The sequence below is a fragment of the Trachurus trachurus genome (genome assembly GCF_905171665.1).
Source record: "Trachurus trachurus genome assembly, chromosome: 8".
Classification (NCBI taxonomy): domain Eukaryota; kingdom Metazoa; phylum Chordata; class Actinopteri; order Carangiformes; family Carangidae; genus Trachurus; species Trachurus trachurus.
Genome location: NC_139905.1, coordinates 21633445 through 21777623, shown reverse-complemented (window position 1 = coordinate 21777623; position 144179 = coordinate 21633445). Strand labels below are relative to the sequence as shown.

General features: G+C 41.5%; 3 protein-coding genes across 4 annotated transcripts in view; all 3 read right to left on the bottom strand.

The window, feature by feature from the left end:
• Nucleotides 1-4053, bottom strand: part of LOC310990143 (uncharacterized protein) — a 19138-nt gene extending 15085 nt beyond the window's left edge. For both annotated transcript variants that reach the window (XM_083977408.1, XM_083977409.1), the window contains exons 1-3: nt 3503-4053; nt 2143-2257; nt 840-888 (exon numbers count right to left, since the gene is read on the bottom strand). In XM_083977408.1, coding sequence (XP_083833534.1) covers nt 840-888; nt 2143-2257; nt 3503-3668 — 330 coding nt within the window. In that variant the 5' untranslated portion in view covers nt 3669-4053. The remainder of the gene's footprint in view (nt 1-839; nt 889-2142; nt 2258-3502) is intronic.
• Nucleotides 4054-20710: 16657 nt separating this feature from the next.
• Nucleotides 20711-43368, bottom strand: cacng3b (calcium channel, voltage-dependent, gamma subunit 3b; the record flags this gene model as incomplete). The annotated part of the gene is made up of 4 exons (XM_083976418.1): nt 20711-21219; nt 23587-23727; nt 26848-26931; nt 43152-43368. The coding sequence occupies 4 exons, from the start codon at nt 43366-43368 to the stop codon at nt 20711-20713; spliced, it is 951 nt and encodes a 316-aa protein (XP_083832544.1).
• Nucleotides 43369-67588: 24220 nt separating this feature from the next.
• Nucleotides 67589-143903, bottom strand: LOC310990024 (protein kinase C beta type-like; the record flags this gene model as incomplete). Its single annotated transcript, XM_083977234.1, has 17 exons — nt 143503-143903; nt 141742-141773; nt 112010-112092; nt 102950-103061; nt 102398-102526; nt 95356-95512; nt 94771-94905; nt 93489-93585; nt 88953-89096; nt 81937-82110; nt 80007-80098; nt 78939-79001; nt 78072-78210; nt 77164-77244; nt 76542-76649; nt 71248-71388; nt 67589-67765 (listed from the first exon to the last, which is right to left on the bottom strand). Exons 1-17 carry the CDS (start codon nt 143676-143678, stop codon nt 67589-67591), a joined length of 2040 nt encoding a protein of 679 aa, XP_083833360.1. The 5' UTR covers nt 143679-143903.
• Between the last annotated feature and the right edge of the window lie 276 nt (nt 143904-144179).

Sequence of the window (144179 nt, the reverse complement as noted above, 5' to 3'; positions counted from 1 at the left end):
AAAAATAAACAATTACAAAATGGTCTGTGGTGTTACTTTAAGACGTGTAGCAGCTTGAGCTGCACAGTTATCATGAATAAAACTCTATAATGCTTTTGCAGTGTTGACCCAGGAGACTGAATTAAATAAAAAATAAAAAAAAGATAAGTGAGCAAGTGTGACAGGCGCCCATGGATGAAGGATAAATTAGTAAAGACTGTCAGCAGAGCCACTGTCGTAAAACAACAGTTGGGTTTATCAGCTGTGAATAGCTGGCCTGCATGATAATGTTTGACCCGCCCGGGCAGATCCCACCACCCACAGATAGATACTGAATGATCCTCAACAATGAGCACTGACTGGTGACACAGCAGCTTGTTACATTCTGACAGTCTTTATCAGAGATGATACATTTCAATACTTTTTCTTTTCAACTTTATTCATATATTAATAGATGGACTGGATGAAAAGTTAATCTTAATCATTTGTGCCTGGTGTAACTGCTAATGCTTTTTTCTTTACATTTATGTTAATCTATAATTAATTAAGAATTATTAAATGAATTCTGTCATTAGTGAATTTTATTTATCAGAGCAGCTGGCCACTCTACTGTAAATAAAACAACTTCCTCTTTGCAACAGGAACCTGAACAGCAATAGAGGAAACTGAGAGTTTCAATGATCCTGATGAAGGATTTCATTTGTTTTTGCTAGTTTATGTTTGGAAACAGCAGGATGCAATTTCAAAAGCACCAAAGCACACATTAAGAAAAATATTCAGGCACAGCTATTCTGCTGTGTTAACAATGTGTGTGCTGAGCTGTGCTGTTACGTGCAGTGGGATTTGGTTTGGTTACGTACTGCTTTGACGGCTGCAAAGGCGTGGTGAAGGTGGACATCCGAACGATCGCTGAAACACAAGGAGGAGTTGTTTTAGGCCAGAGTCGTCCATTGCAATTACAAACACACTGTGCTGTTTCCACATCTGTTTCTTACTCTGAGAGCACATTTCATTGGTTGGCGCTAGTTTATATCAGTGAAAGAGATTAAACACAAGTTAAAAATATGCACCAAGAAAATTTTCTGTGAGGACCGATACTAAAAATTGTTTTATTGTCTTATGTTTATTGTTGTGTTTTTTTGGGTCATTGTTGCACCAAACCACAGCATGACCCAGCTGACTGTTGAATATGACATAAATAGCCCAAAAATACCACCCCATAAACCCAAGTTTTATCAGCCACAACTATTTTTAACAGTGTTTTTACAGTGAATGTTCTTTACTTTGGTGGAGTTTAAAATTTCATGTGAAGTTTAATGTAAAGCGTGAACATAAAAGCCTTTAAACCACCTCATCATTTAAGGCTTACTTGGCAGCACCGTGAAACTAAGTGACTGTCATCCTGATTGTGCAGGTGGAGAGTTGATTTGCTGCATCTAATCTAGCGGGCAGCGTTACAACCCTCATTCCTCTCCACCCTTCTGCATGGTGCTGACGAGGCTAATCACATGACCGCCGGTCTGTTCCAACAAGGTCTTTTCCTGTATGAAACTCACACTACTGCTGCCTAAGCTTGACTAATACATGGGTAATCCTCGTGCACGTCACCGTGGAGTTAGAGTTGTACTCCTTCCTCTTTTCCTATGAGCATATTTTATCATGGCATGACATGCAAAACCCTGTTTAATCAACAGGCGGCCGTTAGCTGTGTGCCAGGACTCTGTATGGATTCAGCATGATGTTTTTTTTTTTTATATTAATGAGATCTTGTCATGTAAAACCAGTCAGTTAACATCAAATGTACAATTTAGAATAACCTTTTTCTTTCTCCTATTTATTATAGCAAATATCATCTGTTAAAACACAACTGTGCAGAAGCTGGGTGATGCTGACAATATTATACTTCACCCAAAACTATTTTTTTTTTTTTACTAAAATGTATTTTCATATTTTTCCTTAAACTATGAATCATCTTATGTTTGCCTGTTTCTTGATTGTGGATGAATCACTGTATCAGTGATGTTGCAACACTAGAGCAGACCTGTAGGTGCCAGGTAGGAGGTGGAGCTCTTGCAGGCAGGGACAGCAAAACTAATTACAGTGCAACAATTTACCAACAGTAGAGTACAGTAGCAATTCAAACCCCCTAAAAAAAACACTTACGTGTTTTGGTTCTTGCTGCCTGACCTGCTGCCTGAGGACCTGCCTCCACTGACGGGGATTCTCCGGACGATGACAGAGGAGCCTTTGGGGATGGGACCTTCATCGTCTGTGTACTCTGAGCAGGAGAGATGTGTGAAAGTCAGGCTTTACAGTCTAAAGATGAGCTCACATTAGAGACTGTTATGAAAAGATCTCCAATCTTCTGGGTTTTTAAGATCATCATACACCCTTCACTGACAATTAGTCAATTACAGAATGTTTATTTTCAGTATTGATCTGTTTTATTTATTTTTTGAGTTACTGATAGTTTAAACTACAAAAAGTTGGCAGAAAACAATAAAATATCCCATCAAATTATTGACCTTTAGAATAATCAACTAATTACTTTACTTATGGTTAGAATCAAATGAGACAAATCATATGAATCGCTCAGTGATCAATTTTGAAGAGAAAAAAACACTAAATGTAATGATTCACATTTGTTAGAACAAAAAACAGACAAGTCTTCACAGTAATAGTACAGTTTATGTCATCACTTTTGCTCTTTTTGTGTGCCAAACTATAGTTAGATTATACACTGTGGTCTATGAAGAAAGAAAAAAGAAAAAACCCACAGGCAGCATGACACAGCCTTTTTTCAAAACTCAAATCCCATGAGGGAAATCTGGGAAATTTGACTCGATGTTTGCTACTTGTTTGACTTGTTCGGGGGTGTGCAAACCAAGATTTACTTTGTATGTCTCTGTATTTTCTCACGTACTGGTGGGTTGCGCTTTCTGTGGTCACACACTGTATGACGGGGTTGCAGTTCTTATCTGCAGGACACTGATACACCAAGATGATAGAGATCATTATTTAATCTGCCTGCTGTCATTATTGCTCTTCTTTGCAACAATGTACTGTATTGTTTAGAGTTTGCCCACATTGCAAGAGCTGGTGTTGTTCCCTGTATTGGTCATGTCTGTGTGGACTTTAATCTTTAATGGTCATGACGAGGCTGTGTTCCAACTCTGCTTTTGCTATTTTTAACCCGCACCTCTCCTGTGACTTTTACATGCATGGTAGCTACGGACAGGGCTGATCCACCACCATCAGGCCGTTTAACTACAGGGCAGGGAGCCTGCATGCAGCAGGAATGTGACCCATTCATTAGACCCTTTTGTCCCGGCTTGACTTTTCTGGACCCCCGTCAAGCTGCGGGGGGGTGACGCAACCCCCACCACCCTCCTAACTCGGACAGCTGTCAAATCTTTGAGCACGTGTTTTCTTCCAAAGTTCAAATTGTCAACCTACCCTTCATGTTTCAGCATAAACGCACTGTTCATTCGCTCACACATGTTTTTTTCTTTTTTTTTCTTACCTTGTTTCGTCTGCGCGTTGGTGATCTGCAGGTCGCAGTCGCCGGCTCGTAGCTTCTCCCTGCCCATGATCTGCCTCTTCAGGTCGGTCAGCGTGATGTGGGGGCCGTCAAAAACCACCGTGTCGTAGCTGAGTTTAGAGGAGAATTTATAATGAATATGAGTCATGCTGAAAATGAGTAAGAAAACTCGTCCAAAGACTGCCAGAGAGCCGACAGCTGACAGTCAGTCTTTCTTCTACGGTGGGACTAAATCTGTATCGTGGTAGTTGCTATGGCAGTACAGAGTTGGCTAGCTGGCGTTAGCAGCCGGCTGCGTCGTGCGTCAGTGGATCCGCCGCTAACAAGCTAGGTGGTTAATTAACAACTGCTTGCTATTAAAGTGGCGTCCGCGGGATGACATGTCGCGTTGTCTGGTGGAACAGCAGCGGAGACTCGAGTCAAATCGTATTCAGTCAGTTTCAGGTCTAATTTGAACTTTTATTCCCGGTAATGCTGCTCTCAATCCGAGGTGTTGTGTGCTGACAGAAACCACCAGCTGTTTCCACAAGCAACGGCTCGTCAGCACAGTGCACGCACCATCTGATGCTGCGTTCAGGGGACTCCCGTACACTCGAGCTCCCGAGCGTCTAAGCTGCTGTGGCACGGCAACACACAGTTCCTGCAACACAGTTTCGATGAGAAAGCTCTCACTCTCACCATGTAGAACTATAACAAAACGGGCAGATTTACCAGGGCATCGTATTACAGGGCCTTCGGTAAGAATTAACTGTTAATATGCTTTGTCATGCAGTCAATCTAAAGCGTGACTTGACCCCAAATAACCCAAAAAGACGCCAAATGACCCAAGAGACAAAAAAAAGAGAGTTTCTGTCACTTGTTGGCATATCAATAATTATGTTTGTATGAGATACTGACCATTTTTTATAATGTAGGAAGAAGTTGGGGCACATGAGCATGAAAACCCACAAAGTAGCCTAGATAGCCTAACTTAAATTTCTATTTCTATATACTAGGCTATTGAATAGCTATTCAAGTTTGGACATAAATCAACGAACAATATAGGCTATTGCGGCATTTTTTTTGTCAGACGAAGTTGTGCATGGCTGTGCTGCAGGGAATGAGAAAATAAGTCAACACAATCATGCAATCGCGATAAAGAAGGGTTTGTGAAACAATATTGGAGGAAAAGTAGAAAAACACGAATATCCAGGTCTCATTTATACTGAAAATGACTTTTCAAAAGGGCCAATTGACGTAGCCTATTCCGCAACATTTTTTGTTTAAATAGGCCATGTACAATTTTTCACCTGACATTTGAACGCAACATCTTGTGGCCACGCTCGGAGCAGCGCACCTGTTTGGGCTCAGGGGAGAGTAGGTTTAAACCGTTCAAACCCGTCATACGACGAGTTTCACACTTATTATATGTCGAATAATTGCTTTCCCTGCAGTTGTTGTAGTAGAAATGCTACATTTTTTTTTTCTTTTTTTCCTCCCGTTTTCCATTCCCTGCAGAGTCGCTTCAAAGCTGCCAAGTTCAGTGAGACTCAGAAACTGAAGTTTGAGACCTGTTTTTCAGGTAGGAAGGACGTAATGTGTAATTTAGCTACATTTAAACTTAATTGCCAACATTAACAACAGATCTGTTAATTTGTAGTGCAAAGTATCCACCAGAGGGAGACAAAGCATCATTTATGGCGCTATTTATGACAGGTGAATTGTACTGCAGCGTGCAGTCAGTCTGGCAGGGTCACAATGTTACACATTTGGTGCCATATAGGCCTACCACCAATCCCCTCGACTGACATTTAGACCACTATTAAATGACTCATCCAACTGGGGTCCTTTAGAAAGAATTGGGAAACCATTGAGATTTTGCAGTTAAGACAGGATTAAGTTTACAACAACATAATGTCAATAGGCCTAATAAATTTTTAACTAAAGTATGAAACCCAATTTTTCTGATATATTAGCACATTAGCTTATAGTACAGTTGAATTCTAGATATTAAAAGGATGATTATGTCTGTTGCATTATTCAACAAATGTATTTAAGATTTTCAGAATTGCTTTTATGAATCAAAACAAACAAAATAAGGTGGAATACAATTAGCTTTTTTCAATGAAAGAAACTTTGAAAATGTTAACTTTTTGTCAGGTGTTAGACAAGAAAATCAGTTCCACTATTTGTAGCCTAAATATGACGCTATTAGCAGCTAGTTAGCTTAGCCTCACATAAACTAGCTTCTGTCTCAGCAACAATAGCAGAGAAACAGAAAATGTAAAAATCAAGCTAGGATGAGAGGAAGGAGACAAGTGGTGAGGAAACGAGATGAGAGAGAGCGAGAGGCTTAAGAAGCAGGAATCTTCTCTGACGCTGTGACATCATCACCACAGGTTGGTGATGGTGGGGAGCACCACAAACTCACACACACACACACACACACACACACACACACACACACACACACACACACACACACACACACACACACACACACACACACACACACATGAGGAGCCCTGGATATCAGTGAAGCTAGTAGACAGTGGTTTACTGGGGACTGTGAGCTGATTGGTTGGATCCAGATATGGAGGGAGAGACCGGAGAGATGAGAGAGGAGTGTTTTGCGCTCAGTCTTCTCTCTCCTCAGTCTCTTGCTCTGCTTCTTTCTCTCCTGCCTGCTCTGCTCAGAGGAGGGATTTGCCCTATCTTCCCTGGCTTAGCACACCATTGTGAAAGCAGTGGGAGGATGGAGAGATGCAGAAGGAAAGAGAGAGCGGGAGAGAGGATGAAAGGGAAACAGCTGCTGCCTTTAAACTGATGTTCTTCTTATCATGATATGATACAGGACATGTTCAGTGACTCAGCCATCAAAGAGCTGCTCGGAAACAAACTCGTATGCTGGCATATGACGTGTTTAAACTGGAGTGTATTATGGTGTTTGTCTATGGAAACCCATTTCAGTCAGACAGGGGAATGAAAATTTTAAATACACTTAGTTAATCACAACGCATCAAAATTAGAACACATTAGTAAGTCTATGGTAAGTAACAACTTTGACTTTATAGCTGACAATTTTGACTGATTATGACTATTTTCATTTTTCGCTCATCCATTTTTCAACATTTCAGCAGAAGTGGTCTTCCAGTAGTATGATAGGCTCTTAATAACATCTGTAAGCACCACACTGTATGTGTAAACACACAAGTGAGTTTTCATGACAGGTTCCCATCAAACCTGGATTGTGAGAAGTTAGCCTAATTGTCTGGTTGCCTATTGAATTTAGCCTACTGACTCATTTTTAGAGTAACAAATAATTTAACTAGCTGAATGAGTCATTGATTAGAAATGAATGTGACTTAATTGGTTGGGACATCACTGTTGGACCGATCTAGCTGCAAACTGACGGGCTGGTATCTGACTCCCTCGCTTTCTGTCGGCCATTTTGACACAAATATAAAATATAGTATTCAAGTTTTCCCTCATTTTATTCAGGTCTTCTAATGGAAATGTTGATGTGGAACTGAATCTCCTCTGTCAGTCCACTGCTTTTATGTCATTTTATGCTATTTTACAAATCTAATGTACTGTTTAATGAATAAGAAATGCACAATGGACCCATAAGTAAAGATTGTAAAGATTACAGCAAAGGCCCGTTTTCCATATCCTCACTTTTCCTTATCCTCTGACTGAGGGGAAACCAATAGTTTGGAACAGTGATCAGCAGACAACTGCCTCCCTACTACCCTCTTCTGTTGCCTTCAGCCCTCAACACTTGCTCTTCTCTCCTCTCCTTCTTTCCCCCATCCTCCCCTCCACCTTTCACTCTCTCCTTCTTGTCTCTGCTTGAGCAGCATTCACAGCTCCGAGGCTTTTTTTCACACTGCAGATGGCCATAGTGTTACTCCACTCAAGACACACACATACACACACATACACACACACACACACACACACACACACACACACACACACACACACACACACACACACACACACACACACACACACACACACACACACACACACACACACACACACACACACACACACACACACACACACACACACGCTCTCCTTGTCAATGGTTCAGAGTGCTCTTCACTCACTTTGCCCTTCTCAGAGAACTGAAGTATCTCTTGTCCTTAAATCTCAACTTGCAGGAGATTTCTCCACCAGGTCTGGCACCGATCTGACGCTGTGTGTCTCCAGGTTCAGAGTGGATATCCATCCTCAACACTGGACCAAAATATCAAATATCATGAGTCAAGATGTGTGTGAGGAAGTTAATTTTTAGTCATACCATAAGCATGGCTGTCAGCTTGTTGCTCCATCACCTCTACATGATACCTTCTGAACATAAACACATTAGCGTTGACATGTTGAACACGTTACTGCGTTTAGCATTTTGTCCGCATTTAGCTGAAAGAACAGCATCACAGAGGCTTCTTGGTCTTGATATTGCAAAACAGATGGGTTAGGGTTAACCATCACCAGCCCCAAATCACTCCTGCTCCCAAACTAAATGAGTTATTGTACCACTGAAGAATGAGTTACATTTACTGTAACACTAAAAACATGTGAAGTGAAAAAAAAGGTGTAGTGAAGGTATACTGTATGTGGGAATCTGATGCCACAATTTACACAAAGCCATAGTTTTTTGTCTGTCTTCACTTATTCATAAAACTGCTTTTACAGTAATGCTCAAACGAACTGTCCTCAGCCATAGCAGTTGTGTCTGTAACATCTGTACCACAGCAACATTCTATTGATGTTGGGCTGTGTCCATAGAGACGTCATGTTGTGTGCTGTAAAACCGTTGTGAAATGTTAACTCAGGCCATTCATCATTTGTAAAGTTAGACATTACCACAAACCTATTAACATATTTAATGATTTTTGCTGATGCACCACACTGAACATAAGTTAACAAAGAGTTATGGGAAGGTTAACAGGGGACAAACAACTTTCACATATTCAACAACTGGTCTTTCTCAAAACTGGAGTAATGCTGATGCACGTAGTGAAGAGGCCGCATGAAAAGTGATAAATATGTAAAACGCCAAATGAAATGGAGTTGTCTTAAATAACAGTTTGTACGGATAATGAACTACACACAGTGATTCATCTTCAGGTACATTACACACGGACAGGCGTTACAAAACACATGCACTCAAACAGAGAAGGACATTTACCATGCACAAGTGATTTCACTAATGTGCATTCAAACCTTTGAACAACACTGCGTGCACTGACATCAGGTGCTTGCTGCATGTCTCTGGTGAATGCACGCATGCACATGCGCACACACACACACACACACACACACACACACTGGTAGGTTAAGCACTACCAATGCCAGCTGACTGTGTACTCAAAACTCACAACAGACAGATAGATAGATAGATAGATAGATCGATAGATAGATAGATAGATAGATAGATAGATAGATAGATAGATAGATAGATAGATAGATAGATAGATAGATAGATAGATAGATAGATAGATAGATAGATAGATAGATAGATAGATAGATCATTTAGACATCAAAGCTGGTAGCAACTCTCCCACTGAGCCTCATTCAGTCTAAAACAGCTGTTACAGCAACATCCAACTGGGACATAAACACAGACACACAGATAGAGAGAGAGAGAGATACACACACACACACACACACATATTTGTATATAATGTCAGGAGCTTATCTTGCATAATATCACTTATGTGTGTCACATTGCCAGGTTTGCATGCGTGCGTGTGTGTGTTTACAAAGTCACACTGTGCTGGCTAACCTACCTTTTGGGGACTGGTCCCCACATTATTGACCTGTTCTCAACAGCTTCTCCGTATAAAATGTGACACCAATTCAAGATCAATAAAATTTTAATGTGTGATCAAAAACAAAAATCAAGATACACAATTGCCTATTTATTAGGTTGACTCGTGCAATTAAATGAATGTTATTGCTGGCCTTACTACATTATGTACCACTGCCACAGTTATTTTTTCTCTGGCTTAAGTTAATGGTGATAATGCACTGAGCTACATGAATTCAAAAATATATTGATAAACTAATAACACAGTGCAATGATTGTCAGTATTCAGAATTCATTGTCTTCCTCACAAATTTCAGTTTTATTTTTAGAGCCTGTGAGTAAAGACGTTACTGTCTGGTACAGCAATGTAAAATAATCTGATGTGGGATTCCTGCTGGGAACTGCTCTGCATCTTTTATGGGCTATTAGCATAAGGAACAATTTTCTCTTATTGAGCCAATGGAGCTGAAGAAAGCAATTACTACAGTACCATACTGCTCGACAGGAGGGTGGGATCTCAAAACAGAAAAAAGTGGCAGAGGGGAAAATGGCTAAGAGGATCATGGAGAAAAAGAAAAAAAGCAGAGAGAGCCCGGGTGAAGAGGGGAAAAATAAAAATGGAAAAATGAAATCTGGGCAACAGTCACAATATCTCTGTGCAGCAGAAGAGATGAGCAGCGAGAGAGATTGAGTGACAAAATGGCACATTTAGATGCAGTTAAGAGGAACAAAAGCAGAGTGGCAGCCAATCCCAGTGACTCTCCAATAATCCCGTCATCCACTTTAATCTCTATGACGACGACGCGGAGCTCCATCGGTGACGTCAGAGTTATGAATATTCATCAGGTGAATCTGAGCTCTCCACTAAATCCTTCCTCACATTACACACACTTACTGCCCTGCTGTTAAATTGTGGTTGGATGATATATAGCCTTGTAAAAGATCTAAAACAAGCTAGAGTATATACATATATATAAGCACAATTCACTGCCACAAATTCAGAAAGTATTGAAGTGTCTAAACATATTTGAACTTACTCTTTGGACATCATTTTCCGTGTTTCTTGTCCTTTTGGTCTGTGAGTGTGATCGCCCTCAGGGATTTCCAAATAATCCATCCTTGATTTGGCCTGGAACTCAGTGGCCTCGTTTGGATGAATTAGTGTGTTAGATGTAAAAAAGAAAAAAAAAAAAGAAAAGAAAAGAAAAAAGAAAAAAAAAGTGCATCCTTAAAAAAAACTAAGATAAGTACAAGCACTACATTAATTTTACTTTGGAATATACTTGAAACCAATTAGTCTAGTATCATCCTACCATATTAATGAGGTGGAGGCCAAGTGTTAATAACTGTGGAGAACAACTTTGTATCTGATCCTCTTATTTGTACATAGAAACATTTAGATAAGTAATTGTGTGAAAAAGAACCTGTTTGTGATGCCTGTATAGGAAGCCCCATTTTGCGGTCACGTCCAGGTTCTTCACTATCCAAACTGACAAGACAACACTTATGAAATGGACAGGTTTTAGTGTAGTTTAGTAGAGTTTATTTGAGTTTGAGCTTACTTGAGTTTATTTGAGAAGTAAAATTTAACTGTATTTTACAAAAAAACAAAAATGGGGGCAATGTTTGAAATTTTAGTAAAGTTTTGAGTTCAGTTAAACAGTAATTATCTTTTTCTTTAAAAAAAAAATAAAAAAAATCGGATTATAACCTGATTCACATTGTGCCCGTGTTGGGTGGATCTCCAGTTTGCCAACCACTGCCCTAAATGGATCCCACTGAAGGGTCTGTAGATCAGATGATGTATGCCATGATTCCTGTAAATGTTTCAATCAGTGAATCCCCCAGCGTTCTCTGTGTGACGCATGGATAATTACTGCTCCTTAAAATGTCTCTCCTCCGCAGGTCTTAACTCTCATCCATCTCTCGCTCTCTTCGTCATTCAGTGTGGTGGTTGCAGAGATAATAATTGATATCAGATGGCAGAACAGCCGATACACATCAAATGTTTTTGTATGTGTGCACATGGTTCAGGGAGCAGTTTATACCGATGTGTGGATGGATTTCTGATAAAGATCAGATGGTGTAAATTTGTTGAGAAAAAAGACCAACAAACTGGGATGTTGTGAGGTGACATTATCAAACACATACAGGAAATGCATCAGTTTGTTGATGATGTGGGACAAAATCACACAGCCATACATCATAGCTACATTCACACAAACACAATCTCTCCCTCTCTCTCTCTCTCTCTCTCTCTCACACACACACACACACACACACACACACACACACACACACACACACACACACACACACACACACACACACACACACACACACACACACACACACACACACACACACACTCAAATACAAAATGAACTCACCACAGGCACTTTTGAAAAGGTGACTCTTTATTTTCTAATTGTTATACTGTATATAATATTCTTTCTCTCTAGATATAGGTAATCATATTTATATCATGTAAGTAAAAGTGTGCTTTTATTCACAGCATGTGTCCGTGTCAGACTGCTGTTGGAGGTTTACATTATAAAGTATACAGTGAAACTGACTGGCAGCTATGTATGTATGTGTGTGTGTGTATGTGTGTGTGCTGTGGGAGTTATACAGTCAGTGTGCCTGTGTATAGAAAGACAAATGTGAGTGCCAGCATGTTTCTGCATGCATGTGTGTGCGTGTTTGTAGAGGAATAAGTATCTCATGATACGGCTCAGAGATATGGAGCAGGATAAAAAGCTGCCCACTGATCATCTTCATCCTTTTAACATATCACCGATCACCATGCTTTTAGCTGTTTCAAAACTACAACCCTCCATTTTTTTTGGTGGTGGGGCTTGGTGAGTGGGTGGGTATTTTGCTCATTAATGCTACTTCAGGCTCCAGCTGCACATTTGTCTTTAGGCTTTTTTTTGTTTTTCACTTTAATCTGTGCTGCAAGGTAACACTGTTGATCCCCAGCGTCACCCTCCATGTCACACAGTAACGGCTGGTTGCTATTTATTTGCCTCATCTCCATCTGAATAGCCTCAAAGCAAACTGCTACACTGCCTGCATGATACACACCCTGAAAAAAAAGCATTACTGTTTGCAAAGCCATTGTCACACATATAATAAGTTACTCTGTTTATATGGCAATAACAGCTACATTGCAGTACTTTACAATAAATAAACGCAAATAAAAACCATAAACCAACTATGTACGTATGAGTCATCTCCTGAGTTTGTGCTCTTGTTTTCTAACAGTCCTCAGGTCAGTTAAAAATGGACAAAGTCAGTTAACTGTCATATAGCTACTGCTTTTTTTTTTTTTTTTTAAGTTTACATTTAGTAACATGAATCTTCAGCCATGTGAGGCTGTAGTTTGGATCATCTGTGTTGAGCTAAATGCTAACATCAGTGTGCTCACATTCTTACAACAACATTGCTCACATGCTAATGTTAAGCATATTCATCTTGATCTAGCATGTATGTTAACTTGCTAACACTTGTTATTTAGCACTTATGTTGCATTCAAGACAACTTGAAACTCAGAAAAAACAAGCTCAGAGTTGTGAAAAATGAGTTGAACACTGCCAAACCCGGGAATTACAGGTCCGGGAATTCGGGTATCATCTCAGAGCTCAGATTTTCCGACTTGACGTCAGTGAGAGCAATGAAACATGGTGTTCCTCGAATGGAATTGTAACAAAAGTTATTTGTTTTCACACATATTCATCTGCTTCCAAAATGAGCATAAATTGCTGCTGTTTTTGTGTTCAGCAATCAGCCACAATAGGCTATGCCAAACTTCTTTCAGGCATCCATGTTTCTTCTCATCCGAGTTAACCTGATGTCGGAAGTCGGAAATTTCCTAGTCCTTTTCGGTAACTTCCGAGTTGTCTTGACTGCAGCATTAATACATTGAGTGTAACGGATGTGCACTCACTCCACCCATAAATGACGTGCTAACTAATTTGCCAAGCAGTTGTCAACCTCTTGGCGAAGAGGTTAGTATCGTCGCCTCCGATGCGGGAGGTCATGGGATCGAACCCCACCTAGGGCAGGCCGTGAGAAACACAACGCAGAGGGCCAGATACGATCATTGGGTACACGAGCACAGCTGAGGCTGATGGGAATGTTACCTTTGCATGTATTCAGTAATACTGTAAATCTAAGTGTTGGACAAATTTTGAAATTTTGACCTAATGACGGCATTGGACCAGAAGTTAAGGGGCAAGTAGATGCAAGCCATCCAGAGGGAGATATGAATGTTTTTGCTAAATATCATGGTAATCCATTCAATAATTTGTGATCTTTAAGTCTGGACCTCCATCCATTGGCCACCCTGCTATCATAGCTTAAACCCTGTCTTTAGCCATGATAGCATGACTATCGTGGCTAAAAACATGCATGTCTTTTTTCTTTTTTATTTCACCAGTCTCTTCATCCAGTAGCCTGACTACTGATTACACCATGGCTCAGTAGAAAGTGATGGGCGATTTAGTCTCTTTTGGGCGTGGCTTTTTTGATGAGAGTTCACTCATTCAAAAATCCAAGTAGCAATGCAATACATCACATGTGCATTGTAGTAATTACTCTGAAAATCTGTCGGGTAGATACAAAAAAAAAAATTATATTTTTTTTCATGGAAAAAAAAACCTTTAACATGTCTGTTGCTCTCGCTTACAAGCTAATTATGCAAGAGAGAGCAACAATACACCTGATACAGAGCAAAACTCTCCAAGCCTGGAAAAACATCCTGCCATTCGAGCCTTTCACCGTTTGTTACTCAACCATGCCATCAGATATGTTCTGCATGTAAACAACACTGTCTGAACGTGGGGCTTGAGGCAAAACCACGAAAAGCAGATTTTAATCACTTCACACTCCCTCTCAAAATGAGATATGTAAAATTCAGGACAGGTAGAAATCCCTCTAGCTGTAGAGCTAAAAGTTGGCACAAGTTACAGGAAATCATTAAGGAAGTGGAAACAGGTCTGGAAAATTGGCATAATAGGCACAATGGCCAGTAATGTCTTGAAATGCTGCTTGTTTTTTTCACAGATTCTATTCAGGGATCTAGTGTATATTGTCCCACATTAACAGTATAGGTTTTGCTTCTAATTGGCAGTAGGTACAAGTGGGATGACCTTTTCTGAAAGAGGAAATGCTGTCACGTGGAAGCTCCGTTGGACAAATCCTTAAATGATGCAAGTTATACAAGCAAAGTGTGCAGATCGAGCTTGTAGGTCTTTCTGTTTCTTGGCTGAATTTGTTGGGTTGGTGAACATAAAAAACAGGGGGCTCCAGCAAGTTGAGCTGATTCAAGACCAGCTGTCATTAGGGACTGGATAGATTACTGTCTATCCTGCTAAGTCCCCTCTGCCGATCCTAAATCAGCCACAAAGACAGAGACAACAAGGTCAAAAAACAAACCAGATCTTAACAGCAGCTGTGTCAAAATAAAGGGCCAACAGTCCAGAAATGAAAGAAGAAGAAAAAAAAAAGACTCCACCAGAACACTCTGAATCCAAAACAGTCCTTATAGCTTGTATGGCTGCGTCTGCTGAGGAATGATCGGGGCAGTTAGCTCTAAAACTGATCCCAGTGCAACCATTAAAGGCTGTGGGAATGCAGAGGAGGTTATACTGGAAGCCCCATGGCTGATCTGGGTGCTGTCTGAAGGCAGGACAGGCAGGCACTGGGTGCATGGGTGAGGAGAGGCTAACTGCACACACACTTACACACAAACACACACGTGTGAATATCAACACACACAAACATGCAGGCACATGACTCCACCCATAAGCCCCCCTCACACAGTAACCTTGTATGTGTTGTTTATGTGTGTTTGTGTGTTGGTAGCACGAGTGCAAAATGTAGAGTACTTTGTGTTTGTCTCATAACTATTCCATTAAATTCACATTTCTGAAACAGTCCTCCTGGTCCTCGCTGCTGGATCAGTAGGCTCAGTGTACTTGAAGTTCCCATGAGGAGCGACACATCAGCCACAGGAACAGTTTGTTGTTTTTCTCCCATGGAAACACTCAGAATGATTTTTTCCCCCCCAAACATGACACAGTGGTTTTTCTTTTAACAGGATGCACTTCTCTCCACATCACACTGGCAGAGGCTGAAGCTGTGTGTGTGTGTGTGTGTGTGTGTGTAGTTTATGAAGGTGTAATTCAGTGTATATCTGTGCACACATCTATGTCTTTTCACGACCATTAATGAGTGTGCGTATGCTGTGTGTTGTGTTCTTGTGTCTCTATACTTTTGAGGACCAAGATTTTACACAGTGCTTGCAGGAAAAAATCTTGCAGTTGCCATTTTGATTGACTTAAGAAAGGTTTGTGTTTCATTATTATCTTAGTAAATGTGACTGAAGGAAGTAAAATAGTAATATAATTAAATTTGATTATATATTGTCACCATAAACATCTAAATAGATGCGTATAGATAAAAGGCCAATCTGCAAGTTTTCTCTAGTTTCTTGCTGGGACCAGGTGATGGTGATTGTCAAATATCAAGAGCAGGGCTTGGAGGCTACAGTGAGTCACTATCAGAGAGCCAAGGCTAGATGGTTAGCATGCTAACTTCAGACAATAGTCAACACTGGTGCTACTTTCTCACTAATCCTTTCAGTTAAAAAAAAAAAAAAAAATGTTGTAATGGTTCTTTTAGACCATCAAGTAATTGGCTATTAATGCTAATGCTGGATATGTAGCAATTGCAAAGCTTTCAAAAGGTATTTCTGTCAAAATTTCTAATGAGCAGTTATGCCTGGTTCAAATCAAAGGTATTTTTGAGGCAGTGGTTGAGTTGTACTTTAGTGGTTTACGGTGAAAATTGTTCCCTGTGATGGGTCAGGGTTAAGGTTAAGTGTCAAAATATCCTTACATGTATTTGGTTGCATTATTTTCTGCACAGTGAACATTTGCCTGTAACACGCTGTGTTAAGGTCATGGGTTAATAAATATGGTCATAAGTCCTCAATAGTATAGTGACCTTGTATTGAATGCACGTGTGTGTGTGCTTTGCCTTTGTGGAGTCAAGTGTTTCTCTGACACCAGTGAGGTGAGGTTAACGTCCATGAGAGATCGTCCAAGCGCTCCAGTCTCCTCCTCTCCTCTGTCCTTCCTGTCAGAGGCTTCAGATGTGAGCATAACAACACAATCTCAAAAACCACATCAAAGTAGAAAATGAAACTAGAATAATATATTATTACAAAGACTACGACCCCTGCTTCCCAACTCTGTTCCCTTCCATCAAACCCCCCATTAATACATTAATTACTATAATATGTGACAGAGTTTGTCATCCTCTGCACAGTGGCACCTTTAGAATAGAATAATTTTTTACTAATAATACAATTATTTGTTTTTGATATCAGAGTATCAAAGCTGTATGGCGGTAAGAAGAGATACACAGAGGTCTCGTCTCAAAAAGCACCCTGCGCTCTATTGGAGTAAACATGGTTAAACACAGCACAGGCTCTCGGGCCCACACACCCATGTAAGGCGTCTTAAATGTAGCAGTCGAGTGTCCCTACGGAGTATAGAGATTAGGGTGCCATTTGAGACTCGATTAGAGATACAGCGGATGTAAGCACTGGAAGCGGATGGATATGGCATGCATGGTTTGAAAGGTCAATGCTGACATGGCTCATGGATGGCAGTTCTGAACTTTGACCCCTCAGGAAAGACCCTCAGGATCCAAGGGGGCCTTGATGTGCTGAGCTACATAGCTACTACTGCTGAGTCAGTACATACTGCTGGAAATCCTATGCTGAAAAGAGTATTTAGAGCAGCAAACCTATGATCTAAAGCTAAACTCTGGAGGCCATGATACACAGGAAAACCTTTTAAGTCATATTTGGCATCAAGTATGATTAGCAATATTTTTTGCTAATATATGTTTGATCCTTAAGCTAACTCAAATGATTATTAATTTTTTTTTTATCCTACCTTACTTAAGGCAATATTCTTCATCTGATATTATTCAGAAAGTTACGCATCTAACCTACAGTTAGCCAAAAAGCAGCTAAAGGCCAACCAGTAGCTAACATGTCCTAATGAGCAGAAGAGTACAGTTGTTGCTTTTTTCTTTCTTTTTTTTTCTTTTTTTACCTATCCTGCTTCTCTTTAGCATGAAGCATGTCATAACGCTAGTTAGCTATTCAGCTGGTTTAAAAACAGTTGTTCCTGTGCAAATGTACTTTGCCATTCCTTCCCACCCTTCAACATAACACCCTTAAAACGATGTCTCTGCAGCGCTGAGCATAAAAAGCCCTTGTGTGCTCCTGTCCTTTAAAAATTAAAAGCCCTTGCTTGGAGAAAAGCAGTTTTTTTCCCTTTCACAGCCCATGACAACTGCTGATGTTTTAGTTAGCTTGCAAAATTAATATTTACACGGGGAGGACAGCAAGAGCAAGTCCATAGTGATGCACGTTTGTCCCTTTAAGCTCCCTTTATGGCGTAAAAGACAGGAGATAAAACAGCAGTGTCATAAATTAAACAGTATGACTGAGGTTTAAAATATCTTTTATTATCAGGGTAATAACTGTCAAAGTTGTGGTGTGATGGTATTAGCTTGGTGTTTTATATGTTAGTTTATACAAAACAGTGCAATGGTGGCTTAGGGAGGTAACAAAGCAAACAAAAATGCATTTTTTTGTCCTTCTATGAGTCTCACACTCACTTGTTACTCACAATCCCAGAAAAATAAACTTTTCAGAAAAATGCTGTGAACATTTACAAGCTACTTGTGTTCTTTCTTCCCAGTGCTTCCTACGTTTTCTCTCTCCTTGTTTATCTGTTTCATTATTTTACCTTCTCACCACACAGCCCCTCCCCTTGTGTGTGTAAATGGTGATGTGTGTGCAATCAGGTGTGTTTAATTCCATCTCCTTTTTGGGTCTTTGTATGTGTTTCAACAAACTTTGAGAGATTTACCCACTAATCCTTCAGAGGTAGCCATAAAATCATCAACGGAGAAGTGGCTGTGTGTGAATAATAGCTACGTGGTATACAGCATGTCATATCACCATAAAATGTCATGTGCAAAATCAATTCCACATCAGTTCCCAAAGACAAAACAGATGCAGTATTTAACAAAGTCATTTGTTCAGTTTTGTGTTTGTCTAGTGGCCAAACTCCAATACCTTCGCCATCAACTTATATTTTTCAATTCTCTAAAATATAACTGCAAAATCGCAGTTAGCACATGTCTTTTCTTCTCCTCCCTGTCATTTTGTCCTATTCATCTGATGAATTCAAGCCTTCTGCTGTGGATGACGTTTTGGTGCTGCTTTTCTTGCCGGACTTCGAATCACATGGGTGCTAAAGTCTGCACCAAAACCTTTCACAAGAAACCAATCAAATTTCATATACATGTGTCTAATCTGTCTGATCCAATTTTTGCTTTTAATTCAGAGCAAATCTCATATCAAATCTAAGATGACACTTGCTCACATCTCTGTGTTAAAAATGATTATAGTCAGTAGTTTGTTTGTTGCATTGTAGGCCTACTCGTCCGTGCAATATGTTATTGTCAGGGAGAGCACAAGAGAGAGAGAGAGAGAGAGAGATAAACAGAAATGCATTGATGTGTCTCTAGAGTCTGTCACAGTATAAACTGTACAGGTGTTTGAAATATGATAGGGCCGTGACTGTCTGTGGATGTCACAGCTGGGAGACATTTGACAGACATGTTTAGGCTTGTGTGTGTGTTTGTGTGTACTTGTGCAGTGTGTGCGCATGTAAGCGAGATAAAAAGGAGGAGAGGCTGTGAGTGACGGCTGAATGAATGAAGCACAAATCCTCTGAATAATGCAGTTCCATCTATCTATCTGAAAATTGTGCGACACATACAATTTCGCTTTCAGCACATCCTCCATTGGAGAAGAGAGATGTGTACTTTAGACTGAAGTGAGCATTTTCTCAGCGTTTGTCTCTGCAGCTGATATTTTCGGCGGTTGTTCTAGCGAGTAAAGACAACTTCATATTAAATAAATCTGATAGATATTCACCAAGAGGTAGTGGGCGAACAAAAAGTCCATCTCTTGTTTGTTTTAATGTCTTTTTGGCTCTGCCTTAAAGCATATTCACAGCTCAGTGGTCTCTCCTCCACAGTACCCTGAACCAACAACCTCCAGAAAACGTGACTAGTCTACGAGCGACACCAACGGAAGACAGAACCTAAATCTAGTGGCGTGTCCCTCAGAGGAAGGAGAAGGTGAGAGGAGGTGTGGGAGGTGTGCAGAGGGTGGCAGTGAGGTGAGTAATGGGGGGCTACACAGAAAAATGTGGAAGGTGAGAGGTGAAGAGCGAAGGCAGACAGACAGACAGATAGACAGACAGACAGACAAATATTTGATCATCTCTTTAAGCTTTAGGTGAAAAAAAAATCAAAGTCAAGAGAAAACTCATGTGGCTGAAAACAGGAGTAAAAGGAAGCACCAATGATCTAACATTACCATCTAAAAGAGACTCATTAGTTGTGAGTCACACCTTTTCCCCAATAACAGCTAATCTGCAGTCAGTATACCCTTTCCCTGTGTAAAAAAAATCACTTTGCAGGTTTAACATGGAAAAACTGGGGTAAATGTTCCCAGGGATGAGCTCAATTCAGTTTCAGTTCAGTTGGTCATGAGGTGAGCTTCTCCATTATCAAATAAAATCAATGTGAAAAGAGTATATATACAGTATGTATAGAAAACAATAACTGGTGCCACAAATGTGCTGCCGTAAAATGGACAAATTCCATCTTCAATTCTTGTTTTGAATTTCAGCTGAACTGAAAATGAATCAATCCCGATCCTGAGGCGTTAACTTGATCACCTTTAAATAGACAGCAGAGCATGCTGCACTGATCCAACTCTGCTGCTATCCCCAAAAGGTCAAGAGGTCAGAAGGCCAGAGATCACAGAGTCTCCCCTCTCCATTAGTTCACATAATTTTCATTTATAGGAGAAGTTGCCCCAGACAGTGAACCACTTAACGATATGCTCCTAAACTTTTTCTGAAGTTCAATTCTGTCACTTCTTTGAAAAATTCAATTTATGGACATAAAAATCATGAACATAAATTGAATGTGCCTTCATATGTAAGGAGTTACAAGTACAACTACAGTGATATGTGGTAAAGTGGAGTTGGGAACAACTTCTTCATCAGAACCGACCCTGCTACACACACTGAATCTCTCACAGGGCTCAGGATTCACAGTTCAAAGGCTAAAAGTTCACAGTTCACAGTCAAACTTTATCAAACCCCTCTCCCACCCCGTAACCCTGTGTGGCCCCTGCTTTTGCCCATACTCCCCCTACATATTTCACATCATTCTCCTCCTTGATACTCTGATTGGGCGATATCTGCAGCCAGCACCTCTCAGACGGGTGTGGTCCTGCGGTTGGGGTCCTTGCTGTAGTCTTTAGTGAGCGTGCTGCTCTGGAGGAACTCCCTCTCCGAGTTGAGCAGCCCTCCCATGCCGCCACCTTTGCTGCCGGCGTTGCCTGCCTCGCGCGGGTTCAGCGTGTACATAGGCATCTCGGAGGCGGCGGGCCCCGTGTAGCCGCCTTTCCCCAGGGGCGAGGCATCGCGGCTGGGGGCCTCGGACGAACGCACGCTGGAGCGACGCCGGAAGCGGTAGCGATAGGAAGGGATGCGGCTGAAGGCAGATTTCTTGATGAGCTCGGTGCGGGACTTGGCCCGTAGCTTGCGGTGCTTCTCGATGAACATGTGCACGGCCAGCACGCCCACCATCTCTGCCATGATGAAGGAGAGGGCGCCAAAGTAGAAGGACCAGCCGTAGGAGTAGGACTTCTTGCTGTCGCTCTGGCCCGGGTCGCCCGAGTTAGCTGAGATGTACACAATAATCCCAATGATGTTACTGAGGCCTGGAGGGGGAGGAGAGAGAGGCAGTGGATAAAGTCACGTATGTCAGATACAATGACGCTTTTAGCTAATTGCTAAAGTCATTAAGCTAATACACCCATATGATAACACGTTAATGGTATAATGGTTCCATCCAACATTCAATAATTTGTACTTTGGTTGTGACTAGAGTGGCAGACTGGTTGACCAGCATTGCCATTCATGCTGTTAGCATGATGGTGCGTTGCGTTAGAGCTTGGAAGTCCGATTTTCCCAGTTGCGTACGTCATCAGAAATGCACCCTGAAGTCCTAATTCCAGCTCAGAAACCCGAAGTAACTTCCAAGATGGCTGCTTTTGTGCATTAGTCACACATCAGTGAATACAATCTGTACATTAGGCTGTTTTTTAGCCACTTCAGTCTTGTTTTTGTCTTATACATACAGTATATGTTGGTTTTCACATGACATCTATCACATAATATAACAATGGTAAAAACAACAAAAGCCAACAAAAGGAATGCTTTTCTGACTCATAACTGGAACGCACGTCAACTCGGCTGTGACGTTATTCCCGGCTTCAAATTTCGACCTCGGTGGTAAATGGAACGCACCATAACTGCACATAACTGTAGCAGTCAAAAAGGTAGATATCACAGAGAGGGAGCGGTGGAGTGACCGAGTAGTGAGAGCAATGGAGAGGAAAGGTTAGAGAGGAGCAGTGACAGCGAGACAGCCAAATGAAATAAAGGAAAGTAAAGAGGAGGAGGAGGAGGAGGAGGAGGAGGAGGGGGCATCAGAGAGAGGGGAGTGGAGCTTGATAGAAACGCTGGAGAGCCATTGCACACAGCTGGGCTCTCTTATTCCATATCATTAGTCCACAATACAGTGTTCATGCAGTGTGGTGGAACGCACAGAATGGGGACAATTAGCCAGCTGTAATTAACCAGAATCAGCCCCACACTATTGTGGTAAATAATTACCAATTTGGCTTCATAAATTTACGACAAATCCCGATGGGACCCTACACATCCCACTGAACAGCAATTACAGCCTTTTTTGTGTGTCGGGGGCAAGAGCACAAGCATGTGTGTGTGTTTTTATGAGTGGCCGTAAATAGATTGTGTGTGTGTGTGTGTGAGTATGTATGTGTTTGCTCGCGCACACCCTCACAGTGCATCACAGAGGCATCATGGTATTCTCCCTGATTGATTAATCAGCTACTGTGTCCAGTTTCCACAGTGCGACTCCTCACACAGGCCCTTCTGTGTGTTTTAGACGCCAAACGGGCTCCTTCAACAAATATTTGAGTGCTGCACGTCCTCTGTTTCAAGTGGCCTCATTGCACACTAACACGACCACACACACTCATAGACCCATACGCACAAAATAGCCTATTGTCGCTATCTTGAACGCAGTGGCCACCCGTGACAGTTTTAATGTATTGAACAGTTCTGTTGTGGCGATGGACATCAGCACATTTAAATATTACAGCCTGCTGCTTCTCAGTGAGTCCATGAGTCCGTGTTGTCCTGCCGAGGAGATTACTGTAAACTTCCTGATAACCACTGCGTCTTTCTTGCCCTCAATTTATTCCCTTAAGCACATAAGCATCCAGGTTGTGTCCCTATCTCTCTCTTTCTCTCTCTCTCCCCCTGTTTTCTCCTATATGTGTGAATGGTGTGCTCGCTTTAGCCCCTTGTGTGTTCTTGTGTGTGGTCTGTCGGCTTTGCAGGTCTTCACGGAGAAGACGTCGTGTGGCTTGTGTCCTATCTTTTGGCAGCACCTGGACGTTGCTTGACATCCTGTATTCATTAATGTTTATGAACTATAACGTTGTCATTCTGACCGTCCATACTGAGGAGCTATTTTGTTGCTGTCTATGTCGATTTTCTGTTTGAAAGTAGAGTAGCAAAGTAGAGTCCTTTTTTCCCTATAAACTTTTTGTAGTATTCATTTTAAACACCAAATCAAATACATTTATAGAGAAAAACATAGTGTTTTGGTTCTGTTGAAAATCAGTAACTCCAAGACTATTGGTACCATTTTCCATCTACTGTATCATTGTCTCCTCTCATTTGTTAAATTTTCCTTGCACTTATTTTGGCAAAAGGTAATCAAAAAATAATATAGTAAATATTCCATCAATATAACACTAGTTTAGTACCATCTGCTGCCCAGGAGATTAAAATCCAGGTCAAAATTAGATGATTCTTGCCAAGGATGTGGTTCTATAATTGAACCTTTTTACACCTTGCAGTAGGGTCAGTGTATGTGGTATAAGCTGTATCCTTTTGTTCTTGGACCTGCTTTATGTACATCCTGGTAACCACTGTACTCCCTCTCTGCAAAACAAAGACAAATTCACACAAATAGACACACACATACTAACCTGCAGAGACAAAGAAGATTCCTGCGCTGAGGATGACGTTGTGTCGGCTCCGGTAAAACTCACTGGCGGCCACGCAGAGCCCCCCCAGGAACAGCAGACCCACACTCATGATGGGGAAGATACTGGAGGCACGCACAGCACCTGTGCACACACAAATAAGGGGGGGAACACATTTAGAACTGAAAAATACAGATGTTTTTGCTGTGTTAAGCTGTTGCCTTTCAGACAGAAAGGAGGAGGGAGCTCTCCTGTGTCATGAATGTTTTGGTTCAAAGTCATGGTAGTCGAACCAGCAATACCTTTGACTCTCAAACACCAAACATATAATTTTCACTTTTAATTATGGGTATGCCTCCAGAATTATGTTATGTTGCTGGAAAACAGCCACAGATTTGTAAAGATGGGTAATTAAGATGGTGGTGATACTGTGCCCTATGAGTTAATGCTTGATAGGTACGAGAAGATTAGATTTGGGATCTTCTTATTTGTATTCATTCATTAATTTATTTTTAAATTCCCTATATGTTCTGTAATAATGTCTTCACATGTGACTCTGAAATAATATCTCCCTAGTACATTTCCAGTCATGAATAGAATCATATTGTGGCACTGCAATGTGATTAAAGTACAGGAACAAGGTTTCTGCAAATGCTGTCCTCATCTCTACTCTGTTCTATTTTTCAAATAAATTAAAATATTTTGTAGTAAATCTGTCTGTTTGCTTCATACAGAAGTGCAAACCTAAAAATAGCAGATGGCGCACTGTACTATGCAAGCAGTCACACATTTTTCAGTATTTGTATACAGAAAAAAAAGAGACACAAGACAGTTGCCGTGTCATTGCCAATGTCAAAATTCCTACGAGCACCCTCTAATTCACTACACTAATGTCATAATCAGAATCCACTGTGCTGGAGGACGGAGCCACATTACACACACACACATACACACAGGACACACACAAACACATGAGCCAGTGTGCTGCTACATGCTTGGCTTAGTCTGAATCCAGAACATGTTACAGCATTCAGAGGCCTTGCAAGAGAGAGAGAGTGGGTGAGGGAGAGAGGGAGAGAGAGAGAGAGAGAGAGAGAGAGAGAGAGAGAGAGAAGGATGTAGAGGAAAAATATGGACAAAAACCAAGACAGATGGAGAGCCGCACTGACACATATGCAAGGCAAAATAATAAGTATGAAACCGAGGCTGCAGTAGAGTGAAATATTTGCCAGAGCCCCATATGTGCGTGATGTGATAGCATATTGAAGGATATTTGCAAACAGTGTGTCATGAAGAAAAGAGCTGTGTGGTATTGTTAGATATCTCCACCTACTTATTGTGTATCTGCTTATGTCTTAGTGCGTCTTCTTGGTGTAATTACATACAAAACACGTCCAACATGACTGACAGCTGCAGTGACCAGTGGCGTCGTGTGGTTGAGTGTGCAGGCCCCGCCCCTATGGCCCACACCCCTGGGCTGTATGAAATGCCGGTCACTAGGTCCCCGCTCCCCATTGGCTGGCCAGCTCTGAGGCCTACGATCTAATTGGCTGCCTCTGGGGATGTTGCTCTGTGTTCAGTGGAGCAATGAAAAAGAAGCACAGGCTGAATCCATTTTCCTTTTTGCTTTTTTCATAGCTGTTTTTTCATTGCATCTATCTTTACTCCATGTTTACGGTAGGGAGAGCTCCCTCCTGTATTCCACCCCTCTCTCTATCTTTGCGACTGCATCCTTTTCATTCCTGTCACTCTTTTGATGTATCTAGAAATGACGAGGTCCTTTCTTTCCCCTCGTTTTCCATTTTCTCATCACAGCTATGCTTTTTCTCAAATGTTTCGTATTTGCTGATAAAACTCAAATTTGTGCTTTCCATTTATTTCCTCTGAACAACAGCTGAACAGCTGAACAACACGTGCACAACCTCTCGACCATGTTTTCATGTTTCTCTGTTCTATCCATCTAATCAGTAATAATTTACTCATCATCAGTCAAACCTTCTCTCCATAGAGGTTTTTTCCCCCAGCCACTTCAGTTAAAGCAATGGTGATGGGTTAAAGAACAGTTGGGTGGCACTACAGGTGATCACTGAGGGTGTGTGCTAGGAATTTTATTTAGCTTTTCCAGATATCCCAACTTAAAATGTTAAAGGGATAGTTCACCCAAAATTCAAATTTCACTCATTATCTACTCACCCTCATGTCGACTAAGGGCTGGGAGAAGTTTCAGAGTCCTCCGTGCCTTCTCTGAGGTACAGGGCTGGTCTGCGCAGCACTGCATGTCCATATGACAGTTGCGAATGGAGCTCACTTTTCTGCGTCCAAAAAAGACACACCAAAAAACATCCAAATACCTCCATAGTGCTCGTCTGTAATGTCCCTCTTGTATTGAAGCCCCAACATGAGAAATTGTTCCGAAAAAAATTAAATAAGTCTATATTTTAAGCTTGTTTGTAGCAGAAGCTCCCAGTGTTGCTCTGCCGGAATCTCTCGCGATTTGCGGAGCCGTGAACTGGGTGTCAATGCAAATCGCGCGAGATTTGGACGGACCAGGAAGAGCAGTGCTTGGAGCTTCCGCTACAAACAAGCTTAAAACATAGACTTATTCAATTTTTTTCGGAACAATTTCTCATGTTGAGGCTTCAATACAAGAGGGACATTACAGACGAGCACTATGGAGGTATTTGGATGTCTTTTGGTGTGTCTTTTTGGACAAAGAAAAGTGAGCTCCGTTCGCAACGGACATGCAGTGCTGCGCAGACCCCCCCTGTAACTCAGAGAAGGCACGGAGGACTCTGAAACTTCTCCCAGCCCTTAGTCGACATGAGGGTGAGTAGATAATGAGTGAATTTTGAATTTTGGGTGAACTATTCCTTCAATCATTTTTTTCCCCAAAACGCTGGATCCTACATATCCCATAATTCAGCTTTAATAAGATGAATTATTCATATTTGATCAAATTTAATAAACCCATCCATCCATTAGGACGTTTCAAGCTCTGCATGCTCTAATTCAGGCTTTCCACAAATGAACTGTAGGCTCAGATACTCCAAACAGAACCACATTTGACATTTCACGAGATTTGGCTTGAATGAAATACTGTATCATCATTCCGAGTGCCTTGCTTACTTTCTCAAGGGGTTACAGGAATTCTGGGGGCTAAAATAGGGTAAGGGCCCAATAAAAGTGAAGGCCAGCTGCAAACATTTCCATGTGTGTAAACGCATATGTACATGTCTTGTGTTTGTGTGTTCGTATCAGACTTACGGAGGAGGTATTCAGCAGCATCCGCTTCATAATCAGCATCCTCTGGAAAGTGATCAATCTTCTTACACACTCCTCTGAATGTCCCTGCAGAGAAACAGATGAGTTCATTTCAGGTCTTTACTGTCCCACCAGAGGCAATTCAGTTGGTGAAATAATATTTATTCAACTTAAAAACATACACACACATATGGTTTTGCTGTTTTAGAATATTATAAATCACACATTTCCACCCATCATGCACCACTTTCTGTTATTTTGAAAGCAGTAGGACTTTGTCTTGTTGGCTAGGTAACAGTAGCTTACATGGCAACATTTGTGTATAGTTTGGGTTTGCACCAGGTAATGGCAGCATCTACAGTAACATTCACTCAAACTGAATAACAAGCAAATGAAAATTCGGCAGTGATTTGGATTGTTGGATTGTTGGATTTTGCTGTTTGTCAATTAATAATCAGTTGTCTTCTTGTGTGATTGTATTGCAGTGTGAGTGAACATAAACATCCTGTATGCAGACATAAATACACACTAAGACCAGAAAAATCAGCAGGGAGACAAATAAAGAGAGAGAGAGAGAGAGAGAGTTTGAATTTGAATTTGAGAGAGAGAGAGATGACAGATGATGCAGAGCAGGGCTGTAGCCTTTAGGCTATGTGTGGGAAACACTAATGAAAAGCCTTATCACACCCAGCACACACAAACAACACACACACACACCAGCAGCTACAGAAAATATGGAATTAAGTTTACACACACACACACACACACACACACACACACACACACACACACACACACACACACACACACACACACACACACACACACACACACACACACACACACACACACACACACACACACACACACATCAAGCAAGCTCATTAAACTGATACATGAACACTATCAATCATGCATGTAAGTAAAAGCCTTCAGCCCTGTGTATCTAGATTGTTTATATCAGTATGTCAGCTGATGTGTGTCTGTGCGTGTGTGTGTGTGTGCGTGTGAGAGAGAGCGAGAGAGAGAGAGAGAGTTGTATTGACGAGGATGCAGTCTTCTATGAGCGTGTACCATGTGTCAGGCAGAGTGACTCATCCTCCGTTGTACAAGAACTCCTCTCTCACACACACACACACACATACACAAACACACACGTACACAACAGGTCCACACTCAGAAAGACACACACTTCCACAACATGCAAGTGCGTAAGTGTGTGTGTGTGTGTGTGTGTGTGTGTGTGTGTGTACACTGCATGTAGCTCCATTCCCACCCATCATTCAGTCCCATTCGCACATGGTCAACACCACAGGGGACGTATGAGAGAGAGGGGGGGAGGGGGGACTGAGGGGGTGAAGGGGAAGAGGAGAGAAAGGAGGATGAAGGAGGATGAGGAGAGAGGAAGTGCTGGTTGAAAGAGGTTTGGTGGTAAAACGGCGCAGGGGAATTAGAGGGAAACGGGAGGATAGAGGCTGATGATGAACAAATGAACGACTCAACCTAATTGCTTATTTGCATATGAAGAGGTTCTTTCCAGTACTCACACTCAGAAAATCATTCATAAATTGATTCATCTCGCTCATGCAGTCAGGGATAGTAACAAAGACTCTGACTAAGACTCTGATTCGTTTGTGGCCTCCAGTCTTTGATATCTAGATTTAATAAAGTCATATTCTGTAAACTTTTCACACCATAGCATCATAGTCCCTTACAGATACACGACTCATTCAAAAACATGTGTGTTATCTTTGCACACATTCATAATGCTGTGATGCACATGAAAATATCAATTTCATTGATCATTTTAATGCTTTTGTGGTTGTAAATAAAATCAACAGGTTCATTGAGGAAAATCAAGATTAGATTTTCCCACTACATAACTACACACGATTTAAAGGGACAACGAGGAGTTTGTATTTGGTTATAAAAAAAGTCTCATACTAATGTGGATGAATCTACGTTACCCCCATGGGTCTATTTTCGATAAATATATTTTTTTGTCTTCATTGTTATTTTGTTATTATTATTAGTGGTCGGCTCACCCAGCATTTCCTAGTTTCGGTTTCGCGGACGCTGCCCGGCAGTTCATGGGAATAACACCGCCGAATCGCCATTTATGGTCGGAACTACAGCGGTATCTGATCATCTTCGAACCTCCGACTTTCATTCTTGATCAATGAAAACATTCTTGGCAGATGCTTTCGCTTTCGTCCGTCTTGCCCCGGTCCAAGAATTTCACTGTGCGCACGGAGGCTCATGGGAAATGTAGTGTGAAAACACTTCGCTTTCCAAAACTCCTTGTTGTCCCTTTAAAATACATACTGGTTGCATATTATCTATTTCATTAATCTATATTTACCATCTTCTTATACATTATCTGTTTTGTGCACTCATTCATTTGTAAATTGGTGTGCCCATGCTCGCTGTAATGAAGTAACATGTTGCCCAGTCCAGTGGTTTGACTCACTGATGTGTTTTAAATAGTTTTCAGCGGAGGAATAAGCTAAATCAACACTGACACTGTGTTTCAGTGGCATCATTTTTTCTGAGATTTGTTGACCGTAAGAAAAACGCTGAATGTTGCTCACTTGATCTTGTGATGTGGCCTCGTTTAATTGGATGTTGTTGTTCCCGTTGAACACATCAAAGTGTAAAGCGTCATCACTCAGAGCTCTGCCTTGTGTTTACCTACTGGGAAATTCATTATACCTCTTGCCTTTGAAATGGATGGTTTCTATTGAACCATTTGGATTTAAAGAGCAATGAATAACTTGACATACCAGAGAATGACACACACACTTGCATGCACAGACACACACGCACACAAGCAGATGTATTAAGACTATAGTGTTGTTGGACTCTCAGTTGAGCATGTGCATTATAATGATGTGTTAGTAAAGACTGCATGGGGAATGTTTAGACATTACCCAGTAATACTCCAGAAAGTCCAGTTTTTGACTCGACTCATGAACAATATTCATTTTATTATGTATTCACCCATGTGTGCAGATCCAGGTCAATTATTGTGACAACTTTCAATCTTTCTCCATGATTATTGGTGCATGTTGGACACCGAGAAGCTAATCAGCTTTCACACAGATTCCCGGTGGAGTGCGGTGGGTCGTTGGAGGGAGACGGAGAGAATGAGAGAGGAATAGGGAGAGAGATCAATACTGCCATGTGTGCTGATCAGCCCAGTGGGCAGGCTCAGCCGGCTGATCACTCTGTGGTAGCCGCATGGGTCAAACTTCGCTTAAAGGTCTGGTGTCTGGTAATATTGACCTGTTCTTTATAGACTGTCCTCTTCAGGAATCAATGGGCATAGAGTTGAGAGCCTCATGCAAACTGAAGGCATTGGTTTTGGCCTTTTCTTTTGTGAAATTTGATGACAATATCATTATGCCATGTTATCAATCATTAGCATATTTTATTAGTTACAGTTCAATAAGTAGTTCCGTTGCTGTACCCTCACCAAGGAGGTTATGGTCCTGGGCCTGACCACAGCTGAAGGGACAAATTAATTGTTTTCATAAACCGGTGATTTGACGTGTTTCTCATGAATCACTGCACTTAAATTATCCATCACTGTTGAGCTTAATTAAAAAAGACATATTTATTGGAGTGTCCAGCTTTGGGGTGTGCTCACATTCATACATTTTTTTTGTAACTTAATCCTCTTTTTTACAGGTGACCTTAAGTCATGGTTGGTTTTGTGCAAACAGCTTTGACAAGCTGCCAACCTAGAGTAGAGTAGGACAAATATGAACTATGGATTTTTTTTACAAACTGATCCAACATAGTGGCAGTTTAACCCTATGAATCATCTCAATCAACTGCAGGGTGCCACTGTCTGCATGTGTGTGTGTTTGTGTGTGTGTAGGTGGGTGTATCACATACCGCTCAGCCCTCTCTGAGGTTTTGGTGAACTACCTCCAAATGCGATATCAAAGAGTGAGTCAGTAGCTGTCACACAGGCTTATGTCAAGTGTCAAAACCAGCTCATGATCCCATCACAGAGAAACCAGCACGACCTCTACAAAGCCAGGCTGCAGGTTTGTTTTCGTTTTGCTTATGTTTCCCCATTTACAGTAACTCTTGGTAGTATAAGCTTTAAATTAATTGTGTCTATTTTACACAAAAGCACCTCCTAAAAAAGAAAATCCATTGGCACAAACAATAACATCAAGTAAAAGGCAGTGACATTTTATTCGTCATTTATATTTCATTGCTTTCAGAAATTAAAATTTCTAAAATTTTTACACAAATCTGCACCTATCACCAATCATAGCCTTGTAATTGATGAAGGCAGAGGTTACTGCAACCCCTCTCTGACAGTGCAACCATTTCACTCATACTGCACTGCCAATTATGCTGCAGTTCAGTGTTAAATGTGCACAGAAAAAATCTAGCAAAACCATATCAGTTGCTTCTTGGATATAATCTGTATACTGATCAGGTGGAGTTTGCTTACAGAAAGGTTCAATTGTTCATACAGATAATGAACTGTAACTCAACTGTACAATGAGGAACTAGACGAGGTATTTACCATCATGTCTGAGGCCCTATCCATAGCAGAGTATACATCAAGGTTCATATGAAAGGAGTAATGAGAGGTGCTACAGAAAAAAGTTTGATTGATATTTTAGAATCTTACATTTTACTCTTACATCTCTGACAGATGTTGTCCAGTTACAGGCTATAATGTTAATCCATCAGTAATTTCTCATTGACTGATGTCTCCTTATTGATTTAAATACCAATAGACATCGCTTAGAAACAAATTTTCCCTCTAGCACAACAGAAATCATTAGAATCTCACCGCCACTATCATTAGGTGGCAGATTGAATACAATCAACATGAATCCACAACTTTTATATCCTAACAACTTCCCTAAAAAAACACAAGAGGTATGTCAATAATAATCTATATCCTATATCAATATTTTTTTATGTTTAGTTTCTGTCCCTTCCATATGCGCATGCGCACACACATTCAGTTGGGCATAAAGTTACAATGACATGCTGCTTATTTGTTAGTGACTGTATCACACTGTAAGCTTGTTTTTTTGTTTTTGTCAATTAAACAAACTAATGAACAAACACATACATACACATACATGCATGTGCACACACATACACACACACGTGCACACACAGGCACACACGTGCACACACACTGGCCCCATCTATCAGGAGACATTTGCCTCACAAAGGTCAGGGTGGCCCGAGGCTAGAGCTGCAACCACAGCCACAGAAAGGCATTATGGGACACAGCGAATGGGGATGGGAGTCTCGTGTGTTCATGATTGTCGGCCCGTGTGTCTGTATGTTTTAACTTATGTGTCATGGGGTCTACTTTCTCCTACTGAGTGGAATATGCTGTTACTGTCAGACACACACGCTCACGCACAAATTTTAAAATGATGTATGAAAACAGTATTGCAGCAGGTCCAAGAGGACACAATGCATTTCACTGACTATCCGTTGGCTATTATTAGAGCTATAACACACTTTTATCATTTAGCTTTACCCCACATCTTTCTCTTTTTGCACCTGCTTACCTTCTTTCCTTTATCTCTCTTTCACTTTCTTTTATTTCTAACTTTTTCTGGTCAACTTGCTTCTGTGCAGCATTTACAACATCTCATCAAAATTGCATTAGAAAACCAGCCCATGAGGAGGACGAGAAGTGTTTTCTTAAAAACAAACAATGTCATCATATTGAGTTTGACAACCCTGACTAGTTAGCATACAGCACATAACTAACATAAATATAGGTCCACCGCATCGGTCTGGTTCTGCTTGTGAAATTACAGGCAAGTCATGCAGTATGCATACTAAATATTCCACTAGAAAAAGTGCCCGAATCAAGGTTAAAAGGAGACAACACAAACAGTGTCCACATGCCCCCGTGATTATGATGTGCTGGTCATGAGATGCCAGTTGTTTGTCCTTGATCCAACATACTCTCTCTCACACACACACAGTATCTACAAATCTACAACAGAGTTACAGGGAAAACATTTTAACAAAATGAGCAGCCAACCAATAATTTGTGACAATACATTAAGATAATGCTATAATGATCCCTACGCGAACACTGCCGCTAAAACTTCACATGATCACTCATATCAACAGGCTGGTAGTGATTTTGAACGATACACCTACATGACTGGAGTTAATACAAGTGCTAGTTATATGATGCCTAATGTATGTGATGACATTGTGTTACCAGACTGGCAGTGCAGAAGAGGGAGGAAAGAGAAGCAAGGAGGAAAGGAGAGCAGGGATGCAGTGGAAGGTCAAGGAGAGCATTGGCAGGATTTACAGGACACGGGCAGTAACAAAACACCACAGTGGGAAAAAAATGTTATGGGAAACACTGGTATCTGAGTAGAACTGTCAGCAACATTTACTTTCGGTGTAGTGGTAGATTGTTGAAGTGTAAAAAATGTTAAAATTCACGTAAAATTGACCCGCCTTATCCTGCAACAACTGTCATCAAAAATGATCACTACAAAGACAGGAATAGACGTAGCGTTAGAGAAAGAGCATGGATCAATCATGATCATGGTGCTGCTACACGCTAACATCACCAGGCTCCTTTTCAGCAAGTACTATGTTCAATTCAAGTGTAGCATGTTAGCATGCCAATATTTGATAATGTAGTGCCAAATACAACTTACAAATCACTTCAATTTCATTGAAATGAAAGGAAGATGGTCACAAACCAAAGCATTGGACTCATACATTTTTGACCTGATGATGGTGCTGGATGCAGGAGATCATCAGAGAGGTTGAATTTAACTATTAAAGAAGCATTAATGTGTGGACCGAATTCTTAATCAATCCAATAGCAAATTCATGTTGACTGCTGGTTAGACACTAATCTAAATAGTGATTATTGTTAAAACCACTCCATACCATCCTCCTAACAAGGTTTTTTACTGTCAGTGCTACTTCCTCCTTTGCTTCCTAGAAACTACAGTCATATTTTGTGCGACCACAAGAGGTCCTGCTCAGTAAAACACAAACACATGTTCTTTTAGGCATTTGAACAAATGACCATTGGCATATTGTTTTTGGTGAAGCCAGCCTTGTTCCCAGGCGAGCTGCCCCTAATCAGATGGTATGTGGTCCAAACACTGCATGTGAGAAGCCTGTTACAACACAGCCACATGCACACACAAACACATACACTCAGAATATAAATGGTTTTGTCGACTAGAAAACGAAAGAGGGGGGGGAATGAGCAAGGGAACTGAAAGGAAGTTGAAAAGCAGAGCAAATTGGACTGCTTGTTTCCTCCGAGCGTCTCTGACAGCTCAGTGTGGGTGACTGTGCCTCTTTCTCTCTCTCTCTTACTCCCTCTATCTGTCTCTACCTCTCTCACTCTCTCTGATTACCTTGTTCCAGGCGGAGGAGAAAGAAGACGGGAGAGGGGGAAAGAGGGAGAGGAAGAGGCTAGTTTCCACGGTGATGACTGATGAAAGAGAACGAGACAGGTTCTGCTTGGTTGCACACCTCTTCTCTTTCTCTCTGTTCTTCCCTTTTCTCAGTCTGTTCTTCCTCAAATCCACCTATGTTTCTTTCTCTCTCTCTCCCTCCAGAACGTCTCTCTGTTCCTGTTTCAAATCTCCTCATCACCCCCTCCTTTACTCTACCTCGTTTTCTCTACTCTCATTCCCAAAACATCCATTCATCCCTTTCCAATCTCCTCCTCGTTCTCGCTCATCTTCTCTCACTTTATGCAGGCTTGTTTCCAGCACCAAATGGCCAGAAGTATGTGGACATATGCACATTACACCCGTACATATAAGATGAACGTCTCATTTCAAAACCACAGGCATTAATATGTTGCTGCCCCATTTCTACTAAGACTTTTAACACAATCGGACAAATTCTTCCACACCAAACTTAGAAAATGACTTTGCTTTGTGCATTATCATATTAAAACACTCATTTCCTTTGCTGTGTCATCTTTCACTCCTTCCATCCATCTCTCTTGCCATCCTCCACTAACTCCCAAGGCGCTATCAGACTTTTCTTATCCTGCTTGATCTCCTCCTTTACCGCTCATCCTTGATACTGTCTTTAAAAACATGACTAAATGTTCCTTAACTCTGTCTAAGACTTCACCCCCCTTCTTTGCAAAGCCAGGGGAATTTATTTTACAACTCTTCTGGTCAACCATTATCCATCCTTAGCTGATGCCCATCCTTTCTCAGCCCCTTCCAGTTTGCCATTATCAACTCTTTGCAAAATCTCCATTCATTCCCTTCCCCTGCTCACCCTGTCTGCCTGTGAGGAGGAGACTGATCATATCCCACACATGGTTACTGTTCATGCCGCCTTCTTGTGTCTGAGTCTCCTTGATTTAATTCATCCGTGTTTTCTGCTATACCTCCTACACAGAATAAGACGGCTATTCGCAGGAATATCAGACCTGTCCCCCACTGTGCAACGTGGAAGCATTAAAGCAATAGTTTGATACTGTGGGAAATACACTTACAGTATTTGCTATAGAGCGTTAGATGAGGAGATCAAAACTGATCTCAGGCCTGTCGACTGAATAGGAAGCTACAGCCAGGAGACTAACACAAAGGAAACTGAGACACAGTGAAACAGCCTGACTGACTCTGTTAACATACAGTATGTATAATCTGTGAAAAACAAAATCAAAGCATTAATGCAACATTGTGCAACTTTATGGGGATTGTGTGCTGAAATATTTCTCCACTGGGAAACATCCATTTGTTGTTTTCACATATTGATTTTTTTAATGGATTAAACAAAGAAGATATTGTGTTAATTTGTTAGAAGTATACTACAATGTACAAAGGCTGGACAGAGCCAGCTTAACTGTTTCTCTGAGCTTAAACTGAGCTAACTAACTGTTGGTTGTAGCTTCATTATATTCAACAGACAGATAGGAAAGTGATATAATAATGTGTAATAATGTTTAAGTATTGCCAGAAATAAAAATGGAACTGAGTTAAAGATGGTTAAATCCAAATTGAAATACAATACAAAACGCTTTTCCAATAGTTCAAAAAAATTGTTTAAATATTCTGCAAAATCATTCTTATTGTTACACTGTCTACATTCACCACATCTCTTCTCAAAGCTGTCCCTCATTCTTTCACACTTTTTTTTTAACTTCTTTAAATTCTCTGAGAATATTTGAACAAACACTCTCTTCATCTATTCCCTATCCTCTCCCTAACACTTCCTCTTGCCCCCTCTATCTTTACCTCTGTCCCTCTCTGTCAGCTGATTGTTTTTATCCCAGACATTGTCAAACACCCCACATCTTTAATTAATGCCTACCTCCCTAAGCAGTGACCTCATTTTTCACTCTGTCCTTCATCCCCCCCCCCCCCCCCCCCCCCACCTCCTGTTTTCTCCATTCTTTCCCTCTTCCCGCAGCCACCTGGGTGATCGCTTTTGGCCCCGTCTGTGTTTAAAAACCCTCTCCCTTCTCTCTATTACCAGGTGATCATTTAGATCCCCGGCGTGGTCAAACACTCCCTGGAGATTCACCTGAAACTGAGGCCATGCACAGCTCATCCATCACTTTCCACCCACCACCGCTCTCCACCTTCTCTCCCCTGCTTCATTCATGCACGTTCTGGTCGCTCCTCATTCATGCTCTGTCTCCCTCCTCTACAGCTCCCCCCTCTGTGCTTCTCTCCTCATTTCCTGCCTTTCTCATGCTCATTTATCACAGGGGGAACTTAACCCTTCAGTACACCTGCAGAGACACAAACACTCAAACACTGCAGGAAAGAAATTCCAACCAAACACACGCTGCACAAATACCACAATACATTAACAGCATATGCAATTAATGTTTTATTTCACTACCTTGATGTGGATTTTGGGGATACTTTTTGTGTGAAAAGAACACATTGTCATGTTGTCTGTGTTTTTCTGCTTTCAGTATTTGTGCAATAAACAATATTACCTTTGCGATGCTTTGAAGTTGCTTTAAATAAAAAGCTATTCTTACATTTATTAACATTTTGAAGATTAATTTTTGATTTACTTATATCTATAGGAAATTATTGGAAAGAGGAAAGAGCTGCAGTGTGGCTTCAGTGTTTGACCTCACTGAAGGATCCACATTCTTCGCCCCAGCCACAAACATAAGAGTGAATGTTTGTTGCTAATTGCAGGTACGTGGCTTTAGGTGGCATAGCTCTGGTTAACATTTGCTACTATGACTTTTTTGTTTAGTTGATTATTTAGTCATAATTTTGAGGACATCTCCTTTCATTCCAGTGTAACATAGGCTACATGGTGTAGACTTGAAGGGAAAATGTAGCTACTTCTTCAAAGAGGGTGCTTGCCTATCTATCTATCTATCTATCTATCTATCTATCTATCTATCTATCTATCTATCTATCTATCTATCTATCTATCTATCTATCTATCTATCTATCTATCTATCTATCTATCTATCTATCTATCTATCTATCTATCTATCTATCTGTATATCTGTCTATCTGTATATCTGTCTATCTGTCTGTCTGTCACAGCTCTAGATTTCACCTAGCCTACTATCCCACGGATAAATCCCCAATCTGGCAACAAACAAACCACACGGTAGTTCCCCGCCAAAAAAACCAAAACACCGGAAGTTTCGCATAGTGTGGACGGTCGGTGCCTCCATGAAGTCCCCTCGTCTGTCTGACAGCTGCCCGGCTTCTGTTTCCCCGACCACGGTATAAAGTTCGCGGGTTTGTGGATTTAACAGTAGCCTAAAGCGCGGTGTCTGTAGCTGTGGCCTGTTTGTCCCCGTGTGGAGCTTTACCTGGAGCTTTCTGTCATGGCGGAGCAACAGCGGACTGACGGCACGGCAGACCGACTGACCGACAGTACTGTGAGTAGATTGACCCGACAGTGAATAATAATAATAATTGTTTGTATCACCTCGCCGTTTCCATTTGACTCTCTCGATGAAGTGGCGTGGGGGCCACCACGGTCAAACCCGAAGCAGACAGATTGTCTTTCCTTTGCGGATTCTGGTTGAACTGTTTTGCAGCTTATTCACTGAACTTACAGACACTCACATACAGCCCTACTCACCTGCTGGCTTGCTTGCTTGAATCTGGTTTGAGTTGTGCAGTGTTTTCTTTTGCAGTGCTGATTTATTATTTGTGTTGCATATTTAATTATCACTGCGCTGTGTGCATGTTGTTTTTGTTAAGGTTTGATTAAGTAATTATTTGTCAGACTGGTTCTGACCCTGACTTTCCATCAAAGCTAAGCTGCTGCAGTTGGTCTTTCAGTTCCTGCTTTCTTTTCACAACGAGGCCAAACTGTGCAGATCCAGATCACAGCTGGCCGAGAGCTGTTTACAGTGTGACCTAAAACTTCCAGTAACCTTCACTTTTCTTTATCCCGATAAGATGTTATATTTTGCACAAATAAATGGGGTCAGGTATATAGTTTGAAACGTACAACAATCAACTTCCACTCCTTTGTGAATGATACTGGAAATAATATCTTTATAGAGGCTTCCTTCCTCTCTCATCATGTATTCACTTAAACTGTGCCACTGGAAAATGTTCTGAATATGCAGCATGGTGAACATGCATGACTGCCCTATACATTTACTGTAAGAACACTGCATACATGATGTTCTTACCCCCCACCCCTCACCCCTCCTCCTATCTCTCATTCACTCACTCTCTGATGTCGGGAAGAGTACAAGCCACATGTAAGCAGTCAGAGACATCCATTTCCTGTCAGTTTATGAGGTGTATGAATTATAAAACTGTGTCAACCCGGGACTGAGGGATGAGCAGAGTGGGGATAAGATGGGCAGAATGAGGAAAGAGATAAAGGAACTTTTGTTGTGCATTGTGTGATTCTGTATGCGTGTGTGCATGAGTGAGTATATGTGCATCTGCATATTTTTTGTGTCTGTCGCATATGAGTCTGTGTAGCTATGTGCGTGTCCATGTGCACATGCACTGACATTGTGCTGACATTGTGTTAGCTTGGTGCACTGCTCCCACAGCTGTGCTTATTTGGTGCCTTGGGAATATCCTAGAATTTCTCTATTATTCATTCAATTATAAGTGTGTGTGTATGCGCGCGTGTGTATTAGTGTGTGTGTGTGTTCGGTGCAGCCTTATACCTGCACCATCTGGCCCTGTAATAGCCTTTTTTGCCCCCCAGAATGACATGGTTATGTCTGGCTGCATCAGACACACAAACACAACAGGAATATGCAGACACACACACACACACACACACACACACACACACACACACACACACACACACACACACACACACACACACACACACACACACACACACACACACACACACACACACACACACACATTCTTCTACTGGAGGCAATGAATCTTTTTAACGGTAATTGGAAAAACAAAGTTTACTTGCTCCTATTTTCAGAGGGTCAAAGTCAAATCATTTATTGTAAATTATGAGACAAGTCATAATGAAGTGTGGCTTACAAAACTGCACTCATTGTGAAGTTTGACTCCACAGAGGTGACTCTGCCTGAGTCTTAAAGAAATAAACAGGAAAGGTTGGTTTGTATGGCTTGTTTGCTGTCTGGATGAGAGGACTGATATCTAGCTGGGTGTGTGCAGCTACGTGTTTGGCCTAGCTTAGCACAAGAACAGAGGCAGGGGAAAACAGCCTGCCAAAGAGGTGAAGTACGCCTTCAAACAGCTCCATAATTGTCTCACAAGAGATTCTGACTTGTTAGCTGCCATGCAAGCCAGAAGAACACCCAAACACCTGGGTGACGTTCAGAGCTGCGCTGCTCTGGGAAGCAACAGGTGCAGCATCCCAACACTCGGTCCAGCTGTGATGGTCATCAAACTGCTTGTTAAGCCAGTGTTTTTAGCCAGTTAGCTGCGTGGCTCTAGGGATGGCAGTGCCAGCTGGTACGCCACTTTGATCCAGACTCAAATATCACTACAACTGTTTGATGGCTTGCCATGAAACGTTGTACAGATATTAGTAGTTCCCTGACGCTGTCTCCTAATGACTTTGGTGTGATTTTTCCTGCAGTGCCACCACAGGCTCCACGTTTGTGGCTCTGATTGAAATGTCTTTCTAAGTATTGAAATGATTGCTATTAAAATTTGGTAAACACATTAGTGCCCCCCTCAGGATGAAATGCGGTAACTTTGGTGATCCCCTGACATCATGCACTACATTCAGCAGAAAGAATAACTGCTATGACTGTGCACTCACTACTTGTCCTCTTTCTTCACTTGAATTTCTAATTTTTTTTTTTTTTTTTTACAAATATATGACCGCTGGAGTTGTCTTTGTACTGAGCTGGATGTAACTGATATTAGCACTGTAATTCAATTTCTAAAACGAATGAGCCATCTGAAAGCCAGTAATAACACTATGGCTGCCCCCGACCAAAGATTTTGTTGGTCGACCAGTAGTCGTCACTTATGGCGATTAGTCGACTAATCGACCCCCCACCTTGAGGGAAATTTTTTTTTTTAAATCCAAAATTAAAATTTTTTTTTTTTTTTTGCCCGCAGTCAGTTTGAGAATTAATTAATGCTCGTGACTCCGGTCGTGTTGGGTCCGAGATTCAACAACAAGCCGGTCGGGTTTCACCGTTATTACCGGCAGAATGCCCTTTTATCACCAGTAAACACAGTAGATGAGGAGGGTAAAAAGTTACTGAGCTCAGGCTGTGACGGGGGTGCGGGGGTGGGGTTCCGCGGTGTGGAGCGGTGCAGGCATAGACATATGTCTATGGGTGCGGGTCTATGACTGCAGCGGGGACTATCATGGATCCGCTCCGTGACACTGAGACTGGCCGCCGGTGAGCGCTGTGGGACGGGACCGGGGCTCAGACAGCACCGCTAATGGTGACAGCGGTGATACGAGAGAGACTGCCGTGCTAATACATCCATGCTGCCGTGCCGTGTAAAAAAAGAAAAGAAAAAAAAAGTGTCACGTCACGACTTCCTGTATCTGGCCCTTCAAAATAAAAGCCCTATAACCTTTCATATACAGTTCAGTCATTGATGTTGGCTTAATTTTGACAAGACACGGCTCCAAATGTTTTTTTTTTTTCCTGCGACCAATCGACCAATGAAATTTTGGTCGGCTAATGATTTTTTGGTCGACCAGTGCTTGGTCGACTATTTGGGGGCAGCCCTAAATAACACACACACACAAATATTGTATTATCCTCATTGAATCCAATAGTGAGTTTTCTGTTATTGCTTGAGATGGCAGACACGTTGCAGTGAATGTATTTGGTTGTTCACAGTGTCAGCAGGATACTGCTACCAAGCCATTTGTAACACTTACAGTGCAAACATGACTAAGTATCAACAAATATTTGCTAAAACAAAGCCGTCTTTTGGTAAATTTTTGTAGGTTCCTGATGGATTTTACTGGAAAACTCTACTATGCAGACAAGTGACTTGAAATCTCGCTGACATAAAAAGACACGTTTTAGAATAGTGTTACGGCATCTCTGGTTTCACAGGGAAAGGGGTAGAGAAGGGGACATGCTGCCAAGGTCAAAGCCCAGACTCCAATCTATCCACACACACATAGAGGCACACATATCTACAAAACATTGTAACCTCAAAGTCCAAGCCTCCAAGTTACCCAGCAAACACATCTATCAGCCCCGTCATAGTGATAACTTTGTTCTCTCTTAAGATATTAATACTAGAGTTTGGAGCTACATCAACATTAAGGATGCTCTCCAAACTAGAAACCCACTTACCTCTCTGATTGACTTCATATCTTCATTTATTATGTCTATTTGCTTCAAATACCTATTCCCTACCTGCCCTTCTCTGGATCTGTTTCAGATCTGCCTTTTGCCACCCATGTTTATGCAACAACTTTTGTATTTAATCTAGCCTATATCTTTCAATGGCACGTCTCCAGTTTTAGTTTAATGTTCTCAAGTTCACTGTGCAGCCATGAAACATGATATTACTATATGAATGGGAGAGCAGTGAAGACATTTGAAGCTAGCATGCTTGGCAGCAGTGGCTACACACCTTCGACCAGTGTTACATACAGGTGAAACTGCATTTCTGCTGTGTGGAGCTAGCTGTGGTGTATTCAGGTTTTAGGAATAAAGATACAGTTTCTCTCCAAAAATCTATGTATCAACATGTGGAGGCCATCAGGTTCAGGATACTTAATTTGTACTCATGGATAGATTTGGTTTGCAGTTGATTGTAAAAAGGCACAGAGAAGTGGAAGGCTTCCATTCACTCAGTCTCAAATACTGTATAACATACAGCATTAAACATGATAATAAAAAGATAAGACAATGAAAATAAATAATCAAACGTGACCCAGTGCTACATCTAAACTAAAACAATCGAAGAGCTATGAATAAATAGGTTATGATTAATAGAGGCTCCAAATAGATCTTGTGCAAAGTTGCAATTCTTACATCTTTGTTTTTACAGTGTAATGGCAGCTGGAATAAGCTGATTTTATAGTGCTATTGCACAGTGGCTATGCATCTTATATTCAGCTTGTTATCATGAGCATTATGAGTTGAAGCAGGTCTCTCTCAGGAGTGGCGGTGGTGGTCAAATGGACGCCTGATCTGAACACCACACAGGTTGCCCCACTCTGTGTGTTTTCTGGCTCCCAACAATGAGATGACAAGATGGCTTCAAAAGAACAAACTCCTACAATGTGCTGTGTGCAAGAGTCCCAGCAAGAGTGTGCAGATGCAGGTACTTGTTAGCGGTGCTGTTTCCTGGCTAATAACACTGCCAGCTGTCTGTGTTTGTGCCTGTTAGCGCTTTAGTTATACCTTCAGCTATGCAGTGTGATGACAACCGAACAAGAACACAAGACTATTTTATTGTATTCTGTGGCAGAGGAAGGGATGTGAGCGTGAACTCGGGGAAGGACAACTTCTTAAGAAGTGAGTTACAGGGATTATGGGATGCTGTCACACACACACAAAGGCAAATACACACACACAGACATGTATGCACACACACACAGAGGATGGGCACACCAAAGCTCCTCTGGTGTTAGATAGACAGAGTCAGACAGTAGGAAAGGCTGTGTGTGTGAGAAAAGTCAGACAGAGAAACAGACAGCTTCACAAACCTATAGGCGCCTGGATAGACACGTCCACCACACACACACACACACACACACACACACACACACACACACACACACACACACACACACACACACACACACACACACACACACACACACAGGGAGAGAGAGAGAGACAGCTGTGAGAGACAGACAGTCGGTCGGTCAGACTGATCACGTACCTTCCAGACAGCAGGTTCGCCAGAGGCCGGAGTGCGTCATCACCTCCTCGTTCTTGCGGCTCGTGTCGTTGTCGTTGCTGCTCTTCACGCGGCAGACCCCGCGCGAGTACAGCCAGTAGTCGGTACCGACGGCGATGGTCATGAGGCTGAAGGCGGCGAACGCGCCCACCGTCGTCACGAGCATCTGGACGCCGCGGTCACACATCAGCATCTTCATATAGGCGGCTCCTGTTTGTCTTAATCTTTTTTCCTCCTCTCTGTTTGATTCAGCCTTTTATTTCCTTTATATCCCGCGAGACTTGGGAGTCAGAGTGAGGGGTTCAACAGACAGGCACTCGAATAACAGGCTGAGAATAAGAATGACAACAACAATAGAAACAGCCTGTAGGTAGCCTATGCTATAAGATGGGGGGTTTTGTGCGTATGGAGCTAAAAATGAAATACTTTACTGCCTTGTCCGTTGAGTTGACAGGAGGCTCGTGGCAAAGGGCGGGAAGGTGGGAGGGCGGCACGTCACTTTCTCGCGCATCAAAGCCTGGTGTTCACCAACACCCTCGTATAAACGCACGCGCGCACACACACACGGAGAGGGGGGTATTTAACGACCACCGGTTGGCCCCGACTATCCGACACTGGCCTCAGTCAGTCGGTGGGCTACCACATCCTGCCTCTCCTCCCCTCCGTCCGTTCATCCCGTCGGTGGTCGGTGTGTCCCGGGGTTACGCAGGGCGAGCTGCTGTGGGAGCCGCGGTATCCACCACCAGCCGGAGAGCTTCTCGTCTTCTCCTTCTTTGCCTCTCCTCTCTCCTTCTTCCTTTCCTCCCTCCTCTCTTCTCAACTTCTGCTGCTGCTCTTCCCAAACAGCCCCTTTATTAATCTGTCAACCATCAGCACCAAAGGTCCCTGCGTGTGGAGGCTCAGTCTTTGAAGCATTAACGAAAAAAACAGGGGGTTAGTTTGTTTTCTTGGCTGCTGTAACCGCACAGCCTATGTGAGGAGACGGGGTCTCTAATGTTTCCACTGACACAGAAATGTTTAGGCGGCTGGCTCGCCCTTAACTCACCGCTGGATTTCCTGACCGATGGATGATCTCGTCGGCGGAACGGTGGATAAAGATGCTTTCCCCTCCTCGTTTTGTTCGGTTTCCCGTTGATTTAATAGATGAACGGATGAATAGAGCCCATACGTCAGCTATGAAGAGAGAGTGGACGTTAGAGCCGATATCCGTCGTGTGATATCCACTCCAGCTGTTGACTCACTGACATGTTTTCTCTCCCTCCTCGATGTCCAGAGTTGAGGCGACAGAAACTCGAGCGAACACGCAGTCGCGAATAAAAAAACACCCAGAGTCAGTTTTTTTTTCTTACCATCGATTATCTGCAGTGGGTGAGACACACGAGCACATTAGGCTTTAAAGGGGGGCACCAAAAATGAGACCAAGACGGGGTTAATTAAATTTATCCTTCAAAACAGCCGTCTTCGTTCTCTCTCACCGCCCGAGTGCGACCGCAACCGGGACAAACCGGCCAATAAAACGCCTGCTGATGGAGCCTGGAGGACAGTTACACCCGCCTGGGTTTGCTCCCAAGAAACGTGCCCGTTGGTGCAAATGTAAAAAAAAATGACAGCCGTCGCCTCCTCTTCCTCCTCCTCCTCCTCTTCGTCTTCCTCCTCCTCCTCCTCCGCTCGGTCCAACCAACACAAACTAAAACTAACCGCGCGTCTCCTCAAACTCCGCCCGAGGCCACGCCGCTCGGCTGGGATTGGGCTCGTGGGTGACAGCGCCCTTCAGGAGCCAATCACGGAGCGTCACTGCTGTATGACCCGCCCACCGCCGCAACGCCGTCAGTATAAAGCGTGAGGGGCTCTGATCCAGGAGAGAGGAGAGACTGTTGTGAGTTTTAGTAGGCTAACAGGAGGACTACTTCTTAGTCACAATAGGAACATTATCAGACAGGTCTGGTGGAGTGGTGAAACTTTAAACTCACTCCAGTTAGCAACAAACTGTGATTGGTTCATAAATCCGCTTCTGGTGTCTTAAATGCCACTGTGCCGCTGTAGTCAGGAGTTTGTGCCGCTTCTGTGGAGCTGTCCGTGGTGCTGAATGTACCGGGCGCGGAGAGGCGCTGTCCTCGGTCCTGAAACGAAGCGTAGCGTTGCTCTCCCCTCTGTTCGCGGCTCCAGCGGCTCCTGCACCGCACTGATTAGTTAGAAGTGAGAGCAAAAGAGAGAGAGAGAGGGAGAGGGGAAGAGAGAGGGAGAGGGAGAGGGAGAGGGGGGGAGGGAGGGGGGAGAGATTGGCAAGCCATGCATGAAGAATCGCGCCCGGGAGAGAAGCAGAGACGCCACTTAAAGAGCCACGGACCGTTTTTAATGATTCCACTCCAGCGAGGCGTCCACACAAGGCGGTCTGAGGCTTCACAGTTCACTTAACACGCTGGAGAACGCGCAGTGTGTGTGTGTGTCTGCATGTGTGTGCGTGTGTGTCTCTGTGTGTGCATGTAGGCGCATGTAGGCGTCTATGTCTGTGGTCACGTGACTCTGTTGTGTGCCAGTGTGTGCACATATGAAACATGTGTATCTTTTGAAGTAAGCGTGTGTGTTCGTGTGCGCGTGTGTGTGCGTGCGCCACAGGCGGCTGAACAGATCTGACTGTTTAAAGGCTCCTTGTATTGCCTATTTAAACAGCAATGGATTGCGGCCTATCTTAGTCACAAGTCTTTCTTTCTTTCTTTCTTTCTTTCTTTCTTTCTTTCTTTCTTTCTTTCTTTCTTTCTTTCTTTCTCCTGAACTATTTACATGACCAATTATGACAGGCTTATCTGCCTTTGTTATCAATATGGTCAATGCTTATCTAACAGACTGAAGAGCTGACTAAGTGAGTGACTGACTGATAGAACTGGTGGTTGTTGTCCTGGCTGTGAAATAAACAGGAGGAAACACAGGGATTAAAACCATGAAAAACAAACAGAAAAGTGAAGAGAGAGGGAGAAAGAAGGATTACAGATAAATAAATGCATGAACAGATCAACAAAGAGAGTAGTGACAGGTCTTATCATCCTTCTCACTTGCTCTGTGTGTGTGTGTGTGTGTCCGAGGCCCTTGCCGCCTGCGTTATCTCACAAGGAGACTCATTAACATAGAAATGACTTCAGGAAGAGAAGTACAGCATTTCACCTCTGGTGAGAGACAGGAGGGAAGCTGGAGAAACGAAGGAGGAGGAGCGACGGCAGTACAGGAGGAGAGGAGATGCAGAAAAAGAGGGGACGGAAAGGTGAGAGAGACTGGAGGAGTGTAGCGATAAGGAAGGGAAGGATGAGTGGGAAAGTCAGAGGGTAGAAGCCTTGATGGAAGCAACAAATGAGAAAAGGACAGAGAGAGGAAGAGAGAGTGAGGATGATAGAGGAATGGAGGAAAGAAGTATCAGTCTGAAATGCCTGATGACCCAATGACCAGCTGACAAACTTTGATCAGATCCCCATCCATAAAGCCAATGAATGCAACATTACACGGGATTGTGTTGCCACATGATGAACAACAACACACACGCAAACAGAAGCTGGTACCGAACCTCTTTGTCTGTAGGTGGCAGAAGTACTAAAACTGCAGCGGCTGTGACTTTTCTTGCCCGTAGATGGTGCATGTCGCCATGTTGTTGCTGCTGTGACATTTCTTGTCAATACGTTGACGCAGGTTTGAGGTCAGGTTCTGTGTGTCTCTCGGCAGCGTCATGGCTGTAACACTGCTCTCATTCTCTCTCTCTCTCTGACAGGAGGCATAGTGGAAGCTGCTGACAGCAACTTTTCAGAAAGATACAGCGTTTACGTCAATGAAAACTCTGATTACCATTTGGCTTATGGCCCTGGTGTTGCTAGGCAGCAGGAGTGGAGAGGGGTCAAAGATCCCTGTAGAAAAAAAGTATTATGGGAGATGCAGTTTCAAATCGTTAGTGTCTTGTTTGCCCTTTCTCCTCTCCTCTCCTCTCCTCTCCTCTCCTCTCCTCTCCTCTCCTCTCCTCTCCTCTCCTCTCCTCTCCTCTCTCACTCATTGCCAGTACAACAGGAAGATGAGGAGAGGAAGATTGGGGTGGTTCTTGAAGAGAGGAGGAGGAGGACTGCAGGGTTTCTGCTCAGTGAGCTGGAACCTTCTCATGGCTCTGGACAGTGCTCAGAGAGGAGGAGGAGGAGGAGGAGGCAGAGGGCAGGCAAGACAAGAGGAAGAAGTTAGATGAAACTGAAAGACTGAGTGAAAGATAAACTGTTTGGGGGAAGAAAGAGTGGAGGGATGTGCAAATTGACTGACAGCACAAATATAGTGGGAAGACAATGAGTTGGATGGATGGCAAATGGATGCACACAATGACATGTGTAGCTAATGCTAAAAACTCATGTCTTTGAATGTGCATTCAGTGAAATACACAAATCAGTCCTGTATAAAAACCTATTATGTCTTTTTCTGGTCGATTCTTTGGGTGCATTTCTTTGCCTGTGTGCATTATGGGTGTGTATGTGTGTGCGTCTGTGTAGCCTATCTGTTTGTTTCTAATATTTGTGTGCACTTCACCAGATGGAAATGACTCCAGGGCAGAGGGAGGACATATGGTGATGTGGCATGACTCTGGCATGTTGCTAATATGTCAAAACTATGATTTATGACTTCGATGTTCACAGACGCAGACGCCCCAGGAACTGGTCTATTAACAAGTGTGTGTGTATTTGTTGGAGTGTGGTTGAGTGTTGTCTCTTTTTTTTTAAAGTATATTTTTTGGCTTTTTTTTCCTTTAATTGAAAATGTAGTCGAGAGAGAGAGACAGGAAATGGGAGGCAGAGAGAGGGGGAATGACATGCAGCAAAGGGCCACCTGAGTCGGGATTCGATACAGCGAGGACGATAGCCTCTGCGTATGGGGCGCTGCGCCTGCTCTACCAACTGAGCTAAACAACACCACGAGTGTTGTCTGATTTGGCAACAGCAAACAGATTATTTCTGGCTGGGAATAAATTCCAAAATGAAATTATTATTTTTTTCAAGTTTTGTTGATGTTTGAGCTGCTGTTGTTGGTGCTCTCAACTGCTGTGGTTAGCTCTGCTCATGCTAACTGCCCACTTGTTTACTGTGTGTTTATTCGGCCATAGTTGGAAGATCAAGACAAATGAAGATGGATGGAGTGCAGACGTGATCTGTGTTGTTCACTGTCAAAGCAGTAATAGTGAAGTAATAATGTGCGTTTGTGCAGCTGTAAAGTGTAGGAGAGGACACCCTGAGGGAGACCTGAGGTCAGCAATCATGTGGCAGTGTCTCTTATACGCATTTGTAATGAAAATGTAATGTAAGTGTGAGTGTGTGACTGACAGTGGGATTGATTGATTAAGAGGGAGAGAAATGGGAGCCACAGAGAAAGAGATGTATCTTAATTGTGAAGGTCTGATGGTGTGAAAGTGTGTCTAATATGTTTGCCTAATGAAAATGTGTGTAGGGCTGAGAGGGAGAGAGACAGAGGGAGGGAGGGAGAGAGAGAGCAAGAAAGAAAGATGGTGTGAAATAAATCCAATAAGCTTCTCCGTCATGCTCCCCTCTTGAGCGTTTTTAAGATCCACTGAATGAAATAAATAAGAGATTCTTTTTCTTTTGTCAGCTTCCCTTTTTCATCTCTATCTCCAGTGTGCTGCAGTGCCCTGCTGTTGTTCATTCCAGACCCACTTCTTCCCTTCGTCCTTTTTTTTTTCTTCTCCTCCCCCATCTGCAACAGCAGCTAGCATCTGTGCTAGCTAGTTTAGCAGATAAACAGTGTGATGCCCCACAAACATGGTAACCACTGATAAGACATCTAACTAACTGTTTGCTAAACCCCACCCCTGGACAGCACTTATCCATTTATGGCTCAGCAGCTGGAACCAGGCACATCAGGCCTGTAAAGCTCTGGATTTCGCCACATGACGACATGGTGTGTGGACTGTGTTGTATTTTGTAAGCTATTCAAAAAACTACAAACTTGGGAGCAAAGAGGAATGGATTTAATTGTGCATTTATTTGCTTAATTAATCTGCACATTTGACTCTTTTTCCTGAGATTTGTGACATGGAGCTTTAGTGTTTAACGTTTAGCACAATGTTGTGTGTTAAGCCATCAAGTCTATATTTAAGATTCTCTCCCTTTACTTTTATAAGACTCTTGTTCATATATGTACATGTGTTACTATGGAAGCTTAACATGCATATAAACAGGAAGCGGGCTGGGATTAGTTAGAGGTCAATTGCCACTGAGTGTTATGTGGCTAGTAGCTATATTAAACCAAAGCTTGAACCTGGAAATATTTCTAGCACTCAGAAGTAAATTGAGGTTCTACTTGAGCTACTTTCATTAAGCATGGTACAAATGTAGACTATAACTGAAGACTATAACTGATGAACGTTTTGCAGTTTTGAGGAGGAGCTTCAACAATTATCAAAAAATAAAGTTATTCTCATCAACCGTGAAAGCAGGGCAGGATATGAGGAGAAAGGGCGAATGATACCGGGCATATTCATTTCAAAGACAATACACACACACACACACACACACACACACACACACACACTCTGCATACTGCTTGGAGGCTTATGTGGGGTGTGTGTGTGTGTGTGTGTTCGACTTCTGTTTATTTAGAAAATGTCATTGTCTTGAGGGAAGATAACTGTTTGGCAGGACAGCACATAATGTTTGTATTTGCACAGTTATCTATGTTCTCACATGGAATGAATGTGTGTCAGTGTGTTACACTGCAGTACTGCTGTTTGTGTCTACGCCAAGTGTGCAGGCCAGGGAGCACAGCAGAGTATTAGCAACCTGCTGTGTTCCTATCACTTCTCTATCTCCTGTTTCCTCTTCTTTGCCCTCTCATACGTCCTTCTCTTTCTTTTCTCCATCCTCATATTTGGTTTAACTTTCATCTGGCTCCCTCTTTTCCTCCACCACATTGTGTGCTCTCTGTGGCAGAAGATCATATTATTGCTGCCATTATGAGGAGTCTGATTGTTATTGTTATGATCACAGAGGCACGTGAAGCCAAGCATGCCCATGTGGGTTGGACACATAGAGGAGTAAAAGTGAGGGCGACCTGCCAATTGAAAAGAATGAATAATAACAAAGATTTAACGCTGCAGTGACAGTCAAATTTGTCCAATAAAAAAACCTCACTATTAAGAGCTACCGCATTTTGCACACAAACAGATTTACTGTGTCTGATAAACAGACTGTACCTACCAATGCTGTGACAGAGAACTGTCCTGACAAATGTCTTCCAGTCCCAAACCTGTTTTTTTTTTTTAAATTTTGTTAGTTGGCTTGAAAATAAAAAATGGAATGGGAGTTGGTGAACTTAGCTTTGTAATTGGAGTTTTACACATCAATAGATTTAATTAAAATGCACAGTTTTATACAAACTAAATTACTATGACAACTACTGCCAGATGTATGGAGCTGGTTGGGTTGGTGTAATCATTTTCATTTAATTTCATTTGAATATTGTATATATAATCAGTAAATACTAGTATCTCTGAACCCAAATGACTAATTAGAAAAAATCCTAAGTGTATTAAAGTTGGAGAAGTACATTTTCTATTTTTCTATTAATACTGATTATAAATATTCAGCACAACAAAAATACCAATAGCACATTCATGAGTTTTAAGTACATTTGAATGGAAGTGAGTCGATAAATGATCGTTCAACATGATTTATTATTCTACAACTGAAAACATCACAATACACATTTTCTTATTGGTAAACTATCTCACAAAACACATTCTTACTCATCCTCGTGCAGCGTTTCCACTGCTCTCTGCAGTATCTTCTGATTATTGTTAAACTACAGGTTGTTTCACAGGTAAGCCTGGCTGAATTCAAAGCTGACATACTGTAGATTCAAGGCAGCCAACAAATGTTCAGTTGTATTACAGTAATAGAGTATCAGATTTCAAATTCTGTGTCAAGTAGAATGATGAAGGAACGACTAGACAGAACAGGAAGTAGGTAAAAACAACAATGCAGAAAATTGATCTTTAATAAAGGATAGAATGGACAAAATAAATAGGGGAAGAAAGAAGAGAAAAGACAAAAAGGCTATTGAGCTGGGATAAAGGTCAAGAGGAAAGAAAATGAGGAAAGAAAGAGAAGGTGAAGAGGAAGGAGAGGGAAAGGTCAGTAGAAAAAAATAAAATGACAGAAGGAAAGGTGAGATCAAATAAAAGGTTGGACAGAGAGAAAAGAAAGAAGAGAGGACACTGTTTAAGAGTTGGTCCACTTAATACGTTCCACCCTGCAGAACCTATAAAATTGATGAATAGTGGCAAGTTTAACAGGTACTTTTCGATCATTATAGTTTCTATCGCAACTCACACATATATACTTTTACCCATAAACACATCGATTTATCTGAGTATAAATGTAACCATGGAAATGGAAGACTTAACCCTATAGACTTGAAAAATATTTATATTTGTACAAATGAAGCAGAACATGGCCCCTGTGTAATATTTCATAAAGTAACAACATGACATGACATACTTTTATCATAAACCCTAATAATGTCTATTTAAGTAATTATCACATACCAGTTCACCGATCAACACTTAATATAGGATAAATCCATATCATATGGAGCAAGATATGAACAAGAGATCATCACATGCATGCATAGTATAATTCCTTATAGTCCTGATCTGGAATTTAAACACCAAACATAACCATATCTACTGGCTCGTGATTATGTTGTCGGGTTCTTATAACACTGAGAATGAAGTGGGGAAAAAAATAACTACTTTGTATGTGCGTTACTGTTGTGTGTGTGTTGTGTGTCACTCTTTTGGTCAGGTGTGTGTGCTGTAGAGGCTGTCAGCTGTCAGAATAGAGACATTTCTTCTAAGATTTAAAGAAAGACTTATAATAAATTGCACAGAACTTAACATATCGTAAATTGAGTGCATGCATGTACACTTATACACTTATTCATTCAGTCTCTCTCTCACACACACACACATACACACACAGGTTGACACAGCTGTCGAGTGCTATTAAATGCTTCAGGGTCTACGATTCCCAACAGCAGATGTCAAGAGTAGGCGTGACTAACATTAGGAGATATTTACACCCTTGACCTGAACATTATACATTTCTGTGCTTGAGAAAGGCCAACACACCTTATGCTTTATAATACTTTACATTCATTTTACATTATACAACATCTAAACGAAAAAGAAAGAACAGGACTGGAGAGTGGGATCCGGTTCAGTGTCTGAAAAGTTGAAAGCGTTTTTCCTCCATTCTGTGTGGTTTGTGTGGTTAATTGTAAATATGTACAGTATATGCATATGTGCTGCACACAGTATGCATGAGGGTACTGTTTGTGCAGATTAAAGAAGGGGAAAAAAAACCCTCCAGGCCTGTGTAATGGACCTACAGTGTATGTCTTGTGTGCCTCCAGGAGCGAACGTTTCACAGTCATTGTCCGCCTTGTTATGCTTCACCTAATAATTCCAACCCTCAGTCATGGATTGGACTGTATTGCTGAATGTGTGTGTGTGCGCGCGCATGTGTGCGTGTGAGTGTGTGTATACAGTACATGGAGCTAGTTGGCATTATAGCCAATGTAATGTGGTTTGGAGCTGGAAGGCAGATTTGCTGGATTTGAGCGGAATTTGAAATAATTGGCTTTATCCAATGAAGCCTTAAAAACCACACGCACACACATACACATGCACACAACCACACACTAACACACTATATGGACATTTGTCAGTGCATACACATATGTTTATGCACATAAAGACAACACTAATACACACACACACATATGGATTAGGGGAAGGACGTGCAAAATAAAGAATAGAGAAAAGCAGCAATGCTGTTATTATTGCCGTTAGTGAAATTGCTCACGTGGGGACAGGTCCTCGTTCACTGTGTGCACATCTGCATGTGTGTATGTGTGCACGCTCCACTGGTGACTGCCGCATTGCCAACCCTGTGACACAACGTCACACCAGGCTCCCAGTGAGGCCTTGTCAGAAGTACGGATTAGAGCCAAAACAAAACAAAACAAAAATGAAGAGAGGAGGGAGGAGGAGGAGGGAGAAAAGAGAAGGCGAGAGGCAGTAGAAGAAAAAGGTTTGACAGGCTGTGAAGGTTGCTCATTAGGCATATTCCTCTGTGATGGCCCAGTGTGAGACGCTCAGTCTGAGAGTGTGTCAGCACTTCCACAGTGCAACTCATGACAGTGTACAGGCTGGTTGAAACAGGCAACAATGGTCAAGACACACACACTGAAGTGGTTGGCAGTGCTCCCCATGCTGGTGCACGTTAAGCCTGCACACTCATGTCTCTGCCTCCATCACAAGTGGCTGCATTTTATATATATTTATGGATATATTCCTATACAGTTTTTATGGCAGTGACGAGATTGAATTATTTCAGACAGCTAATATCATGTAAGGCTTACAAACAAAGCATTTTTCAATTTGGTAATTTAGTCCACACATGATCTAATTATCCAATCTGTATTTTATGTTTATTTTCTTCCTCCTTCCCACAAGACTGAAATTAGGAATCAAAATTTTGAGCCAAGACAGGACTCCCACGTATTTAGACAATAGTCTTTTAACATAATTTGCCTATTGCAGCCATTTCAATTACACCAGGCACCCCACACCCCAGGGACTCTGAGAGTGCAGCTTGTTTCCATTCAGATTTGTTTTTGTTAAACATCCCATTGTTTCATTGCTTTCCTTACAGGATTTTTGGAAATTATGTAGTTTGGTTTGAATCACCATAAAAAGTACAATTAGACTAGCAGAAACAGCAGACACCAAACCCTGTCCCCTGGAAATAATGTTTACGTTATATACAACTAAACTCAGAGCAAATACAATTGTAGAAAATTTAATTGTGTTTGCTGTTAACGTTACAAGGATATGTTGTTAATTTACATATTTGGCAAGTTGAAAAGGGGTTGATCCTGGGGTTAGGGTCAGGTTATGTTTAGGCACTTTGGTTAAGGTAAGGTAAAGTTTGTGGTCTGTTAACAAAAGCCAGTTCCCTCACCTTAACCAAAGGGTTGCTTACTCATCTACATCTCCTTGTGGACTTTGTGGATATTAACAAATATAGCAATTCATTCATTCATTCTCAAAAAGAAAAAAAGTTCTCTGTGAACATAATGCAGCTTTTCTACAAATACATATTAATGACTTTCTAGGAGACAGGGTTAATAGTAATACTGAGAATGGTCTGAGGTTTGGTGTAGCTTTTCAGCAGGTCAATGCCATATATTATAGCATTGACTTTATACTTCCCCATTAACCTAACCTTAATCATGATTGACAACTTTGACAGTTTTGAATAATCAATACTTCAAAATCTTTGGTATCCCGTGTTTTGTGCAAGTTAAATGTTGTGATACCTTCGTCGTGCTGAAGTATTGGACAAACCTCCATGTGGTCTAAAAGGAATTCATATATTTAGTGAACACACAAAATAAATGTAGTTTTAATGCTAGTTTGTCTTTTCCTATCTGCTCCTTCTCTGCAAAGTCCATCAGCGAGATCCTGCGCGTTAGTTTGCAGGAGCCACATATTCGGAGTTGGTGAAGGAGAAGCCGAGGAAGTCGTCCTGGTCCAAGTTCATGATGACGAGCTTGTCTGTTGGTGTCAGGTCTATGGGCATCTTGGTGAACTCCTTGTCGAAGTTGCAGGTGTCCCGACGGCTCCTCTGCAGGTGGAGTGTGGGGTTTTGAAGGATGGAGGGTACGATGGAAGGGAGGAAGGATTAGAGGGAAATGATTGGAGAAGAATGGGATGGATTGAGAGGAAGAGAAGAAAAAGCATTACAGTTAGACACCTCATTGTTTACAGTCCACTGCAGAGAAGCGCAAAGAAAGAAAGTGAAAGTTTTCGCATTTTCAAAGATATCAAAATAGAAGAAGAGACAAGGAAGGAGAGTTTTTGAAGAATTGACATCAATTTTGGGAAACTTGGATTTTCTTTTGCTAATGAAAATCTTTTTTTGTTTTGTCCCATTTCTTTACATCATCATAGTTGAAGAGGTTTAACTGGACTTTTATAGCTGCACAATGCATGAAGACACCTTTTCACCCAAAGAAGAAAAAAGGAATTTAAAAGGAACAAACACAGCAACCTGCAATTGTCAGTCTTTGCTGCGATGGTCTCTTTTGTAGAAGTTTCAAACTTCATGTGATGATTTCCTAGTGTTAACTAGGGCTGCAGCTATGGATTGTTTTTGTAATTGATTATTTCTACCTCTTATATTATCGATTAATCAAGTAATCTAATATGGTGTTTTGCCATATTAGATTAGAGAGAAAGAGAGTATAAAAGGAGTGTGTTTTAGGCCAAATCACTCCAACAAAAGACTAATTAAATGAAACGTATGTATGAAACTTGAGCTACAGTGAACGCAACTTGAAGTCAGTGGTCCCACACCTTTGATCTTGTCCCTCTCTCCTTATTTTCTGTCTTTTCTCAGATCGCTCCGCAGAACTCTGACGAAGTCGTGTGTCAGTAATAAAAGTCCACGTGAAACACAAGCTGTGTGCCGTATATTGCGAGTGTAATTAATTCAACGAAGCCTCGATTCAGGAAGAATTGCCTCGATCATTATTTTTACTCGAATTACTCAAGTAATTGTTTCAGCCCTACTGTTTACATTAACAGCAAATCAGGGGAGGATAAAGATAGACATGAAAATATAATTTAGGATGAAGAAACAGAGAACCGTATCGGAGTACCAGTACAGAGGGAAAGTAAGTAAGGAAAGTGCAAGAGGGGTCAACAGGACAAGAGAAAGATGTTAAGTGACATGGACATACTGTAAACCATGAGAGGAAAGAGACAGACATGAGGGACTGGAGGACAGGAAAACAGCAACTGTGTGTGTGTGCGTGTGTGTTCCAGGTATTACTCACGTTGTAGGGACTTCAGTCTGTTTATACAGACACATTATGGGAACATGCTTCCTTATGAGGACAAAACCAACTCACTGTACCGTGAATCATTAAATTTTAAGGTGAGGACATGTTTTAAGGTTAGCTAAAGGTTATGTTTAGGTTAAAGTTAGAGTGATGGTTAGGTAAGTAGTAGGTTAAGGTTAGAGCATGTCTCCAGGAAATTAATGTAATGTAAGTCAGTGTAAGTCGTGTGTGTGTGTGTGTGTGTGTATGAGTGTGTGTTGTGCTGTGTAGTGGAGGGTTTCTCTGGGGCAAGGCATTGTTAATGCACTGCTTGGCTCAGTTGGTGCATAGATAGAGGAGAGGAAAGAGCAAACAGGGTGTTAAAGATGGAGGAGTGTATGTTCGCAAGTGGGGGGAGGGGCAAGTTAGATGTGGTAAAAAGGAGCGGCAGGCATTGTATTAACACAAACACACACCCACACAGACACTCTCAGAGGGGATTGTATTCTTATTGGGTACCTATGCAGCTATTTGCACGCACACTGTGACTGTGTGGCTCTGTGTGTAAGATTAAATACCAAAGGGAGGATGGTATTCACACACACACACACACAAACACGTGTGGCCGTACCACTGTATGCCATTCATGGCCTGTAGGGTGTCCTCCAAAGAAGGAGGGTGAGGAGTCGCAGAGAGAGCGTGTGTGTGTGTTGTATTTTTGTTAAACCTTGGAGCAGGACTGTTTCGGCCCATTCATTCGCATGATCTCCAGGACACACACAGGTTTGCACCAAAACAGGTGCTATATCAGAACCTTCAGAGGAGAGGGTATTGATGAAGACGGTCAGATACTGTTTATGAAATACTTGCCGATGTTAATTTATGTCTCATAGTCTGCTCTGTTACCTGCTCTGCTCCCATTGCTCTATTTTAAGGACCGTGTCCTGATTTGTACTGCAACACATATAACAGAAAGTCTGTAGTTCTTTGTAGTGAGCAGTATATTTATATTTGTGAAACTTACTAATCAACATAATTTTACATCATCGATTTCTCACATTTAGAATCTGAACAACTGAATGAAGCAGAGTTGAGTAAATGTAATGTACTGTGGAGTAAATTGGGAGTGATGATGCACCAGTAGTGGAAACATTCATGCAGACAGTTGTGCTCTGAGTTATTGTTTTAAATTGACACAAAAAAGATAAAGGTAAAGAAGATTAATATTTAATTTTAGAGCATTTGGCAAACTTGTAGAAAGTTAGATGTATTTTTAATGCAAACAGTCATTAAATGCGGGATAGAGGTTTAGGAGCAGGGAGATAGCGAAAACAAAATATAACCATACTCACCATATTGGCTTATATTTGCATTAAAATTGATAAGGCCTGATTAGATGGATGGTTGGTCGGTCTGCTGAGTAGAGGTACTACAGTAGCTAGACAGATGGATAGATAGATGTTCAGGGACAGTAGTAAATGAATAGAATAGAATAGAAGCTGGCCACATCAATATTCACGTCACCAAGCAGGCGGAGGCCACAGAGAAATACACACAAGGGGCAATCACAGAAAATCCACAACCATAAATATTTGATGTAAAAAGACAGCGAGGGAAGCCAGAGATTTACCAAATACATTCACAAAGTCAAGAGTCTGAGCATCTTAACACCATGGACATCTGGAGCACACAAATAGCTGAAGCCACAGTCCAACTCACAGCACGGGGAAGAGGAAGAGAAGAAGCAGTGGGATTAAAGAAGAGCAGAATCTGGCAAAGTGGACATTGATTACATTTTCAGTCCAACACGTCTGATGGTAGTTGGGTCGATCGCGAGCTTGTACATCACAAGATTCTCTGTTTTGTTTACTTGACGTGAGCGAGGGGGAAGGGGGTGGGGTCAGAAACACCAGCGAGAGAGAGGGACAGAAGAGCTTTGAAGATCACAGAAACCACAAACAAATGTCGCATCTCCTACCTTCTGCCAACTCTGCCTTGGCCTGAGAGGAGCTCCCTCCATCCACAGGTACACACCTGCCACAGCTTGGCCCACATCCACCCCACGTTACGTTCTGTGCATTAAATCCGCTAGAGTGCTTCCTCTCAAGAGAGGCCTGCCCCCCCGGCTGCTACAACACTCATGTGGATGGGGTGTCACTCACTTTTCACATCAGATGACAGAAGTTTCCAAAGATGGCTTAAGTGTCCATATCAATTCATTATGTAGTAATGATGTTTAGTTGCATTTATCGTTTAGTGAATTTTCAAAGGTTCTGCCCATGCTGGTGTTTTTAATGTGCCGGAGTTGATAAGTGTTTATCTTGAAGATGGGTGGGCGATTCGATTCTTCCACGATTTTTTGATTCGATTTAAATTGCGATTCTACGATATTGCCGATTTTCTCGATTTTTAGTCTGCATTTTTAACACCAGTGAAACAGTTGAATGATTATGATTGTCTACAGACTATTCCAGGAACCATATTTCCCCCCCAAAATCACATGTAAGTCAGTTTTTAAGATTTATTCAGCAGCAATATATATGTTTACTCTCTTTTCAAAAGCCTGGCCTGCATAAAAGAGGCAAAAATAAAAGAGTATAGAAAAAACAAATATCTAATTTCTGACAAAATGAGATATACACTGAGGTAAACTGCTACATTTTAACATTTATCTGCACACAAATACTGTAGGAGCCTATAAATTAACATACTCCATTGTAAAGTAAACTTAAATCCTTTTCAAAACCTAGAAAAAATTCAAAAAAAAAAAAATCGATTAAAAAAAACATCGCAATACTTATGTGAAATATCGCGATACTTATGTGAATCAATCTTTTCTCCCACCCCTAGAATTCAGATTATCAGACCCTATGAACCAATAATGAGGTCATTGGTCGAAACAGCTGCCACAAAGCTAACAAACAGGTTATAGAAATGTGAATCAAGCCCCGCCCACAGCCCTGATTACATTACAACAGGTCATTCAATAAACTCCGCCCCCAAAACATGCAGAGCTGTCTAGTCAGCTTACTGTAGCAACTGTATATCAGACAGAGCAGCCCAAAATAGTGAAGTGGTTTTCGTGGATGACTTGTAAAAGTGATACTTGACATGGTGTGATACAACTGTCTCTGAGTAGTGTGAGCTGCAGTTGTTGGCGTGTCCCACTGAATAGTTTATGGGCTCCATCGACAGCTGTTGTAACTAGATTAGGAAAAACAAAACAAAACAAAAGATTTATTCACAGCTAATATCCACAGAGGTTCTAGATGCTCTCAGAGTGTCAGTGTAATGTTAAAACCTCTGTCCTTCTCTCTTTGGATTTGGGTAAATGTACTCAGTCCTCAACCTAAGAGCTTCACTTTCACAAGTATGAAAGCTGAACAGCCACAAGGCAACTATTTTACAACCTCATAGTACAAGTTTCCTTATACTTATCATAGGGCTGATTGAGCTGTACAGTAAATGGCCACATCTGGATCCATATCAGATGTGTATAAAGAAGGAGGTCTGATAAAATCACCTGAGCGGGTCTGAATACAGCTTAGTGTGCCAGCATAGACTGTCAGGATCATATCCTATAAGCTTTTACACATGTCAGTGCTCTATGTTGATGATTGATACCTGCCAAGTGATCACGTGAGGGCTCTTGCTATGAAAGCAGTTTATCAAACCTTGGAAATCCACTGTGTGCACTGGCAAAGACCGTGCACACAGTTATTTAGCAAACATGCACATATGAGGTCATTCATACACACATACACAGCTGACAGCCATGTAGGCCAGCTCATAATGTGTTCCATCTCAGCGCGCTTCAATTGCAGTTAATGCTGTGAGGCAGAGAGACAGAGATACGGAGGTGGGGGGGGGGCACAGAGAGAGAAAGATGCAGGAAAGGACAGGGGATGAGATAAATATCAGTGGCCCTTGGTATAGATCTGAAGCTCAGAATTTACAGTAGCATCGGGGCAAACACACACAATTATTTTTCCCATCACTGTGTTCCAGAGGCAGTGGTTTTAATAGAGAAACATGACGCTGAGTCTTTAATTTAGTCTCTCCCTCTCTCGCCCCATCTCTTTTCAGTAACGAGAGGATTAGCGGGAGACGAGCCGATGTGAGCCGAGGATGCGGAGAGTGGGAGGCACAGAGGAAAGGGGAGGTGATGAGGAGAGGAGGGTGAATGAAAGGCGGTATCGAACGCTGACCTGTTTTGGGCTGATAAGCGCAGGCTGCTTTGTGCCAAAGCCACTGGCTTTAATTTGGGGGCCGCAACATTTGGAATTAATTATCACACACACTCCAGCACTGCTGCGGCTTTACTGTGTACACTGGCTATTACATCCACTCCAATACAAACTTTATACAGCTTATGTGCTGGAACTTACTGTTACACAGGAGTCTGAATTGCTGTTGTAATGAATTTGCATAAAATAGAGCGGCACTACATTTCCAGTTTACAGTTAACATGGAGGGACGTGATGTGCGTCTTCAAAGCTGCAACAGGGATTGCATGAGTTCAGGTTGTGGGCTACATAGCAACAGGAAGCCTTTTGTTCCCAACACTAAAATACCAAGTTAGCAGCGGTGTTACCAGCCACTGTGGAAATGTTCTTCAGTGATTTGTTCTGTATTCAAGGTTATTTTGATACTGACTGTTCAGCTGTCGGCTACGATTGTTGGATATGAATTGTCCAACGGTGCCGCTTATTGATCCTGGGTGTGCCTTCAGTTCACTTGCTGATCAGCTGGCTAATTGGCAAACATCTCCTCAGATTATATGTGCAACAAGGCCACACATAAAAGCAACAGCTAGGCTGTCTGCTTGGTAAAATGAAAATGAGAGCAAAAACAAACCTGCTGGTGTTTCAGACATTTTCCTTAAAGATTCAAACTGGGAAAACAGCTTTAAACACAAATAGCTGATTTTACATTTCTGTTTCAATCTGAAAATGTTATTGAGCTTTGAAGGTACTGGCAGGTGAATGTGGCAGATGGACAGAGCCCCCGTTTCCAGTCTTCATGCTAAGCTAAGCTGACTGCCTCCTGGCTGTAGCTTCATATTTAATGGACAGATGTAGGGGTGGTCTGGTTTTCTCATCTAATTCTCTGTAAGAAAGCCTTGAATGTTGAACTCTTCCTTTAGGGCAAAATCAAACAACCCAAAGGAAAGCACTCTAGCTTTTTGGGGTAATAAATAAAGCGCAACATCTTGATTAGAAAACGGTGTTACAGCTGTTAATGTCGGGGTGATACTGCAATAAAAAGTGCTAGATTCTTTTGTATCAACAACCTTAATTGTGCTAAAGACTGCTGACTGAGCCACAGTTCTTTAATGCCGGTGCACATATATGATAAATGTGCTTGTGTAAATCAAGGTTAACTGCTGGTGCTGTAGAGTTTTACAACAGCATGTTGTAAATGAAATGCCATTTTCAATTTAACATGGCTCTGGTGCCAACACTTGACTAACTAAACATCAACAGTTAAAGCAGAAGTAAGCGATCCGGTCGTTTTGGCTAATGCTGCGTTCCAGGCAGGTTTTTGAAACCGTAAATTACAGCTTCAAGTCACAACTTACGACTTTGTAGCGTTCCAGGCAACCCACTCGTGTTTTTCCGACCTGTTTTACCGGTGAAAGTCACTATAACGGCCACTCATAACTTCCGACCCGTGAACTCGTACCAGATCGAACTGGTACGACTTCACAGGTCGGAAAAACACGAGTTACGAGTTGCCTTGAACGCACCATAACAGTCCTCGTCCCTACGTCACCACATTCACGGCGTTCCTTGGCTGCACACACAGCCCTGCATGCATGCCGTTCTCTCTCCTCATTGGATAAAAACTTGTAGGATACGAGAAAAGTTTTCTCCTCGGCTCAGAGCAGAGCAGAGTGACTGACAGACCCGTGTTTCAGTCCAAACACTCTATGTAAGTGATTGCTGTCGGAAGATATAACTATTTAAGACTTATATTAACACAAATATATCACTTACTTCTGCTTTAATGCGTTTTTCAGTAGTTGGTGCATGTTATTAACATCCTGACTGGGTGTAATTACAGTGTAATATCAGACCACGGCTGAAAATCAATAGCGAGTTTTGTCAAATGATAAAAATGAATCGGTGTGTGTATGGTTGTAAGATGTGGACGGACACAGCAGCAGCAGCGACAACCAAAGCCAGACGTTAGCATTTCTTGTGGGATCTGGGGCCATAATACTCAAGTTTCTACCCAAATATAAAAACTTAAAGGTCACTTCAACATGTCTGACTGACTTCATCAACGTTTAACCCCTCTGCAGTGGTTTTTCTCTGCCCAATCTGAGTCGTAACCAGTTCTGTGACCGCATCCCTGCGTCCAAACTCCTGGTGGATAAATGTTGTGTTGTTGATTATGTTTCCCATCACGTTGTGCCACAGCTCAGACACGGTTTTAAAACCACTGCATGTAGTTTGTGGCCATACTTGTAAACATTATATTGTACCAGGGGAGGTAAATGGTGCAGGCTACAACCCCTATTAAAAGTAAATGTGCAGCCAGTCAGAGCAGCAGCACTAGCAGCAGCAGCAGCAGCAGTGACGGCGACGGCAGCGGCTCGACTGCAGTTGATTGCGAGCAGCTTTAGAGGCGGCATGAAGTGGCTGAGTGGCTCAGCAGGGCTGTGTGTATGTAGGCCGTGTTCTGCATGTTATTTCCTTGAAGTCATCAGACCTACGCTCCCCCATCAGGGAAAGGCTCTTATGATAAGTGGCAGCCATGAAATATGCACAGCCTGTCGTAGCCGCCTGCCTCGCTTCGCTTCCTTGTCCCCTCCCTCCTCACCGCCGTCCCTTCTTACTACTTCTGTCTCTGCTTCTCCTACTCGCCTCTCTCCATTGTTGAATTGCCTCCTCCCTCCTCCTCGCTTTCATCTGTTTTCCTCTCTGCCTCACATTTGCCCAGAAACCTTCCCGTCTGTCACCCTCCATCACTTGAATCTCTTTCTCCCCACTCTACTTTTCTTTTTTCCTATAACCATCCCATAACAATCAGTTTGTGCTTCATGCACAGCAACAGTGTGTTGATGTGCATGTCAGTTTGGAGTGAATGAAGAGAAAGTAAAGAAGAGGCTAAAGTAAAGAAAGATATAGACAAAGGAAAAAAAACTGCCCTCACTTGAGATATAAAAACATACACTGACTGAGCATCACTGAAACACAAATACAAAAACAATGACAAACATTCCCTAGAATATCTTTTAAATCCTTTATTTTAGGTATGCCTGTTTTTCCTGGAAAACAAAACAACAAAAAAATTTTGGCACATGGAAAGCATTGTGGGTAGCATATTTTTTTCTTCTTTTTTTCAGTTTTATATATTTCATTATTTTCACACATAGCGCATCAGCTCAGACCACACTTTTGAAGCACTGCCGACACAGGAAACATGAATTAGCCTAGTATGTTAAATGTATATAAATTCAAACTAACAAAAAGGTCAAACAGAAACATTTTTCATGCAGTTTTCATTTTGCTTCTCCTTAAGCAGGAAGGAATCAGAGAAACAAAAACACAAATCCTGGAATAAGACTTTTCCTCTTGTCCTTTTACAATACTGACTACATGGTGTATATTAACTGTATATGTGTATATATCAACATTTGACACAGTTATATGTTTATCTATAAGTGTGTACATAGATATTTTTATAATTATAATACAGGGGACCAACAATAAAGGTATGACACAGGTGATGGATACGGAATAAGCTAAATGTTGTCAAGTCATAAAAACACAGCAGTTACATTTACTTTCACACTCAAAACCATAATGAAATGTGAAAGCATTAAACCTGATGAACCCGACTCATCAGCAGTTTATAGTTTAAGATTAGAGATTACAGACCAAACCAGCTTTGTCCAGATGTTATTTATGACTTGTTCCATCCATCAGCTCTCACTGTGTGAGAAAATATTCAGAGTGAGACCACTGCAAAAATCAGTAGCATCCTGCAAATATTTAAATTTGACAGTAATCTTTATGACAAAGTTTAGAGTATCTGGTGGACTTTAGATGAATCAGAAACATTTGTTCTCCATTGGGATAATCACTTTTTTTTTTTTAATTTAGATATTAGACATATTGGCTATCCTCATGATTATGTCCTGTCAGTAGGTATGCTAGTGTAGACTACATTGACTCAGCTTGACAGATTATTGTCATTTGTTCAAGTTTACTAACAATATCATAATTTAATAACATTATTAGAAGTCTTCACGGGTCCAGAATGACAGACCTGATCTGAACTGGATCCATGGTCAGTCTACTCCAAACCCCAAGACCTTAAATTCATTCTTAAAAAACAGAACTGATTTAAAGAGGAGCCGAGCACAGTAAGACCAAACCTGCAGAGACCAGATGATATTTACACCTAATCCAATATCCAAAATGCAGTCGAGCCAAACGGTCGACACCAACACTGGCAGCAGCATAATATGCGATCAATTAACAGGCAGCAGCAATATAATTAAGTCCTGAGAACAAATGTTAAGTCATAGAAGCTAATTTTTAAACTCATTTGTTAAAAAGCAAATTCACAGAGACCAGACCGCCTCAGTAGTATTCTGTAGCCAACTGGTTGATGTTTGAGGTTAAACTCAACAAGTCATTTGTCATTTAAATGCAGTTAGCTATTTTCTAGAATATATTTTGGACATGATCAGGCCTGATGTACACTTGGATCCATACTGGCACAGCTGTGAGACCTGTGGGAGGTCTGGGCTGAATGAACTGGGTGTAATTAGGATCTGGTCCAAATCAGATCCCAGGTCAGATATTTCCCATGCAGGTCAGAGCCAAATGGACCCCTGATGACCTGTATTTCCTACTGTACAAGAAATGTGAAAAAACTTCTTCATCTGCGGATAAACATGTAGAGACCTGCACGCCACCACTACTGTTAAACGCCGGCCGACCTGAATCTTCAAGTGTAAAACACCTGCTGCACCTCTGTGATGAGGAGGACTGTGATATGAGGAAGAACTTCAGGTTCTGGCTGTTTGCCACTTCTCTCTCTGGCTGAGATGGCTATGTCTGATGATAAGCTTCATAACCTCATCAATTATGATCCTAACCCGAGTCTCCTGAAAGTCAGTTCAGTACCAATGCTTCCCTCTTGTCAACAACATTATTGCTCGCTAAGGAAAACAAAAGACAAAACACACAAACACACATTTTCCCGCTGTAGAAGGCCCAGCTTCAATCTGTGCCAACAATTGCTGCTGCTGCGGTTAAGATGGAGGTTCTCGTAGCGCATGCTAAAGGCTACTTGAAAAAAACCAGTCACAGTGAGTTGAGCCTCAAATTCTTTCCCACCAGTAAACTAGATCAGAGAAGTAGGGCTGAATGATATATTGGTCAGCTGGTCTGTTCCAGCTGGGGGCCTTTCTTCTGCCAAAGAAAGTTTCCCCAGGTCTTGAAACTTTTTGAGATGCTCAGGTATTTAGCCTGAATTTGGAAAACAGAAAGCCACATGCTAACTTGAAAAACAACTGTGTCACTAAGGTGGTGCTCTCCAGGGTACTGAACATCAGTGCTGACTCAAACACAAGGTTTAGGACTGGTTGTTGGGATGTAAAACCATCACCTTTTACCGTCATGTGCTAAAATATTGTTTGAATATGAATGCATCCCTACAGAAACACACATTATTTTACCTTCTTCATTTACATCATTTCTCCTCTTTACCATTTTGCCACTTATGGAACTGCTGTTTCAAAATAAAGTGGATTGTACCAATACTGCTCGATTATAAAAGGGGTGTTGCTGATATTCACCACACAACCAAATGTAAACACAAGGCCAGGCAATGAGCTGGGAGGGCAGGCATGGACACACATACACACAAAAATACAGACGCAATTGTGCGCTTTCATACACAGTGCTCGTTTCTTACACATAAAAAACAGACGTGTGCACACACACATACACACACACACACACACACACTGTAAACGAGCGTCCAGGTATTTGAATCATGCTTTTATAAAACAAGGAAACTAACTGCTAGTCTCTTTCATTGCTTAAATACTAGATAAGAGAAAATCAGCATAAGAAGTAGTATTTTCTATTCTATCTATTTCTATCTATGTGACTGACTCGAAGCCCATATAAAGACTACATTTCCCAACAGCACTTTCAGCACCATCATCATCAGCAAATACACACAAAACTTTGATATTTATGTCAGTCTTTTGAGGCACACATCTGATCTTGTTGTTTGTCTCATTGGGTAAAATTTTGTCGTAGTTTTTTTTTTAATACTTTAAGAACCATGACAACGAGCCAAAAACTGACAGAAGAGAGGTGCTGAGATAAGACGCTAAAATGTGGTTGGGAGACAAAGTCCTTGGCCATTATTGATATGGAAATTCATGCACAGTAATGCCAAGCATTCCAGTTCTAGCTAAGATAAGTTTAAACATACAGACACTATTATTATCATTATCATTATCATTATTATTATTTTTATACTGAATAAAAAGCACACCAGTATAATAGGCCAGGCCTAACTTGAAATGCGCTGGAACAGCTGAGGAATGAGAAAAAGTTAAATCACAAGCTGAAGCTATGTTACATGTGAAACTGTGGAGTTGTATATTTGTGCTGGGGAAATCTAGACTTAATATCATGTTTATGTATTTATGCTTTTATAGAAATACCAATGTTTCTGTGTAGACTCTTACTAGCTCAATTTTTGGTTTTCCACAGCTGTTTTTCTTCCTCATATGAAAATATCATAGTTTGCAAGTGCGGCATAGCTCAGGAGGTAGAGTGGTCGTCTAGTAATCAGACGGTACCTCATTTGATCCTGGTCCTTCACTGTAAATGTGAACTTTTAAGGGTCACCGTTGATTATGATTATGTCTGCTAAAATAAACACAAACACTTTGTACACACTGTGAGCAACATTGTTGGTTGATAAGGGGCCAAAATGATTCAACAATTTCATACTGAATCTTATTGTTTCAATTCAAATGTGGTTTTCACATGATACTGCTTTGGCTTTTAGCCAAACATCTCAAAAGCAATGCTAAAACTCTCATGCTGAACATGAAGCCACAACCACCAGCTGGCTAACTCATTTTAACATCTGGAAACGGGCAGCTTGCTAAGCTACCTACCAGCATATCTAAAGTTCATTTAGAAACATGTTTAACGTGGCTTATTTAATCTGTACAAAGATGGAAGCACAGAGAAGTATAGCCAGCTGCCTCCACTCAAACTCCTCCCTCAATAATTATTCCTCAGCCTACAGATTCATTTAAATGGACCAATGCATCACCCATGTCGCACCAGTGTGAACAACAATGTATGTGTGTAAAGATCTGTTTGGGTCATGGGCTGAGACAGAACAAACTGTCCATGTGATATTTTAAGTTGATGTAACTGTGAGTGTGTATGTGTGTGTGTGTGTGTGTGTGAGAATGTGTCCATGTGTCCGTGTGGGAGCTGAAATCAAGCCTGCTCAGCAGCAGTGGTGATAGCAGCAGTTCCTGGGAACTCTGGGTTGATAAAGGAGAATCCCTGGAACTCGTCCTGGTCCAGGTTCTGAATCACTTCCTCATCGGGAGGGGTCAGCACCGGCGGGTGGCGTGTGAAAAAACGGTCAAAGTTCTCGGCCTCCCGTCCACACTGTTGAGGAGGGCAGGGAGGGATGGAGTGCAGGGTGGGGGAGGATTGGGAGGGGGAGAGTGGGGATGGAGAGGAATGGATGGATTGGAGTGGGGAGTGGGGAGTGGGGAGGGGGGGGGGAAACAAAAGAAGGGGAATGCAGGTTGAACCAGGGTGTGAGATGACATCACTTGAACATAGTTTCAAATATCAGAGCATGAGACAGCGCTTGGGGTGAGCTTGATTAAACTCTCCTGCAGCCATGGCCAGAAGGTAGTTGGTTATTACCTTCAAAGAGAGATTATAAATCAAGTACACCTCAGGAGCTTCTTTTTCAGATATTTGAAACATATTCAACTTCAATTTTAAAAAGAACAAGGCCACTGAAGTCTCAAACGTCCTGTGGCAGTGCACTACACTTGATTTAATATATGCATGGAGCTATTACTTTTTGGCAATAAGCATTTCACTTAAAGTAAAAAAAAGAAAAGAAAAACATCCCACCATGGCTGGAAGTAAATAGCCAAAAACAATTTACTTTAGTATTTCATCTTGGATTTTTTTCTTTGCTTGTTACACTTGGATTTAATTGGACGTTTCTAAATAGTTGCACATGAAAAGGCTCAAAGCCATGAGATGATTACAGTGTAACTGTGGGTTAATTGTGGGTTAATTATATGTTGCAGCTGTGGAGACCTGCTGAGATATGATAACCCAAATCGGACAATCAGCACACATCTTGAGCACTGGGATCAACTCAGAAGGCTCTTTAGAGATGTGCTCAGAAGCTGCACATGTTCTCATTTACTTTCAAGAGATTTCATGTATGATGATTAAATGTCATCCTGAAATATAATCTTCTAATTAAAAACACTCACACCTATCTTTTATATTGGGAGCAGCAGGAAGTTCGACGCCACCATCCGGTCAAACTCTTGGCTATTTTACAACTGCAGTGCTTACATTATGTAGACTTGGTTTTCTCAAGAAACAATTTGGAGAAAAAATTAACAAACTGTTCATTTCACACCATTTCATTTCAATGGGGTCCCCAAAAGAGTGTTTTATACCCATGGGACGAGATGTGTGTCCGTCTAGTACATAAAACAAGTTATTAACTTAAAAACTATATTTTCCTGACAGTATGCCTCATGGGGAGTTTTGACCAAGCTACTCCTTTTTCCCCATCTCCATCAGTGTGCTGAGCTTTAATTAACACAACAAGGATTCAGTGTCCTCTGACATCACCCAGAGGAAAACTACAAACTCATTAAATCTCTGTAACTCAGAAAAACCAAATAAAATTAAGCCAGACTGTTTAGAGTTTGGGGAAATATATGAAATGAGCAATACACCAGGGTCAACCAGTGTTTGCGGCTAATTACTTGCATTTGTTTTAACCTGTTTGGGGAACCAGATGGGAAGAATTCAGCACAGAGGGAAATGAAATGACTGCCACAAAGTTTAGAAGTATCGTTTCAGTACACTATATCTCAGCCAAGAGTCTGTCAACAGAGGTGGTAAACATCTCTCATAACATACCCAAATCATAGGGGGGGAAGTGGGTTAGCTTTGGGTGAAATGCTCCTTTAGAAAAAAAAGAGCCACTTCACTAATTGTCAGCTTTGAGCCAATCTAATGGCTGTTGAAGTGTGAGCCAAGGAGGCAGAGACAGGGCTATATCTTTCTGTAAGATAAAAAAAACCCCGGAATAAATTAGCTGAATAAAACTTGCTGATAATGTTATGTTAGGAGGCTTTTGTAGTAGTGCACTGTAGGACAGGTTTCATTTGAGACTGAGCTCCAGAGCATGCAAATAAACAGAAAAAAACATAAGAAAACATGAACACAGAGAGGACAAATAAAAATGTGTGGATGGAAAGACGTATGGGTTGATGTGTGGCAACAGTGGATGGATGGAGTCTTCTGGAGGAGGATGGGTAAAAGAACTGACAACACACTGCTGAAAGGACGGATGGACGATGACAGTTTCACAGTAATAACTGAAACTCCAAGGTGATTGGATGACCATTTTTTCTGTCAGATGAATGAATAAACCAGGCAGTCTGGTAGTTGGTCAGTCAGGCTCATGTGCTCAACCATCAAACTGACTCTTCAAAGACATTCACCCTGTTTGTTTAAACCCACAAACAGACCATAATCAGAAACTATTAGGAAACTAACTGCTGACCAAAGTCGGCCTGCCACTTCAACCGGCAATATGGATTCTCAAAGCATCGCACATCCTTCATAAACAGGTATCTGAACAAAAACACCAGTCTGAAGAGAGAGGGTTTTAGTCAGAAATATAAGGAAGCCCCTCTTTAAACAATGCACATACAGCTCCAGAAGGTCTGGTGGGGCATAGCACCGACATCAAAGAGCCACCTTCAAATGCCAAACTGAACCCTAAACTTTAATGCAAGGGTAAACACAATGGTTCTTCAAAAAAAGTCTGAACCTTTATTTGTTCTCCTCAGTGGAATGAAAGAGGTGGAGAGAGAGAGAAACAGCCAGTGACAGTGCAGAGGGGTGAAAGACAAAAGATGCTACAAAGATTAGATCAAACAGACGAGACGTACAGAAGGAGAGACCGTAGAAGAGATCAGACAACATATGTTACTAGTCACATCTGAGGATTCTGCAGAAACGCACCTCAGTGTCGAAACACACAGCCACGCCTAATTGTGACCTCTAAAACACATGCATGCACGCACACACGCACACACACACACACAACCCCAGCGGGCCAGGACAGCTGCATAAAAAGCTCAACTCTGAAAAAAACTCTTAAGCAGCAGTGTGGCCCAAGGCTGTGTGAGTGTGTGTACATATTGCGCTTTGTGAGTGTGCGTGAGCATGCAATGACATCATTCTGACTCGAGTTATGATCAAACTAATTTTGTCATAGCAAAACACAAACACGCTGTTGTTTTAGGTCACTTTTGCTCCCGCTGTGTAGTCGTGCGCTCAGTCCCCAGAGGTTTGGTCTAAACTCGGCCTAACCCGACACAAACACTTTCCTCTCACGCGGAGTGAGATGGCACCAAAACTTCGGCAGCTGAGAAACTAATGCAGATCAACCGCATCTGCGCCTTCATCGCCGTATTCAGCATCTTTCACTTTCACATCTTTCTCTTCACATGCATCGTTGTCAACGCTATCGACCACACCTGCCCTCGTCACCACACACATTCATCACCACCATCATTACTTCCTCACTTACCTGTGCACATTGTTCCATTCAGAGGAGGAGAAAGAGAAACAAGCATCACATTGAAATTGAGAAGATGACGACAATAAACAGACTACAGATAGGTGCCGGAGTAAAACAGTGACTGTAGGGTGAAAGAAGGGAGTGAAATACCAGGAATTTAACCACTGAGAGAAATTAAACTCCTGGTTCTCGGTTGCGGTGGGCAACTCATTTGCCCCTCACGACACTTGTGTGAACTGTGTGTGATCATTTGGGGTCAAGTTGGGTCACGTGTGGTCAGACTTACAGCTCTGGGTTTGAATGGCGGCTGCACCTCCTTGTTCTCTAGCTTCTCCCAGTCCATGTAGCGGAAGAAGCTGTGCTCCCTGATGTCTCTCTCCCCCTCTGGACCACAGCCCAGCCGCTTCGCTGGATGCTTCGTCATCAGCTGGACAAGCAAAGAGACGACAGAGAATTATTCCCTTTCTTTATCCCCCCTCTCTCTGTGCCACTTCCCTGGTCTTCATTGTTTGCATACATGTAGCTGCTGAAACCACCCTTTTTAAAAAAAAAAATTCTCACCACAACCTCTTCCTATCTTTACTTTCTTTCTCTTTCTTGGCACCTTTGCAGTTAGAAATGTGTTTGTCGGGATGTAACATTGAACACAAAATGAGCAGCAGCAACAGAAATGGCTGCATGATTTATGAACTTGCAGGAATATCTCAGGACAACAGTGATTTGCTCCCTGAGAGCAGTGGAAATGTCCTTTTAATGATTACATTTTAATGATGCATAGTGTCTTGACTTGTAACATTCACATAAACTAAGTGGTAGGCATAATCTTAACCCACAAGACAAGTCTGTATCTGTTCTACACTCCACAGTGTTCGGCTGCTGTCCTGCCCCAAATCTTCCCTCTGGAATCATTTAAGTTTCATCTCATTTGTTCCTGTCTCTTCCCCTCAGTGTTTCCACTCATGATTACTACTATTATTACTTCTTCACCTCCTTTTTTCTCTTTCCTTCCTTTTCACCATCCATCCGTTGTTCTATCATGTTAGATGCCTGTCCCTGAGGAACAAATAAAAGCCACCAAACCACCGCCTGCAGACAAATGAATAAGTTGCTATTTTTTTCTCTTTTACCACAGCAATTTTTCCACAGGCGTAATTAGGCACCGTTTATGATGTCTGTCCAAACAAAAGCTTAAGAGCAGCATTAGGGCTAGTGACATCGGTGTGTGTGTGTGTGTGTGTGTGTGTGTGTGTGTGTGTGTGTGTAGGTGGGATGTGCCTCCCTCAGGAGCAGCAGTCATAACTCATTACATTACAACTAAAATAACATTTTCCACGGGTCAGTCAACCTTACACTTACCTAAACACAAACACATACACACACTACTTCTTGCCCACACTTGCTCTTTCATCCACGTACAAATCTTGTAAACTTAAATTAACAGCAAAGAAGAAATAAAAACAAGAAAAAAAATCTCAGTGGAAAAATAAATAGTTTTCTCTTTACTTCCTCTGTTTCTATGTATCAGTTTCTCCAGAGGCCAGATGTTTAAAAACTCTGTAGATTCATCATTAAACTATGTTTACATACAAAATAAGAAATATACACACACATTCTTCCCTTTTTTTCAATTATTCAGAGGTGCATACACATGGTTTCTTTTTATATTTATACTATCTCACCCATTGAAAATTTGGGCACATGTGTTAAAGCATTTTCTCCACTCCCGCCATTAGCAATAAATGTATGAAAACACAGTTTTATTTAATTTGCATAAAAAGACACTGACTGTGCCACCAGTTATCAGACAGAAAGGAAGACACAATTTTTAGAAAGTGAGGTGCTTTGACAAAAATATGAATCAGTTTACTTTAGTAAAAGCACCGCAAATGTAAAGTTTTATTTTACTTGCCCCCCAAAAATAAAAAATAAAAGTAAATAATATTGCCAAGTAGGTTTTTTGACGTACAAGGAATTTACTTTTTATGTTTTGGTGCATGACAACAAACACAGTAAGAAGAAAAGCAATATAGACAAAGATGAAACAAACAAGTACCGCAACTCATAAATTAAACGCAACATTTCACACACAAGATTGAATATTGACACTAGATATGTGTTGCATTGGACTCCAAAAAACACATTTAAGCTTTCCTGTATTAGGCTGCTATTAAAGTGCTCCACATACAGGTGATGTGACCTACTGTATAAAAGGTTTAAGTGAAACTCAAAACCTCCTTTACTCTGAATACTTTCACCTATGTTTGACCTTACACTTGTGATCATACTGGGCTGATCATGAAAAACTGAGCCACAACGCCGAAGGTCACAGGAACAGTAGTGAGGTTGTGTGTATGTGTGTGTGCACCTGCCTTTGCATGTGTAACAACATATCTGGACCATTACTCTCTGCTGCAGAATTGTGAAGTAGAAGACATCTTGTACCTAACACTACAGCACTACAGAGTGTAGTAGCTGCTTGTGTGTGTGTGTGTGTGTGTGTGTGTGTGTGTGTGTGTGTGTGTGTGTGTGTGTGTGTGTGTGTGTGTGTGTGGGGCTGGCCCATTGCTGGCTATGAAATATGGATGGTGGTTAGGGTGGAAGCAGGGGAGTGGAAATGTCTCTGATCACTCCCTTTCCACACATGTGGTCAGATACACGAACACACACACACATACACACATCACAAACCACAAGCCTGTCTGCTGTATACATGAACTCAGCACTTTACAATATGTAGTCAGGAACTGAACTCTTTAATTCTGCTCCTAATTATACTAACATAAATATCCATCTAAATGGGATTATCTACGGCAGCTCCAGTGCAGCTTGTTCTCAGTCATCTGAAACATCAGGGTTGGTGTTGTCCTGTCAGAAACCAACACCAAGACTCTTTCTTCATTCACACACAACCTGAGATATTTCCCTCTCCACTGTTCCTCTTGTTGAGTTGAGTTGAGATTACTTTATTTATCCCATAGGGCAATTCTGTTTCTACAGCTGACCACCGCACCAAAATCACATACACAAGCATACGTACATACATGTTTTCCTGAACCTCACTAACACTCTACAAGTAACAGGCCATGGCAACCCCTGCACTGTTAGACACTTGTCCAGCTTCTATTATGGCTGTTTGTGTCCAGATGGCGCCACTGCCACCATCTGTAGTTAAGATGCCCACTGTCCAAGAATGACACAAATTATTTTAAATAGGTAGGAACATGTGACTGCAGAATTTGGTGACCAATACCATCACCAGTCAGTATCTGGTGTGACCACCATTTGCCTCACGCAGTGCAGCACATCTCCTTCGGATAGAGTTGATCAGGTTGTTGATTGTTGATACGACAGCGTGTTCCAGTTCACGCCAATATCTAGCAACTTTGCATTGAAGAGGAGTGGACCAGCACTCCACAGGCCACAATCAACAACCTGATCAACTCTATGTGAAGGAGACGTGTTGCACTGCGTGGGGCCAATGGTGGTCCCACCAGATACTGACTGGTTTTCTGACCCCCCTCCCTGCACTCCCCAAATACAGTAAAACTGCACATTTTAGAGTGGCCAGCCTAATGCACACCTGTGCAATAATCATGCTGTCTAATCAGAATCTTGATATGCCACACCTGTGAGGTGGATGGATTACCTCGGAAAGGAAAGTGCTCACTAAGATTTAGACAGATTTGTGAACAATATTTAAGAGAAATAGACCTTTTGTGTACATAGAAAACATTTTAGATCTTTGAGTTCAGCTCATGAAAAATGGGAGCAAAAGTGTTGCGTTTATATTATATTATATTTTTGTTCAATGTACATTAGTGCAAACACTATTATTTTGAAAGGACAACAGGCTTATTGAGCGGGGTGGGGTGGATGAGTGAACGCCATCGTGCTCGCGAGCTGCATTGTCGTCATCGAGAGAACTGAAAAATGAACTTTACATGATCTTTTTTTTTTCCTGTTTCAAAATGGAAATATCTTGTAGCGTTTAAAAAGGAAAGCTTCATGTCTTTTTCACACATACACACACGCACAGGCACACACACGCACACATTCATACATTGAGTTAACCCAGGCGATGCTGGCAGGGCACAGTGGGAGCTGTGGGGGTGGACAGAGGCGAGCTTTCATGCTCCACTGAAGATCCACCGTTGTAGCTCTACAACCCAGTAATCATCACTAATACATAACACAGCCTGTATATGTGTGTGTGGGTGTGTGTGTGTGTATCTCAGTGAACATATTTGTCATCAATTTGCCTATGAATGCCTTTGCCTTTAAATTTAGTACAAGGACATACAGTCTGACTGAAGTCATCAGCGTGTATGTGAGTGTGTGTCTTAATTCATGCTTGCACACTGTGTTGATGTTAATATGTTTCTGTGTGTGTATGTGTGTGTGAGGTTGTTTGTAGGTTATTGCAGATCCTATGGAAAGCTGGAGCTTTACAGATGATTTAGCATTTTGTCTTTCACTTTCTCCCTCCTCTCCTTTCGTTTTTTTTTTTTATCTGTACACAGCGACAGTGTATTAATGAACAAAGACATTTGATTCTTAGTATCTTACTGTAATCAACTAATTTAAGTATTTCCTCATATCTGTGTGTGTAATGTACAGTAAAGAGTAGGAGCAGAACTCTTGAATGCTGCTGAACTCACTGGAGAGAGACGACCCACTGTGCATAAAAGGACTAAATGTATATCTAAACACCCCATGCATCAGTCCGAGTGTGTGTGTGTGTTGTGGCCAGTGAAGCGTGGAGTTAGGAGATGAGACAGAGAGGTGGTGGTTTGATAGAGAAGACCTACTCCATTTATTGCAGTAATCAGCACACACACACACGCACACGGACCAGCCCAGCTGGGAAGTGTCAGGGCATCATTTGCTACTGGCCGATTTTTTTCTGAAGAGGAGTTTCCACAGCCAACTGAGCACACAGCACAGGCTTAGGCTATCAGAGCAGTGCAATGTGTGTGTGTAAAGGGAGAGAGTGTGTGTGTGTGTGTGCATGTCTGATAGAGAGGGTGTACAATGAAAAAGCGAAACAGCGGCTTAACAATGGGCACTGCAGAGAGCAAGACAGGAGAGGAGAGCATTATGACAGAGAGAGAGAGATACAGACAGACAGAGAGAAAGAGAGAGAAACAAGAGAGAGAGGGAGAGAGAGATGGGAGCAGGACAGATAGCAAGAGTGAACAATGTTGTTTTACTCCAAATAAATGTTCCCTCACAATGGTTTTAATTATGCAGATAATTTTGATGTCCCTCTCTGCTTCCTCTCTTCCGTTCACCTCTTCCCTTTTCTTCTTTCCTGCTTCCTTTCCTTAAATGTAATACTTGCTTAGTTCTCTCTTTTTTTACTGCCTGTGTGTGTTTGTGGATGTTGGTGTGTGTGTGTGTGTGTGTGTGTGTGTGTGTGTGTGTGTGTGTGTGTGTGTGTGTGTGTGTGTGTGTGTACGAGAGAAAGTGAGAATAAGAGAGGGAGCTAGACAGAAAAACAGAGAGATCTGTGATGAGGGAACAAGGTTGGGCTTGTGAGACAGACAATGATTTGTGGAGTGTGTGTGTGTGTCCACTCACCCCTTTACAAACAGCGACAGCCTCCTTGGACATGGACTTGGGGTAGGAGACGTGATGCTCCATGATGGACTGAAATAACTCATCTTCATCCTCACCGTCAAATGGAGGCTGGAGGAGGAGGAGGAGGAGGAGGAGGAGGAGGAGGAGGAGGAGAGGCCAGCATAGGACAAATAGAGGATATTTAAACTGAATCATTAAAAGCTTTGTTTTGTCTGAAGCCCTTTGAATAGAAACACCACAGGCCTCTAATTCGCACAAACTCACAATATCCACTCCAAATGAGATATCCAGAATTTGAAAATGTCACATCTACTCTTAACAATTATTAATGCCATGAGAGAAAAACTCATTAAGGGATATAATTTAATAGCTAACCTTTCATTACACAATGTCAAACTCTAAAGGCTACAATCCTGAGTGTTTGTTTTTTCCACTTTCAGACATGAATACAAATGCTGGTGAGAGAAGCTCCACTCACATTCATCCTGTTTCAAAAGATTGTTTTATCTCTTCTTTTGGAAACTGAGATTAATAATACTATTTATAAAGCTTTTTAGATAATAAACTCACATACAATCATTGACACACGCACACGCACACAGACATACACACACACACCAACCTGTCCGGCGAGCATCTCATACAGCAACACTCCAAAGGCCCACCAGTCCACAGATTTACCATAAGGCTGGTAGGCTATGATCTGAAATGTGAGAGAGCCTTTGTCACGGTTGAGGTGATGCAGTGAACCACACATTTAGTTACCACACAGTCACTTCAGATGGCACCTGTTTGCTTTTGTGATGCTGAAACCGTAACATTTCTGGCGTTGGCCATTAAATTAATCTGATTGCCATATGTGCCATCTGACTAACCAATTAATCAACTAATAGTTTCATCCAACAGTTTACACTGATAGATCGGAGCAGCTGTATGATAAATGTAGCAACTGTAGTAAAAGGTACAATATTTCCCTTTAAAGTGTGGAGTTGAAGAATAAAGAGGCATGGAATGAAAATATTAAAAATACCTCAATTGTGTTTCAGTTCATTTTGTTATTTCCTAAAACTGAATTGTTTGTTTATCTACACTGTTCTTTTTAATCACAGCACCTACACACAACAAGCAGCACTTCAGATTGTGTATGTGCATTGTTGCTTACAAGCAGTGATTACTGTATATGCTGAAATGGCAGGAAGAATTAAAGTCAATAAAGTAATACAAATAGTAATAACAAATAATAAGTTAATATATTTATGGGAAAGATATCCAAATATCTCTCAACATTCGTGCTTGCTCTGATTACTGTTGATCAGGCACAATCCTATCCTCGATCCACACACATCCTTCACCAGTCAGAGCTGACAGGAGAGGAGCCATCACATCTTCCACATAAAGGAAACTGAATGAAAACTTAGAAACAGAGCTATTAGAATTATGATTCCCGTCCCGTCCCATCTGCTCTGCTGACATTTCTTTCCTGTCCTGTTCCAATCACAGCCCCTAGTTCAGGACACACAGACATTTTACCTCGGGGGCGATGTAGTCAGGTGTTCCACAGAAGGTCTTGGTGGTGACTCCATCGTTCATATTTTCTTTACACATCCCAAAGTCTGCTATCTTAATGTGGCCCTCACAGTCCAGCATCACGTTGTCCAGCTTCAGATCTCTGCAGAGAGTGAAACAACATTAAAGGGGAGAGACACTCAATTTATAATCTACATGCACCAAGAAAGTCCATGTTTTCTATGTTGACCTTGTTTTTCCTGTAGTTTCCTCTCCTCTGCAGTTTCCCTGACTCGTTAGGTGGAGGTAGAGTTACACCAAACCAGATGACAGATGTGATTCTGATTTTAGGCTGGAGGGACCTGCATCATTTATGGGGTGGATTCTGAGCTGGGTATTATAAACAGCCCAAATGCACCTTGTCGGAAATTGCATGATTGTGTGATGAATGTGATGAGTATTACAGATCAATGTCCATCACCTGATGTTACAGCTTGGTCCAGAGATTTTCCTCATCCATTAATTAAAATTTCTCTGCTTTAAAACAGCAATTTCAGATTCAGAAATTTAAAAAAAAAATAATAATAACAAAATAATATCTAGAAAATCAGTTCACACACAAACTGAAAATATTAAAAACAAAGAAAATGATGTCATAATTGTGTTAATTTCCAATGTCATGAAATAGAAATATTTAAGTTATTCCCCAGACATTATATATCATGAAATGAGGAATCACAACAAAAGATTTGGTTATAATTTCATATCTTATAATGAAATGTGCCTCAAATTTACAACCACAGCAACTGACAAATAACAACAGTCGCTGTCAGTTGCATTAACATAAACTTGTGTTATTGTGTTTTTGTTGTGTTGCGGTTTGGAGGTTACCTGTAGATGATGCCCTTTAGATGTAGGAAGAAGAGACCGATGGCTATCTCTGCAGCATAGAATCTATATACACAAAGAAACAACAACAGTCATTATAAAGCAGCCGAGGAAAAGGACAGGGGGGGAAACAGCGGGATCATTTGTGTGCGTCTGTGGGTGTGTGTGTCAGCATAAAGGTCAGTGCTGTCTCTTCAAGGCCAGAGAGCAGCTGATAAGATCAACAGGAGGAGTCTGGACACATTGACCACGCAGTCAACTATGTTTGCGTGTGTGTTTACGTGGGCGTACACACAATTAGTGTCTGTTTGTCAAGTGCGCACACAAGACGTCAAGAGGCATTTTGAAGGTGTTGATAGTGGTGTAGAATATGCAGAGGCTGTTAAAAGACATTTGTAGGCTTGAGTGCAACAGGCAACTAACACAGCTTTAAATGCAAAATATGAATACACGGGAAACAAGATACAAACGACAAGGGACTGAGACATCATCTGAGGCCTCGCCATCAAACATGGAGCAGAATAAATATCCTGACTATTGTCTAATAAACAGCTTAAAACACAGTACACAGCTGATGGCCTTAGATAAAAGAGTTCCTTGCACCGTTTGATATGCCCTCAGCAGTCTATACCTTCTGCCAGATGGAAGAAAGTCTAATTCTCTACAAGGCAGACGAAGGGCAAACTCCTCCACGGCTCTCGCTTTCCAGACAGCCCGCCTGTCAAATACATCAACCCGCAGCTTTGGCTTGACATCAGTGATCTCACCAGTCACCTTAATTATATTATGCCGTTTTGGAGGTATTCTACCACACACGGAAAACTCTCAGGAGCTGCTGGATTACTTTAATGTCTTTGAAGTCCTTCAGAGCAGTAATGTGCATTGGGGCAAACAACACATTTCATCCTCAGGCTCCACTCAGATTGCTCCAGAAAGTGTTACTAAACTGTGAAAAACCAATAAGCCGGGAATTAAGATTTTGTGTTGTGATGGCATTAAAAGGTATCTTAGCTTTTATATTATGATATCGTAAACTGCTTTGCATGTGTGTGTATATGTATTTGTACTCACACAGCATGGGGCTCTTTGAATTTGCCGACCTGCTGAATCTGATACATGAGATCTCCACCATTTATATACTCCATGACAAAGTACAAACGGTCCTACGGGGAGAAAGTACATGACATGTTCATAAAAGCAAATGAGAAGTCACTGAGAAATGTGAGGGAAAGGGGGGGGGAGAAAGGGATTTTATAGAGGCAGGTACAGAGTGACGGGTCAACGGACACTGGAAGTTAAAGTGGGGGAGGGACAGGGTAAGAGGAGGAGGACAGTGAGAAAGAGGTGAGTTGTCGTCTGTGCGTCCAATCAGTCTTCAACTGAGGGAACACAGTGACATCAATTTAAGAACCAATTCTTCTCCATTATCTACAGAAATTGCCAATAAAGTGCAGTAGGTGAGAGAGTGGAAGGATTTGGTTTGTGGTTGTGTGTGTAGAAAATATTGCTTATTGTGTGTGTGTGTGTGTGTGTGTGTGTGTGTGCTTGCTTGCTTACACAGTTAGCACACATTCATGCGCTATGTGTGTGTCTACAGTACTACAGTACATACTGTGTGTTTGAATAATGCGTACTGTATGTGTGTGTACACTGCTCATCATATATGGCATATACGTGTCTATGCAGGCATGTTATAATTGCCTATATGTGTATAACTGCCTGCTAAGTCCCATATGTATGGAAGCCCTCCTCCGGTCAGAGAATTAGTGCTGAGGAGGATTAACACACTCACTTCTTGGTTAGTGAGTGTGTGTGTGTGTGTGTGTGTGTGTGTGTGTGTGTGTGTGTGTGTGTTTGTGTGTCAGGTCAACTTTATTTGTCTAGATGTCATATTAATCAATGAAAACATTAACGTTTGGAGTGTTTTTATAGATCATATGAAAGTAAATGACAAGCACTCAGTGTATGAAACCAGTGAGCTATATTTACTCCTCTGTTGACTCATCTTTATATGAATTACATGTCAGAAGAGAGGCATGAATCAAATATGAATCCAGCCTGTGTATTCTAGCTGTGAGCTGGTGACAGCAGGCACGGTGGCTGCTGCTAAGACCACAGAGCGCCGCAGCAGAGTGGCTGTGCCTTTCAGCAGGACTCAGCTCTGTGGCTCACGTCTGAACAAACATAACATGAAAGTGTGGGAGCCTATAAAGGTGTCATTTCGTCTGGAAATAATCAGGAAAGACACAATACAGATTTCTGGTTTGTCTTTGTATGTCTGAACAGGAGTTCATACATTCACACAATGGGGTTGAAAATCAACATTTCTGTTAATATTCTGAATAGCTGCCTTAATTTATTATTTTTTTTTTTTACTTTGTCATAACATGATATTACATTGTGCATGTTTGGTTGGATGTTAATCTCACAGGCACGAGTGTGAAATCAGTGAGAAAGCACAAAAGCCTGTACATACTGTACAGTAGGAAAATAAAACACCCAGAGGTCCTTCCCTAAATAAACCTGTGTATGTGTGTGTGTGTGTGTGTTATGTACTGTACATTAAAACAGACAAATACCTTTCTCCCACTCAACAGGAATTTAGCAACTTACACTGTGATATCTACATGTGCTAATAAAAATGAAATAAAAACATATTCTCTTTTCTTCTTATAACACTGAATCAAAGTAGATTCAATGTGTTTTTGTGAGGATTGTGTGAATGTCCGTTGTCACTTCAGAATGCCTTGTAGGAATCTGTTTTCAGCTTGATGATGAATGATAATCATTCATGTGGACAACAAACTTTACCTGAACCTAAATAATTCACCTTAAACCAAAATCATTTTACATTAGCTTAATATAAACATTTCCTTAAACTTAACAAAGAAAGGTGCCAAGATAAATGTAAAACAAAACAAAACATGTTCTTTTAAAATTAAATATGAAAGTATTGTGCATTGTATTACAGGAATGAAGTGACAACATGTCAGCCCCCTACCATGCTCTGGAAGGTGGAGTGCAGTTGTGTCAAGAACGGGGGCTTTCCAGCCAGCGCTAACACTCTCTTCTCCACCATGGTGCACTCCACGTCATCATCCTGGATCACAACGTCCTTCTTGAGGATCTTTATGGCGTAAAGGTCCTCCGTCCCTTTACGCTCTGCCAGCATCACCTACACACACAGAGACAGAGAGTGAGAGAAACAGGATAAGTTAATGAGAAGCACAAGGAAGATGAATTTCATCAGTATTCAAAATCTTTATGGCATGTCTTTAAACCAGCATCACCTTGGAGGAAAGAAGGGTGCACCGAAGAAAAGAAAGAAAGAGGGAGAGAGAGAGAGGCAGACAGAGTTAGGGGAGACAGGGACAGCAGGGGAGACATGGGCCAGGAATAAAGCAGTAGAGTGATGAAGAAGAGTCTCTCTGACTGTTTTGGGTTAGACAGTCAGAAATAAAGAGAGTCAGAACAGGAGGGAAGAACAAGACGAGACTGATTCATAATTTTTCAAGATGTGACCTGAGGAGAAAGAGAGACAAAAAGAAAGGCAAGACGGAGGGAAAGAAGGTGATTCAAGGCTCCGAGATAGGTCTAGTACAGTCACACTTTGTGTCAGTATGGTGGTCACTTCTGATGATTTGTTTGGCTTTGAATCCAAATGAATGTTTTTACCAAATGTGAGTCCTTTGAAATCCCCTCAACACATTACTAAAATACCACATTCATGACAATGGACAACACAAACACCATGCAGATTGATCCCGATTTTAGGTCAGCCTTGAAAATTGCAAAACCCATACAATGTTGGATCCTGCCCATAATGTTACTCAGTAGTGTTTTTAAGCTAGGCCCTTCTAACTGCAAGATGAACAGTTTGTAACACGCACTTTTCCATAAATCTGTAAGTGTTGAGATGGCCCCTCAACAAAACCATCAGGATAATAAATCTAGAAAGGTGACAGCAGACACATGCAGAAAGTAGTATACTTGTATTTACATAGGCTGGAGCAGCAGCTGAAATGGGAAAACTTGGCCCCAAATTTCTGACACTGCACAGTCTACAGTATTGTGGCTTTAATTAGTTGCTCTTCTTTGCATTTTCTTAGAAGGGAGGAGAGAAAGGAATGTGTAGGCAGTGGATGGAGACAGAGCGAGGATTTGCAGTGCCTCAGTAGATTTTTATACTGTTTGCCCTTCACTAACATCAGTGAGGAGAAAAAGTCCGGACAGAAGTGAGAGGGGTTTATGTCACTTTTTTTTCAGGATCCTCAGGTCACACAGTTGGTGGGCGGGTGGAGATAAAGCAAGTTGAATGGCTGAGGTGGTGAGTGGGATTAGAAGAGTGGAGGGAGAACTAAAGGAGGAAGTGAAGGACGAGAGGAGACGGGGGAATTTCAGGGATTCGGGATCCTACTGTATGTGATTTCATTGTTTAGTCTTGGGTGGGGAGTGTGTGGCATGGGTGGTGGTTCCATATACAGGTAATACTCAGAAAATTAGAATATCGTGAAAAAGTTCATTCACTTCCCCATGATTGCGAACTGTACTGAACCAGACAGAGAGCTTTTAAAGGCTCAGGAACCCTTTGCAGGTGTTTTGGATTAATTGGCTGACAATTTGAGCTACAACATTGAACTTTTTCACGATATTCAAATTTTTTGAGATTCTGATTTTGGGGTTTTCATAAGCTGTAAGCCATAATAATCAAAATTCTAACAAATAAAAGCTTGAAATATCTTGCAATGCCTGTTATGAGTCTAAATAATATATTCATTTCACCTTTTAAGTTGAATTACTTAAATGAATGAACGTTTTCACGATATTCTAATTTTCTGAGTATTACCTGTATAAAGTGTGGCTCTTTTATATATGATGAGAATGGTCCCACCATGAGGAACCTCTGCATTACAGCGTATTCGCGTTTGTTTTGTGTGAGTGTGTATGTGTGTGTTGTGTTCGCATGCTCAGCAATTTTAAATGTCTTGTAGCCAAGGTCAGGCTCATGCTGCTCCCAACCCGAGGAGTTGCTGTAATGTGTCTGTCTTGTCTGTCTTAGTTCCTCTCCCTTCCCTACTTTCCGGTCCCTTTCTCCTCCTCTTCTTTCCCCAGGAATCCAGCAGCTGCTGGAAATAGCAAGGCCAAATGTGGGTCAAGTCTCAGATCACAGGTCATCTCATGAAAGTTGAAGCAGGCTTGTGACCAGATCGGAAGAGTTCAACTCCCTGGGCTGAAATCTGTACCGGGGAATTATATGAGCAACTGTAACTTAAAAAGGTGTTAACCTTGACACATTGAGAAAGTATAACTTCAAAGTGCCACATTTGAGGGAAATCAGAGAGTTGGATTAGAAAATCACACTGTCCATTCACTATAAAGCTTAAGCAAGAAAATGTTCAGCTTAGCCAAGTACATACAGTAGACCAGAAATGGGGGGGAACATCTGCTCTGTTCAAAGGTTGTAAAATCTGCTACCACCAACTGGTTAATACCAAGTGACAAGTAACAACAAAAGGCAGAAGGCTATAGCAGTAGAAAACTTCACCAACTTCAAGACATTAAGCTCAGCTATTTAACCAAAGTGTCAAATTGTTTACGATTTTGTAAGTAGATGTGTGGTTAAGAAAAACTGTACTGAAGCTTCACAGCAAAAAGCAGAAGCACTAACAACTAGGCTAGATAGCAATACTAAACATTTAGTTAATTTCTTAATTTGTATTTATAAGAGTCAGATTGAAGCCCACACTTTCAAGATCATGATGTTTCATATTTTGAGCAGTGGTTACAGTGACACTTCTTTGTGCTGCAGTAGGACACAGAGCAAGATAGGCTACCTCATTTTCAATTTCCCTATTATCAGCACAGATAAAGTATCGTTTCCACATGACTACTCTGACTGCTCTGCTGAAAATTGTCACCTTGCTGCATAGCTGTCCTCTTTCTATCGCTCTAAAACCAATAAAAGCACTTTAACATTTTATCTCAAAACAAGGGTGCGAACAGGCAGGAGTGAAGTGGAAGAAAAACAGCTGAGCTTTCCATTATACAGCTAGCATGGTGTGTTTGTAGATTCCACGAGGCTAATTGAGTTGTAGGACCTCGACAAAAGAACTTTCATCCAATCGTATTTCATATTTAAGCCTTGTACTACGTTTCCTTTGTTAATTTGCATAAATCAGTGAGTGAACCTCATGGTTGGAAAAATTTGCTGCCGTTAAACTGCCTAAGTTAACTTGATGATATGTCATTGTCATCGTCTGGCAAAAAGCAAGACAGGTCATTATTTAACCAAAATGCCACTACAGTCAGCTGACGGAGCATCTGTGAGCAGCACTGAGCAGAACCACTGTCTGCTCTCTCGTTCTAAGTTGCTGTAGGTAAGTGTCAGCTTAATGATATAAATGGCAAACATATCACACTCATTATTCTCTCTGAACCTGTCAGGAATAGAGCAATAAGAGTGACCTTACATCCACCTCCCTCCCTGTGAGATTGAAAACTTCGCTGCTTTGCTGTTTATGTCTAATACATATTCAGGTATGTTAATATGGGGGGGTTACTGGGCACGGGATTCTACAGGGAGAGCAGCACAGATGGACAAAAAGCTATATGTGTGTGTGTGTGTGTGTGTGTGTGTGTGTGTGTGTGTGTGTGTGTGTGTGTGTGTGTGTGTGTGTGTGAGGGCAACCACAGTTCAAGAATGTGCACTGTAATGTTCAGCATTGAACTTCTGATATCTATTGAAGATGTATTCTGGTAGCGTCCTTTGACAAAAGGAATATAAAAAAAATTAAGTCATTAATTGTGAGTGAGTGGGTGTGTGTTGGGACGTGTGTGTGAGCTCATCCCATATGGTGGCAGAGTGACTCTATGTAAATACAAACTCTATAAAGTTAAAACAGGGAGGAAGGACACCATCTGGCCTGAAGCTCGTTTTATGCAACCACAAAGACAAGGACAAGACCAACACAGGGAAGACATAAAACCAGCAGGTTTAATCAGAGGACAGACGATGCACAGACCACATGTAGCCATGGTGGTAAATGAAGGAGGATGCACATGTTCTGTTATTTATTACTCCCCTCATATTTTGCATGTAATTTGATGCAGTCAGTGTTACATGTCATTTTCTCGCCAAGGGTCAGTGTCTTACTCGAGGCCATTTTGGTCAGTGCCATTCATAAACTGGCTACATTATATCAGTATGAGTGGTGGTGTGTGTCACTGTTGGCCCTTTTATCCAAGAAAGTTGTTCAGGGTCATTTGACAGAGCAGCAGTCCCGAGGAGATTAACTGTCATATGTCGTAAAAGATGCCAGTGTGTTTTCTCTGCTGACCTTGCAGAGTGAATTTACCCAGGGAGAATAAATGAAACCACACTCTGCTGCACTGCATTATTCTGCACTGTGTTGTATTATGGTGGCCTTTGTAGTCTCCAGTGGTGTGCAGTCATTATTTCCACCAAGATAGTGTGTATTTCATATCCAGCCCCACTCAGACTGTGGCTGTGGGTCACAGTGGGACTGGTTTTTGACAGTACGTAACCCCCCCCCCCCTCCACCGCTCCGTCGTTTAATTTGAAACAGAAAATACAACAAGACACGACACAATTGGTTTGCTTTAGTTGGTCTGGGTAAGTGATGAATATAAATAAATAATGGTGGTGTCACCCTGCAGCACAGGCACCACATGGTCACATTATATTCTGATGATTGACAGCAGGTCATGCAGAACTTTACTGAGCCTTGATGTCTCTTTACTTTCTCTTTCTTTCTGATGAGCCGGGACAAAAAAAAACTGATTAAAAGCATCATTAGTCAAGTCTGCAACCTAACCTTTACCAGTAATGACAACAAAAGCTGTTGCCATGGTTACTGGTCTACTTGAATATACATTGCTTCAGCAAGTCTCTCGTTATTATGATACCCTGGCAGTTCATGACAAGCAGATTAATTCAATTGCAGTTTAATTTATGAACTCAAAATCATAAATCTGTTATAAAACCAAACCAAACAGGCCACTGACCCAAAGTTTGGTTGATCTGCAGTGTCGAGGACAGAGGTGATTGTTCACGGTGCTGTGATCAAAGAACTATGTGCAGAAATCCCACTCCACAGATGTGCGCTTATGCATTTGAATCACGTATTCCCTTTTGATGGATGTATAGAAACATGTCAATACTATTCAAGCAGAAGCAGCAGAGCTAGGAGACAGACGTGTACGTGTGTGTATGTTATTACCACGCTGTAAACGGGTCCACAGTGAAATGTTAGCATGTGATGTCCACACACACTGAAGCACAGAGCACAGATCTGAAGGAGCCTCCCACGCAATCTCAGGAACATTAACGTAACGTACACATCATGTGAGTGTGTTTGTGTGTGTGTCTTAAATCAGATGGTATTCACATACACACATCAGCCAGCTACAACTGGTATTCACAGAATTTACATGTGTGTATGTGTGTATATAATATAGGCCTAAAGGAAGAACGTGTGTACATTTATGCATGTGCAGTTGTATCAGACTCCAGCTGTAGCCTATGTGTGTGTGTGCGTGTGTGTGTGTGTATCCACTTTGTGTTTATGTGTACTCATGCATATCTGAGCATGTCTCAGGAATCTGTGTATGCGAGTGAGTCTGGTATTCCGCTAACGATCGAGCCTCGGCTCCATCTCTCCACGTTGACGCATCCGTGTAGCTTTAAATGCCTGTTACCATGGAAACAGGCAGCCGGCTTACAGGACTGGTACACAGACAATGGTCTCTCTCTTTTTCTCTCTGCTGTTCTCTGTCACTTGTCCTGTCTCTCCACCCTCCTGCTCTTCCCATCCTTTACCCAATTTTCTCTCATTCTCTCTCTCTCTCTCTCTCTCTCTCTCTCTCTCTCTCGCCACACCCACCCTTTCTTTCCTTTGCTTCTTCTCATTCATGTCATTCTTCCCTCACCGAGGTTTCCCCCTCCCTTTTCACTGCGCTTTTCATTCAGTCTGACGTTTTTACCTCTTGCTCGATTCATTCATGCCAACCTTGTCGTCATCATCTCACATCTCTATCCTTTCATCCCCCTCTCAACTTGTCACGTCTCTTCGTCCCTTTCCCTTTATCCATCTCTGTCTACCTGTGCTTCATCTCCTGTAATTGTTTCTATCTCTATCCAGGACTTTCTGTCTATCTTTGCTTTCCTATAAGCTCAGTGTGTTGTGCACACAAATCCTCAGTGTGGTATTTATCATACAGTAGCATGCAGTAAAAAGACTGATATTACCCTATGTGTTCACATGTGCATGGTTTCTATATATCCTGTATTTATTCAGAATCCGACCCATAATTGCTGGAGTCAGTGTGTTGTGTTGTGGTGTGATGTAAGGTACAGAAAGTAACAAAGTATGTTGAGGCTGCTGCTTTTTCTACTGTGATCTGAAAGTGACACTGTGAAGCTTTGCAAAGGAGAAACACCAGTGCTCGTCTTATAGTTGACTCCACAAGCAATAAACACACTCTGGTTCAATTCAGTACACTCAGGGGGTATAGTTATTTTTGACAGATATTGATGTTTAACCAACATTACTAAGTTTACTGACTTAATGACAACGATTCTCTATTTGTGCAACTAACCCTAACCCCATAATCCACATTATCATTTACTATAATCCTGTAATGCTAAAGAGCACTTGCCACTGTAAATAAAGAGGAACCTCCTCCAGTTAATCAAATGAAAAGCTAATGGACAAAATGTTATGTTGTCATGGACGATATTCCAGTGTCAGGTGACAACGATTCATTCTCCATCTGCTGCCAAAGTGGACACACATTTTAATTCACACTTTCACTCGCATCTCAGCTGTTTGTCTACACAGTATGTGTTGGTACAGAGACAAGACAGGTGCAAACACACACACACACACACACACACACACACACACACACACACACACACACACACACACACACACACACACACACACACACACACACACACACACACACACACACACATCAACATCATGGCCTCACCTTGCCGAAGCTGCCCTTTCCCAACACCATCAGGAAGTTAAAGTCGGCCAGCTTCATGCGGTCTTGGTTGCCATTGGAGTCGAAGCGGGAGGCAGCATTGGCCGACTTCCCATCTGTGTTCTTGCCTGGTCCGATCTTAGCTCTCTGGATGAAAGAAAGAGACACAGGACAAGATCAGACAAAAACAACTGAAACTTCTCACTACAGTGAAATCAGTGACTGTATTGCCACATGATTCTAATATTAGGATTGACCTGCCACTGATCACTATTGGCCAATTTTCTATTAAAAATCCATGACGGTAGATTGAAATTAATGTTCTAACCACCAGTCACCTCAAAGGGATAGTTCGGCTTTTTTGAAGTGGGGTTGTATGAGCTACAAATGTCCATTAAATAGCCTACACTAGATGCTGTAGAAAGGTCTGTGCTCTCCCCCACTAAGAAACACCGGCGCATCGCGCTGCACCGAACCAGCACGGAGGAATACTGAGTGAGTTGGGTAGTACCACATAAACAAACTTTTTCGACCAGCTAATGCATTGTAAATTTTTACTTAAGATCAAGTTGAGACTAGACTTTTCGTAGGTGACGAAAATACACTGATTAGCCGTTCCTCATTGACAACAGTGTATTGCCTGTGTCTCGGTGCAGTGTAATGTGCCGGTGTTTCACAGTGGGGGAGAGCAGAGACCTTTCTACGGCGTCTATAGTGTAGTTAACTGGCATTTGTAGCTCATACAACCCCACTTCAAAAAAACTGAACTGTCCCTTTAAAATCGACCCCCTGTGCTTAATACTCAACTCAGAGAAGCTCTGTGTGATGTGTAGTGTTTTCCCCCCTCCCACCTTGTATCACTAAACACTGATTAAAGGATATAGAAAACAAGACTTTAAACTGAAATGTTCACATTTTACACACAGCACATATTTCACACACTCATGACCACAAGAGTAAAACAAAATGAGAAAGAAAATGAAGAAATGCAGCCGACCACATTTACTGGTTTATAAAATCACATTCAGGAAGTCTTAAATGTCAGATTATAGACACCATAGTTCTAATACAAAACTTTCCTTGAACACCAAACAACTCTTTTTCAAAATGTGGGGTATGTAAATAGGACAAATAAATGTTTAGTTTTAGTGCCAAAGGTGGAAATGCCATTTATGTTAATAGGGGAAAGTTTTAGCCTTTCATTTATTCTGTACATGGACTTTACTCCCCACACTTTCCATAACAAACATGGCCTCCCTGTGCATCTGTCACTCAGTTCAGTCTTGACTGTCACCACCTCCCTTGTTTCTGTCCTTCAAGCGCTCTCTCCCACTCACTCACTCTGAAAGTTTTTGAACTGTCTCTCTTCTCTAAAATAATTCATTTTAGTTTCATCTTTATACATGTGGCCTGTGTCTCTGACTCTCCATTTATTCATGTCTGTCACTTCCCTGTCCATCTCCTCTCTTCACTCCGTGTTTCATTTCTAACTCTCTCTCAATTTATCCATCTCTGCCTCGACCTTGTCCTTTCTCCGTCATAGGAATCTTCTATTAAAATCTCATTCTCCACTTTGTAAAGCTGTGCTACAGTTTATCTATGATCTTAAGACATTAACAAAGCGCCTACACACTCAGACACGGACACACAGGATGAATACATATGATCTTATCACATCTCATCTTAAATTGCTGTGTCTCCCTGCACTTCCTCTGTCCTGCAGTAATTTCTCTACTCATCTTGAAAATTGACAGAGTGAAGCCTCCAACTACTCTGCTGCTGTTTGTTGTGTACTCTGTGTGATGCAACCCATACATTTTTGACTCATCTATGGATAAAAGGCTCTATCTGTCGTGGCACACACACACACACACACACACACACACACACACACACACACACACACACACACACACACACACACACACACACACACACACACACACACACACACACACACACACACACACACACACACACACACACACAGACACACCACACACACAGAGGAGCAGTCAAGGTAAAATCGTGAGCAGCAGACCATGCAGAGGGCAACTCTCTCAAAGCCTTTGGAGATTAATGCTGCTCTCTTTGTCTGTCTCTGTCTACGATCAAGTATTTTTTGTACAGTTTATAAAATATTACTATAAAAAATATAAATGGAAACAGAAACATCTGATAAAACGTCACAAAACCTGAGAGGCTTAAACGTGGTTTGACATGGTTCTTGCAATACATTATGGCCTCTGAAGACCTTTAGCTGTCTCGTCACAGAAACTATCCTAATGCAGCCATGTTCATACACAGTCGGCCCTCCTAGTTCTGATCGTGGGTCTGAGATACTGTGAATAAATGACTGCGATAATATCTCCCCTTTGTGAACAACATTACAGAAGAGGCAACAAAGCAGGGGTGAAATGGCTGCAAATTCACCATCACTGTGAGTCGCATGTAAATAAAATCCAATAGCAACACTACTCAAATCAAATCAGCAAATGTAGAGGGAGTAACACTCTGTTATTTTGTATGTGGTTTGGCTTGTTAACCAACAACTGCAAGCTTGTCTCTGCAGGTGATTTGTTTGGGTGACTGTGAGGTTATCATCCCATATATCAGTGAATTATTGCCACCTCCCTTGCATACACATAATATTTGTTTGCTGCAGCCTTTGGAAACTGCAGTTAATGAACACTTAGTTTTAAAGTTGAAACCTGCTGCGTTTGTCTTGCTGTCAATAACTCGTCTCTCACTGCCTGTGCATCTTGATCTCACATCTCTATACCTCAGTGCATCTTTATCTTTCCTCAGCCCTCCCCTTCACACTCCTTTCATTCACACCCATGCATGTGAAGAGAAGAGAGAGAAATGAGAGAAATGCAGACAGACTGATAAAAACTATGAAAAATATTGAAAGATAGAAAATAGTTTGTTAGTATTACTTACACTTGCAAAATATATTTGAAGCATCAGAGGTCGATATTATATTATTTTTACCCATGCATGAAGCTGATCTTTAATTTAAGTAGCATTTGTTTGATGAGTTGGAGCCATTTTAATTTCTATTTTACCTACCATTGCCATCAACACATCATCTTTACAAGCTCATCATGTTCTGAGTGTAAAATCCTAATTAGAAAAGTATCTAGAAACTGTAAGAGTAATACACTATAAGACAAGTATAAAGAAGCCTAAAATAATCTCCTCCTTAATTGCCCCTGAAGAACATTTGGAGTGTTATTCACAAGCACATGTGCATACCCATGACATGCATTATTTATTACTGTGACTGTTTGGTATGTGTAGATGTTGTGTGTGTGTGTGTGTGTGTGTGTGTGTGTGTGTGTGTGTGTGTGTGTGTGTGTGTGTGTGTGTGTGTGTGTGTGTGTGTGTGTGTGTGTGTGTGTGTGTGTGTGTGTGTGTGTGTGTGTGGTTCTGGATGGGATGAAATGGAGGCATGCAGGTCATGTTACCAAAGTGAAATTTCTCTCTGTCTCTCCCTGTGTCTTTCTTTCTCTCTGAGCTTCACCCAAGAGGTTGCCAACACACTTGTGAGTATGTTTGTGTGATAGCTGGCCCCCTGAGAATGTGTCTCAGTGAACGTCTGAGGACCATGACCTTGAGAAGATGGAGGGGAAGAAAAACAGATAAGGAGAGAGGAACACACAGGGGGGCAATGAAGGTGACCGAGGACAAGGCAGATAACTGAAGAAGAGAGGAGGAAGCCAAACGAGTTGGAGAGGAGAGAAATGGAGGCTAGTTCAGCTACAACAACTCCTTACAAAGCCAATATTCACACTATTAACCCATTGTGTTTAGCTAATAGTCTGAATGTGATAGTTAAAATGATCAAATACTTATCTAAGAATCACACTAACATATATTTAATATTTAAAGTTCTCAAAGATGGATGACACCTGTTTCATGAGTCAGAATCATCAGCTGGTCTGACAGCAGGAAACAACTGCTAAATGCCACTGTCTTCAAACTTAAACCTGTCCTTAAACCACTGCTGGAGCAACAGCAGAGACAGTGGAGGAAACACAAGTAAAAACTGTGCCCCCAGACACTTCCACTTAACTCTGTGATCAACAACAAAATGAGTCTCTAATGTTTTGAGGCTTAGCAACAGCAAGACAGAAGGAGAAGAGGGAGAGAGAAGAAAAACAAGGAAATGCACAGAGCGGGGTTATCCTTTGCCAAATGTGTTAATGAGTGGGCCTATTGGTCAGCCACACACATACACGTCTGGAGTGTGCCAGACCGGATGGTACTATAAGTGTGTCTGCCAACTGCTAACAGCTCTCCCAGAGAGAGTCTCTCACTCAGACACACACACACACACACACACACACACACACACACACACACACACACACACACACACACACACACACACACACACACACACACACACACACACACACACACACACACACACACACACACACACACACACAAGCCTACCATACCAATCATATGCAAGCTTAAATTCATATAAACTTTAACACAATGGGACTAAATCTACAAATGTGTGCACACCTCAAATTTCTGCCGTAGTTCCTCGTTGCCCTCCTCCCCCTCCGGAGGAACAGGAACATTGAAGTACTCGCCTTCTTCCTGGGAGAGCAGCTTAAACCTGAAGAGAGAATATTTCCAGTCAAATCAATTCACAATTAGTTTATGCGATTGAAGCGTTAAACTGCTGCCATTAGCTGAGCCTGCTGACAGGTAGCGCAGTCCGATTTAAAGCCTCTGAGAATAATCAGCCCATTATTTAGTAATTCACACTCCTTCACGGGGATCTGACGGAGATGGGCCAAAGCGCAGCCGAGATGCTTATCATTTCATACAATCAACAGACAGTAATTTTCCATATTGGCCCTGTTGCAACTGATGCCACAACCTCATTCCTCAGAGCAAAACTCATAGAACCAGCACTGGGCTTAATGCTTTTTCTCAGATATTATTTTCCCAGAAAACACATGTCCTGCTGTTTGTGATAATTCTTATCAGCAAGTTCCTGATTCCTTCACATGTTGGCACGCTAGCTGGTGAATCGCCATTGCTGTATAGTTCATATTTTAGGCATGTAATATATTTATGATCACTTATGATCAAATATTTTGCTGCATGTTGATAGGGAAGACCCTCACTTGTTATAAATGGCAAACCATCTTGTTCGGCTATGTAGCCATTTACAGACAATAGAAAAGTGAGATGAAGTCACACGCGCAACTCTTTTGAATAGAATTTCAAATTCCTCCCACAGAGGGCCCAGACCTACAGAAACATACAGACGTTTAGCTGTAAACATGAGCTGCTGTGTTCATCTCACTTTCATTATGTTCCTCCCCTCGGCTCCTGGTGCCAGCAGGTGTGAGGCTCTGGATCTGCTCATAAATGTAGCAGAGGAAAACACACACTTACACAAGTTCTCTCTGCTGTGAATATCAAGTTTTTAATGGCATCTCTCCACCTCCACCATTCCACCTCAAACACTGGCATCTCATTAAAATCCCTGACAGGGCAGCGTCAGCAAAAAGATAGGAAGAGAGGAAGATAGAGAGATATAGAGACTGAGCTACAGAGAGTGAGTGGGAGGGAGGGCAGTGGAGAGATAAAGAAGCAGAGATAAACAGACAGGGCAGAGATGCTTTGGCATGAATGAAAAAAGGAGCTCCAAACTAAAGTATTTCTCCAACAGTGCAGTAATGAACAAGGTCACCTTCACTCTCCCTCCTCCTCTACCTGTGCTGTTTCTCTGCCTCACATCTCTCCATCCCCTCCTCCAGTTATCCCTCCATCCCTCCTTTAATCTCACCATCCATCCACTCCTTGTTTCTGGAGCTCTGAGATGCCGAAGGACAGTGATCCCATGAAGTCGTTGCGGCTGGTCAGATCCCAGTCCCACACCTCCACAGACAGGCGGCGGTCCTTATCGTACTCCTTCAGGTGGCTGGGGGAGAAATAAAGACAATCAACAACTGGATGATTGACATCCTCCAATTTAAAGCATTTGAACTATGTTATTTCCATTTGTTGGATAGGTGCAAAAATGCCTTTCAAACTGAGCATCTGCATCCAGATGCCTGAAAATGCAAATCTCTGTCTTCTTCCATGCAAAGTGCAATGTGGCTTATTAAGAATGTAATTGGAGCCAACTGCAGGAACCGACCCCAACAGCAAGGTTTTATGAATAAGGAGCCAGATGTTTTTATCTGAGTGCCAGCGGTTACATATGCTTGGGAAGATGAGCATAAAGTGATGCTTTTAAAACACCAAGCTGAGAAAGATGAAAGAGAAGAAAGAGAGATAACAAGGGGATAAAATGAATAAAGGAGAAGAGAGGAAAAGGCAGCGACAGATTGAACTACTGAAATAAAAACATGGGGTACTGGGGTCTTACAATTTAAAGGTCTCATTCCAGGTGGGGTTGAGGCAGCACTTGATGGTTTTGGTCTTCTGTTTACTCTCGCTGCGGGGATCAGGAATCAGTTTAAGCTTCACATAGGGGTCCGAGAGACCATTCGGGTCCATGGGAACCAGATTCCTACCCTCTTTGACTTGAGGGAGAGGAAAAAAGAAGAGAGGAGGAAAAGAGAGGGAGAAACATCAGTACAAACATTTTGTGGACAGAAACAGCAAATGGTCCTGCATCTAAAATGTAGAGTTTGACTTTCCAAATCACCAGCATAAAAAGAAAAAAAAATTCAAAGATAAATCTGACTTTCTGGTAACGAACTGCATTATGGGTAATTATTTAAAATGACCATTGGGAAAAAAGGAAATCTGTAACATTGTGCTGGTGTGCATAATGTAACACAAACAGACACACACACAACACCGGGGGGCTGTGAGGATCAGTCACACACACAAGACGATCAATGAGTTTCTGCATCTCTATTTAGCAACAGCGGTTTCTGAGACCACGAAGCACAGCAGTGCTAATGCAGGAACATTCAGCCTTTTTTTTTTAATTGTTTGAATCTTGAGTTAAATTTTCAGTGGTAGCACATTAGCTGTCTCATGCCTTAAAGGTAATTAGACAAGCTATATTTGAATGGATGGGGTTTTAATAGCACAATAAGCACTAATTTAATTCATTCGTCAATCTTTTTTCCAACCTTTTTCTACAAAATAAAACATATCTGAGTGAAGATTTATTTGGTATAAAACAAAACCAAATACTGACTTTACACTGACATGCTGCCAGTAATGGCTGTCTAACCTATAGGAAATTACACTAATGGTTCCTGTATATTATTGGCCTCTGCACTGGACAAAATATTTAGCACTGTCCTTTATGTATCACCTACATTGCCTTTTTTGAAATAAGAATTGTAAAAGATTCATTAAAAATGACCCTATTTATGAGGAGATGGCATTCATCTATGAAGGAACATAGCAGCGAACAATTCTGCGGTTTAAGAACACGTTGATGAATCTGACGTAGAGTTTTCTTAAGAACCTTCTGAAAGAATCGAAGAAGATATTGGTGAATGAGGCCCATTGGTTCTTTGCATGTTTCGCAAGGTGGAGCCTAATTAACCCAAGCAGAACACGACATTACAATCTGTCCAAACTCTTTACATATATATGTCACGCTGTAGGTGGGTTCAAAGAAATCCTTTTGCACTTGTGTTGACATGACCCCGAGCATTACAGTGTTCACTGTTGTGCATAAGGGTGTTAGGATTTAATTAAGCACCTGCAAGTAACTTGCTAGGGGCATTACAGTTAAATTTTACCCATAGTTAGCATGTGGCAAATGTTTGTGTCAACTCCTCTGTGTATGTGTGTGTGACCCAAATTTGAGGAGTGCCTCCTGTCACTAACTCTCCCCTGAAACCAACAAATTAAATTAGTCACACAAACACAAACTTACACACACCAACACCTAGAGTTAGAGTTATGCTGGGGGTTAGAGCCTTGGGGTCTCCAGATCTGACTGTAATGACCATGTAGACAGATGAAGGTTGCCACTTCCAACACTAATCCTTCTTTTGTGGCTGCCTGTTATTGGCTTGTAATTGTATACCAGACTTCTGTAAAATCCCCCGCGATTGAGTTTTGAGTGTGTGTGTGTGTGTGTGTGTGTGTGTGTGTGTGTGTGTGTGTGTCTTTGCCTGTGTGCAATTATTGTTGCTGGTCAAATTGTGAGGTCACATCCAATTACCAGAAGCAGGGCTAGTGCCTCTGTGTCTTAGGGATGTCACCAGGGAAAACTATAGCACATTAAAAACACACACACACACACACAAAAAACCTTTCTTAGCTACCATACATAAATACACACACATTACAAAGTACTTAGCTGATGTACTTCAGTAATGTTATTAATGTAATATAGGGTCACATTGTGTGAAGAGAGAGGGTAAAACATTTTAGTTTTTTAAATTTTCATGCTTGAATATTTAAAAGAGACGGTAACCCTGGACAACTCCTCAGCAAGAGTGTTAATTCTGCTACTCAGAAGAGACAAGAACTTAATGACTCAGGTTGGTGCCTCTTCGCTCTACACACCAGCCTCGCCAGACTCCCCCTCTCAGAGAGGCGACCCCCCTCCAACCCAAAGATGAGGATAAATCCATCTACAAATGCTCTCTTGGTATCTGAATTTCCTTAAGATCGTGATAACGTGTAGTTTCTTGTTCTTAGCTGGTCTAGGGTTCACATTACTTTTTTAGAAACAAACCTGTTTAAACTAAGCCATGTGGTCTGACATGTTACTCATTCATTGCACCAGTCTGAATTTTTGTGACCTCCACAGGTCAAGCACGGTGTAAGTTCATCGCAGCTGAGATACTCTAATGTTCACATCCAAGCTGGGCTCTGTCTAAATTGTATCCATTCTCATCAGTGACGGCTCTGACCTTATAACTCATGTGATGTTTGGTCATCACACAGGGAGAATGTGTTTTTGATGCACTTTGGAGACATTAATGTGGGGAAAGATGGCAGAATTTTGGACCCAGCCTCATCTATTTCTGTTTTGGATCACTGCTGTCCCTTTTGCATCAGGTCAATTTTTGTTGAAAGCTTTCTGACAATTTTCTGACGAACCACACCTCTGCTTGTTACAGTACATGACATCATTATGGCAACACTGACATGCGGTGGGGTGATCAAAATAAATGTAATTGTGATGCTCACAGTAAATGATGCTGCACTTACAGTAACTGCATCTGCTGTGGTAGTTAAAGAGTAAATGAAGAAATGGAGGGATTCTAGCTTTATTTGAGACTCATTTCTCAGATAACAAAGGACTGCTGGGAAAAGAAGAGGAGAAGAGACAACTTGCTCTGTGCAGCAAAATTATGGGCTGCTATGATTACAAGACACATTAGACTAAAAATGTCACACGCAATTGTAAAATAATACTGAATCTAGTCTGTCTTGCATTGTCACCACAGTGCACCTAACTTTATATGGGAGTAGAGTGAAACTTTTCAGGCCACACAGCTCTTAGTGCTGCATGGAACGTACAACATGCTCTTAAAGCAGGACTGGAAGCAGATCTACCCAGTGAGCTCACAGTGTTAGAACACACCAAGATGTCAGAGAAATTAGATCTTCTTGCTGTTGAAGCACGATGCTACGCTAAGATCCAAGAAGTTAACCACAGCAAAGACCCTATGGCCAACATTAAGCCCTCAGCAGAGCAGGTCAATAAATATTAGATGATGCGTGTTAAAGTGACCATCAAATCCTGTTTGTGGGGAGCTATAAAGAGAGTAGCATGCCAAATGGTCTCAAAGGACAATTACAGTAAATAGAAGAGGGGTGTGTGCATGTTTTTGTGCTGGTGTATAAGTGAGTGAATTGATCTGCGTGTGCAGGCGTAGATGTGTTACGTACATGTGACTGAATCTGCATGTAAGATACATACTTGCATACAGTATAGCTAATTGCAAAGAGCATGTATGGGAGCGTGCATAGATGTGTGTGTATGTGTGTGAGAGCGGCAAAGATAACGCGTGTATTTGAGTCTATAGGGAGGGTGAAAGGAGATAAGAGTGCAGTAACAGCAGAATACTGTATGTGCACAGCGGCGTGGGTGTTGGCAGTGCACCTTTTCCCATGTAAAGCAGCCTCATTGGAGTTGAAGCAGGATTCTCATGTTCATCCTTCCAGCTTCTACTTGCATGTGTGCCGCAAAATTAGTGAAGTCTGTTTCAGATGACGCCCCGTGGGGACAGTGAGATGGTATTGACATTCATGGCGAGCATGCATGCCTTCCATTGGGCTTGTCAAGACAGATCAGAACATGCAAACCTAAAAAGAAATCCTCTCCAGTAACATTAACATCTGCTCTGAACCCCCAAATGCTGTATTTAATGGGTATAGAGGGAAATATACTGACATAATATTCATTCCACATGCGTTATCAGTATGTTGTCAACTGATGCCAACAACATACAGGTTAATTTAGTTGCACTGCACAGTCCATCAGGACTGTTACATCTGGGACTAGAAAGGGGTTTGTGTATTTGTTTTGACTCAGCTGCCAACATGATAAACCTATAGATGAAAAGTTCTCCTAATGAAATAGATCAGCCCCCCCTCTATGGATTCACGGCAAAGAAAATGAAGTGTTGATTGATGTTGATCACACCCCTATCTGAGTGTGATCCCAGTCCATTGACAAGACGTTCTGCATTCAGCTAACACTCTGACCCTGGTGCATTCACGACCTGAGGCCAGGTTTAGTTTCTGTTCAGTAGTCCCTCAGTGATTCTGCTGAGGCTCTCTTCCTGCCACATGTGTATTTTCAATAAAGATGAGCCTATGTCTCCACAGGTTGGAGGGGGAAACAGTTTGAGGCCTGTGTTTAGCATTTCTTGTCAGGTTTCTCTTGGTAAACCACAGCTCAAACTACACCTTAAAACTTGGTAGAAAGGTCTACAGGACAGACTTTTAATATAAGTCTTTAAATTCCCACCCCTCAAAACAGGAAACCATGATTCTGAGGCCCTACTGTAGGCTCATCCTTCCTGCTGAAGTGTCCTTGAGCTAGATGCTGATCCTCAATCTCCATTTGCCACTGACCCTGAGCTCTGATCTCCCCATGGGTGATCAATAAAGTGTCACTTTACATCCATGTCAACTGCTTTGATTTAAATCCACGACTAAAGTCCACAGCACAAATGCATCTCTCAGAGTAGCAGCCATTTTTCCACCAGCTCCTGTTATGTTAAGCTGTAGAAAAATTCCTGGTGGTTCTACAATTTGCTCTCTGTGCTGCTTTTTTCCCCTACTTCACTGCAATGAGGGAGCAGGCTGCTGATGGCTGCACACTGACCCCTGTGGACACAAATCAGTACTGCGCCACCTGTGCCTCTTGGTAAACTGTAACTAGGATTTTATCATGAGCAGCTGAGGGCAGGAGTAAAACAGAACACCCCTGTGTTATCAGTACAAATATTTTCAAATTAAACTTTAAATATGTTGAAAATATAATTATTTTGCGTGCTGTGACAGTGATGTTGAATTCATAATAGGCAGATACGACTAAACTGATTAAGAGCAACATGATAATTTTTCTTGACAGCTTCTATAATTGAGCTTTATTCTGATGTATTCTATTACATTCTGCTCTACTACTGTCCTAGCAGTCTGTGTGTAATAGGTCCGCTCTCTTATCACTTCCCACAGTAAATCCCCACTAATGATCAGTCGACAAGCGTGGGAACCAGGGAGAGAGAAGAGAGTGGGAGAGACAGAAGAAAAGGTGGATGGAGCCCAAAAACCACGCAGAAAAAAAACCACTTACATTTAAGACATGGACATGTGTACATACATCTGTGCTTTTGAGATGTCATTTCAGCAATACTTGGTGGAGACATGGAGAGGAATGAAAACATTTGATCAACAGCAGAACTGAATACAGTTTTGCAGCACCTATGTTTATTTATTTACAGTATATAGACTGAGACTGGGAAACCCAACCAAGAAGTAGATGTAGTCAGACTTGGGATAACTGTCCATGCATGTCACCAAAGAAGCTTTTGAAGTTTGTGCTACGTGATGCAGGTTATTCTACAAAATCCAAAAGTATCAGCACCAAAGTACCATATTTTATCCTACGACATTCACTTTCTGTTTGAGTATGCAGTATGTGTGATTGAGTTGACAGGTACAAAGAATTTCTAAGTTCTGTAAATATCTGCTGCCACCTGGAGGTCACACATGGTACTACAGGGTGGTCACACTGTTTTCCATTTAACAATTAATTTCAACATGAGGAAACACATTCAACACATCTTCTATGACATTTGAAATATTTCCATCAATATCTATTAAATTCATTGAATTAAAACCATGACTACTATGAGTTTTCAATGAATTTGAATAATTTTAACTAATTGATCTGTTGAAAGTTGTGAAGAGCTGTGTTTATTTTGAGTAATATTTGACTGGCTGTCTCTAAACAAAACACTGTGTCCTGTTAATACAGCTATACTACTCAATACTATGAGCCCATGAAGGCTGCCAGGTACAACCATCCTAAACCAGTTATTCACCTTATAACATTACACTACTGCATGCAGTTGCTTCCAGACACACATTAAGACCCAGAAAATGATGGTTATCTTAGAATAAAAGTAAAGGGAGAAATCTGATAAGAAATGAGACGTACTACTATACACCCACACTATACACAATACACCAAGTCAGTGCAGAAGGTTAACAACTAAAACGTTCATTCTCCTGATTTAACTCTATCATAAGTTGTCCACCACCTTTGGCTGAAAATTAAATAATTCAAAGGCCTTTTGCCTTAATGTGATCCTCCACAATTCAGAATAAAGGAGTCTGAAGCCAGAATCCTGGTTCTTCGTTTGTACTGCACTTTGATACCTACAGCAATATCAGAATGATGGCAACTGCATACAATTAAATTGATTTGCTATTTGGGGTGAGGCTGCAGAACAGAAAATACTATTTGCAAAATGCAACAGCAGCAAAGTACAAGTACTTAAAATAAATCTGGTTTTAATTCTCAGCTCAGTCAGTCATGAACGTCCATGACTACCATGTCAGAGTTGCTGAACACACGAACTTGGACCTTCATGTTGTCTACAAACATACATTAGTTTTTCAATGAACATCATTAGATTATACACTTTTTTCAACATGAATAAGAAATAATCAGGCCCGGAACAGTATACAGAGTATTTGTGTTGCTCTACTATCATTTGAACCTAATATCTATTATGTAAATTAAAGTAATTTTTGAATATCATTTCTTAGGCTCACTTCATTCAGCCCCGCCACATCAACCAGCAGAGGGTGATAGAGGACTGGTACTCTACAGTAATGTCTGGATGAATGTGTATCTGTTTTTGATGACGGTCTAAATGTGTGTGTGTGTGTGTGTGTGTGTGTGTGTGTGTGTGTGTGTGTGTGTGTGTGTGTGTGTGTGTGTGTGTCTGAGATATACTTACTGGTAACAGTGAGTACATTAGTCTTGACCTCAGCGGTGATCATGAGGCGACCTCTCCTCTCAGTGTGGTCTGTCCCACACAGGCTGGGCACGTTGGCCACACAGCGCTTATGGATGTTCATCATACAGTCTGGAAAACACACACACATACAGTAGATACAGTATTTATCTGGTGCTGTTGATTCTCTGGGAATAATTGGTTAAATGGAACATTTTTCAGGAGTAATGCTTACTGGTAACAGTGAGTACATTAGTCTTGACCTCAGCAGTGTTTTATCATTTTTGAGAAACCATGCAACTACAAATAGGTATAAATAGCTTTCCATGGATATATACAAACACCTTTTACAGATGAGTGCTAGGTTAGTCTAGTTGCAATTAAGATATGATTAAAAGCAAAGGGGAAATTACTGTAGACAAAGAGTTGGCTCAACTGGTGCAGGAATACCAGCTACGCCTATTAGCTGTAAATACTGATACAAGGGTAAAGGCTAAGGAGTGATGCTGCATGTGTCTGCTAATGGCAATATGATGAATCCAAAAGACAACATACGGTCACATCTCATGCCCTGGTGTAAGAGGCCGTAAAGCAGAGAGCCACAGTGGTCACAGAAAGTCGGGCTGGAGTAGGTGTGGATCTTAAACTTGTGCTTTGCCCTCGGATCCTGGAGAGAGAAGAGAGAAAGAAAGAGAGATTCATACAGTAAATGCCATTTTACTTCTTTTCAACACATTCATCTTGATCACTTTCCAACTACCACCTATCCTCTCAACTGTTGTGTAGGATAATGCAGTATTTATAATTTTATGTACTGCACATGTTGCATGCTGTGACTGTGGGTGAGTATACAGGTATTTGCACTGTATTCTGCTAGGCAGGTTTCACTGGCATTCCTTTGTTCATATGAATTTAGAAAGTACACAAAGGCAGATACACGTATGACCATTGTGTGTGTCTGTGTCTGTGTGTGTGTGTGTGTGTGTGTGTGTGTGTGTGTGTGTGTGTGTGTGTGTGTGTGTGTGTGTGTGTGTGTGTGTGTGTGTGTACGCACAATACATGCAATGCCACAAGCGAGCTCTGTAGTGAGTCATTCTCCAAGAAGTTTATTAAAGCCCCACTGAAATTAAATGATTAAATGACAACAGAAGTGCAGCATATATGCAAGAGTTCATATCAGGTCACACACACACACACACATGCACAGGCATGGAGACATGGGTCAAGGACGCATAAATAGACTTCTCACTGACTCTAAAATATTTCATTCTTCATATGATAACAGCATAGAGACACTAAACTAAAATCTGAAATAATTCTCAATATTGGGTGATTTTTTTTCTTTTAAATATTATGTACTTTGGGCTGAGAAGAGAAAACTCAAGTACCAATTCCCCTTTCATAAACATTTGTATATGAGGCGTAAAAAGGGCAGAAACACTTTCTATTTCTGTCTGATGTGTGAGTGCGTTTGTATATATTTATATATATATATTTGTGTGTGTGTTTGTGTGCGTGTGTGTGTGTGGCTGAGTTTTACCATATTTATTGGGTTGAAAGATCAGATCATTACATTTGGTTTGTTATTGGGTTATGGTTACAGTCAGAATTAGTTTAGGTGTCTGTAAGAGAAGGAGAGAGTCCTGCAGCCATGGCTCAGTGGGCATCCACACCTGCATCTCAACACTTGTTTCAGTGGCTAACACACACACACACACACACACACACACACACACACACACACACACACACACACACACACACACACACACACACGCCATACATGGACGCATGGGTGGTGAGAACATCTAATACACCACTTGAGAGGGATCCAGGTTGTGCGGTGAAGTGGGGACACTTCAGTGTAGGAGTTACAGTATTTCTGCCAAGGGGATCCATCACAGTTACCAAACATACAAGATATTTACTGTTAATATGAATTTCAAATGGATCTTCTCATTTCTAAGATCTTTGATGGCATCAAATACACAAGTGCTTACTGCCAAGGAGAACATTTTTGCATTTAAACCGATTCGGTCAAGTGTGTGTGTGTGTGTGTGTGTGTGTGTGTGTGTGTGTGTGTGTGTGTGTGTGTGTGTAAACTTGTGTGTGTGTTCATGTTGTTCCAGCTCATGAGCCAGAAAAAGGAGCTGATTGATCTCTTGCTCTCCTCAACACCTGTCCTGGAAAATAATGTTTAATTTAGGCTGCTACTGCCGGAATTATACCCAGCTTCCCCAAGGTGTCTTCAGAAATGTGTGTGTGCGCTTGTTAAGTCTGAATGATTGTGCGGCTGCCTGCGATTGCTTGTGTGTAGGCGTGTGGGTTTCTTTGCATAACTGTGTATGTGTTTGCATTTGCGCGTGAGCATCTGTGTGTGTTTGTTTCCCTGCCGGTTCTCCTCTTTCTCAAGGACAAGACCACCTCCTGCTTGTTTTTTGTTCCTCTGAAAAATAAGGGAACATTGTGCTGCTGAAGCTCCAGTGATGAGCAACAGCAGACAAGGAGCAATACGAGGGCTGGTGAAAGAGGGGGCAGCTTCTTTATAAACACTAATGATTCAATAAATCCGCCTTGAAATATCAAAGATCAGACACAAAACAACTCGGGGAAAAAAGGAGGAACCGTTAATGGGGACAAAAAAAACATCACCATCCTCCTCCTCCTCTTTTATACATCACAACACGATCTTTGTTGATGGCTTATCAGTCAAATCACAAGAATGACAGATATGACGTGGTGCCATGCCAACACAGTTGTCAAAAAGGTTTACCACGCTACACAACTGTTACAAATATGCCTGATGAAGTACGTATATCCAATAAGTGACTGAGTCCCTTTCTCTTCCCTTTAATGCTCAGCCTTTTTCTGATACAGTAAATCAGTGTCATTTAGTTCATTTCTTTTAAAAGACCAAACCAGATTTTCAAAACTCCACTTGTTTTATTAAATGAAATTTAAAAAAAAAAGAAGTTTGTTGCTGATGTTTTTTTGTCTTAGAAATGAGAAGATTCATTTGAAATTCATATTACAGTAACAGTAAATATCTTGCATGTTTGGTAACTGTGATGGATCCCCTTGGCAGAAATACTGTAACTCCTACACTGACGTTTCCCCACTTCACCGCACAACCTGGATCCCTTTACTGTTTGTTTGTTTGTTTGTTTTACCAACAATGCTTGTTTTTAATTTCTCACTTAATTTTTCTAACCGAGAGCCCACTCATGATGACTATGGTGCGGTGTGGTGCACCTGGACAAATAAGTGTACTGCATGACATGCGCTGCGTTAGTAGGTGTCTAAACATAACATTAACACAAGATGCCTCAACATGCTGTTTTGACTGTTTTCTTGTAATCATGCTTTGTCTCCCTTTTTTTGTTTTGATTAACCACTCTGCTGTTCATTGCTTTCTCTGCCAACATCATCAGTCAAGTCCCCACACACAAAGACACACACATCTTGTCATGTCAATCTTGATGCTGAGTGACAGGCAGACAGGGTCTTGACTCACAGTCACCGACTTAAAAAAAACATTTTTTTCCTTCCTTTATTGATTTTGTGTTCTAGTCCACTCACTCCTCGTGGGTTACTACTCACTGACTCTCTCACCTTTCTACAGTGACAACTATCGAACAGTATCCTGCCTACACAGAGTAAGGTCACCTTAAAACTACTGTGTCTTAAACCACCAGATGTTTGAGGCCCGGCTTATTTGCATTTTCCTTCTAGCTTTATCATTATGACATGAGTTTCTTTCATCATGTGCACTCTGTCCACTTTGTTTTTGTAGCCTGAATTCTTTGTAGGTGGTTTTCATGCAGTTATAATTTCAGTTATCTGAATGCACCACACTAGGATCCAGTTACACATTCAAACAAATCTGAATACAGGCATAATAATAATAAAAAAAAATCAAGTATCAAGTAGCCAAACTGTACTTGTCTTCCTTTACAGCAAGAGCCTTAAAACATAACATCTATTATTTTGGTACAAGGCTCTTTCACTAATGTGTGCTTTGTCAACCACAGATGTCAGGGTTTGACTTCATACTGTATTTAGTTTATCTTAGTTTATTTAATGTGATGATCCATGAGCCATAAACTTAGTACAAGCAGTGCCTTTACTGAAAAGCATCCCAGCAGACTGATTAGTGGATGGAATACCTCTGCTGAAGTGGGTAACTTCCTTTTCCTTTCCAGACAATCTTTCAAATTATATTTAAGTCTTTCCACCCACTCTGATTCAATAACAGACTGCACACTCGCTTTTCTATGAAAAAGAACAAAAACAAATGTAATGGAACAGAGACAGCAGAAGTTGCAAAAGAAATAAAGTGCCATTGTGTTTATCCCCCTCAGGCAATTCTTCCTCTGGGAATCTTTAAGTGTTCATGTGTGAGAGACTATTTAAGGGATTTCTTGTTGATTGAATGAGATACAAGAAGCAAACACTGAAAAATAATAGTAATGGCATAACACAAGCAGTGAATTTAGGAGTGATAAACATAGAGAGAAGAACAGAGTGAGGAGAGGGATGAGGAGGATGGTGACTTCTTCACTCTGTGAATATAATTCCTCTCCTTCTTCCCTCCATATGGTAATCTCAATGTCTCCCTCTGTCATCAGCCCTCCTCCTCTATCAAAGGTTACCTTGTGGTTTTGATGCAGTTTTTTTTACCATCTGGTTACACACACACACACACACACTGTTAAATATATCATTATATCAGGATATATGACTTTTGCTCATATTTACATTCAGTGTAAAAACATATTTTTAGTTGTTGCAGCTAAGAAAGAGATAGGCTCTCAGAATATAGAAAAGGCTATGGAGTGACATGCCTTCAAAATTGCGGCGTCCCTCCAGTCCAACAAACTAGATGTTTATCTGCTTGTTCTGATAAGATCATTTAGGGACTACTCTCACTTGTGCAGCTGACAATGATTAAGCTTCACTGTTTTAAAATAATCATTTGAATTTGTTAAGAAGGAAAAACACTAAACTGAAGGCTATAGCTGTGTGAAATGTGTGAAACTTATTATTATAAATCACCATAAATTAAGGGCTGTGCTATGATTTTGACTCTATGGTCTTGTAAGAATGACATAAAAAAAAAGCAATAGCCAATGGGAAAAGTCCATCTCTGTCACATGGGTAAAACCTGACTGTTGTTCCTGTGTTTGCGCTTCAATTTCCTCTCACACTCCAAAGACATGCAGGTTAGCTCAACTGGACAGTATAATTTGTCCAGGGCAGTGAATGTGGGTCTGTGTAGATGTGTTAGCCTTGTGTTACACTGTCCAGGAAGCCGTCTGCCTCTCACATACAGAGACTCATTGGGAGAGAAGCCATCAACTTCCTGCTTCAGTTCTGTGTCATATGCTGAACACAGAGATAATCAATGTCTGGAAATGAGAATATACTATTTGTTATACATACATGTATTGGTAGTATGTATAGTATGGATGTATAGTATCATATGATATGTTATTTTCTGCCATACAGGTATATGGATTGTCATTGACATGTCAGAGGAACAAAAGCGCAAAAAGCAAAGCTGTAGCAGGAGCAATATAAGCAGCTACTCTCATCTTGCCCACTGTTTAAATAAGGATGGTCCATGAACAAATCCCACCATCATATCAGAGGAAAATGAATAAGATGCTCCCTTGATGTCAGACCCTCAGATTTCACTATAAGAGGGTTAAAGTTATATAATTCTTCCTTATTACAATGTCTAAAGAGGACTACATCTATGTTATTAATCTTTTAAATGTTTGTACCAGTTCTTATACCATTAAATATCAATGATTCCAATGTGGTAATATGTCGTTTTGACTAAAGAAGATTTTTTAAAGTTATTTTGGAGAATTTTTGCTTTTGTTCAACTATATGGTGCTTTTAATGGTTATACTCCCTGAGTCTTTTACCTTAATGACTGACACTGATAGAGATAGTAACACAAATATCTATCACTATTGAAATGTCACTTCTGGTTTGTAACAGAATTAATATTGCTTTCCCTGACTTCTCTGGAGAGCTGATTAAATCCCTTGAGATTTATCTCCAAAAAAACTGAGAAAAAGAAAATCTCATGATATTCCTGGAATTCGAAGTGAAGTGTAGATAAGCTGTTATCTAAAAGATAAATCTAGATATATTCTTGTTTTCACATTGTTTGCTAAACTAGTTTGGAGCAGTGATATCCTTGAACACAGAAACACAGTGAAGACACACACACACACACACACACACACACACACACACACACACACACACACACACACACACTGGATTCTATACCATTAGTGGGCTGTGGGCCTGAAATGTAGGTTTCATTAGAGGATCTCATCCCTCGACTGCTCCCACAGGGAAACCATTCTATTAACCCAGATCTATAATTGACTTCTCCTTTTAAACATACATAGCTGACGGAGGGAGGAGAGAGGGACTGGCAAGAGGTACAATGGGAGTGGTGGGCTGATTGATACAGACATTGAGACAGTGTTGCAGATTAGACTGAATAAATCTTCTTCCTGCTAACTGTTTCTCCTTCGATCGATTCATTTTTCTGTTGTCCTTCAAAAACACCTTGTTTTGCGTTTTCTCGATGGATGCGACACATAAAGACGTCACCTCACTAATACTAACAGACAATTTATTATGACACAGTGCAACTACAGCTTACTAAATTGCTTGCCTCAGTTTATCGGTGAAGTATTTCAATCAATAACATGCCAGTCACAAATTCCCAAGGTTCCCAACATTCTGTTTACTATCATTGAAGGCAAATAAAAACAGCCAATGTTCACATTTGAGAAGAGGAATCTTTTTTTGGCTCAAAAATATTTATTAAAACTGTTGCCAACCTTTAGTAAAATTAATCAAATAACTGATTTTGATGATCGTATCGGCTCCACGCTGACACTGTTGGCTCCAAGAATCTTTTGAATCTGTAAATATTTTGGCTACTTTTTTAGCAGAGCAGTACTATTCAATTTGAACTGAAAATGTTCTACGAAGTGAGGATCTGCATCACTCAGTGATAATTACAATCCTGTTGTTTTCTCTTAGAAACAGAGAAAAATGTAAATCAGATTTACGTAACCTAAAAAAAAAAAAAGCACAAGAATAAAAATCAAAACACAACTAGCTATTTTTCAGCAATAACTCGGCTTCGTTGTTTTAAGAAACAAAATCATCCAGAAACTGTCTTATAATCTGTTGCATGATCAAGCTGAAAATAAATGAAGCAGTTAGGGCTGATGACTGCTGGAAATGTTCTGCTCTCTGTGTTTCAAGTTCAAAGAGCCACTTCTGTGCAGGTGTGCGTGGGTGAAAACAATGTGTTGAGCTCTAAATCTGACAGCATTATTAGAAAATCTTCATCCAGGTGTTGCGTAATGTTCCATGGAAAAGACCACACTGAACAATGTTTTGCCCCTGACTTATGTAGAGAATTTACCATCATTTTAAAAAGACATTCCATTGCATATCATTTTTTTTATTTGTCTTATGTATTACAAAATGACACCATATTGAAGCAATTATATGTCCTCTGCATTGAGACCCTCCTCACCTACTTTCTTCTATAATCAGAAGATGAGGCTACCTGTCCTCCTGTCTCCTGTGTCTAAATGAGAAGCTAGTTTGGAGCAGAGCTACCCTACATTCCCACTGTGCGGGAACTGAGGTCGTAAGGCCATGACCTCATTAAGGAAATGACATCGTGGGGGTGGCGAGGCCCCGTAATTAAGAGCAGGGGCCCCCTGGGTGGAGTGGCATTTAAATAGAGGATGTACAGACTAGAGTAAGATATAGGGAGGGAGGTATGGTGGAGAGAGAGCTGGTGGAATAGACTTTCAAGGAGGGGAGAGTTAAATGTCTGACAAATATAGAAGTATGAGGGGGGGAGAAAATAGAGTGACAATCGAGATGACTAACGAAGAACAGGCTGAAACATGTTGGTTTCAAAAAGCCAAGCAGAAGGTTTTACAATAGGGTAGGGAATTATAAGCAACACTTCTGGGTTAAATCTGCATCTTTCTGATGGAGCAATGGGTTCTTAATCTACAGATGGACAGTAGGCAAAGGGACAGATATCTCTTTAGGGCCTTGAAACAAGTAACAATGTAATGTGTGACAAGAAAGACTGCATGTTAATTCTTCTTTGATGACTTCTGTTGTATTAACAGCATTACCGGCGAGGTACATTTAAGAGGTAATAAAATGCAAGGACTCAGCAATAGGATGCATACATACGGCTGCTGGTGTCACACTGTACTGCTGTTTGACATTTGGTAGCCAAATGCATGACAAAGAAGATCCCTGCCAAACATTAATGTTAACAATGTAGGATTTTAAAATCTAAACAATCAATCTTGCATTTTGTTTAGCCTCAACGATGCTCAACAACATCCAGAGAGAACTGACTGCTGTTGTAGCCTGCATCATTAAAATAACAGTGTTTGATATCAGATGGTAATAAATGCACTTATGAATGTGATTGGCTGTGGTGACGTAGCTGCCAATAATTAATGGATTCATTAATTGAGAAGATAATTGACAGATTGACCCCAATAATGAACATATCTGCTACTTGCTGAATAAAAAAGAAAATATCCAGTATTAAGTTATTTGTAAGAAAGGGCGAGGGAAGCTGTCAGGTGAAAGAACGTCAAATATATATTTGTCAGAAAGACATATAATAAGATAAGATAAGAGACTGCAGAGACTTATCAGTTACACAGAATACGCCACAGGAAGTCAAACAGCCAGCACCAGCATTTCCTCTGGAGGCGGCTCACTAAGTGTACTTGTCAGACTGAAAGGGCACTCCAGAAGGAGGTAAGGACATGACAAAGGAACTCAGAGACCCCTGGGTTTTTGAGAGGATGAGGGTGGCATCCTGAGAGTGCTCTTAAGAGAAGAAGGCAACTAATTTTATCCTCTTGATAGGATACTTTAGAGAACCGGGCTACATTTTAAGAATATGAATCAGAGAAAAGACACTTTTCTTCTCGGCCCCTTGACTTGAGACAATCATAAAAGTACCACTTAAAGGCTCTTCCTGTAGTAAGAGCAGATGAGGAGATGAAAAGGACATTCAGGGGAATTAACAAAATAAGGTCAGGAACCGCTTTTGACCTTAAACATTACAGTGAACAGTATGTGTGTAATGCATAGGGGGATACAGAGAAGTTAATTTGATGTTAACTGATGTAAACTGTGATATGCACTGCAACACACAACCACAGTCATACATGTTTATGATGTTTTTGTAGCACGCAGATGTTTTTCTATATATATAATTGTATATATATATATATATATATATATATATATATATATATATATATATATACATACATTTCTTTGGTCAACATTGATCCCACTATTTTTAACAGAATATTCTTGAATGCAAGACAAGAAACAGAAAATGAGAAGAGAGAAAAAGATGGGTGCTCAACCGTAACACTGGTGGTGACAGGTGATCGGGGCTCATGAGCTGGAAATGTCTGTGCAATTTCTGTGTCTCACTTGCGCTCATATGTCTTTCACTATTCAATCTCACAGCCGTAGAGTTAAAATGATTCATTTATTTGTACTCACATCTGATGCCGGTCCTTTATCAGCTCCTGGACAGGAGAAAGTGACAAACTCATGGCAGCGTTTGTGAACCACGAAACAACACACTGCAGAGAGGAAAAGAGAGAGAATATTTATTGACAGTTGCCTCAGTAAAAATCTTTACACATCGGAGCTCTGTGTGCAAGGTATTCATGATGAGGATTTTTTTTTTTTAAAGCAATCTTCCGGCCTGGTTGTTAAACTCACACCACCATCATGATGAATGGCGTTTGTATTCTGCAGAGTCTTCCAGTGCCAGAAATCAGTACACAGACATTCATTAGCAGTAGACCCAACGCCGGTCTCATGTGTTTTAATAAGAATATTTGCAATATGTTGTATGCATATATAATTAGCAGTAATATATTTTTTTACCGTAAAGGGAATCACACTGTATTTGTGTCAAGCAGCTGTGGTGTGAATGAGTTGAGCTGAACATTTTACAGACAGATTGTATCTGGGACATGTGGAAGTGTGCTCACCATCTATAGTGACAGAATGTAATCCCACTCCTATGTACATTACATCATATGGTGACTTTCTGTATGCACTGTGCTGCTGGCTGACTTTGTAGACTTTAAAATGTTAAAGTGCGTTTCTGAATTAACATAAAAGTATAAGTCAAGTTCAAGCTAAATTAAATCTGATTTGGAGGCTCGATAAAAGCGGAGTTATTTTGCTGTCTCCGAGCGGTTAGACACAGCACTTACTTAACCTATGAAAAGCTTTAGGAGTGGTAAATGTACAGAGGGATGTTGTGCTTCTCTCTTAACACCCACACACTCTTATTGTCACTCCTGCACCGCTGACTCATTGTCAGCCACTGTGGATAAGAGCACCTTCTAAATGTCTACAATGTAATGCAAGATGATCTAACTTCATTTTGTACAGTATGTACTGTACCCAAAAATGACTTCTTATTAACAAAATTCCCTGTTCATTGGCTGTGAACAGGACAAAAAAAAAATCAGCATTTGCATAATAGTCAAGGTTTAGTTTAGCGCTTTTTTCCCTGGGCACAGATTTGTTGGAAATAACAAATATGCACATCAACACACACGGGAGATCAAAGAAAGCCTGTACAGAATCTACACAGGATGAAAAGCATAACATGGTTCCGCTTTTCAGGTTGGTAACAATCAGCAGTGCACAAACATGTGACAGCTTCAATGCATAGCAAGCCTGTCAACTCCACCCTGATCAATGTCAGCTCCACTGACAGGCAAGACCGACATAGGAGGCTAAAAATATCTCACATCTCACACACATACACAGTCCTCATGATTACATAGAGAGAGATAGAGACAGAGAGGGAGAGAGGCAAGTGCTGTAAATGTACCGAACAGCAAAGATTTTGATGATAGCAGCAGCCAAGACAGGTTATGTAGCGACAACTGAAAATAATAATGCGAGCTTGACTCAACTTGCTCTACTGTAACACCAAAGGAGAGAAAAACTGAAATCTTGCAAAACCTGCTTGTCTGTATTGTATAACTCCATTAAAAGCAAGATTTTCTTTGCCTTACCAGTTACGTGACTTGACAGAAACATACTGTAAAACTGTCGTGTTTTAAATTAGAAATACTAAATGTGTGGCATTGTGATTTCGGACCATAGGTTGGACAAAATGTTCAAAAGCATCACATCATTTTGGACTTAGAAAAATGCAACAGACATTTTTTCCGACATTAATTGATAACGATCTGCATGTTAATCAATAACAGCAAGAACCCTAAGCTGAACCCCCTGAGAAACATAATGACTGTACAGTTACCGTCAGGAAATGTCAAAAAAACAACCCAAAAAACCACACAAACATTTTATTCCATCAGACTGGCTGTAAAATACCAACCCAATGCTGAGGACTGAAATTCATGTTTAGTTGAAAATGTCAAAGTGTCAAAAGACTTTATTCTGCACACTTATGTACACATTTAATTAACCCAAGCACAGAAGTACAATTCAAGGTAATCTCATTGTAGAAATCCCAGCATTCACACTTTCACTGAAAATACTTACATTTTTAATCAGATTTGAAACTTGTGGTTGATACAGAGAATATTTGGTAGATGCCTACTTTGGATGCAAAAATGTGTGTGTGCTTGTAACAGAGTATTTTTAGATTGCAGTATTGCTACTTCACTTCGGTAAAGGCTCTGAACTTCTTCCAACTTCTTCACAGTGAAGGCTGTCTCTTTAAAAAATAATACTTACTACTGAATACTGAGAATTTGCATAACTGAACTCGAAGGTTGGGGAAGTATGATCACAGAAGCATTAAGGAATTTCATAATCACAGTTAAATAAGCACATCCTGACTTTTTCACTTTTCACAGTTTAGATGAGGGATTGGTGGAGAACACAACTTCTTATTTTACCATCTTCAAAATATGATTACATGATATTTTCATGGTACTGTAATAAGTGGTCTCCTCTATTGTGTTGTGTACGGCTTTTCTATCACATTCTATTTGATTATATTCTACTGTCATCTCTACACTGATCAGAGAGGTTATAATTAATACAAAGACTTCCTCTCCAACTCACACACACGCAAATCATGTGCACCTCAATGGTACTTCACTCCCACGCAATATCCTCACACCACCCACTCACTGTGATGATACCACACACACACACACACACACACACACACACACACACACACACACACACACACACACACACACACACACACACACACACACACACACACACACACACACACACACACACACACACACACACACACACACACACACAGACCACCCACTCATTCCCATGATATCACAGATTGAATACACAGAGTGAGGGGGGAGGGATAGAGATAGAGGAAGAGATATAACGGTGAGAACCGTGTGCACATATTGCTTCAAGGCAACTGTTCTTTTGGAGTATTGCTACTGCCAAATCCCTGACCAAAACACACATACGCACGCGCGCACACACACACACACACACACACACACACACACACACACACACACACACACACACACACACACATGCACACACAGATCTGTCTCTATTACGATAATACCCTTGGGCCAAAACAAACAATACCTTATAACAAAAAAACACACCCTGACAGAAATGAAGTGTGCCCACCTTTTCTCACGTTAATCAAAGTCCCAACTCTCACCCACTCTAATCACCACCACCATCACTCCACCTCTTTCAATTCTACATCTGTTCAGCTGATACTACACATCTATTTGTAACGGTAAAGATTTAAAAAGACAGGCGACTTAATCCAACTCACCAAGCCAGACTAACAGGTAGCGCTAACAGAGGGCTGAACAGCACAGACAGATGTGATCTGATATGACACGTTGGTAGGTAGGTGCAGCAGTTGCATGGTCTTTTGGCTATCCTGTAAAAGTGACAATAAGCAGGTAGTGTGTCTAAAGCAAAAGGCTGTTTTTTGCTTGTTGATGTTTCAATTGTATATGTCATCATAATATTATTAGTAATTCATTAAAGCAGAAGTGAGTGATATATTTGTGTTAATATAAGTCTTAAATAGTTATATCTTCCGACAGCAATCACTTACATAGAGTGTTTGGACTGAAACACGGGTCTCTCAGTCCCTCTGCTCTGCTCTGAGCCGAGGAGAAAACATTTATCGTATCCTACAGTTTTTATCCAATGAGGAGAGAGAACGGCATGCAGGGCTGTGTGTGCAGCCAAGGAACGCCGTGAATGTGGTGACGTAGCGACGAGGACTGTTATGGTGCGTTCAAGGAAACTCGTATTTTTCCGACCGTGAAGTGGTACCAGTTCGATCTGGTACGAGTTCACCGGTCGGAAGTTACGAGTGGCCGTTATAGTGACTTTCACCGGTAAAACAGGTCGGAAAAACACGAGTGGGTTGCCTGGAACGCTACAAAGTCGTAAGTTGCGACTTGAAGCTGTAATTCACGATTTCAAAAGCCTGCCTGGAACGCAGCATTAGCGAAAACGACCGGATCACTCACTTCTGCTTTAACTATGGCATTCAGTTGAGATGGAGCTTTTTTTTCACACACTTACTGGCTGTGAGTGTTACATGATTAGACATAAAAAGCTTTTTAATACCAATGCAAAATTGGATGAGTAGCTGGAGCTACAGTTGTATCTAGTTTACAGACAGACAAGCTTTAACAATGTATTATGTTTTGTAAAATCTTTGTCTGAACGTATAACGCCAGCTGTCAGATAAATGTAGTGAGGAAAACTTCAAGCTTAAAGCTCCTGCTTTTAACTGGATACGCAAAAGTCTCTGCATGGTTTCTGCTGGTCTCTGTTACCTACAACAGCAAATGAGCCCATCAGTGTGAAGATACGCTATTTCTAAGTAGTCTAATTCTATACCTCTGGAAGGCATGGTCAGGTCGGACCACTGACGAAACGATACGAATAGATACATTACGCTGCTAAAAAAAAAAGAAGCAAGTCCCATCTTCTTTCCAACGTTTCCAAAACAAATCTACATGCACCGGCCAGACAAACATCTTCATGACAGTGGGTAATGCAGTCTTCATTCCGCCGCTTTTGTCCACAGGGGCCGCCAAAATCAACACTAAGTGAAAAGTCTGTACAGGGGCTTTAACTTCCTGTGTAGTTCAACTAGACACTCCCCCCCCCCAAAAAAAACAAAAAAACAATCCTCTGTATCCTGGCAGAGTCTCAACTCCACATCATTTGAATGGAGATAATCAAGCTGAAGATGAGGAGTAGGACCACACCTCAAACACCCCTCTTCCTGTCACATGTCTCTGAACAGCTTCTTGCTCTGTATGCTCGCTTCTTCTCATTTTCCGTGACCCACACTCCCTCTCTCCTTCTTTTTGTCTCTCTCTGTCGATCATCTGTCACAGTGTCCCCCCGGGGTCTGCTGAGCCCACAAGCCATGCCAGATCTTCCTTAAAGCCTTCACCACACCACAGTCTTCATCCTACTCCTCCATCCCCATCTGCCTGTTACTGACAAGTTTCATATTCAAATTCTCAAATATTTTCATTACATCATGATGGGGCCGTTAGTCAAACTAAGAAACAATCCCAACACACACACCATGCCCTCTTGATGCCCTCTGTGTACTGATCTCAGTCTGATTCTGGTGCAGCTGGCACCCTGCATACTCCTCCATTATTTATTAAATATCCATGGATAACACACACACACACACACACACACACACACACACACACACACACACACACACACACACACACACACACACACACACACACACACACACACACACACACACACACAGATAATTGAACAGATATACAAATATGTCTTCCACATCTTTCTCTTCCTATCATGTCTTTTCTCTGTCCATCTGTCTCTTTTTCTTGTCTCCATCGCTCCCTCTCTCTCTGTCTGTTTCATCACTGTGGCTGAGACTTGGGCTGCTGCAGAGGTAAGCAGCCATGTAATGCACCTGTTGCGTCTACCTGAAACACTGGCTGAGTGATAAGTTACATAATCAGCCACCATGAGCTACTATTATTACTGCCAGCCGTATGCTGCTAGCTCTTCGACGAGACCTTGTCAACAACCAGCCTTACTGTTCAACTGATGTTAGATTAATCTTATTTCTGCAGCTGCTTGGTTGTTGACTCACTCACATACTTTTCCTTCATTTTCTCTCTTTCTCTGTAATTTTGTGACCTAAGTTACTGCTAGGCAAGCATTAACATGTTAGCATGTTGACCCAAAACCAGTGTTTTTCAAGAGGCTTTTTCCCCCCAAAGGAGGACATGCCACTGCATGCGCAGCCTCTTCAGTCGTCCACATCAGTCTGTCCTTATCTTTGCCTCGTTCCAGCCCCTGAATGTGAGGATTTGCTGCATTCCTTCTTTGTAATGCGTTGATAGAAAACGGAATGATTTTAGTCTTGGACTATGAAACCTAATAATTTGATTTCAGCACCCCCAGGCTTTGTGAAACAATAATTAGCTTTTTTTTTATAAATATTTTCTGAAATAACATTGACAAAAAAAAAAAAAAAATCAACAAATTGATGAGTAATATAATGGACGCAATCATTAGTTGCAGCTCCGGTGATATGATCCACTCATTACTTTTAGGTTCAGTTGCTTATTCATAACTAAGTGATGCGGGCCTAAAGGATCATGTGCCATATTTGTTTTAAGAATATTTTGGCGTCACTTGAATATGAAACTGAAGCTCCTTTATCAAAAACCAGTGATTTAGAAAATTATTGTCTGCTGCAGTCGAGCAGTTCTACTTGTACTTGCATGAGGCTTTTGTGTATTTTTAATCCAGCACACTTATATAGTGGTACAGCTCCACTCCCTCGCACGCACGCACGCACGCACGCACGCACGCACGCACTCACACACACACACACACACACACACACACACACACACACACACACACACACACACACACACACACACACACACACACACACACACACACACACACACACACACACACACACACACACACACACACACACACACACACACACACACACACACACTGAAACACACACACGTGACTACTAATTGGAACCAGTTTTGTCAGCTCTGTCACTTTGAAGTGTCCCATGTTAGCTCTATCCCTCCCGAATAGTCACATGACATTATTATGTAACGACGACTGGTTGTCAATCAATACCATCCTCCCATCAGGTTCTCTATATATCAATACAGTGTGGAGAGATGGGGAGGGGCTCAAACTGACACAGCGCCTACCTATTACATTACAGTAAGAACAACTAGAAAATTTCCTCTCGGGAAATTTTGAATGGGCCACGGGAGCTACTGCGGGTTGTGCCATCTCTGTCAACATGGGAATCAAACCCACGATCTTAAGGTCAAGACAGAGCTGATCAGACAGACACATGATCATCTTTCTATAAGCACTGATATGGAGGAGCTGTAACCATATTAGGTTAACTGTGTGTGTGTGTGTGTGTGTGTGTGTGTGTGTGTGTGTGTGTGTGTGTGTGTGTGTGTGTGTGTGACTGTAATCACATGAAGCTGGCTCTAGAGTCTGTGTGTGTGTGTGTGACTGACTTGACACATAGTTAGTTAGTAGCTGCATCCTGTGTCAGTCTGATTTAGCTGTGTCTGTGTTTATAAACATTTAAACGAGCGCCAGGTGGATTGTTTATGAAGTTAACGAGCTCTGGCCTGAGGATCAAAGAGGTTACCACGGCGATAGGGGCCCCCGCAGGCTGAGACAGACAGAAACGTGGAGAAAAAGAGCCATTTTCTGCCTCTGCACCGGTCTCACATTTAGGCCTAGCATGACAAAACGGTAACTCCTATCAGAACAAAACACAGATCAACGTTGCTCTAAGGACTTACTGAAAATTTTGGTACGATTTGGTGATTCTACAGTAAATATTTTGGCGACGCTGGCAGTTTTAAAACATCGGTCCGTTCTGCTTCTCTCAGAAAATATTTGTATTGGACTCAATGAGGAGCAGAGACAGACGTGGCCGCACTTAGAGGCTCAGAGTTTAAATTCTGTAAGTCTCTCTGATATTTTGAGCAGATGATAAGAGAGATAACAAGTTTGTCTTACAAATTCTGAAAAAATTATGTGTGTGGAGTGTAAATTGTGGCCGTTTGGAGTTTGGAAAGAGAAAAAATCTGGAGTTTTTCTGGCATCTCTCCCACTCTAACCGATGATGTCACGCACTCTGACACGAACATTCCGTCCAATACACACCCATTATAATCTCATAATTTCTCCAAAAATGATCATGGTCATTGAACAGGGATTGATCAAAAACTATATGACCTATCAAAACGTGGAGTAATACGCCAATACACAAGACTTGTGTCTACTGTTTAAAGTTTAAATGAAGTCTCTAGGTGAAAGTATGCCTGAGCAGTAGACGTTTGTTAAACTCCAATGATTGGTCTTTTTCGGTCTTTTTTTTCCGCCCGTCCCATTGACTTACATGCAAAAATTTTGCGCAGTTTTTCGCGACTTACGTCGCGAAAAATTCATAAACTGTTGAGAAAAGTAATAGCCCACCGATCCCGATCAAGCCGCACGTTTTGATATATAATATGTCCTGCAACTCTTCGAGTTGCAGGACTAGTTGCGAATCGAAAGTCGTCCGGAAGATGAAGAAAGAAAATAATAACTAGGAAAAAATCCACACAATAACAGTAGTGCCCGGGCTTTGCCCGTGGCCCTAATAACAGTCTATCATCTTTTGCTGAGGACAGACTACTTCTTTCAGAATGAAAAACTCTTTCTCATTTATTCAAAATTCAAAAAGAGCTGAACTGCAAACAGGAAAATTGCTGTTCTTAAATATTTACTCCTATATAAACTGAACCTTTACGATGTTGGAGTAATGGAGCAATGTTAATGTGTAGGCTATATTTATTTTCTTTCATTTCTTAATTTCCCTTGTCCCCCACTCTGCTCCGCTCCTCTCTTCTCCTCTCCTCATTCCAGTATATTCTGTTTATGAAATGCTGGCAGAACACTGATGTTGTACATAGCCTTTCCCTCTAATGAGCTGCCAATGTGTGTGCGTTTGTCTGTGCATGCGAGACCCAGTGACATGCTGTACAGTGATGTCCCAGATTCAGCAGCCAGGTTCAATGCTACGACACGCAGCTCTCTAGTTAGTCATATTTATTCATCTATAGCAGTAGTAGCACATCACCTATAGTATTTCATATACACACACAGACACATAGTCCTCACTGGTTGAATACCTGCTACAACTGACTATCTAACTAGTGTATCTCAGTGGCTGACTGGATAATGACTGACAGAAACTGATAAGTTACACTGCATCTGTGCAAAGCAACTTATGATTGAATGTACCACACACCTGCGTCTTCACTCTGATTGGATCACAAACAACTGCACATTCACCGCAATTAGCATGGCAGCATTTGCTATTCCCAGAGGCTCCTCGAACTAGAAAATATTAAGAGTTGTGTGAATTCAGATAAACTGGTGCCACTAATCTTCCAGCTGGCTGCTATTAAAGCATTGCAGAAAAGGAGAACACAACCAGATGACGTAAATAAATGAGTGCCAGTCAAACCTCATATGGTGGAAAACAGTGTAGGCAATGTGGTGGAAATATGGTATTTGTTTTTGTATGTATTAATTTGAGAAATGGTGCAAACATTTCCTCACCCCTCCACATAAATCTGATGTTTCCATCTGCTGCATTTAAAAAATCTTTTATTTTTTGTCAAATTTTCAGTGGAGCAGAAGCTTCAGATGCTTCATGTTAAGTATGCTGTGATTGGTTCACTGTGAGTGTCATATTTGTTTTTGTTTTTTTGATAGAGAAACCTCAGCCAAATATAAAAGCATCTTTGTGGATTTTTTTGGAGCAAATTGAAAATATGCATCAAATCATGTGGATGACATGAACTTGCTGTGGGAGTTACTGTAACACACAGCGAACTGCTGCTGCCACGAATGAGTCCATGTAACCATTTCCCCATCTCTATTTCAGTCTATGGACACACAGTTTCAGTCTGATCACCTTGTCTCATGTTCCTTTAATTAGCCACACTTCCCCCCAAACGGGATCCAAATGATGTGGGAGGCTCCTCCAGCTTTGCTTTTGATTTTTCAACAACAATGACAGTATGAGATGGAGTTTGAACACAAAACCTGTTTAAAACCTGGACTGTGCAGTCGAGGTCAGCCACACCTTCCATTGAGAATAACAGACTTCCCCTGCACACGTTGTGCTGGAGGCCTGGTTGCTCTGTGAGCGACAGGAGAAGTTGTTTGCTTGCTAATGGAAGCAGTGGATGCCGATCTGATACAGACCTGGCACAGTGTTTAAACAGCATGGAGAGAGGTCTGGGCAAGCCAGACTACTGTTGTTTCTGTTTCTTCCTACTGTCTGAGTGGAACGGGAACATCCTGATGAACGGGTTGGAAGACTCAAAGAAGAAGCAACAGGAGGACCACAGGAAGAAGAGGAGCAGGATGATAAAGACGAGAAAGCACGACGAAGAAAGTCAATAATCTGAACAAAACATGCCATTCACCTTGGGCACCTCCCCCTGTGTATGTGTGTGTAAGGGCTTATATAAGGGGGCTGAACAGCCTACGCCAATGTATAAATACCCATGATGCCACTGGTGAAGCAGGGAGAAGGGTCAGAGTGAGTCAGCACACCCATATCACTCCTCCTCTTTCTCTCTCTCTCTCTTTATCCATCAATCCATCCTCTCTTCTTCTCTTTTCTCCTCCTCCATCTCTACATCTACTGTACCTTTTTTTTCAAGTTCTTACAGTGTGTCTTTTTATGGGAGAAACACAAGAGGATTTCACTTGGCAGGCAAACTGTGACCTTCAGTAGGTGATGATCGTAAGACAAGTAAGAAACAGGTGTAAACAAAACAAAACAATCAATTACACTTTCACAAAAGTGCCCTTTCAAATTGTAGTTCTTTGATGCCAGGATTTTCAAAAGAACTGTCGTGCTCTTATGAAAAAGCACAGGAGGTTATGGAACAATTCTCTTCATTTTTCTATCCTATTCATGTTTGTTTTGTCTTTGTGTGTGACTGAGAACAGTGTCCATCTGTTCTTCATGTGGCCTTGCTGTATTTTTAATTTCAGAGTCACCCAGAGCACAAAGCAAAGAGAGACACTTTTATATCCTTTCATTCTTCTCAGGATACACAGTAAAAGTGTTTTTTGCACTCATCACGCAAACACAACTGTTAGTTGACACTGACAGCTGAAATGCATAGTGTTCAAAGCTTGTTTGTAGATGGGGTTATCTACACCTGAATGATGGCTAGTATTGATCAATTTACTGTACTTCCAGGTATTCCTTTAAAGTTGTTGTCATTCATGTCTTGTTTAGCTCATTTAATTTTTCGGGAGGTTCTGTTTCTGTATCAGTATCCAAAGCGCCTGTATGCATTTCCTTTGTTTCACCAGTGTCAGTTATTTCTGCCAGATTCAACATAACCACTCAGCAACAGCTATGTGTATGTATTGTTTTAAGACTTTTTTTGGCTTTTCCATAAAATAAATGTCATCACTGAATGCATAGCCATGGTGACAGTCATATTCCTCTATAGCTAGACTAAAGCTAAGTGACAGTTTTGCAATTGTAGTTGTTGTGGTTGTATTTGCATTGACATAACAGAGTAACTTAAGTTAACAGGAGATGATAGACACTATTGAATGACTATGTCACTTCACTTTGTATGTAAATACTTTGGGAAATGACAGTAAAGCAAATCTTGATCTTGAAGCCCAGAGTTTCACTAAATTTTCAGTGTGCCATCATCATCATCATCATCAGGATTGTGTTTGTGCACACATGAGAAGTAGGGCTGCAGTTCAGGAGGTGGAGCAAGTTGGATTTGTGGTTCGACAAGGCTCCTCCAGTCTGTGTTTCAAAATGTGAGTGTGTGTCACACTACGTGTGATAAAACCACACATGTAAATGAGTGAATGTGGCTTCCAGGCATGTGCAGTCCATTCAACAACATCCTGAATTCAATTATATAGCCAAATTGCAATCAAGAAAACAAACATTAGATTGTGAAACTGAATATTCCATTACAGCAGGAAAAAAGGATGTTCCCAACTGGTTGTTAGTCTCACATGGGCCTGGAGTGCTACGTACACTGAATGCACTGGCTGATGGACACGAGTCACTCAGTGTAAGTTTTGTTGACTGAAAATGAAATGCATCTGCTACTTCTACAATAACCATGTGGGAATGACGGCTTGAGATGATGAGAGTTTACAACCCTGCTTGCGGGAGTTATTTGCATTCCGAGCAATCAGAAAACCTCAGTTTGGGAATACTTTGGATTTTGGTCAGCAACTATCACCCCAGTTCATTACAGCAACAGTGAGGCGAAGAGTGGCAAAACTCTACAACCCCAGCAAGAGAAAGGCAAACAGGGTCAGCTGGAAAAAAAAATATACGAGTATAGAGTTTAAATTAGTATTTACTTCAAAATGATATGAATAAAGATACAATGTAATGAATTTATAACTAATTCAGTTCTGAGTCATGGAAGTGTGACGGTTAAAACAGGATTTTCTGACACATGAAAATAAGCATCTTCATCAAGCCAGGAAACATGTTGCAAACAGACTGAGGCTGGTGATAAGAGGACACTTTCTAATGCATCCCCTGTGGTGTCCAATGTTATACTCAATTAAAAAATGTAAAGAAGTATGAGTTACAAAACAATAAATTCAGTCTTTTTAGAAGATACTACAGTCTGGCTGCCTTCACACTCCGTTTGATTTCAGTTTCAGCTCTGTGCCAGGGCCGTGAAAAATTTCTGGCACAAGATGATTTTATGTGGTCCAGCTAACACCTCCACCCTTATCCTCTCTCTCATTCACTCCATATCCCTCCGTCTCATTCACTGCATCCCTCTCACTGTCTTTCATTCACCATCTCATTCTCTCCATTTCCGTCCCTCCTGTCTCTCTGTCTTTTTCCTTCCATTTCACTGTGTCTAAGTGGTTCATCAGTCTTTTATCTGTCTTTAATCCTTTTGCCGTTTGATCTTCTGTCTGCACTGTCTAAACACTAGAACATCGTACATAGCCGGTCCACATATGGTCAAATCCTGAAAAATGATAAATTATAGCTGTGATATTATCTGACAAATCACAACAAACTAACAGACTAAAAACCAAGACTGAGCTAAAATTTAGACCGAGCTAAGATCTCAGCTGTGTTCACAGTACAAACAAATTTAGAAGAGACAAACTCTTTTTGAAAAGTTATCTTTCAGTGGGTTGGTATAGATGAGCTAATGGCACACTGTCCTTTTTTGTCTCTCACACAGAGCACAGCCTTCTGCTGGGGTTGTCTTGACTGTTGCAGCCTTGCCAAAACTGTATATATTCTGAGGCCCCTTGTCTAAGTCTCACTAACCCCCAGCTTTTGCTGCCAATGGAAGAAAGGTTTCATCTCTATACACACCCAGGTGAAATCAATCTACATGAGCATCAGCATTCGTGTAAACACAACACCTCGATGAACACACTAATCTTTGTCCCCTTCTCTGGCTGTCAGGCCTCAGAGCACATGCACTGACAGTAGAGAGACCTGTCACCTGACCAGGTGCTGTTTAACCCAAGAGGTTAGACTGTGGCTACACTGCACTTGAGGACAAGAGTGAGCACAGCTTCAGAATTAGTTTTTAAAACACATTCGCCCATCAAAATATTTCAGGAACCCCAACACAGTGATGAGGTGGTATAGATCTGTTTTACCAGCTAGCTCCCTCCCTCCCCACTGAGTCTGTGTGCTGTCTAAGTGCATGCAATGACGTCGCTCCTTGCAGTTGTGTGTGTATAATAATGGTAGATGCAAAGTGAAGGGATCACCAAAATCATCAAGATTCATCTTCAGGGGACTATGAACATCTATTACAGTCGTTGTCCAATGGTGGATTAACAATGACATCATCATGATTGATGATTGAGTCTTTGAATCTAATCGGACACTGAATGTCATATGTCATATCGTGATGATGATGAAAATACGATAAATCGGTCAGCCGTGATTTAAATGTTCACAAACGACAAAACCGTCCCCTCTCTTCTATTTCAGTGTGTGTCTGTGTGGAGGACCTTTACAGTAGTTTCCTCTTATGGCAGAAGTACATCTACCTCCACAAAATGACCTGAACAGGCAACTGATGAACATGTCCAGCCAACACACACATGCACACACGCACACACATAACTCCTGTGCTGTACATCAACTATGTGTCTCTCTCCTTCTCGCTCTCTCTCTCTCTCACTAACTCCTCCACAAACATTACCTGCTGCTTTGAGTCAGACAGCAAGAAAATAACCAAGGGTATGGAGATATAAGTTTAAGAAATGTGGAACTCGAATGCCTACACTAGGTGCATGTGAGTGGTCACTGTGTTTAATTTGCTGAAGAGTACAGTCATCATCCTTAGCATGCAGTTTTACCTAATCGACCGATTTACTCATTAATTCAGAGAGAGAGAGAGGTGGTATGAAGAGGATGAGTGAGAGAGAGTGGGAGAGAGAGGACAGAGGGGTGAGAATGGAGAGCTGCAGATATTAACAAGAGAGCCACTGAGACTAACAGGTTTGGATACAAAACAATCAACTAAATACAAGTTGTAAAGCTGCTAGTATACATTTTACATGATAAAAAATAAATGTAGGAACATTACCTCTCGTGTGACGTGATAATGTGACTTCTATCTTCTGGACAGATGGACACACTGTCACACATGTAGCAATTACTGTGTAATATTGCACTTTTTATTTGATTTGAGCCTTGGTCCAAACACCAGGTTGCAAAGAGCACTTTATCCAACAACAATATGTAGTATGTATGCATATGTAGCACAACAACTCGGTGCATCTACAACATCTTTAAAGTGAAGCTGGCTGATGATATTTAAATAATATACACTCTTGTCCTCACTTTAGCAACACAGCAGACATCACGTGTTAGGTGTTAAAAAGAGAGAAAGAGAGGAGGAAGAGATAGATGATGGCAAAAAGGCAGGAGATGTGCAGAGGGAAGTCAAATGTACAAAGTCAAAAAGACAGAGGAACAGGCAGAAAAAGAGGTCTGAGATCACTGCTCTCCTGTCGGCTCGTGTCCCTGTTGCTAGGTTACCGTCTATAGACCAATGGGTTAAAGGATCTCAGGAGCAACAGTGACATAGTTAGCTGGTCTCTCCACAACATCCTCACACACACACACACACACACACACACACACACACACACACACACACACACACACACACACACACACACACACACACACACACACACAGAGACATAGAGCAACTTTGAAAACCATGTTTACTTAAAGTTTGATTTTGCCTTAAGATTTCTGCATTGACACACTTTGACTAAACATAAACACACTGCAAAAAGTCAAAGGTTGGTGTGAGTCTTCAGGGAATGTCTCAAAACAAAAACATCATAACATGTAGGCCTATCATGGAGTTACAGTTTTTCTCGATTGCTAAGACACATTTCTCGAAAGCTTCTCTCATTTTCTCTGAACTGTGAACACAAACCCCAATTTTCAAGCTACATTCACAAAACCTCAGACTCTTCTTGCAAAACCAAACTTTCACCTCAAAACAGTTCAATCTGTGCCCAAAACTGAACTATGTTGTCAAATCGTGCCCCGAGTCAATCAAAATTAAAAACACTACTGAGCAGCCACTAAACACTACATAGAAAAATAGAAAACACAATGCTCAGGACATGAAGCTGAAGAAATAAATGTTTATCGTTCACTGTAGGCTAAATGCATGTTGCAAAACAAAAAAACAGTGCATTTACACTGTAGCACTTATCTCCTTCCCTTTCTTTCACCCTCCTCCCTCCCTCCCCACATCCATTTCATCCCCTTTTCCTTACTTCTTCTTTTTTCTTCCCAGTTCATCCCTCCCTCCCTCATCCTCTCTTCCTTCACCCTGTCGTCTCTCATCTTCTCCTCTTGCAAAACAAAAAACCTGTGCATTTAGCACTTGTACATAGTAAAAAAAAAAAAAAAAAAAGTACAAAAACCAGAAATCCTGTGCATTTACACGTAGCACAGTACAAAAACAAACAGAAATCTTGTGCATTTAGCACTTGTATACAGTAAGCTTACGTAAAAATAAAGTACAAAAATATAGAAATGAGAAGTGCATACAGTAACTCAGCCACAGCATAATTTCTCTGTACTGGATCAGGCCACAGGACTTCATTTTTGACTTTTGACTTTTGCCACCTGTGCTCAGCATTATGCAACACAGGTGCATCACAATGAAAATGTGTTGGCAAGTTGTGTCTAAACAGGTGAAAAGTGCTGATGGTTTTGCCAAAAGAGTGACTGATTCAATCAGTGGGTTCAGGCAACTGAGAATTTGGTTCAGACAACAGGGTTTAGTGTTTTAGCAATTGAGAAAAACTGTAAAGAGAAACTGGTGTTGATGTTGTTAAGTTTAATTAGCCAAGAATTAATAACATTCATGCTGAGAATGGCCTTTTGGTCAGAGTCCAGTCGTCTAAAATCTGTGTAAGATTAAGTTTGATAACATAGCATAAAGAACGAGGAGGAAGTTAGGGTGAATAGAGAGGTCCTCAAAACACAGAGACCTTTCAGACAGGAGACTGCTGTTCACAGCTGAAAGTCATTGCTGTTTCCCTGTTTAATTGCTGTTTTCATCCGTGACACAAGCTTAACTGTGTGTTACCTATTGTGAGTGTGATGATGGAGCCCTCTTAGCTTGATGAAGGCCACAATTGGTTCATGAACTGTGACCCAGCCATCACCTTTACCATGTTTATTATAGTTACCACAACAATACAGGCCCTATATCTCTGCCATTCATTCACTCCTATAGGTCAAATTACGATGATGAGGAAGTATGTCTAAAGCTGGTAAACACTCCTTTTGTTCATTTGTATGAACAAACAATCTATATTCAATACATGTGTAAAGAGGAAGCACATTCACCACTGTGTATGAAACTCAGCACTGTGATTTGATATCCATTTTGAGGAAAAATTACACCGATTTCAACATCACTGTCTGTTACACAATATTTAGTCCAGAACCTGACCTCTTGTCCTGGAAATTATATCATAGTTTCGTGCTCAGTTTGGAACAAAACTCATCATGCAAGTGCAGCTTTTTTCAAAGAACACTTTCAAACCCGCAGCAGCAGAACAGCAGCATCTCTGCCCCAGCAGTTACTAATCCAGGTGGGCCATCCCACCTACACACCATGATTCACATTTTAGACATTTAGCTCATCTCATCATCAACATCAATTTGCCCTGAGTGCAATGGAGCAGGTTCAATTCAAAGATCATCTTCATTGCAAAACAACAAATACAGAGAGGAACAAAGGTCCACCGACAGAAGTGATCATGTATGACACAATTGCCATGACAGAAAGAACAAGCAGAGGGAAGGTATGATTTGATATGATATGATTGTGGTGAGACTGAGTAGCCTAATGTGGAACTGAGTAAGAAACACCTTCCCTGACTTCACTAACACTGCACACACTGAATGCAGACTGCAGGACTTTTTTTCGTACAGGAATAATGCTCAAACAGTATGAAATAATCCCAAGCTATGTGCAGAATCAGTCAAACATAACTACATAACTAACAGCGACAAATCTAGCGACTTTTTCCGGTGCTGTTACAAACGTTTCTGGTTTGGAGATTCGGACCTGAAAGCACGTTATCACTGCTGTTTTCAACGTGCAGCGGGTGCTGTGCAGCGGGTGCTGTGAGCCGGCCGCCCCGTCCCAAAGCACTCACCGGCGGTCAGTCACACAGTAGTGTCACGGAGCTGTCTCCGCTGCGCCAGAGACCCGCACCGCTGCACTCCACGCCGCCGCACCCCCCAGATTTGCCTACAAAAACACTTATTTAGAAATCATTTGGGAGACATGCCACACTGCAGAGTACCGGTAAAATGAGCGGATTGCCACTTGACACAAAAGTGCATTTTTCTCTGAAACTAGAGCGGGAGGGGGCGGTGTGTGGCGCAGTGGTTAAGGCGGCCACCCCATGTAGAGGCTACAGTCCTCAACGCAGGCGTCCCCGGTTCGAATCCCGCGTAAGTTTTATACTTAAAAAAAGAAACTAGAGCGGGAGCTCCGTTTTTGGAGAAACCGAGCTCTCTTCTTCTCCTTCGTACTCATGAACGAAACGGTGGAAAAACTTGCCGTTTTTTCGAGGAGCACGTTGGAAAGTCACTCTTCAACCACATGAAACATTTGTTTCTAGGTGATGTACAGAGTTCGCTTCGACGTGAGAAAAAAGGTAAACAAATAGCCAAAAACATGCGGTCCGGGATTGTAAATTATATTATTAACTAGATATATATATTATATATTAACTAGACGACAGGCCAAAACACAGCTCAGACTACTTTATCAGACTGTGAATTATAAACAGGGCAACTTTATTTGGCAAGTGGAATATAACGACAGGAATCTGTCTTGGTAGCACTGTATTGATGCAACTCTCATTGACATTAGTAAAATACCATCAACGTTTGTTCACACCAGGTAAACAAAAACAGACAGCTTCAGTTCTGCATCACTAAATTTCTTATCCTCCTCATAGAAGCATTATTGATGCTTGTACTACCTGGCAGAGTAGCTGGTAGAGGTCACCAATCTACCAGCCACCGGCACAATGAACCATGCCCCCCCCTGTGCAGTAGGGAAGCAGCTATTGGCAGTACCGAGTGTAGGCGATGGCACTCTCTGGGACTGACACAGATTCACAGTGAGTTAGCACCTATTAATGTGTTACAACTATGCAAAAACGTCTACAGCCACCAGGATTCTGGTTTGACGAGGTGACATTATGTAATATCACAATCTTAACATTACTGTAGAGTAGTTATCTTTATCTGACAGACAACAGGGCTCTTTACAGTCATTAGTCAACTGCAGGATGATCACCTTAATGATTAAGTGGGTCTTTTGTAAGTGCTTTTCAAAATGACCTATATGACTGTTCCAAAAAAGACTTGAGTGTTTTCTCGTCTAACTCCCTCTGTACTGAACAGAGTACGTGTATATGCCTCAATGGAGGGGTGTGAAAAAAGTTCATCAGGTTTTTCAAATCCCTGTCTGTGTGCCTGTCATTCAGGGTGCACAGAGTGTGTTGAATAGGTCGTAGGTCATATTTATCCAGATCCTCGCTTATTAGGCATGCTAGCATCTTTGCAACGCCTGTCTTACTGTTGGCCTGTTATTTGAAATTGAACAGGACATGTGACGGCAGCAGTTGTGATAGTAGCTTCCCTTCAAACAGGCTAAGAGTTCACACTTTGCTTATTTGGACCATGTGAGGAGGAAGAAGGGGTTACTGGTGTCAGTCTTTTTCAGTTTGTGTGTGTGTGTGTAGGCTGTGATGCCAAACAAGCTTGACCCACATTGGCTGTCTCATCTGTCCCAATATGTCTCCAAGGTGTCACCGTGGCAACGGGTGTACTATTGCCACAAATGTCAGCGGCAAGGACAACTAAGCCCTGAAGGAGATTGTCTGTCAATCTGTAGCTGAAAGTGAGTACAAGCACACACAAACAAACACTCTCAGATGAGACTTAGGATGTGTCAAAGTAGATCAGAGCAAAAAGGAGCCGGCCCTCACTGACAAGTAAAATTAGACTTTGTGACACACACGCACACACACATACACACACCTGTGGAACAGCACACTCAAAGAAACATCACAGCCACCACTGATAGGCACATAAAAAGAAACAATGAGTACTTGAAGGTCGACTGCTTTACATGAATAGTTAGTTACAAACACATACATGAGCCAGCAGAGACACAGAAGAGCACATTAACACCCTCCACATTAAACTGAAAAGAGGAAGCAGTTGGGGGAGGAAACGCACTGGGTGTTACTGTAGAGTGACTGTCAGAAAAAAATAATGCAGTAAACAAAGCCATAAAAGAGTATCAGTTTACATTCATGTTTACTGAAAGCTGAAAGTCAGATAAAAACTAAAGAGCAGCCTTTACATTTATATTATTTGGTATTTCTGCATTACCTCCCTGACTTTGTTTGATTGCACTACTTAACTCTGTCCTAATAAATTGAATTTGTGCTGCAGCACTTGCATTACATTTACATTAATGCTTACAGAATCAGCTAATGCTCTAATCTGGAGCTTCAAATGGGTGCAGCATTAGAACAAAACTCCAAACTCATTTTAATCAAACCTACACAAAAGCTTTTTCTCCACAAGCAATAATTAGAATGGATCTTCCCACCTTAAACATATGATTCATATTATGTTGTTGTGTGCCATGAGCACAAGCTGTTTAGGATGCAAGTTTGTTGTGTCTGAAAAGCACCAGGGCACTGAGGGAAAAATCAATACACTATAATGCTACAATGTTTTTGGCTCTATCAATATGCTGACTGAGGCTCACTATCAGTGTTGTTATATGCACCACAACAGCTGGCATGACAGGCCACACAATAGTGTTATATAACATGAACTCTAGAAAAGTCTTTGACAAGCAATCTACTGTAAAGGCAGTCACTTGCTTAACCCTCAATAATAAGGAGAGTGACTTCAAGAACCCACATAATGCAACAGAGCTTTTCCTGCTACAGCATGGAGTCACTCACATGATACACATTGGGCCCTAGTTTCGTCGACCAGGTGAAGTCTAACGTCAGCGCAGCTTCGCCACGCCAACGGGGTGTGGCCCAGGTCCATTTCGCAAGTTTGGTCGGCCGCGCAGTCAGACTTACGCCAGCGCAATCCCTCCCCTCGTCCCTCCCACCGGCGCAAACGGCAAAGAGGGAGGAGAGAGGGCGGAAGGGAGACAGGAGGAGGAGAGAAAGGCGTGGAGTGGGTTTGACACAGCCGAGTCAGATCTTCACCAATCAAAGGAGCTCCTCTCCTCACCTTTAACTGCGCGGCGGGTGATGCGCGCTGCAAGTTTGTCATTTTATACTTTGACATGGACGGAGGAAACAGCGACGCCAGAGGCCGAACCTCTCCCCGGAGGAAACAGCTGTTTCCCCGGAGGTCCGAGCTCAGAGTGACCAACAATGAGTTTACTAATATACTTAACCAGGATTGATCTGATACACTGAGAACCCCTACGCAATCTAAGAAACAACAACTAATAAACTAATAAAGAAACTCACATTTATTCAAACCCTGTGTATAAGATGAGAGGTGTAGGCTACACTAATCACAACATAAACATAAACACCATGCGGATGAAATCAGCGTAAAGGACAAGCTCTCTCTCTCTCCCTCTCTCTCTCTCTCTCTCTCTCTGTCCTCCTCTCTCTCTCTCTCTGTCCGTTTCTTTTTTTCTCTTTTTCTGTGATAGAGATGCTGAGTAGCCTATACTGTAGTAGGCTATATACTGACTGTCTGATACCGAGGCTGTTATGGTGGACTAAGAGAGATAATGATTTGTGTTTTGTTTTTCATTACGGCTGCGTGATGCGGTCGCACGCGGTTATGAATTAATAAGTAAATAAATAAATACAGCGATCATCACAAGGGCAGAGTGGTATCTCAACACGGCAGCGACATGCAGTCATCCACCCTCAGTCCTGCTTGGGACATCCACAGCTGCTTTTCAGTGCCAGTTCGTCCCTGCTGTGTTAATTCAGGTGGAGTTTCCATTACGCGTGCCACAGCCTTTGATCTCTGCTTTGATCTGACGTCAGATGTGACGGGACAATCTATATAGATATAAATTCACGTGTTGATTCCGTTAGTTGCATTAAATAGTGGTTATTGTGGATATTTATTGCATTGAAATGTGTCTGGAACTGTGGAGATCTGCCTGTGAGGTCTTGGTGACGTGTGTGCACTGCAGGTCAGTCAGCCAAACTTGCACTGCACCTGCTGCGCTCCGCCCTGCGCTGAGAATAGACCTGGTTGGAGGTGGCGAGCTTTCAGCGCAACCTCGGCGGGACATTTTCGGACGAAACTTCCACTGCACCAAGCTGAATCTGTGACGCCTCCCCCTGCTGCGCGGCCACGCCTATCTCAGCGCAGCGCGATCTGCCAATCTTCCAATCTGACTTTGCGCTCGGCTGCGCTGGTCGAAACTTGCATTAGACCGGCTGCGCTACCTTGCGCCACCTGCGCTGCGCCAGCAAACTAGGGCCCATTATCTAATACCAATATTCATGCTGGTTTTTCTAGCCATGTTGTTGAGACTAAAATATCTCAACAACTGTAATTGTGATTTCCATTAACTTTTGGACCGACAGCCATGTATCTCTCACAGGAAACAAAACAAAAATCATCTGACATTTCCTCATCAGTTCAATTTGTATAGCATTAGTGTTATGACCAAATACCCACACAACTAATGTGATACCACTGTTGTCTTTGTTTGGTGCTAATTAGTAGGTTAATATACAAAAACATAGCTGTTAAACAACAATATGCCAGCATGTCATTGTGAACATGTTAGCTGCTGTGCCAATATAGAGTCACTGTTTCTTGTGGAGAGGCCTATAAAACAGCAGTAATCACCATGTGACAACAAACACTGCACCATTAAATGCACTAATTAAATGCTACAGTACGCAACTCAGGATCTCACACTTCTCACTATTTTAAAGTCTGCCATATCACACCTATGAAAGTCCACCATATCACACCTACAGTGTAGTGTGCATCAACATTCAAGCTTAATGAAGCAGATGTGCAATGCACAGCTAGCCCTTGCATGCAGATAAATGCTTCCAGAAATATGGTGCCCAACAAATCCTTTCTTCCATTTAGACAAAAAACGTAACTTTTACCACTATGAAATACTCTTCAGCACAAAAAGAAAGGAAGAAAGAAAAATTGATATTATATTCAAAATCTACAGGTCTCTGAAGACGAGTGTTTCACAACTTTACTCTAAAACCAAGGTCTGTTTCAATAAACACCTCTATCTCCCTCTGTTGCTTTTTAATCCTTGCTTTTTAACCGGTGCCTTCCAACATTCACACCTACGCACTCAGCCCCCACTCCACTCCCCCACCCATCCATCCATCCATCCGTCCGTCCGTCCATCCATCCATCCATCCATCCATCCATTTGGTGGTACTCTCAGTGGAACACTTAGGCTATTTATAAAAGCATCAAAGCCCACAGTTTCCAACACACAGCCACTGGAGAGAAGGGGGAGATAGAGAGTGCGATGGAGGGAGAAGTGGGAAGCTGGAGAAATGGCTGAAGGAGGAGAGAGGGGGAAACCAAGAAGCATGCAGAGAGAGAAAAACAGATTGAGAAATATGGGGAGGAAGAGAATGAGGAACAGTATGAAGAAGGGATAATAGGTAGAGATAAAAGAAAGCTGGACGAAAAGGGGAAGAAAGAGAACAGAAAGACTGAGGACAAGAGCGAAAAACAGAAAAAAGAGAGCGTGGGATCACAAGAAGAGAGCTGTAGGTCAAATGACATCGGGGAAACAAAGCACTCAGAGGGGGTGAAAAAATAATACTCGATATCAGTCAGATGTTTTTAAGCATTTTTCTTTGCTTCAGGATCTCAGTGTTACACCTCAACATCAAGTCCGTGTGTGTGTGTGTGTGTGTGTGTGTGTGTGTGTGTGTGTGTGTGTGTGTGTGTGTGTGTGTGTGTGTGTGTGTGTGTGTGTGTGTGTGCGTACGTGCGTGCGTGTGTGTGTTTGTGTGTGTGGGAGGGAGGTTTTGGATCCGGAGCCCTCCCACCCACGCAGGTTGGAGTTGCAGAAGCACCTGAGCTGCGTTCGGCACCGCCAACAGACACCAATGTTTGCAAATGTTCACTAACTCATTTGAACCCGAGTGCGCTCATGAAAAGGCAGAAAACATATTATATGAATCCAGAGGAACTGTGGGCACCGTGCCCAACTGGAGCTTGATGGATGCTGCTGAAAGCGAGAGACACCCGATTAAACCTGAACACAAAAGATGCCATCAGTCAAAGGGAAGATTGAATAGAGCTTTTTACAAATACATACATTTTTACTTTGGAAGCATCCTAATAGCCGCAGCAAACAACACCTTTAAGCCTTGTTTTAGGCGCAATCAACACTCCGTGCCTACACCATTTAATCTCTCTTCTATCTCTCGCCTCTTTTCTACCTCTTCTTCCCTGTCCATTATCTCCTCTGCCTGGCAGAAAAATCTCACCCACCACTTCTCTGTTGGAGTGTCATTCCTGCATACCTATCTCACTCATTTCAGCCATCTGCCCTGTTTAATTTATTCTAGGTTTTAGAATATACAGTATCTAACTGAACAGACCATTTCCATTTTTGTGCAATTCTCTCCATCTACAACATGATCAAATTCTTTTGAATTGTGCAGAATGCAAAAAAAGCACTGTGATTTATCTTGATGGCATCATCAGTACCAGCACAGCATGTTAGTGTGCCTGCGACCTCATATACACTATAAAAGGATTATATTTAGCATGCTGAACAGAATGGTGGATTAAATATATCATGGAGAACTTACTGTAGCATGCATTCTGTCTATTTCTACCCTGATCTATCCTTCCTCAATCTTCATCAGTTCTTCTTTTTTGAGCCAAGCCTCCAATCTCTTCCCTGTTTTCTACATTGTGCTCAGTATGTTCTCTCCATGTGTCATACATCATGCGACAAGACTGCAGAGAAAACAGTTTCTGTCCCAAAAGACATGTAACATGTCTTTTATCATTCTATTTTTCCGTCTCTCTATGAACTACTTTCATTGGAACTTTCAAGGAAATCATATGTAATCCTCCTCTCCTTCCTATATCCCTCCCACTCACTTTCACCCCCTTTTGTTACTCCCTCTTTCCTCTATGAATTCCACCCACACTTTTCTGTCGTCCTCGAGCCCTTCCACCGTTCTCATCTCTCGTCTTAGCATCCTTGTTTTCCATCTTCTTTCCAAATGATTCTCCCTATTTCCCCTCCTTATTAGGGTCCGGGCAGCGCAGCTGACAGGACACTATTGTATTCCTAGGAATTCTTCTTCTTCTTCTTCTTTCTTTCTTTCTTCTTCCAAGGAAGTCATACTTCCCATGGGCGAAAACTCACCAAACTTTGCACAAAGGTTCAGTCCCATGCCAGATTCACTCAACTCCAAGGACATGTGCCCCCCCCTCCTAGGGGGGGCACAATAAGCGTTTAAATTTAAAAACTTTAAAAATTCCTACCAAACCAACGGTAGATGCTACAGTGTTGAAACTTCACTACAATGTAGCCTCAATACTGCTGAAACTTTTGTCCACTTAAACTTATTACAAATTATGAAGTCCATCACTCTGTTTTTTTCAATAACTGTAAAACTTTTAAAATGTATCTCCTCCCACAATTTTTGCTCAATTGACACCAAACTTGCTACAGAGCATCTCCAGACCGTCCTCCACAAAACTTGTTTCTCGGATTTTTGATTAAGCAAAAATTGAGCCAACAGTGCATGAAAACGTTTGACTGCAAACAGTACTGTAAACATATACCATCAAATTCTTGATAAATACATTTTCAATCTTCCTGAAAAAAAATGACAATATTCTGGAGTCATGGTTGATGAAGTTTGGCAAATATCAGAATTTTAACTCAAAAACTGAATTTTCTAGAACATTTTGAATTCTGCTCTCATGGGAACAACTGCAGTCAATGTGAGAGTGGAATTTATAAACATCATATTTTCTCTTATGAAGCAAAACACTTATCATTAAAAACAAATCACCAACATTTCCATGCTGTCAAGATGCAATTTATGTATTATCAGATTTTTGTTTAGATGACTGAATTATTGACATTTTGACCATTTCATCACAACAGCTGCCCGGGCACTGGCTCACCTGAGTGGATAAATGAAGCTACACAGCAGGTCTCACTACCAGCCAATTAGCTCAGTGAGTTAGGAGCTGGTTCTTGGTGTCAGAGATTGTGAGTTCGAGACCCAGCAAGGGTGATGATGACGATGATGATGATGATGGATCAAAATGTCACATGTCCTTAAGCTGATTTGCTGTCTAAATGCAATTTATGTATTAACAGATTTTTGTTTAGATAACAGAATTTCTGACTTTCTGAAATCTGCCTTGACAACAGCTGCCTGGGCACTGACTCCCTGAGTGGATAAATGAAGCTACACAGCAGGTCTCACTACCAGCCAATTAGCTCAGCGAGTTAGGAGCTGGTTCTTGGTGTCAGAGGTTGTGAGTTCGAGACCCAGCAAGGGTGATGGTGGTGATGATGACAGATCAAAATGTCAGTTGACCTCAATATGAAACACAAGACAATTGTCCTAATGGTGGCATCACAGCAAGCCTCTAAATTAAAAAAAACAAACAAATAGCTTGGACTGGTCCATGCGCGAAGGCTCCTAACATCTTAGACTCATAGTAGATGTTTGACAAATATCATTATTTTACCTCAAAAACTGATTTTTCTTTTTACTGTGGTTTCAAATCTGCCTACACGACAGTGAATGGCTTACTCAATTTGTGAAGCCACTGTTGATTTGCCACTTGTCAATTAGCTCAGTGCGATAGACAATGGTCTTTGGTTCCCGAGGTTGTGGGTTCAATCCTCAACTGATGCAAATTGAACATTATAAGGTCAACTGTCTTGTCTTCCTATTCTCCTGTTTGTTGCTCAGAATTGCCTAAATTTGCCCAAAAGTAGCCCGGACCCGACCCATCGCTGCGCAGCAGCTATAATTCCTATATTTGCGATGTTTCTTACATTTCCTGCCTCCCCATCCCTTTCAAGCACTCTCTCTAAAGGGATAATTTGCCCCGACTCATTATTAACACACTCATTTAGGGCTGTGTGCATAAACACACACACAAAACCAATCAATCACATGGAAGCAGCAGAGCACACACAGCTCTCCACAAGCAGCCATTAAGGAAATAAGTGCTCGCCAGGTCATTAAATGGAGCATGGATCACGTGCACACAAACTCACATCATGAAGAAGCATGAAATATGCTGAAAACTACACTTCTTAGAGACACCACATTACATAATACAAGCTGCTACCGCCCTTGGAGTCCCACACTCTTTCTAGTGTATGTAAACTAAACAGCTGAATCCCACCGAGGCATTACAGTTTACAACAACAATAGCGAAGCAATGAGCTGCTCCAACCAGTCTCAAGACCTACTGCATAAGCAGTAACAGGCTGTACAATGCCAAAGTACCTTCCTGTTTTACCTGCTGTGTATGCATGTTATTATTTCTCCCATCTGTGACCAAACACTGGTGAAAATTAAGATGTAAATTGGACGGACAGACAAGTGACTGAAGTTAACTTCACACACACAAAGCACACAGATGGACAGCAGAGCAGCAGGTTAGGCTGCTCATGTAGTGTGAGAATTTTCTGTGGTCGTTTTGAGGCTTTTTTAAAATTATTTCACAAGAACTCAAGTCACTGAACATCATATTCTCTTCACAGCAGAGACTGATTGGTGTGTGATGGAAAGGTAAATTATTACTTTACTTGAACAAGACAGTTCAATGAGTTCAAAGTTAGAGGTATCACTTATGCTGACTGTCAGTAGATCTAAACAACATCTGATCATGTCTGAAAAATGACAACACACTGCCGTCTACACCACATCCTTCTTAACTATGCATAACTACCGCAAAGTGTTGCTGGCTGCCTGTGCTGCTTTCTGAAACCTGTTACCAGGCTGCTTTTTGGGGTGTGGGGTTCTCTATCCAGCAGCAGGACCTGTACCCCTTTGAAATGCTAGCTTTTAAAGTTTACGACAAAGTAAGGTAATGCAAAACGTATGTAGGATACACAACTTGCCAGATCTCACTGATGGATTGACCTTTCATTGAAAGGCATGTCAACATGCTGGCCATGCACTGACCCTCACAGTGGAAGAGTCAAACAAACAATTTAATCAGAAAAACTGCACCATCATACAGCTGTGAAATCCTGCAGCAGACCAAATCCTGCTGCATACACACAGACACCACCCTTAAGTTTCTTAGAGAACGATGTGTCTGTCAAACAAATACTATGAAACTGTGAGGCAGATCACACTCAGACACTGATCGCTCACTTCTCTCCAACAGTGTGTGTGTGCGCGTGTGTGTGTGTGTGACCTTGCAGAGGAATTCCCTTTCTCCCTGAGCTCTTGGGAAGTGATATTCTGCTCCAAACAGACAAAGAGCATCTCAGGACATGCACACAGGTAAGTGCAAACTGTTGCTATGTTAAGTCCCTCATTTACACATATACAAGCTCAACCATGCTGCTATGCTCTTACCATGCAGTTATTTTAGGCACCAGCATTAAATCTGAAATTTCAGATAAAAAACACTTAGTACAGGAGCCTCCCTACACCTGCAACACACCCCTTCCTCTCCAGAGGCATCAGGGTCCCTGGAGTGCAGCGGATGCATCCCTTAAGGACATTATTGATCAATTACATATCAACATAGGCTAATTACCAGCTAACCAACTGCTGTATTGAACAGCTTTCCTTCCATCCTTCAGCATATAGACAGTTGCATCTGAATGTTTCACTGTTGCTAGGAGACGTGAAAATCCTTGGACACATCTAGTTGGCTGTTAATACAAGTGGAAAAAACATAGACTTCAAGCAAATTGAAAAAAAGCACAAAGGCTCTCAGCACCTCCACATTTTTGTCAGCTAGACATGATTCTCTGATAGTTTATGTCTGTTCCTCTAACAAAGTGAATGCTGTATGCTGGATCTGTCTCTAAGACAACCGAACAAAAAACAGTTTATTGAGGGAGAGGGAGATGGATGGAGAACAGAGCAAAGTAGCAAACTGTGTCTGAAATCATTCTCCAGCTAACTTTCCATTTATTTAACATGACCAAGGTTATATAACACAGAAACACAGAGGGAAAGTTGAAATAATGCTTATGTTCAGTTTTGCCCTTGCTACTAGTTGTTCACGTTTTCATCGTCAGAACGCGCTAGTGCACAACAGGGAGTTTCATCAGTTTTCCTGTGATAAGAAGACGTAAGGCCCACAGAATCAGATGGCTTGCTACACTTCATCATTTCAGGAAGTGAACGTTGTTTTTATGTTGATTAACTTAAGAGAAAATGAGGAAACCTCAGCTGCTAACTTTATCCTCCATTGGATCCAGGCAGTTGAATTTTGAGGGCTCACAACATTTCTTGCTCAGTTATCTCAAGTTTTCCTGTATACAGCAGGTCTTTTTCACAGCAGATATTTTGACGTGTCACAGTAGGAAGTAATAAAACTAATGATGGTTGAATTCCATTTAGCGGCTTCAGGTTCCTGCCTCACTGCCCCCCCGTCATGACTCACTGGGACACTTGAATAGAGCAAAGCCATAATGATATTAGTAACACCTGTGTTATTCCTACTGTAACAAAATGTATAAAAATAACCTGTCTGCTTCTGCTATTTATCTTGTTTGTTTGGGTTTTAGAAAGTAAAGCTGGGAGTGCGTCATGCATTATCAATGAAGAAAGTGCAGGTATAGCAAATAAATCTGCACAAAATCTACAGTAGCCTTCACTTCATGAATCAAGCTCCAAAGTCCTGCCTCCACATCTAAACCTGCCTGTGTTGTTTTATGCCTCCCACTGATCTTTAAAGAAACACATACAATTCCCTTTTAACCAGCAACATCAACATGCCTTTATCTTTACCAATGATACAGATATTCATACACAGAACATTAATCAGTCTCTCATATATTATAATGTTCAAATACTCTTGTCCAATCTTTCTGTTAATCAGTATTTCTTTACTCGTCCTGAGAAAACACTTTAATGATGTTGTTCTTTGCTCCATTGTTGTGCTTTGTTCCCTTCAAACCGCAAAGAATAATAATGGTAATAATGTACTCTTATTTTCTAAAAAAAAAAAAATGCAGTCACTGTCAAAACAAGTGTTGTTCATCCTGTGTCTTTGTACTGTATCTCTATGAATTGGATACTTTTGAATGAAAAATAAGAGCTTAGCGCTCACCTCAGCACTTTGAAGAAAACTTAAGATAAAGGAAGACAAAATGGGTTCGGAAGACAAAAGTAAAAGGAATGAAAAGAATATAGGAAAAATAGGATCAGGGAGATGAAGTAGAACATTGATTTTAAATCTGAACCATGAAAAGAGAGAAACAACACAATGACAGAAAATAGGGGCAACAAAGTTAACACACATATTTGCCAGGGTGTGTGTGTGTGTGTGTGTCTGCATTTAATCCACCTACCCTGACACTGGAATCCCTGCTTGCCAAAACCCCTGAGGAGAGAAGAACATACAGACAACAGGTTGATAGTTGATCAAGCACAGACCCGTGTGGACACACACACACACACGCGCACGCACGCACACACAGAAGAAAATACTTGGGAAAAGAATTCTGAGACTTTGCCTCAAGACATTTGTATGATGGCAAATGCCATTTTTGTGCCGTGCTTCAGCTTTCCATCCAATGAACACAAATTAAACACACACACACTCACTCACACACAGAGGTAAGCAAGCAGTGATTTGATTCTTGTATGAAGAGTACAGTACATGTAGTGGGGTCAACGCAGGTCTACACTCAAACGGCTGTGTTGGGCAGGAATGCAGCTGCCCCGGGGCAACAATAAGGTCAACCACACATCGTCAAAGGTTGGGAGAATGCTGGGATGCCTGCAGGTGTGCAGACACACACACACATGCACCACCACACACTCAGCCCTGCTCATTTTCATATTGTAGCTACAAATAGATCATCTCTTGGGGTATGAAATCACTCAGTGTTCTCATTGTTCTTTTTCATTATGCTTATTGACCCAGATAGATAGATAGATAGATAGATAGATAGATAGATAGATAGATAGATAGATAGATAGATAGATAGATAGATAGATAGATAGATAGATAGATAGATTCTAACAGGTCAATCACTTACATGGGGTGCACAGCGTTCCTTCGTTTAGGAGTATTTACACTGAGACTGCTCCATTAGATTCCATCAACACACACAATCTTCTAGGTCAAATCATTTAGCCATTTACAAATTAAAAGTCCTGTGACAGGATTTAAATAATGGTTGTATTGGGAATTGTGTAAAGCACAGATAATAATAAACGGGACAAATTAGGCCAACCTAGAGACGGAAACTCATTTAATAACCTGAGTGCAGGGCCGTATCACTGTCTAGTAAACCCCGGTGGGCTGCATGGTGACAAGTCTGCACAGGTGATTGAGTGAAGGATATGAGGAGGAAGGGAGGAGGGGGAGAAGGAGCAGCAGGAGAAGAACTGCTGAAGTTGTGTTAGCAGTGGTGTCAATGTTTGGCCCATGTGAAACACTTTGATACCACTCAGGTTATTCCTTCTGGCTGCAATTCATTGCTTTGAACTGCTTTTGTAGAACATGTTTCATTTTTTTTCTCACCCTCTCTCAGTTCCTCTGCCTACTTAATACCATCAAACAATGGTCTGCAGCTATTCCTTTTTCTTCTTCTTTTTTTTTTTTTTTACTGGCGCTGCCCACATATCTGTCTTCCTTTCTGCCCTACCTTACACATATAGCATCAACAAGTCCAAGAATGAGGCTGAAATCGATGTTTATTTTGAGAAAACTGTGCAACCAGTGCAGCCCTCCCACTTTTTTTTTGCCGTTGTAACTTAATGATGTAATACTGTAAAACACTGGAGTCTACAGCCATTTTGTCTTTTTCATCTCATGTGTCACTTAGCTTTTTTTCTCTCCATTCAACCTGCTTATTAGATTATGAATTAGACATCACTACTGAGAGTAAACTTGCTCTACCCTCCCTTCCTCCTTTTATACTGCTTCTAGTGGTCTATTCACTTGTGTCTGAAAAGGCCTTTATTTTTTAAACAGCTAAATCCAATGTAACAGCTAAATCTCTTCTTAATAACATAATTAACAACATGCCACTGACTAAAATTAATGCGTGGTGAATAACCCCCCCGGTGAAGCTTCGTGCGCCCCTGTGCCCGCTCCTCACCAGATGAAGTCGGTGCAGTGGCTGCAGAAGGTGGGCTGCTTGAAGAAGCGCGCGATGAATTTGTGGTCCTTCACCTCGTGCACGTTCTTCTGGCGGAGGGCTCCCTGGCGCGCGAAGCCCCGCATGGGCTCGCGGGGTCCGTCCTCCCCGTCGCTGTTGGTCGCCGAGTCTGCCATTCTCCGGCTACCTGTGCAGCTGTCTCTATTTCTACTTTACCTAACCAGCGAAGTTGTTGGTGCCGAAAAAAATGTTTGTCTGTTTTTTCTGAGGAGGCAAAAGTCGTTTGTCGTGCGTCTTCCCGGGTGGAGGAATTCAAACTTGTGGCTTTATGATCAGCTGATGGTTCGTTCTCGGTAGTTAGTTTACTGTAGATTAGGGCTGTCTTGTTCTGCCGCTGAGTAGAGGCTGTCGCTGCGCTGATCACACTCCGCTTCCTCCTTTTCTTCTGAGCGCTCCGAGAGTAGCTCTGAGAGAGAGAGAGAGAGAGAGAGAGAGAGAGAGAGAGAGAGAGAGAGAGAGATGAGAGGGGAAGAGAGAGAGAGAACTTGCTCACTTTACCTTGACATTTAAGGTAGAGTTATTTTTGAGAGTCTGCTCAATTATTTCTCTCTAAGCTCTGTCACAGTTTACCTGAAAGCGCAGCTCTACACGAGTTTATGACTTAGAAATACCAAGTA